Below are 144,179 nucleotides of genomic sequence, written 5' to 3' on the forward strand. Positions count from 1 at the left end.
TGACTATCACAATGCAGCACCACACCATCTTGTTGTAATCCCAACTCTCTGACTAAACCAGTAAGCCATAAGGCTTCCTTTGCAGCTTTGGCAACTGCCATATATTCTGCCTCATTCATGGACAATGCAACTAGAGACTGTACCATGGATCTTCAACATACTAGTCCTCCTACAAGGGTAAACACATATCCCGTTGTAGACATTCTATCATCCATATCTCCAGCATATTCTGCATCAACAAACCCCATAGCTGAAGGACAACCCTGTTGCTTGTCGAACATGATGTTATATCCCTATGTACCTCGTAGGTATCTAAGTATCCATTTGACGGCTTCCCAATTCCGCTTAGAGAGGAACTTGCTCACCATGCTTACCACATCCACCAAATCTAGCCTTGCACATACCATGACATATATTAAGCTCCCCACAACACTAGCATAGGAGACCTTTGAAATGTCTCGGATTTCCTCATCTGAACTTGGGCAATCTACAGTAGACAACTTAAAATGATTCTCTAGAGGTGTACATACCGGTCTTGCATCAGCCATGCTAAACCTCTCCAACACCTTTTGATCATAACCGCCCTGAGATAACCATAATCTCCCTACAGTCCTCTCATAGCAAATCTCCTTCCCAAGTATTTTTTTAGTTGAACCAAGATCCTTCATGTCAAATTCCTTATACAACATGTTCTTTAACCATTCACCTCAGTTAAATTCTTTGCAGCTATCAACGTATCATCGACGTACAATAACAAGAAAATAAGATAATCATCCTCAAGTTTATTCACATAAATGCAGCAATCATACTCACACCATTTGTAGCCAATCTTCATCATGTATGAATCAAATCGTTTATACCATTGCCTTGGACATTGTTTGAGCCTAAAAAGAGATTTCTTCAACTTGCAAAAAAAATTTTCTTTTCCTGGTTCAACGAATCCCTCCAATTGTACCATGTAGATTTCTTCTTCCAAGTCACCGTGAAGAAATGTTGCCTTCACGTCCATTTGTTCCAAATGAAGATCGAAATGAGCTACCAACCCCAACACAATTTCGATAGAAGTATGTTGAACCACTAGAGAAAATATCTCATTATAATCTATCCCCTTCTTTTGTGACTATCCTTTTGCCACAAACTGTGTCTTGAATTTCTCTCATTCCTTTTTTGAAATTGCCTCTTTCTTTTTATACACCCATTTTCAACCTATCGGTCTCTTCCCACCTGGAAGCTCCACCAAATCCCAAGTTAGGTTCTTATGTAATGATTCCATCTCCTCAATCATCGCTCCAATCCACCTATCTTTCTCCTGGTCGTGCATTGCCTCTTGAAAAGAAATTGGATCGTTGCAACAAGTAAGGAAAGCATAAGATACTAACTCATCAAAACCATACCTTGATGGAGGCCTGATAGTGCATCCAAATCTCCATATAGGAATATCGTCGACTTGCTAGTTTCCCAAGCTAGAGCTGTAACAACCCGAATAATAATGGAATTTAAATAATAAGAGGAGGAGAAATGGAAACGGTAACAGAATGAGGAATTTGACTTCGTCGACAAGGGCTTAAGGGAATTCGTCGACAAAGACTGAATTTCGTCGACGAAGAAATACCAATAGAGGATTTGAGCCAACTGAATTTCGTCGACGAGAACTGAATTTCGTCGACGAAATTATTGAAGGATTCGTCGACGAATGACGTGGCTCGTCAACGAATCCAGTTCTATATATATATATATCAAAATCCGATTTTTAACTTCATTTTTAAGCAATCTTCACCCTCTCTCTCTCTCTCTCTCTCTCTCTCCTCGTCAGCTCTCTCTCTCTCTCTCATCATTTTTGGGCCAGATTTACATCGGATCGACAATCCGAAGTCACCACGATGCTCCTGGGGAAATTCTCTCCAAATCTACTAGAGCGGATCATTGGTGAAAGCGAGTTGGAAATCATCCCTGAGTTGAGGTAAGACTTTAAACTGAATTTTGTCTTGCGATAGTTATAGGAAATGATGTATGCATGAAATACTGAAGTTTAATCCTATGAGCTTTCAGTTTCAGGGTATTGATCAGGAAATCCTACGGGGGCTAGGCTAGGATATTTTAGGGGCTTTCTCAGTAGCTAGGTAAGGGAATAAACTAAAACAGTTATTTTTCATGCAAATTATTATTAATTATGAGTAAATCTATTTTCAGAAAAGTATATGTTATATTTGTTTATTATGAATAAAATGTACGATTGAGAAAATACTGCTATGATGATTAAAATGTATATGTATGTTTGAGATGCTAGAAAATCATGATTTTAGAATATGAAGTATGACTTTTAATAGCACATATGTGACATGAATATTATTTTACGTGAAATGTTATATGATATGAAAGATTTTACAAGCAAAGCATGTTTTCAGGTATTATGAAAAATGAGCTATGTTGTGATGGTTTTGACGAATATATGATAAATGATTTATTTTCAGAATGTATATACCTGAAACGATTCTGATGCAAGGCCATATATTTATGTTATCGGCACGAGGCCGTATTTATGTTATTGGCACGAGACCGTATTTATGTTATTGGCACGAGGCCCTATTTATGATATCGGCGCGAGGCCGTATTTATGTATGATTTCGGCACGATGCCGTACTTATGAAATTTAGGGTCGTTACAAGAGCTCCCTGCAACCATAGAACCATGATCATTTTCGTTGCCCTGAGTTTCCAACTCCACTTGCACAACATGTTCATCACTACCCCAGCTTTCTGGCTTCTGTTTCTATTCATCAAACTCTTGAGTACGCTTCACCATAGCCTTCTCATAAAAGACTACATTTCTACTGATCACCACCTTTTTTGCCACTAGGTCTCACATCTTATACCCCTTCACACCCTCCAGATATCCTAAGAAGATGCAACAACAAGACTTCAGGTGAAACTTAGACCTCTCCTCACTAAACATGTGGATATAGGCTGGACACCCGAATATCTTCAATTCGGAGTAGTCTACTGCATTTCCCGTCCAAACATCTTCCGCCACTTTACCCACTAATGATGCCCTTGGTGATCGGTTAATAAGAAAACAAGTCATACTAACTGCCTCGGCCTAGAAATTTTTTGGTAGCCTTTCAATCTGAGACACCGAGCCTTGTCAGTAAGAGTTTGGTTGATCCATTCTACCACACCATTTTGCTGAGGTGTCCGGTGAACTGTAAAATGTCTCTTGATACCCTTCTCCTCACAAAATTTCCTAAATTGATAATGTTGACCTTATGGGTCACGCCCGATTTTGATTATGACAAATACTCATTGTATCTAATGAGTGTTTGAGGTTTGGTGCAAGAACTAAGGGTGATAAGATCAAGATGTGCACAAAGTAAGAAAAGCTTGAAGACCAATTGATAATTCAGCATTGTAATATATTTATATTGATTTGTAATAGTAAGTAGGTATTCGGTTTGTAATAAGCTCACACACATCACATGTATGATTTACTACGTAAGCTCAAAAAAATCATAAATGAGAAAATGACCATAGAAAGACCTTAGGGTTTTCCCTTCGGTCGACCGACACCGGACTTTTTTGGTGTCTTCAAATTGGATCCCAAGTGTCCCTAAGACACTCACACTTTCACATATATTTGTTAGGCACTTGAATAGGGCTTGTTTGCTTCAATACGGGACCGAAATGCACACATGATGCACTTTCGGTCGACCAGCCAAGCCAGTTCATTTTGGCCTGGTCGACCGAGACGCCCTGGGTCAAAGATGGACCACCCGGTCGACCGAAACTCCCTGGGGTCAAAAGTTTGACCAACTGGTTGACCGAAATTGGTAGTTCAAAAGGCCCTAGTCAACCAAAACCCTCCTGGGTCAACAGTTGACCATCTGGTCGACCGAGAACATTTGTTCTCTAACTACCTAGTCGATCAAAGGGTCCTCGGGAGAATTCCCAGCGGTTTGGTTGACCGAACCAGGCAGTTCAAAATGTCCTAGTTGACCGAAACTTGGAAAATTGGGAAATCGCCCTCTCCTGGTCGACATAAACCTCAGTTCAATATTCCCCTGGTCAACCGGACCATTTGAAACTTGGTCGACCGAAACATTTCTGGTCGACCGGACCTCTCGGGTTGCCCTGATTTTTTTGCCGCAGTTAACATTTTTTAAACAAGGTTAAAATGCTTTAAACATCATTAAACTTTTCTAATAATACCCAATAGGTCCCCAACGGTCATATTTTCTCTCATGCCTATATAAATGAGTTCATTTGAGAAAATTAGAAGTAATTAGCCACCTTGATTAGGGAAGAATTCTCTGAAAGATAAAAACCCTATACTACTCATTTTTCTTACTAAAATCACTCATACTTGCCTTTTATCATTGCCTACATCATTTGTAAGTGGATTGAGTGTGTTTGAATAGGTTTGCTCTCCTTGTTCTATTTGCTTGGCACGATTTTATTAGAGAGCAAAACCTAAGGATTCTTAGGGGACTTTGTTGATAAGTCTATCCTAAGAAGACCTTGTTAGATCTTCTAAGCTTGCACTTTCATTGCAATATCCTGAGAAGATCGTATAGTATTTTGTTTGCAAAAGCTTTTCAAAATCATCTTCAAATATCTAGTGTGCTTTATATTGATAAATACATTTGAAGAGATATTTTTTTATAAGATAGTGGTCTTTGTTGCAATATTCTTTCACTCATATATTATTTGCTGAATACAAAGATTACGCATCTTTTGCAAACCGAGCTTATACCTCATTTAATACTCACATGCTTGAGATATCTTACTGATTGAAATACTGGAGACATGACATCTTTGTGTGAACTTATTTTTTGAATAGCTTGTGATACAAAGATTGTTTGTTTGACACTCTCATGTACGTATTAGACTGATAGGAAAATACTTTGAGAGTTGAACCATTTAGATGACATTGAGCTTACACCTTATTTCATATTGTGGTGTATGTTATTGCTCGCATTTGGGTACATATCTTCTTTACACGAAAGCTTATTCATTGTACCATTTGATTGTATTTTAAATACCGTTGTATTTCCAGGAACGGGCCTAAAGAGGGAGACTACCCCTAGAATAGTCTCGGATTGACTTAGACCAGGTTAGGAAAGTTAGGTGCGTCGTCCTGTTAAGGCGTGCAGGTTGAGGTCAACCTCGCTAATTGACCTGGTTAAGGTTGAGGTCAGCCCTGTGTTAATTTGACCTGATTGTAAACGGTGCCGCTCCACCCTTAAGTGAGCTATTAGTGGAATCCTCCGGCTTGCGAACTAGAGGCGGGGACGTAGGCACAGTTGGCCGAACCCTGATAACATATCGTGTGTTCATTTACATTTCCGCACTTTATATTTACCGCACATGTATCTTATGGGTGAATGATGCGTATGACTTAATTTCCACATTATATATATCTACGCATTTGGAAATTGAATAGACTGACCCTAGGTTGTGTATATACTGTTGTTGGATAGATTAACCTAGGAGAAAAAGTTTTAAATTCCAATTGACCCTCCTCTTGGGAATACACCAATTCTAACAGAGAATCAACGTACTCAATCCCATTATCCGACCTTAAATATTAGGTTTTCCACTTCAGCCTTCCGAATCTTAAACTTGGCAAACATACTAGATTTGTGAGGCATGAAGTAAACCCAAACCTTCCATGAGTAATCATCAATGAAACTCACATAGTACACATGTCCACGCTTTGATGCAACTCTAACTGGGCCCCAAACGTATGAACGCACATAGTCAAGAATTTTTTTCATCTTGTGAGTAGTTGAACTAAATTTTGCACTGTTCTGTTTTCCAAAAACACAAAATCTGCAGAATTCCAACTGAAATGATTTTAAACCTTTCAACAATTTTCCTTTGTGTGGTTTTTTCATGTCATGTTCTCCCATATGCCCAAGACGCATATGCCACAAGATGATCTCATATGATTTAGCATCCACGACTGCAACTCCACCTACAACAGTAGTTCCCTGCAACGTATAAATATTCCCATCCAGTTTTTGCCCTTTCATCACAATCAAATTACCATTTCATACCGTTAAGACTTCACCTTTGGACTTGTAATTAAAGTCATTACAATCCAAAGTACCTAGAGATATTAGACTCTTTCTCAACTCAGGTATATGTCTAATGACTCGTTCTGATTTATGCTTCCAAGTGCATAAGTGTCAAGTTGTATCAAGGATAAGTCCAAGATCAAATTCCACAGGGACCACTAAGTATCAAAGTATTTATGAAAGTTTAGTGAAATCTTGTTGCTGCAAAATGTGGTTTGAAAGTCTTTTTGGTCTTTTATGATTTTGAAAAGAGGAAACAAAATGAGAGGATCTTGTGTAAACTATCAAAATGAGATTGAAATTTTATCAATTTTTCAAGAATGTAAATCTAATAACGTGAACAAAACTAAACAGATTAACTGAAACAATTTTACCAAACACTCGAGTTTCAGGTTCAACGTCTGTTTGCTTCCACCATTTACTAATTTCCTAAGACTTACTCCTCTTCTTGTTAATCCAATCAAGGCATTAATAAGATGAAATTTTATTACTAAAGCTCGAGTAAATTGGCCACATCCAAACGGAAGAAAATAAAAACTCTTATTAAGCATCAACCGATTGTCATGTAAAAATTGGTTGATGAAAATCCTAGATTAAATCAAGGTTTTGATACGCCTAATGCCAACAACAAAACAAGAAATAAGAGCCAGCGATTTATCAACGATGCCTTCAATTTTCAATTTTAACCAAATAAAAGTTTATCAATAATATCATAGGATAACTAATAAACCATGGAACGCAAACGACATCGACCCACAACCCGAATTACCGAACTTAGCCACTCATGCTTGCAATAGCAAAAACAATGGAAACCCTATGTCTAATAAGGCAAGTATCGAAACATGCGTTAACTAAAAACGGTAACTTTAAACACATAACTAAAACATGCATGAATGGAAACTCAATCAAACACATACGCAGACAATAAGAAATCGAACCTATAACAAAATTACGAATAAAAATAATTAAATTAATACAAATAAAATTCACTGCTAAAATTACTTGAGAATTCAAATAAATAATTGAAATACAATAACATTCAAAATCAACTTTTTTCAATTAACTTCAATAAATAAAAACAATAATCATAACCAACTTAATAATAAAAGAAGAAAGAAAAGAAAAGCAAAGAGAGAGAAAGATAGAGAAGGAGGAGAAACAGAGTCGTGCCCTTGCTGGTTGTGTTTGGGGGAGTCGGAGCTTCTGGTGCTGCTTGGGTTCCAGAAGGTGGCTGTAACAGAGGAGGTTGATCTGGGGCTGTTGCATGCTGCTTCGAACGGTGGCTGGAGGATGCTCACTGGCTCGTGTGGTGGCTGTTCTGCACGCTAGAGCTTCGGAAGATGGTTGCTAGAAGTGGTCAGGTTACAGCTGTGGTTGGTGCAGCGGGTTGGGGTGGAACAGCAGATGGCTGCTGGTATGGCCGTGTGCGAGTTGTTCTGGTGGTGGCCAGTCGAGAGGAAGAGGGAGAACAGGGGAAGAACTGAGAAGCTAAGAGAGTAAGAGAGGGAGATTAAGAGGGAGTCGCCAGAAGGAGAGAAAAACAGAGACAGGAAAAAAAAAAAAAAGAGTCGTCTTGAGAGCCAAGAGAAAACAGGGAAAAAAAATAGAAAATAGAAAAGAAAAGGGAAGAAGGAAAGGAAAAGGGAAGGGGTTTGCGCAGGGCACCACTGAACCAGCAAAGAGAAGAAGAAAAAAATTAATAAATAGAAGGGAAAGAAGGGGAAAGCTAGAACCGGCTATCCAACCCGACCCGGCCATGCATGGCCGGGTCACATCAAGTGTCCTTATAATATATTTTTTTTTTTTTCATTTTCTTTCATTTTTAATCTCTACGAACATGGTCCATTTTGACCCTCCTAGAGCTCATTTCTTGCAAAACTCAAAACACAGAAGTTGTAGATAATCCTTTCTTATTTCTCTAGAAATTTGAATTGTCTCGATCGGAACTTGGACAGAAAAGTTATGTATAAATTACGAACAGGTGCCAGTTTTGATTCCTAAGAATTTTCCTGCGATAAAAAATTACCAAAATTTCATAAATTGTACAATAAAAATCAAGAATGATAAATTTGGCACTATATTAAAATATTGGACGTAATTGGATATTTAATTAAAAATATAAGCCGTAAAGTTCGGGTTAAAGTGCTCAATTATGCAGTTTTGGCGCGTAATCATCTTACATTACACAATGTTCTTACAACACCATCAAACATCTTTATCTTTACATTTCCTATGCCAACGATCTTGCAAGAAGCATCATTACTCATAAGAATTGATCTAGAATTTACTAACCTGTAAGTGCTGAACCACTCCTTATTTGGAGTCATGTGATAAGAACATGCCAAATCAAGTATCCAAGAATCCGTTAAATTATCCGACTCCGCTGAAATTGATAGAACATCACCATCCATTGAATCCTCTTCTTGAACAACATTAAAAGATTTAGAAATCCCCTCATGCTTATTAGCATTTCCTTTCTTCCAATTAGGAAACTTCGATTTCACATACCCCTTTTTACCGCATTTATAACACCAAATTTCCTTCTTCTTCTTGGATTGATTCTAGGATTTCGGATTAGACCCATTTTTTAAATTTCCTTTGCCTCACTCATTACTACCCTTTAGCACAAGTCCTTCTCCTTCATCACATATTTTCAACCTTTGATGAAAATTTAACAAAACACTTATTACTTCTTCCAAATCAAGTGTTTCTTTTTCCCATGTAAGAGTGGTCACAAGATTTTCGTAGGTATGAGTCGAGGGCAAAGAATTTAACAGCATCAAAACCTTATCATCCTCATCAAACTTCACATCAACTCTAATAAGATCACTTATGATTTGGTTAAACGCATTGATGTGTTGATCTAGATTAGATCCTTCTACCATCTTAAACTAATATAAATGCTACTTAAGAAAAAGTTTGTTATTGAGGGATTTAGACATATACCGACTTTCTAAATTTCGCTAGATAGTCGCTAGAGAATCCTCCTCCATCACCCGATAGAAAACTTCATTGGCCAAACACAAGCGTATTGTCGACGCTGCCTTTGCTTGCAAATCTACCCATGTTGTCTCATTCATTCCTTTCGATTGAGTATCAAGCAATGCTTTAGTCATTCCTTGTTGTATTAGAATATCCTTCACTCTCCTCTGCCATAAATCAAAGTTTTCGGTTCCATCAAATTTGACAACATCAAATCTTGCAGAAGACGATCTCGATGCCATAACAACTACTCTCTGACACTAATTTGTTGTGATATGGATAGTATAATGAAGATACGCAGTGGAATAAATAACAACAAGTAAATGTAAATAACACACACAACCAGAACAAGATCAACACAAAGATTTACATGGTTCGGCAAAGCTTACATCCACGAAAGCAATGACACCCAAATTTCACTAAGGAAATCAAAATGTACACAATACACATCTCTAATGATCATCGTCACTCTCAAAATATGCTCAAATGACATACATAGAAGTTGCTCGGAGGTTTTCCCCCGTTTGCTCAACCACCCAACATTCAAAAATTCAAAATTCAGAAAAACTACTGCACCCCAAGCGCCTCTCGTCGACGAATACAGGGCCTCGTCGACAAGACCAAGACGAACCTTCGTCAACGAATACAAGGCTCTCGTCAACGATACCAGAAGTCTAAAAATTTTCTACTCTCGGTAATTATTCGTCGACAAGCTTCAGAGCCTTCGTCAACGAACCTCTACTGTTCACTCGTCGACGAGCATAGGCTCCTTGTCAACAAATCCTGCTACGCTGTCCCCTTCATGTTTTTCCTCCTTCCTTCTTTTCTTATCAAAACAGAAGTATAAGAGCCACAAATAACGTCTAGCATTAGAGACATGAACCTCCCCCCCTCCCTTCACGTCTAGGCTTGAAACTTTTTAAAAAGGAAGTATTTTCGCATCTTAGCCTAATTGAATTTTCATTTTCATTCAAATCTTTATTTCTTTTTTCCTTAAAATTGTACATAAGGAGAACACTTTGCATGAACTTTCCTTCACATGTTTCCTAGGGCATCATTTGCCTCTCCTCATCAAAGCAGCATACCTATCTTCATTATATTCCTTTCTCTCTCCACACTAAAAGACCCAACATTCCTCTTACCCCTCAGATCCCTTGCCTCCTTCTCCTCCCACCCCACAAACTCCATTACCCAATAAAGCCATTGTCCACGTCCACAGTCCACACACAGGCTTGCCAAAAACCCTCCAGCATTTCTCGTCGGAAAATGCATTCCCACGAAGATCCGATCACTCCGCGAACCCGACCCATTAAGCGCCACCACAGCGCCCGCTACTACGCCCACCGGGTCCACGAAAGCCTCACCACCCGACTATCCAAGTGGGTATGCACCATCTTCCTAGGCCTTCTTCTCTTGCTAGGCATCATCACATTCATCCTGTGGCTGAGCTTGCGCCCGCACCGCCCCAGATTCCACATCCACGAGTTTTCGGTTCCCGGTCTGGGTCAGCAAAATGGGTTCGAGAACGCCGAGATCACGTTCAACGTGACAGCCCGGAACGCGAACCAAGATATCGGGGTTTACTACGACGCCATGGACGGGTCGGTTTACTACAAGGACCAAGGGGTCGGGTCGACGCCGTTGCTTTTTCCGTTCTATCAGGAGTCGAAGAACACGACGGTGGTGACCGGAGAGTTGAGCGGGGCGACGTTGAACGTGAACAGTCAACGGTGGACTGAGTTTCAGAGCGATCGGGCAAAAGGGACCGTGGTGTTTCGGCTTGAGATATCGTCGACCATCCGATTTCGGATATCCAGGTGGACCACCCGGCGCCATCGGATGCATGCTAATTGTGACGCGGCGGTGGGCCCCAACGGGCTCATCTTGGCTACTTCGAAGGACAAAAGATGCCCCCTCTATTTTACTTGATATTAATTTTGTGCTGCTTGGTTTTGCTTATTGGCTAATCCCTTTTAAATTTTGAATTTATATAAATTTTTTATAAAATTTGATATAATTTTATTTAAATTTATATAAATTCAAATTCTAAATTCATGAACCCAATCATAGTGACTGGAATTTGTTTTGTGAGATGGCAAATTTAGTTACGCCATCTAATAAGATTATTTGTCCAAAATAATTAGTCCTTGATAATTTTTAAGTTTGACTGTTTCCATTGTTTATAATTTAATTTCTTCACTTGTTGTACGATTTTAATTTCTTGATTGATTGAATATAATTTAATTTTTTAAATTTAAACTTTGATACTTTTGTGATCTTTATCAATAGAAGAGTAAAATTGTCATTACATTTTTATTCATTTTTTCTGCATTTTCCAAAAAAATAAAAACTCTCTTTCCCATTGACAAACTATCATTTAATAATAATATTTTCAAAAGCATATATACCTAATTATTTTTACAGATTAATTTTAATTTTTTAAATTCCTAAAACATCTTCATAACTTCTTATCTTTCTCATCTTTGCTAAAAGAAAATGTAAGATTGATGAAGTAATTTTAATTTAAAAATATTTTAAAAATGTTTCCATTGCTTCCGTATTTTCTAAATAGTATAAATTTTAGGGATGAAGTATCGTAGTGCATGTGTAGTGTCGTAACGTTTCGGAGAAGGGTCCGTAATGACGAGAAATAATAATATTAAAAGTTTGATGAAGTCGCGGCTAATTGTTACTTAGGTGTGGTTAGTTCACCTAATTATTACTCGTTGATTGCTCTTTAAACTAATCATAATCCAAGGAACTAGTAGTTTCGATCTGTATTTACCAAAATTGTGATCAGAAGTTTAATTATGTGAAAGGAAGGTACTAACACCCCTACACACTCGTTCTACAAACGATACTTAATTAATCATGAAATATCCTTAAACTAAATTTAATGGTCTATAGTTAACTCCTTAAAAAATAAAATAAAATTTGAAATATGATACAATTTAGAAATGTCGAATAAGGCCTAAAAGAAGGGGATTTTTTTAGATAAACCCCTCTTATAACTAGTATAGGTGAGGTCTAAAATACCTTTTTACCATTTACTAAATCATTGGGAAGCCCACACATAAAAATAGAATATACAGATAATAAATTCATCAAATTTGATTAAAAAAAAAGATTATTTAAAACATTTCCAATTCTTTCCAAATTTTTTTAGAATTTTCTAAAATTTTTCCAACATTTTTATGTATTTTTTGGGATTTTTAAAAACTTTTTCCTTCATTTTTGATTTTTTTATTTTTTTATTTTTTTTTATTTGAGTAAAAAAAAACTCAATTTTTTTAATTTATTTTTTTCTGATCTTCTAAAATTTTTACTATTTTTAAATTTTTAAAATTTAAAAATCAAGTTCAAATTAAGCAAACTAAACCGCGGTTCAAAAGAGCCAGATTGGTTCAACAGACTTGAACCGTAATTTGACCCGGTTGGGAAGAATTGCCATGTGTCCACCAGTGGTGGCGACATGTGGCATTGCTTTATTATTTTTATTTATTATGTTTTAAAAAAAAAAAAAAATTTGCAGCAGGGTGATGCATGTCATCAAGAGTTACCAATGCGCTATTTGGTAGGATAGTTTAATGGAAAGCGCAAGCTTTTGAGAGCAATTTAATTTCCATCGTGATTAAATCTAAGTATACCCTTGTCTAGTCGTGACTCATATTAATGTGATTAAATTATATTCTACTTGGATGAATTTTGGTTGGAAAAAGGAAATAAAAGAAAAATAAAAAAAAAATTAATGATATTTGCTCTTTATATTAAATATTATTAAAAATAAAAGTTAATTTTAATGATTAAAATTTAAGAAAAAATCAAACTCTAATAATGTGTAAAATCAAAATGTATTTGTTTATTCATTTATTATATTTTTGACACTCACCTTCTCGAGATTTGTTAAAAAGACAGAGACTTCCTTTGATGTCTTAAAAATGGCATAAACTTTTCATGAGATTTCAAAAATGTCACAAACTTTCCCTAAGATTTGCCTAAAAGCAGAAACCTCTCTTTAAGAAACTTATTTTTTTAAAAAATACAATAAGAAGTTTGTTCTTTTTACAAACCACAGGAGAAGTCCTTGGAATTTTTAAAATCTTAGAAGAGATCTCTGATATTTTTGAAATTTCAAGAAAGGTCATTGTCTTTTTGTCAGCCCTCAGGAAAGGTTAGTGTCTTTTGTCTTATATTATGTTATTTTATTTTTCACTTTTTTTGATAACCAAATATGAAAAAAAATAAATTCTTTTGCGTTTTCCTTTCTTTTCTCTATGTTTCTCAAGTTGCACACATGGTGTTAAAGTTTGTAAATATGTCGGAGGTTTTGTATGTAGCATCATTATATTAGTGTGTTTGTATATTTTGAGGCTTTTGCATAAGAGCTTTATGTATATTAAAACAAAGGATTAAAATTGCATAAATTGAAAATTTTCCAAAAGTTTCATAGACCTCAACACAACGTATTCTTCTTTCCTTCAGTTTTTTTTTTTTTTTTTTTTTTTTAAATTTGCTATGTGTTTGTTCATTTCACAACAATTTCACTGGGTGCCCGAGAGTTACTTGGACAATTTGCGTTTTTTCTATGTTTGGGAGAGACCTTACATATGAATTTTTGTGGATCTGGATAAAATGTTTGTGAGGATCAATAAGTATGACTATTGAGTAAGTCGATGAATAATAAAAGAGAAGCCTAAGAAAATAGACACAAAATTTATGTAGTTTGTAGTATAAATTAATAGGCAAAGTTGACAAGAGAATTTCACTATTGGGAAGAGATAAAATGTTATGCTCTCCAAAAACTTCACAAGGACCCAGAAAGACACATGTATATACTAAAAATGACTCCCTCTCAAGTTAAGGCAATCAATTAATTCTCCCTTAAATCGGGGATGCAAAAGAATTCACTTTGAGGTCAACTCTTTAATTTTCTTTCTTTCAATACCCACAGAGAGAGAGAGAGAGAGAGAGAGAGAGAGAGAGAGGAGAGAGAGAGAGAGAGAGAGAGAGAGAGAGAGAGAGAGAGAGAGAGAGAGAGAGAGAGAGAGAGAGAGAACTCTCCTCTTTAATGAGAGAATAGGCTCTCAATTTATTACAAACAAATCTTTTATTGAATGCGAGATTATTGTGAAGCATGAATTCAATGACTAAGATATAAGAAAATAAGTAACTCATCTCTTCAATGAGAGTTTAAATAAGAGATCTATGATGAAACATTCATTTGGGGCAGGTCCATCATAATAATATAATACAAAACTGCATTGAATTTTGTTCATATTCACCTAAATTCAAGTCAATGATCGAAATTCATGCTACCAAATGCAACATTTGCAAATTTCACCTAATTGAATTTTGTCTAAATTCATTTAAATTCAAATCTATTGTCTGAAGTCCATATTGTCAAGTGTAGCGTCTGCAAATTTGGTCCATTATGATAATTTATATAAAACTGCATTGAATTTTGTCTATAATCACTTAAGTTCAAATCCAATATCCGAAATTCATGCTGCCAAATATAATATTTACAAATTTCGTCTATCATAATAATTTAATACAAACCTGCATTGAATTTTATCTATGTTCACCTCAATTTAAATATAATGTCTGAAATCCATGCCAGCAAGCCTTAGCAAATTTTGAAGTGTTACATATTGTTGCACTTATAACCTGTTCTTTGAATAAAAGAAGAATCTGTAAAGATTTGCTTTGCCAGGCCGAAAGAAACTGCATGCATGGGAAAGTTGCATTTCCGACCAAAGACCCACTATGAAAAGTAAAGCCCCCAAATGAAAAGTAAAGCAGCCACATGCATAATGTACTCTTTACAGACAATCTAAGTATGCAATAGCTCTATAACACTGCAGATGAATCTGTTAACAATTCAGTCCGTGCCCAAAACAGCTCCACCTCCATCTCCCCAAAGATGGTCTTCTCTGGAATCTCCAAAGTTCCATCAATTTATTTTTGGGTCTTCCAAGGTTTTATCTTGTTGGGCTTGGCTTCTGCGGTAGCATGGTTAAGTCTAATCCCAAAGAGTCCCATTTGCACCATCACTGATCTCCACGTTCCTGCCTTGGATGGCCATGAGGCCCGTAACTATTCTACATTCCATCGGCATGAAATCATCAGAAACACTTCCCTCATCTTCAACCTCACAGTCTCAAACCCCAACAAAGGAATCGGCATAAATTTCGATGACATCTCCGTGATCTTAGGTGACAGTAATGGTACCAGAATTTGGACAGTATCCGTCCCCGGCTTCTACCAAGGTCGCAAGAAGGCTACTTCGCTCAAACTGGAAGTGCCCATTAACCAGCAGTTCTTGAGAGGAGTCACGGGTGCAGGGACTACAGGGCTGAAGATAGATTTGCATACTGCAGTTAGGTATCGAATATTTGGATTGAAGTCGAAGCATTACGAGATTGATGTTGGAGGGTATGCACGTATAGATTTTCACAGGAGGATTGTAGGGGAGAAAAATGTAAAGCTGCATAAAACACTCAAGCTGAGAAGATATGGGAATTGAGATTTGCTTGGCGGTTGGGATGCAAATTTTGTTGCATGGTTTTGTTATTTTTAGAATAGAGTTCATTTGTGCAAACATACTTTGCTTTCGTTGTCTATCTGAAATTACTTTGTCATTATACAAGGAGGATATGTTAGATATGATACAATTTGTGCCTAGAATGAAATAACAAGTAAACTATATGTCTAATTAATGGCTAACTTTGGCTGGTAACTTATAGTTATACGGTAAAAATTCGCATAAAAAGAAAACCAGTCATCACAAAAAAGGGACAGAAAGAGAAGCAAAAAAGAACAAACCAAAGCAACCCTCAAAAACTTTACAAAAAGTATCGGCAATCACATTCTGTATAATTAAAATCCTTCAACAGAAAGTAACATTTTCTGCTCTGCCACTTACCATGTCCTCAGGCTAACTCACTCTACCTCCCGAAGACCCCTCCTACGCTAACACCATTGTCAAACTATCCAACAATGTGGGACAATGAATCAAACCATTGCAGAACAGGCCTTCCCCTGCCCATGCCTTGGAACGATTGACCAGATCTTGAGGGTGCATCATAATTCTTGCACATCATTTCTTGGAACATTTTTGTCAAGGTTTTTTTATGCGCTTTGAGAGCTAAAAATTAATTTTAAACCTAAAAAATCATTTTATGACAACATTTTTCAAATGATTTTTAAGAATATTATTTCATTTAGTAATTTTATACTTAAAATCATTCCATGTCAAAGCAACTAAACTGCATTTTAATGGAATGAACTGTGAGTGGAATGACATGAGAAAATATGATGAATAAGTAAAATTTTTGACATTCTTTTCCATTCTCAAACCATTTCTAGCATAATTAAGAATGCATAATGCAATGATTAAAGATATAATGATGTTAGAAAAACCAACGACGACGACAATAACAAACCTCAAGTCCCACTAGGTAGGATTGACTACATGAATCATTTTCCGCCAATTCATCTTATCCAGAGTCATTTCCTCTATAAGATTAAGAGTTATTAAATCATTCCTCAGTACCTCGTTCCAAATTATTTTAAACCTACCCCTACCCTTTTTCATGTCAAAAATCATAACTAACTCACTTCTCCTCATAGGTGTTCAACTAGGTTTGCATTTTAAATACCCAAACCATTTAAGTCGTCTCTCCCTCGTCTTGTTTTCAACCGGTGCTTTGCCTAAATTATTGTGTTTATATTCATTTCTTACTTTCTCTTTTAAAAGAACCACTCAACATAAAAATTAAAACCCTTTGAAACCAATGACTTTTTTTTTTTCATTTTATTGTCAAACATGAACCCTTAACCACAAGTTCATTGAACTTGTCCATTTTATTCTATTATATCTTATTTTATCTTAAGAAATTCTTTCCCTGAAATTTAATAATTATATATCTAGACTTTGAATTCTAGACTTGAAAAATAATTAGATAACAGTTGAATTACTAATATATGGAGCAGGCAATCAAACAACAATTTAGTAAGCATACTTACATATCCAGACTTATAATTCTGGACTAAAAAAACAATAAGATAACCTTTGAATTAATATTAAATGGAGCAGGTAATCAAACAACTATACGTTTGGAAAGTAAGAATTTTCATGTAACAAATTTGCTTGATTTTTTTATATTCTCCTTTCATCTTTGATATTCCAGTCCATACCTAAGACAGCCAACCAAACACAACATAAAAGCTTATCAACTTAGATTCTTAGGATGGAAATAAAAAGCGAGTCTTCTTTTGAGCTTTCTAAGCAAGTTGAAGCGTCTCACTAGCTGGTGCACTTTCATAGCATTTGGCATTGGGATTTCAGGCTTTAGCGGCCCTTTCCAACTCCCAAATCCCAACCATTTAAGAAGTTCTTAACGACCCCACACACACCTGCAGCTACAAGGAAGGTGCTTCCCCTTCTGCGTAGCTTATTGCACATGCCATCTTGCATCTTACGACACCTCAGAACCCACAAGTAAAAACAAAGCGTTTTAAGGTACCCCCTCAAGAAGAAAAGCATAAATCTTGATCCTTCCTCATCAAAAACTTTACAAAAGCAACACCAATCATGTTCTCTGTAGCTCCCCTCCTTCAACTCAAAGTAAACTTGCCATTTCTTTTTACTCCAACCTCCAAACCAACTTCGCTCTGAAACCCCACCATCTCCAACTTCCTGATGCACAAACAATGTGTGAATTGAAAAGCTTCCATCTATGGCTTCTCCAAGTTCTAGCCCTCTTGGGCATCCTTGCCTTCCTTCTTTGGTTCATAATGCGTCCAAAAAACCCCACTTATACCGTCGTCGACTTCACCATCCCAACATCAAATACCACCATTGTGTCTGTGATCGATCAAGGAAACCAAAATAGCATCATCTCATATAGCCTTGACATTGAAAATCCAAACAAAGATGCCAGCATTTACTATGATGACATTATTTTGACATTTCTATTTGGACAGGATACTGTGGGTGAGAGAACCATACCTTCTTTCCATCAGGGAAAAGGTAGCACCCACCACCATGTTGACGGCTTTAATACGAACCCAAGGGTTTGGAAAGCTCTTCTGAATGCAGTATCAAATGCAACGGCAGAACTGAAGGTGGGTTTGGTGACTAAATTTCGATACCGAATGTTGGGTCATAAGAGCAAGCATCATGAGGTGAATGTGCAAGCTCCTCTGCCAATTGGCCCAGATGGGAAAATTTCAGGGAAGAAGAAGTTAGGTAAACATTCCAAGAAATGGAGAACAAGGGTGACATGATTTATAGAAACAACTGCAAATATATTATCCAGGTTTTTTTCACTTGTACATACCTATTTATTTCATCCTCAAAGGCAAGAATTTAGCATGCTGACAACTTCTGATGCTGATCATGAATAATGCGGTTGCAGGATAGAAAGTATCTGTCCTGCACATTAGAATAATGGATCACATCCTGATGGTTTTAAAATAATTATCTGAATGAAACATTGGTCTATGTTTTGAGATTGGAGAACATGCCTTAATATTTTCACAATAGTGTGGCCTAGGCAACAGTTCCGCACTCCCATCACCCTAGATTTATGCGCAAGGAGATTGACGAAAGGCCAAGGATGGGGCTGTTGATACTAAGAATTTCACCTGTATGGAATTGCCTTTAGAAGCAATTCATGATGCATTTAGAGCATCAATTTTAGGTCCTGGATTTGAATACATGAAGATGTGCATAAAGCTCAATGCAGTTTCATCCTTGACCTGAGTTTTGACTAAATATCCACAAATCAAAATCAAAGGCTCAAACTCCAAGCTCTCAAACACAAGGTAAGAGTCACCTTCAAACAGACCCACCCAAATGTTATTCTTAAAAGAAAAATTAGTTTTTATTCATATTACATTTTCACCCTCATGGGCTACAGATCAATAAAAAGTTCTCCCATCATATTTCACTTTTTTCTGGGTCAGTTATTGGCCCCTGAATTTATGACCTAGAGAATGATACCTATTACAAAAGTGTCATACAACAAAGGTTGAACTATTGGAAAATTGTTAATCGAACTCTAAGTTCAACGGCGTGTAACAACTTGTCTTCGCCATTCCCAAATTGGAACCTGCATGGCAACCCAGGAAAATTTTTTGTTTATATCCAGTTGATATTTTCTCCAACAGTCAAACAACATAAATTGATAGGCTGATGAAATCCCTTGTTAATAGTTAATACAAAATTGTATCGTGTGTTGACACCTAGTTATTATCAATGAAAGTTAGAAAATAAATATGACAATACAATCCTTACAGCAGGGAAGCCACCATAGTCACCAGGTTCCTTGATGTCCTTGGTGACACCGCTATTAGCTGCAAGCCGAACCTGCAATCACCCACATGGGGTTAACTCGGCCAAACTTCAGATCAGATGCATCTGATTATTGAGTCTCTGCACTTTGATAAGACAAGCATGCAGACGGGATTGAGAGTTGTTGTAAGATTTATGGTTCTATCAGATGTATTTCATTTTATGAAGATGAAAACACACTCCAACCAATAAAGAAATGTGGCAGCTGTCATTTAGAATTTTATATCATCTACACTTCGATTAATAAAATAGAATTGCATGCAACCAACTTAATATCCTAAAAATCTGCATATTATTCATATAAACCAAAGTGAAAACTAGAAATCCAAGTGAGAAAGAAAATGTTTCATTCTGATTTTCAAGGCATTTTAAGAAAGTCTGTTTCATGATAGTTTCAAATTTTCTAAGCTACTCTTCTCCCTTTCTCCACCCACCCCTGTCGCCCCCCGCCCCCCCCCCCCCCCCCCCCCCCCCCCCCCCCCCCCCCCCCCCCCCCCCCCCCCCCCCTGACCCCCACCAAATGAAAGGAAATAAAATAAAAAAAAAGTGACTTCAGCTATTGTAGATACAAATATTGTTATGCATGATCAAATGCAATGAAATAAAATAAAATTGCTCATTTCTGAGCAATTCACAATGCCCCATGGGTTTTTTCTGGAAATTATAAACAAGTGAAACAAATTGAATATCATAAAATTGAACTTCTGTTTTAAAACCCTAAAATGAAATACAAAATTAAGAACATAGACAGTATCAGAGACAGTAGAGAACAAGGTTTTCAAATTTGCAGGAGCCAAAATGGGGATGACAATCATAAGTAATTGAAAATTTAATGGTTTTACAAAAATATAAAAGAAATTTGGGTGGGCCAGTTACATGCTTTTATAAGAAATGCCTTTCAATATAAGGCGAAAATTGGACATTTTACGAAGTTTGAGAGCCTCCTAAACTTGGATGTAGCTCTGCCCTGATCAGAGGAAATGATGCAAACAAAGATAAAATGTAGTGCAAATTAAATAATTAGTCTTGCAGCTTTCAATGTCACTCAGTACATGCCATTCCATATCACTGAAAAATATCATTATTTGGAGTACCGAGTAGGCCAAAAGGACAACTTTAGAACCAAAATTAAATAATTATTCTTGCAGCTTTCCGTATCTCACTGCACATGCCATTCCACATCACACTATATATGCCATTCCATCACTCACTGTACAGTCATCCCACTTCCCCATCTCTTACTGTACATGCCATTCCACACTGTCACGATCCCACATTGGATGTGTGCTAGAAAGATCTTTAGATCTATAAGGATGGTTAAGGATGGTTTGGACTCCTACTATGTATGACACTTTTTATGGGACAAACTTGTGAGACCAATTGGTCAAAGCGGACCTTAGGACTTCTGGAGAGATAGCTTAGAGAGCAAGTGCTATGAGGACAAACTTGTGAGACCAATAGGTCAAAGAACAGGAGAGCGTGTCACAGTCCCATATTGGATGTGTACTAGGGAGATCTTGGTCTTATAAGGATGGTTTGGACTTCAACTACGTGAGGTGCCTTTTATAGGACAAACTTGTGATGCCAGTGGATCAAAGTGGACAATACCACACAAGAGTTGGGCCCAAGACCATTACACACATCTCTAATCCAAAGAAACTAATTTCTTGGCAAGTATCAGTCATTCAATAACCATGGTGAATTAATAACATGAATACCTTTGATGCAATGGAGACATGATCACGAACTGCTACTCTTCCCCCCAAAGTCACGTAATCTCCCATCCTAAAAGAGAATAAGACCATGTAATCCCCATAAACTTGCAAGCTTCATTATGTCTTCAAATTGAGAGTTGGAACAGCTAACTTAAAGAGAACAAAAAAGTCCAAGCAACATACGTCACTGAACCTGCAATCCCCACTTGTCCACAAAGCATGCAACTCTTCCCAATAACTACATTGTGACCTATCTGCAAAACAGAGGAGAGAGGACATCAGGAATCTTAAACACAGAGTTAACCAGCAATTGAAAAAAGGTTGAAACCCACCTGAACTAAATTGTCTATCTTTGAGTGATCCCCTATAACCGTATCTCTCCAACTGCATCATGCAGGAAGTTATACAATTAGTTATCTTGCTCAGGTAGCTTCCTATGGCAACCTACTTCAAATATTATATTGACATCCATAACTTGTGAAAAATATTCTGAGGTAACACACATTCCACCTGCCCCTGTCAATGCATGTATTTGCACCTATTTCCACATGGTTCCCTATCATTGCATTCAGCATCTGAAATCAAAATAATAATAATAATAATAATAATCATCATCATCATCATCATCATCATGATAATAATAATAATAGAAGAAGAAGAAGAAGAAGAAGAAGAAGAAGCGGCAAAAAAGAAAAAGAAAAAGAAAAAAACACTTAATAACTAATCCAAAATTGAGCAACGTAAGTAATGTACAATAAACAATCGAAAATTGAGCAACACAAGTCATGTACCTACTGCTTATTCTATAAAAGATTTGATAGAAATTGAGGTCAAGCTGTAGGGAAAACACATATTCTACTGAGGTACAAAGGCAAGAATATCATTTCGACCCCTACTACACCTGCACCTAAGGATCCTAAGTTTATGAACAAACTGACCCTACAGTCGCTGAGTATCCAATCAGCTAGACCTTAGGACTTCTGAAGAGACAGCTTAGAGAGCAAGTGCTTGCTAAAGACCACAGCAAGAGAGGTTTCTTCTGAAATCACAGATTTCACAAGTGGGTTCCCCGAGATAAGGAAACTATTAGTTTATTTCTCTCGTACCCCGATAGGCTTCCTAGTCAGTTACCATCACGGTCTTAAATTTCGATTTCGACTCAAATTTCGAAGCTCCAAAAGAACAGAAATTTCGACGGAAATTTCGATTTCGATGTCAATTTCAATTTCGATTTGAAAAAATAACGGAAACTAGTAGTAAAGCATGGAATTCTTTGTGAAACTTTAGAAATGGTTAACAAATATAATAATTTAAGTTTTAAGACTAATATATTACAAATTAAATACATCTATGTTTTGTATAGGGTAGAAAAGTTGTAAAATAGTATGTGTATCAAACATGTTTGTAAGATAATGTACATTAAACAGATTCAGTTAATGCAAATGAAATTCATAATTCATTTAAATATTATTTATTATACAAATATTGATAATTTAGACATGAATGGTTAAATAAAATATTACTATAAGTTTATTTTTTCATATAATTTCAAAAGCACTTGTGGTAACCTTTTGTTTTAATAAAATAAATTTAAAAGAGAAATTTCACTTCACTCTTGAATCTCTCATTTGAATTTTGACAAAATTTCATTGTGTAGTTAAAATTTCGACAAATTTCGCTAATATTTCGAGGTTTCGATAAATTTCGGATGATTCGTTGAGATTTCGACGGAGATTATGCAAGACGGAAATCGATTGCCATTTCGATTTCGAGGGTGACGGAAATCGGAAATTTCGACGGAAATTCGACAATTTCGTGGAAATTTAAGACCATGGTTACCACCAATGAGAGAAATTCAACGTGCTATGATCTAGTCCAATCTCATAGTTTCCTTACCTTCGTAATTATAGGATGGACCCAAAGGAATGTGCTAAACTAAATATATAGGTAGGAGAGCTCCTAGAGAAGGGCTTTGCTAGACACACCATTAGTTCTTGTGCAGTGTCAATCCTTTTTACTCCAAAGAAAGTTGGATCATTTTTTTTTTATTGGGATAGAAGAGAATTTTATTAAAACTTAAGAAGCAGACTACATAATGGAGGACTAGTCCTCCCTGGCTAACAAAAGATACAAAAATCAATAACATACTAACGAAATCAGAAAAAGCATTGCAAGTATCAATTACCAGAATGCTGCCCTCCAATCTCGAAAGAGGCCAGACAGTGGTAATCCCTGAAAATATCCAAGAGAGTGCACCCAAAAGCAAACAAGAAAGGTCACTTTGCGCTAAAGTAACTGTGAGTAGGCTGAGCAACCTTTGAAGACCCTAGTATTCTGAAAACAGAATAGAATTTCTGTATTTCTTGAATGATTTGTACAAGCCAATACACAATATTTATAATACAATTGTGAAATCTTAATATGGAAACAATCTCCTAAAGAAATCTCTCTCAATAATATACAATCCTCTACATATATACCTCCCTAAATTACTTACAAGATTCTCAGGATTTCTACACTCCCCCTCAAGTTGGCTCATAGATATTGATCATATCCAACTTGCAGATGAAATAATCAAGAGCTCTATCGGGCTAACCCTTGGTAAAAATGTCTGCTGTTTGTTCCTTGGTACGTACATAAGTCATAAAGATAGTTCCTTCTTCAACCTTCTCTTTGATAAAGTGATGGTCCACTTCTACATGCTTAATCTTGTCATGTTGAACTGGATTGAGAGAAATACTGATGGCTGCTTTGTTGTCACAATAGAGTTTGATAGGAAATTTAACCAAGATCTGTAATTCTTCCAAGAGTTTCCGTAACCACAGTCCTTCACATATCCCTTGTGCAATTGCTCTGAATTTAGCTTCAACACTACTTTGAGCCACTACATTCTATTTTTTACTCCTCCAAGTCACCAAATTTCCCCATACAAAAGTGCAATATCCGGTGGTAGACCTTCTATCTTCTGCTAATCCTGCCCAATCCGCATCTGTGAAAATTTCTACTTCCTTGCTTTCACATTTCTTGAGGAAGAGTCCTTTGCCTGAAGAGCCTTTAAGGTATCTGAGGATCTTGTACACAGCATCTAGATGAGTCTTTTTCAGTGAATGCACGTGTTGGCTTACCACACTTACCGCAAATACAATGTCGAGTCTGGTATGTGATAGATAGATTAGTTTACCAACCAATTTCTGATACCTTTCCTTCTCAACTGGTATTCCGTAGTCTTCAACCCTCTTTACTGCTTCAATTGGGGTTTCACTAGGTTTGCATCCAAGCATGCCAGTTTCGCTTAGGAAATCAAGAATATATTTTCGCTAAGAGACACTGATACCCTTTTTTGATCTAGCTACTTCCATTCCCAAGAAGTACCGCATTTGTCCCAGGTCTTTAACTTCAAACATAGCAGCTAGGACTTTCTTCAATCTTTCTATCTCCATTATATCATCTCTAGTTAGGATTATATCATCAACATACACAATCAGAATTGTTTTCTTACCACTTTCAGATGGTTGGAAGAACATCGTGTGATCTGATTGCCCCTGTCGATATCCTTGGTTCTTTATCACCTCCGCAAATCTGTCGAACCATGCTCTGAGAGATTGCTTGAGTCCATACAGGGACTTCTTGAGTTTACATACTCAGTTTTCTTCACCTTTTTTACTGAAACCTAGTGGTATCGTCATGTAGACTTTTTCTTCTAATTTGCCATTTAGAAATGCATTCTTAATGTCGAGTTGTTGTAGTGGCCAATCTAAGTTGGCTGCCAAGGATAGAAGGACCTGAACTGTATTCAATTTTGCCACTGGTGCAAATGTCTCTGTGTAGTCAATGTCATAGGTCTGTGTAAACCCTTTTGCAACAAGTCGGACTTTATACTGATCAACTATCCCATCAGCTCTATATTTCACTGTGAAGACCCATTTGCAACCTACTGGCTTCTTTCCTCTCAGAAAATTCATAACGTCCCAAGCTCCATTTTTTTCCAAGGCCCACATTTCCTTCATGACAACTTCCACCCATTTAAGAATCTCCAGGGCTTCCTGGATATTCTTCGGAATTTTTATCCTATCAAGGTTAGAGGTAAAAGCACGATACCCTGTAGACAGAGTTTTTTAAGACATGTATTTTAACCAGAAATATAGAGTACATGGCCTAGTTTGTTTTCCGACTGCAATCAGTAAATTGATGTCATCAGGTACAGACTTATCAGAAGAAAGCTCATAACTATCTATTACATGATCGAGATTGGGCGTGGACTCACGGCTGCTCGGAACTATCACCGGTTCCAACTCTCTTGGTGCCTCAGGTATGAGATTCCCCTTGTTCTTTGTTTTTGGCTTTCTTGAGTAAACAAGTATTTTCTTGTTATTTTGTTTTTCTGCATTTCCCCCTGAGTTTAAGTGACCTATTGCACATGACAAGTAAGGAAATGATGCAATGGAAGACTCAGTATATGGGACAGACTCATCAACAGAGAAATTAAAGAACTGATCTTCACTCTGCTTCTCCCTTTGAAGAGAGGGCTTTTGAACAACTTTTTTTATAACAAGATCATAACATTTGTAGCCTTTTGGAGTAGGAGAGTAACCAATAAAAACACAATTAATGGCACAAGGTTCTAATTTATCCCAATTGTGAGCATAAACATGAACAAATGCAATACATCTTATTGACCTTATAGGTCATAACCCGTTTTGATAATGACAAATATTTGTGTATCTAATCTACGCCCTAAGTTTGTGTGTAGGATCTCTCTACGCATTAAATGGAAAAGAATCATATCACTTGGTGGCGTATGGTGACTCCAAGGAAAATGAAGACCAAATTGTTTATATCTGTATTTTATAATTTATTCATTCGTGTCTGTACTAATAATCAAAGGTCTGTAATAACTAGTGCACTGCTCTTGCATGGTAGGACTATAAGCTCAAAGACCTTAGATCGACCTTAGGTCCCTACAAATCACTTGCACAAATCCCCTCTATCTTACAAACCATAACTATGCAAACAGGGGTAAACTATACTCAAAAACAGGACATTTTTAAGTTTGAAGGGGGTTTAGCCGCCCAAACTCAGCGTGCTAAAAATGCCTCGGTCGATCGAACTGACCTGAAGTCAACTTGTTGACTTCGCTCGGTCGACTATTTAGTTTTTGAATGTATCTTCCACAATCGACCGAACTGTCTAACCCCCAACAACTTAATCGACCAAACTTCTAGTTCATTTGTGATTGAGTCAACCGAACCATATGAATAGCAAGCTGAATTTCAGATATAGTCTACCGAACCTCAAATATTTTCAAAATCGCCTTGAATACGGTCGACCATATTCGTAGTCCAAAATCTTCACGGTCGACCGAACTTAACAATTGGGTCTACCAAACCGTGAATACAGTCGACCGAAACTCTCGGGTTGCCATATTTTTAACCGCGGTAACTAAGGTTAATTATGGGTTAATTGGATTAAAAGCTTATTAAACGATTTTAATATTTCCCTCTGTCCCAACAGTCAATTTTTTGGTAGAGGCTATATATATATACCCTCAATTGCAAAGATTAAGAATTAATTAGTGCCTTGATTAAGAAAATTTCTCTCTGAAGTTCTTTGAGCTACACATTCTTATACAAGCCTATATACCTCACTTTTACTCATTCCATTGCAAAATCATATTGAGTGAGAGTATTTTGAGATTACCTACACTTCCACTGCAAGCTTATACTCTCACGTTTTTGATTGATTGTTGATTTTAAAAGAGAGTTGAGCACAAAAGTTTTTCCCCATTGATTTAATCCATTAATTTATTTTGTGGAGAAACTTTTATAAGCTTGTGAGTCTTTGCATTTTTATTGCAAGACTCTTGAGGTTGTCTTGTGTTTTTTTGAAGAAAATATTTTTGACAAGCTTGTGTTCTAAATATCTCTTGTGCTTGCGTTTCTGGAAATCTTTTTGAGATATTTGATTATACTTTTGAAATCTTTGAAACCCTATTTGTGGTTGATATATTTATATATATTGTTTCAAAGATATTATAATAGCACACTCTCACACTTTGATTGCCACACTGACATTATCTTGAGTTGTAATATTGTCTTTACTGAGCTTATAGATCTTATCATTTTGAAGTGCATTAGTTATACTGGTACAAATCTGCTTATTGGAGAACCACGTATTTTTGTACACGAAAGTTGTTTTGCGTATTTGTTGTATTCCAAGCGTGGCCTGAGGGGGCGTTACTCTAGCCCGATAGAATTGTATGTAAAGGTCGAGGTCAGCCTTGGTAATTTGACCTGGTTGTAATTGGTGCCGCTCCACCCATTAAGTGAGCCGTAGTGGAATCCTCGGGCTTGCGAGCCGAGGCGAAGATGTAAGCACATTTGCCGAGCCTCAATAACATATCTAGTGTCATCTTTATTTTAGTCACTTTACTATACTATGCATGCTTGGTTGATTTACTTGTGCAAATTTAATTACAGTTGTAGTTATTGGTTTATTTCATATTTGCTCAAGATTGACCCTAGGTTTGTGATATACTACTATTGGCTAATTGACCTAGAAAAGAAAATTTTTAAATATCCAATTCACCCCCCTCTTAGGATTACAGTAAAGTCAACAATTGGTATTAGAGCCTAGTTGCTTAGACTTAATCGTTTTTCTGCAAAAAGATCAAAAAGGCTCATAATACTGTAACCGCTTTTCCTGAGGGACCCTCATCTAGGGGTGAGCAAACGGTCGGTTCGGCCATATCCGGTTAATTAACCGAATTAACCGAAAATTTCGGTTAAAGAATACTGTTAACCGAACCGACCGAACCATTTGGCCTCACCGAACCGAACCCGACCGAATTTCTTTTTCGGGTAATTCGGTTAATCGAATTTAACCGAGAAGTGAGGGAAGTGGGGAAGCCGTGAGGCGTGAAGGTGTATCCGAGAAGTGAGGGAAGGGGGGAAGCCGGGAAGGTGTATCCACTATCCAAATTCTGGACTGATGCGGAGGAGAGGTGGTTAGGGAGACGATTGGGCTCGAGCAAGCTTGACGCCGATGAGGAGTCGTCGGGGGTGGTTCTCACTTCTCAGTGAACTGGTATGTGCGCAAGAGAAGAGAAATGAGAATGAGAGGGAGCTTGTGTGCTGGTGACGTCGTGACGATGGACGACGACGGCGATGGCGATGGCGGTGCGGAGCAGTGAGTTTGGATGAGCGAGAGAGAGGCAGTGACTCAGTGATGGCCTTCCGATTTCAGAGAGCAGTGACTGTGTACTGTGTAGTCTGTGTTGGTGACAATGGCCGGCGATGGCTACGGCGATGGACACAGAAGAATAGATGATGGCATCGCATTAAGATGGAGTCTGGTGGTGTGGACTGCGGAGGACAGAGCTCAGGTGAGCGAGAGAGAGGCAGTTTGGCAGTGATTCACTGCCAGTGAAGGAGGGCCTTCTGTGTTCTGGCTTCCGAGAGCAGTGAGAACTGAGAGTGTCTGAGTGTGAGACTGAGTGAGAGTCTGAGAGAAAACCAGAATAATAATAACCAAAATTTAATTTACTAATTTATATTTAAATTTTAATTAATTATTAATTCGGTTAATCGGTTAACCGAATTAACATTCTCCATTCACCGAACCGAAACCCGATTCACCGAAATGTTGGAAAGCATAACCAAACCGACCGAACTGAATTGTTTAACCGAACCGAACCGACCAATTTCGGTCGGTTAATTCGGTTAATTCGGTTTTCCCCGAATTATGCTCACCCCTACCCTCGTCCACACATCCTCCTGTTTTCAGCAGTGTGAACTACACCTTCTGGAAATAAAGGATGCGCATTTAGCTTCAAACTATTGATTGGAAGGTGTAGAGAGTTGTCTCTAAAGGAAATTTTGTTCCCATAAAAATTGAAGATGAGGTTAGAGTACCTAAGACTGAGGAAGGATACACTGATGAGGATATGAAAGCTGTAAGTACAAATGCAACTGCAATGAATATTTTATATTGTGGACTTGATGTAAATGAATTCAATAAGGTTATGACATGCTCTACTGCCAAGGAAATTTGGGATAAGTTAGAGGTTACTTATGAAGGCACTAGAGATGCTAAGGATAGTAGAATTGATACGTTGACTAGTGAATATGAAGCATTCAGAATGAACACTAGTGAATCTATTCAGAGCATGTACACTCGTTTCACTCATATCATTAACTCACTACATGCACTAGGCAAGACATATCCCACATATGAGATGATTAGGAAAATTCTTAGGGGCTTGCCACTTGTTTGGGAAGCAAAGGCTACTACTATAGCTGAGGGTAGAGACTTAAAAGCAATGTCCCTAGATGAACTAATAGGGTCACTCATCACACACGAGTTGGCCATGAAAGAGTAAATGAGCAAAATGGAATAAAGAAGGTGACTGCTTTGAAAACATCTACTAACATGTCTAGTGATTGTAGTGAACCAGAATCAGGATTCAAACCAAACTGCCCGTTGCTGAAAAAGGAATAAAAGAAAAAGAAGAAAGCAATGAAAGTCGGCACATCGTGGAACAAACAAAATAGCAGTGATTCAGACACTGACAGTAGTGACTCTGAGGTTGCTAACTTGTGCTTGATGGCACACAATGATGAGGTATTATCATCCTGCTCCTTATCCTCTTATTTTTCTGATGACGATGATTGCGATTCTGATAGCATGCCTACATATAAAGAATTGCAGTATGAATACATTTGTGTCTCTAAATTGCTAAATAAGATGACCAAGGAAAATGATATTTTGAAAAAGAAATGTGAAAATTGGTCAAAACTTTTTGAAATGGGAAAATCGGTTCACTCTACTTGGCAAGAAGAAAAGAATTCGAAAATGGCTGAACTTGAAAAAAAATTGGAGGATAGCTCCAAAATTATCTACAAATTTACAAAGGACCAAAATAATTTTGAAAAACTTATTGGGGCCCAAAGAAATTCGCTTAATAAAGAAGGTCTCAGATTTAATGGCATTGGAAATGTAAGGCGAAATGATCTTTATTTGGGATATTTTACTTGTGAATCAAAATCCTACATTCCACTTAAAGAATCATTCAGGCAAAAAACACGTTATAAATGCATACAGATAGGTTATATTCAATTTGACTGTCCTTTTAGAAATAAACATGTGAAAATTAAGAAAGTGTGGAGAGTCAAAGGTAAACCAGGTACTAACCCCTTTGGATTCAACAGAATTTGGGGACCAACATCAGTTACTTAAATATTTTTGCAGGTATACTTAAGGTTGTCCTCATCTCGTTATTGATAATGTTTTATTAGTTGATGGTTTAAAACAGAACCTTCCAAGTATAAGTTAATTGTGTGATAAAGGTTATAGGGTGTCCTTTGAAAATGACAAATGCATTGTTGAAAATAAATCTGATAACAAAATCTTTTTTATTGTTGATCGTCACAAAATGTTTACACCACCAATTTTGATAACTTAGATTCTCAACATGTAACATGTTTTTTTGCTATAAATGAAGCAAGTTGGTTGTGGCATAGACATCTAGGGCATGCTAGCATGGATTTTTTGTCAAAACTTGTGAAAAATGACTTAGTACCAAAAACACCTTTTGTGAAAAATAAAATTTGTGATGCATGTCAAATGGATAAGCAAACGAGATCAAGTTTTAAGAAAAATAAAATCATATCCACCACTAGACCACTTGAAATGTTGCACTTAGACTTGTTTGGTCCTAATCAAGTTCAGAGTCTAGGAGGAAAATTGTATGCATTTGTAATTGTAGATGATTTTTCTAGGTTCACATGGGTACTATTTCTTACACGCAAAGATGAATCATGTGATCAATTTACTAGACTTTGTAGAAAAATTCAAAATGAAAAGAGCTACAAAATAACGCACATTAGAAGTGATAGGGGAACTGAATTCAAAAATGATGGCATAGAGAACTAATGTGACCTAGAGGGTATATCTCATAATTTCTCTGCACCTAGGACCCCACAGCAAAACAATGTTGTAGAAAGAAAGAATAGTTACTTGCAAGAAATGGGTAGAACAATGCTTAATGAACATAAATTACCCAAATATTTTTGGGCCGAAGCAGTGAGCACTGCTTGTTATGTAATGAATTAATCAGGCCCTCTCTTAATAAGACTCCCTATGAATTATGGAATGGACATAGACCATACATATCTTATTTTCATGTCTTTGGCTGTAAATGCTTTGTACTTAGGGATAATGAGCACCTAGGGAAGTTTGACTCAAAATCTGATGAAGGAATTTTTCTAGGTTATTCACTTAACAGTAAGGCTTACAGAGTATTTAATAAAAGATCATTAACTGTTATTGAATTCATCCATGTTGTCTTTGATGAGTCTAATCCTTTTTCAAAAAAAGATGATGAAGATGATGTTGAAATTAAAAGAGGATTAGAGAAGCTCTCCATTGAAAATAATGTAGATAAAGATTCAGAGGTTAATGATATATCAACTGAAGATAATAAAATTGAAAATGAGGTTCATGAACTTCCTAGAGACTGGAAATTTATTAGGAAGCATCCCTTAGATCAAATCATAGGTGAACCCTCACGTGGTGTTGCCACCCGTGCTTCCTTAAGGAACCTAGTTAGTCATTTTGCATTCTTATCTCAGGAAGAACCTAAAAATATTACGGAAGTCATGGAGGATGAATCTTGGGTAATGTCTATGCAGGAAGAGTTAAATCAATTTGAAAGAAGCAAAGTTTGGACCTTAGTTCCTAGACCTGACGATCACACTATTATTGGAACCAAATGGGTTTATAGAAACAAAAAGGATGAAAATGGTGCAGTGACTAGAAATAAAGCTAGGTTAGTGGCCTAGGAGTATAATCAGGAGGAAGGCATAGACTTTGAGGAAACATATGCTCCCGTGGCTAGGATGGAAGTCATTCGCATCTTACTTGCATATGCCGCTTTTAAGAACTTTAAACTATATCAAATGGATGTTAAAAGCGCCTTCTTGAATGGGTATATAAATAAGGAAGTCTATGTAGAACAACCACTAGGTTTTGAAAGCCATAAATATCCTAATCATGTATATCGATTGTCTAAAACCTTGTATGGATTGAAACAAACTCCTAGAACTTGGTATACGAGGCTTAGTGGTTTTCTTCTAGAAAATGGATTTACCTGAGGCAAAATTGATACTACACTTTTCATTAAATCTAAAAATGATCATATGCTCCTTGTACAAATATATGTTTATGATATTATCTTTGGAGCTACAAATGATGAACTGTGTAATGAGTTTGCCAAATGCATGCAAAACGAATTTGAAATGAGCATGATGGATGAACTAAGTTTCTTCCTAGGACTCCAGATTAAACAAGTCAAACATGGGACTTTCATATGCCAATCAAAATATGTTAGGAACTTACTTAAGAAATTTAATATGGAAGACGGTAAAATTCTAGAAACTCCTATGAGCTTTTCCACTAAACTTGACAAAGATGAGCAAGGCATCCTTGTTGATGTCAAACTTTATCGTGGCATGATTGGTAGTCTCTTGTATCTTACAGCTAGCAGGTCTGACATTATGTTTAGTATTTGTATGTGTGCTTGATTTCAGGTTGCACCTAAGAAGTCTCACTTGTTAGCAATTAAGAGGATACTTAGGTACCTTGTTGGGACTATTGGGTTAGGTTTGTGGTACCCTAAGCATACTTTATTTGAGATTGTTAGTTACACGGATGCTGACTTTTCCGGTAGTAAAGTAGATCAAAAAAGCACTAGCAACACTTGCCATTACTTAGGACAATCTCTGATTTCTTGGTTCTCCAAGAAACAGAACTATATTGCCTTATCCACAGCCGAAACTGAATATATTGCGACTGGAAGTTGTTATGCTAAAACGCTTTATATGAAGCACCAACTTATGGACTTTGGGTTGCACTATGACACGACTCCAATCAAATGTGATAACACTAGTGCAATCAATATTTCAAAGAATCCCATCTCACATTCACGAACCAAACACATTGAAATTAGACATCATTTTATTCATGAGCATGTGCAAAATGGGGATGTGGCACTTGAGTTCGTGTGCACTGATGAACAATGGGCTGACATATTCACAAAACATCTTCAAGAGGATAGATTTATACAGATTAGACGTGAGTTAGGTCTAATGCATAGTTGAGATGCCACCTAGAAATATGATAGAGTGCACTAACTGAGGGGGAGCTATTTAACTTAGAAAACTACGGCTCTAAAAATTTAAGTCTATCTTTGCTACACTGCATACTTTTTGAGATTATTTGTGTTATTCATTTTGCACTACATGATTATTCTATCTCTTGGATGTTGACAGTTATACTTATATTAAGGTTTTTGATCCATACTAGACTATTTGAGTTGATTGTTGTGAATTATTGTAAACTTGAAATCAATCGATCGGGTCCTTGATATTTAGATGTTTTTTTTGGGAAATGCTCCACTTACAAACGGCATGCTGCCGAAATTTCTACAAATTCCTTTTCCAAAACCATATCTTGCATTTGAATGACTGTTATCCATTGTCTGCCTATAAGCTTTTATCTTTTCTACCTTAACCCTTTTGCTGATGCCAAAAGGGGGGGAAGTAGGCAAAATTGGGTAAACAATTTGATTGTATGTCTTCCTCTCTTTATATGCTTAAGCTTTAAAATTCATTTATGCATATTCTCAGGAGGAGCCTTTCATGGCTATAACCGACTTTTGCATGAAGTATTTGTCATCATCAAAAAGGAGGAGAATGTTGACCTTATTGGTCATAACCCGTTTTGATAATGACAAATATTTGTGTATCTAATCTACGCCCTGAGTTTGTGTGCAGGATCTCTCTACACATAAAATGGAGAAGAATCATATCACTTGGTGGCGTATGGTGATCCAAGGAAAATGAAGACCAAATTGTCTATATTTGTATTTTATAATTTATTCATTAGGGTCTATAATAATAATCAAAGGTCTGTAATAACTAATGCACTACTTGCATGGTAGGACTATAAGCTCAAAGACCTTAGATCGATCTTAGGTCCCTACGCATCACTTGCACAATCCCCTCTATCTTACAAATCATAACTATGCAAACAGGGTAAACTATACTCAAAAACAGGACAAATTTTAAAGTTTTAAAGGGGTTCAGCCAACTGAACTCAGCACATTAAAAACACCTCGGTCGACCGAACTAACCAGAAGTCAACTTGTTTACTTTGCTTGGTTGATTGTTCAATTTTTGAACATATCTTCCACAGTCGACTAAACTGGCACGTGTTTGACCCCCAACAACTTAGTCGACCGAACTTCTAGTTAATTTGTGATTGAGTCGACCGAACCATATGAATAGTAGACTGAATTTCAGATATAGTCGACTAAACCTCGAACATTTTCAAAATCGCCTTGAATACGGTCGACCATATTCGTAGTTCATAATCTTCATGGTCGACCGAACCATGAATACGATCAACCGAAACTCTCGGGTTGCCATATTTTTAACCGCGATAACTGAGGTTAATTATGGGTAAATTGGATTAAAATCTTATTAAACAATTTTAATATTTCCCTCTGTCCCAACGGTCAATTTTTTGGTAGAGGCTATATATATACCCTCATTTGCAAAGATTAAGAATTAATTAGTGCCTTGATTAAGAAAATCTCTCTGAAATTCTTTGAGCTACACATTCTTATACAAGCCTATATACCTCACTTTTACTCATTCCATTGCAAAATCATATCGAGTGAGAGTATTTTAAGATTACCTACACTTCCATTGCAAGCTTATAATCTCATGTTTTTGATTGATTGTTGATTTTAAAAGAGAGTTAAGCCCAAAAATTTTTCCCCATTGATTTAATCCATTAATTTATTTTGTGGAGAAACTTTTATAAGCTTGTGAGTCTTTGCATTTTTATTGCAAGACTCTTGAGCTTGTCTTATGTTTTTTGAAGAAAATATTTTTGACAAGCTTGTGTTCTAAACATCTCTTGTGCTTGAGTTTCTAGAAATCTTTTTGAGATATTTGATTATACTTTCGAAATCTTTGAAACCCTATTTGAGGTTGATATATTTATATACATTGTCTCAAAGATATTATCATAGCACACTCTCACACTTTGATTGCCACACTGACATTATCTTGAGAGTTGTAATATTGTGTTCACTGCAAGGTCTTAAGTTTCGATTTCGACTCAAATTTCAAAGCTCCAAAAGAACGGAAATTTCTTGTAGTTGATATATTTATATATATTGTCTCAAAGATATTATCATAGACACTTTGATTACCACACTGACATTATCTTGAGAGTTGTAATATTGTGTTCACTGCAAGGTCTTAAATTTCGATTTCGACTCAAATTTCGAAGCTCCAAAAGACCGGAAATTTCGACGGAAATTTCGATTTCGATGTCAATTTTGGTTTCGATCTGAAAAAATAACGGAAACTAGTAGTAAAGCATGAAATTCTTGGTGAAACTTTAGAAATGGTTAACAAATATAATAATAGAAGTTTTAAGACTAATATATTACAAATTAAATACATCTATGTTTTGTGTAAGGTGGAAAAGTTGTAAAATAGTATATGTATCAAACATGTTTGTAAGATAATGTAGATTAAACAAATTTAGTTAATGAAAATGAAATTCATAATTCATTTAAATATTATTTATTGTACAAATATTGATAATTTAGACATGAATGGTTAAATAAAATATTACTATAAATTTATTTTTTCATATAATTTCAAAAGCACTTGTGGTTACCTTTTGTTTCAATAAAATAAATTAAAAGAGAAATTTCACTTCACTCTTGAATCTCTCGTTTGAATTTCGACGAAATTTCATTATATAGTTAAAATTTCGACAAATTTCGCTAAAATTTTGAGGTTTTGATAAATTTCGGATGATTCGTTGAGATTTCGACGGATATTATGCAAGACGAAAATCGAATGCCATTTCGATTTCGAGGGTGACGGAAATCGGAAATTTTGTCGGAAATTTCGACAATTTCGTGGAAATTTAAGACCATGGTTCACTAAGCTTATAGATCTTTTCATTTTGAAGTGTATTAGTTATACTAGTACAAATCTGCTTATTGGAGAAGCACGTATTTTTGTACACGAACGTTGTATTGTGTATTTGCTGTATTCCAGGCGTGGCCTTACTGGGCGTTAATCTAGCTCGGAAGGATTGTATGTAAAGGTTAAGGTCAGCCCTGGTAATTTAACCTGGTTGTAACCGTTGCTGCTCCACCCATTAAGTGAGCCGTAGTGGAATCTTCGGGCTTGCGAGCCGAAGCGGGGACGTAGGCACATTTGCTGAACCTCAATAACATATCTAGTGTCATCTTTACTTTAGTCGCTTTACTATACTGTGCATGCTTGGTTCATTTACTCGTGCAAATTTAATTATAGTTGTATTTATTGGTTTATTTCATATTTGCTCTAAATTGACCCTAAGTTTGTGATATACTGTTGTTGGCTAATTGACCTAGGGAAAAAAAATTTAAATATCCAATTCCCCCCCCCCCCCTTTGGGATTACAATAAAGTCAACACATCCAAAGATTTTCATAGAGAGATTGGAGTGGAGCTGAGAGTTGGGAAACCATTCTTGGAATTTCTGGAGAGGAGTAGCAAAAGAAAAAACCCAAGTAGGCTTTCGATTAATGAGATAAGTAGTTGTTAAAATGTCATCGCCCCAAAAAAAAATTTTCGTATTTGTAGTGAACATCAATGCCCAAGCTACTTCAAGAATATGCCTATTTTTTCATTCAGCAACCCCATTTTGTTGAGGGGCATTCACGCAGGAACTTTGATGAACAATTCCATTTTCTTGAAGATAATGTCCCAAGATATTATTGAAATATTCTGTACCATTATCAGTATGTAAAATTTGAATGTGAATTTGGAATTGTGTCTGGATCATGGAGTGGAAACTGACAAAAACATAACGAACTTTAGTTTTATCTTTCAACAAGTAAACCTAACAAATACGAGTATGATCATCAATAAAAGTAACAAACCATTTCGTGTGAGTGCGATTAAGAGAGCGTGAGGACCCCCATAAATCACTGTGAATGGTTTGTATGTGGACTTTGGAAAGGGATTACGTTGATGTTTTGCAAGTTAACAAATCTCACACTAAAATTCAGAAGACGTTTTATTTGAAAAAATAGAAGGAAATAAATGTATTAAGTATTGAAAATTTAGATGACTCATTCTAGAATGTCATAACAAAATTTCACTATCCCTAGAAACACATGCAAAATCACAAATAGTAGTTTTCATTGTTTACTCGTACTTGTCACTTCAAAGTAATAGAGTCCCTCACACGCTTTAGCACTACCAATCGTCTTCCCCAATGATGGGTCCTAGAAAACACAATGTGAGGAAATGAATTTAGAAAAGCAATTGGAATCTTTTGTCAATGGGCTAATGGATAATAAATTGCAAGACAGCTTAGGGACATGTAGAACAGATTTTAGAATTATAGAATCATAGATTCGAATACTCCCTTTGCCTACAACAGATGAGAGTGATCCATCTGCAATCTTAACATTCAAATTTTCAGCACAATAGGATGAGAATAGATGATAAGAATCAGTCATATGATCAAAGACATCAGAATCAATTATCCATGGCGATCTGTAATGAGATATGGTATTTAAGGCTGTCAAAAAATTACCTTGGTGGGCTAAAGAACCAGAGGGAAGACTTGTGGAAGACTGAACCAATGCTTGAATGGTAGAGAACATTTTATAGAGTTGCTCCAACTGCTCTAGACTGAATGCGCCACTTGGAGTGGAATTGTTATTTTTCTCATCTTGTGGTTTCTCAGCTGGGTTATCAAGCTACCTGGTAGCCACGATTTTTCTGACACTGTCTCGACTTCCAATCTGCAGGCTTCCCATGTATTTCCCAGCAATTGTCTTTGGAATGACCTGGCTTGCGACAGTGCTCACACCAGGGTCTCCCTTTTTGCGTCTTTTGGCATGTACTCACAGGAGTTCTCAAGATTAGGGACAACATCTCAAGCCCATTAATTTCGGTCGGTGCCTTCAGCATCACCTTGTGGTGACTTTCCTCATGCCTCACCTCTGCAAAGACTTTCCAAGTCAAAGGAAGGGGGCGTTGGCCGAGAATCCTTCCTTGCACATCGTCTAAGTCACGGTTGAGTCCGGCCAAGAATTCAAAGACTTGTTCATTCTCAAGTCTCTTCTTGTAGCGAGTACTGTCATCGGAGCATTCCCATTCTTCCTCAACGCTCAGGTCAAGCACTTGCTAGAGATTCATCATCTCCATGTAGTAGTCGGCGACGTCTCGCTCTCCTTGCCTTGCTAGAGGTTCGTCATCTCCATGTAGTAGTCGGTGACGTCTCGCTCTCCTTGCCTTATTTGCCACAATCGGGCCTTTATCTCGAAGATCTGGGAGTAACTTTCGACATCGGAGGGCGTCCCACGAACAGCATCCCAAACATCCTTCGCCGTCAGAAAGAACAGGTAGGTCTTTCCGATTGAAGGCTTCATAGAGTTTACGAGCCATGCAGTCACCATGGAATTCTCAGACTTCCATTTTTGCAGAGCTGCAATGTTGGTTGAGGTGAGCTTCTTCCTTTCGCCGATAAGGTATCCTAACCTTCCTTTGCCTTCAATCACAAGTTTGATGGACTGAGCCCATTCACGGAAATTTTTTCTGTTCAATCTCTCCACCGAGAGTGGAAATGACAAGTTGTCTAGCCCCATTCGAACCCACAATGAAGGCAGCTTCAGTCTCGCCGTCGAAAGCTTCAAAGGTGCTCGATCCTTTGTTGTTGATGGCGCCATCTGCCATTGCTAGCTAAGGTTTAGAAACCCTAGCTTTGACACCATGAAAACAGAATAAAATTTCTGTATTTCTTGAATGATTTGTACAAGCCAATACACAATATTTATAATAAAATTGTGAAACCTAAATATGGAAACAATCTCCTAAAGAAATCTCTCTCAATAATCTACAATCCTCTACATATATACCTCCCTAAATTACTTCCAAGATTCTCGAGATTTCTACATATTCCTCTCAATTTACAAGGTCCAAAGGATGGTGAAGACAACCGCAAGCCAAAGAGCTTTTCCATTTGTTTTCGTTCTTTCCAAAACCCTTGAAGTTAATCAATAACAAATCTCCCACCTTTCTTGGAGCCACACACTCTTCCCTTGCAAGTGCAAAAAGGGCATTCCACAGCTCCGATGCTACACTGTAATGCACAAATAGATTTGTTTCATGGCATGCATAACACATGAAGCACATGTTACGACTAAGAGCTTTATGAGGCCTTTTGTTAAGCAAATCCTACATATTAATCCTTTCCAAGATTACGGTCAAATAGAAGCCCGAATCTTCCTAGTTACCTTGGCCTTCCAAAGAATGTGGTTCCAAGGAAAAAAGTTTGGGAGAGAACGTTTTAAAAGGTGAGAAAGAAAGGATTTAGAAGTGAATGTAACCAAGGAGTCACTCTCTCACACTCTCCTATCCTCATGAGCGGAAGGAAAATGATGGTCCAATGAAGAAAGAAGGATAGTGAGCTCTTTGACCTCTCATTCATTAAGGTTCCTAAAGAAATGGAAATCCCAAGAAGAAGGACCCCACTCAGAAGAAATAAATGAGCTGATGGCAGATGGAAGCGCCATATAGCAATGAAAGCTTGAATAAATGATGAACTTTCAACTCCAATGAAGACTTCCCCACCCACACATCCTCCTAGAAGCAAAATTTTTTTGCCATTACTGACTTTGAACTGGATAAGAGGAAAATATAGACAAGCTACCTAAGACATAAATTTCCATGGACACATTTGAGAGGTAGTGCTGCTGCCTCCCATCTCCAACCCATTCCAGTTGATCCCTTACTTGTTCTTAATCACCTCACGCCATACGGAATCAACTTCTAAAGGGAACCTCCAAAGCCATTTGCCCATCAGGGAGATTTTTTCTTTTTTACACCACATTCTCGATGCCCAGACACCCCTCAGACTTGGGTCTGCTGAACACATCCCAACTGGATGGTCTATCCTATTCTCCCCAAAACCCGACCAACTTACAGAAAGTTAGATCAAATAACCATCAAGAATAGGTTCCAAACCTTCAAACTTGAGAATATTCTTGACAATCTAGCTGGTTTTAGTTGGTACTCCAAGATCAACCTACACAGCAATTATCATTATATTAGCATCAGACTAGGAGATGAATAAAAATATGCATTTAAGACCCTAGTTTGTTTCATTGGTTAGTCATATGACTCATATCCTTCAGCCTCTCCAATGCTCCTACTTTCATGAGGGTTATGACACAAGGGATTCCTCCTATATTTCATTACAATTTTTCCAATAAATACTAGATTCCTACTGCCATTCATAGAAAAACTCCTAGTGGTCTACTTTGATGATATCTTGGTCTACAGTAGATCTAAAGAGGAGCATCTAGTCCATCTTCATCAAATCTTTACCACGTTTAAAGGAAACTCATGTTATATGCTAGCCTTAAAAAGTGCACTTTATTGCAAACTAACCCAAAAAAGGTCAAATCCATGATCCTAGGTGTTCCTAATTTTCATAGCCTATCTAAGTTCTACAGGTGTTACACTAGTGATTTTCATACTATCATGTCTCCTATTGCTGGCTGTCTTGAGCGTTTTGTTGAACCCCTAAAGCTGCTAGGGTTTATCTTGAGATTAAGATAACACAAGCACATGTAACTGCACATCCTGATTTTAGTAGAATTTTTGAGGTTGCTTGTCATGCTTTTAGGTAGGTATAGGTGGTGTTTTGAGCTGGGATGGACACCTAGTAGCAATCTTCAGCAAAAAAATTATTTGAGGCTGAACAGGTAGGTCAGTTATGATAAAGACAATAATGTTATGGTTAAATCCCTCCAATAATAGAGATCTTACCTGTCACCTCAAAAATTTGTACTATATTCAGAACACCAAGGAAAAGGAATTTGGTTCATGGAAGAAATTAAATTCTAGGTATGCTTGGTGGGTAGAATTCTTGAATGAGTACATCATTGTTTACACACTGTTTAAGTGTTTAGTGTAAGGTTGTCGCTGACCTAGTCAAGAGGCAACTATTCTTCATGTCATAAGTACTGAGCTTGTAGGACTTGAGAGATTGAATGAGTATCAGGCTTGTCTTGATTTTGTTATGTTATCCTTCAAGAGGTGGATAGTGGAAAATAGTAGCCATAACAATTGTAGTGATTTTTCTCTACGATGATCACCCTTTTAAAATCGCTAGATTACGCATTCTTGGACTTCACTTAGAGGTTGGTAAGTTCAGGGCTTGCATGCTGGTGGTTTAGTTAGGCACTTAGGTATAGATAAGACCATTGTCCTTGTTGAGGATAGCTTATTAGGTTTTATAGGCCTTCCTCAAAAAGAAATGTTGCTAGGAAAGTTTTCCATGTTGAAGGATAGTTAGAAAAAACTATGAAACAAAATACTAGACTATTTACATAATTACATCTCTTCCTTTGCCAAATGTACAATGAAAAAAAAGGGTATGGATTTTGTCCTAGGAGGCTAGGTTTGCCAAAAACAAGCGATGGTCATGATAATATTTTTGTGGTAATTGATAGGTTCTCTAAAATGGCACATTTTATTCCTCACAATGAGACTATGCCTCACATGTTTCCAAGCTATTCTTTAAAGAGTACATTTATTTGACTAAGCACTCTTAGCCTATGTTTTAGTGCAGCACAGTTGTAAGGTAGGGCAGGCTAAGGGGAGACTTCTTAGCCCCCTCGCACTGGCTAGAGCTGGCTGGTCCCCTTGCCCCACCTCATTGGCCGGCTCAAGCTAAGAAAGTTAAAACTTCAAATGCATAGGACAATAAGTGTAAAAATAAAATTCAGTGTATGCCCTATTCTGTCCCTTATGGATGGCAAACCAGTGAAACCACACACGAGATAGGACAACTATCCTATCAAGTTCAATCCAATTTGTTGACCTTATAGGTCATTCCCAGTTTTGATAATGACAAATACTCTTTGTATTTGATGACTTTCAAGTTTGTGTGCGGGATCATACTAACTGGATTATATTGATGGTATGCGACAACTTGAAGAAAATTGAAAACCCCGGCATAATTGTTTATTGTAATTTATATTCATCATTTTGGGTCTGTAATAATTTAAGTTCAAGGGTCTCTAATAATTAATGTCTTACCTACATGGTAGAATAGATAAGCTCAAAAGATTATTGAATGACCTCAGGAATCCCCTTCGGTCAACCAACGCCAGATTTTTTAGAGTATATGCTCAAAGGCCTTAGATCGACCATAGGACCCACAATATTGCATGAAAATGGCCCCCATAATCTTAGTGTTGATTATCATGTGAATAGGGGTAACTTTATAAGCAGGAAAAGACCGAAATGCACAAAAAGGGCATGTTCGGTTGACTGAACTTCTACACGCAGAATTCTTCGGTCGACCGAACCTCCACTGGGTCAACATTTTGACCATTCGGTTGACCAACCAGAAATGTTCTCCAACGCCCTGGTCGACCGAACCTCCCCAAGGTCAACAATTGACTCTTCGGTCGACCGACCAGAAAATGAACTCTAACGGTCTGGTCGACCAAACATACTCGAGAGAAGCCCCAAGCGCCCGGTCGACTGAACCTCCTAGTTCAAAATGATCCGATCGACCGAACCGCGCGGATTTGGAAAATCGCCTTTGAACCCCTCAAGTACGGTCGACCATCTTTCTAGTTCAAAATACTCCCGGTCGACCAAACCTAGACATTCGATCAACCGAACCTTAAATACGGTCAACTAGTGTTCTCGGGTTGGCGAAAATTACTGAGGTTAAAAACGCTGTTATTTTTATTAACCTCACTTAAACTTTTTCCAAAATGACTAATATGTCCTTAACAGTTATATTTTTGGGGAATTCTATATATACCCCCTCATATGCAAAAATTAGTGGGAGATTAGTAAAAACATTTAGCAAATTTTCTCTAATTTTCAAAAGCTCTATTTCTCACATTCAAGCTTCATTCCTTTTTTCTTACTCATCCCCATTGCAAATCTTGCTAAGTATAAGTGTTATTGTGAGTTTCTAGTTAAGCTTACACTCTCGTTAGTTCTAATTGATTGAGATATTTTTTATCCGAGAGTAAGTTTGAGTGTTTTTAGAAGACTTCATTAATAAGTCTTTCGTAGGAAAACTTCATAGAGCTAATGAGTTTTGCATCATCATTGCAATACTCAAGAGTTCGTATTGCTTTTTGTTTGTGAAATAATTTTTTACGAACCATTTTCAAATATCTCTTGTGCTTATCTTTGAGAAATATTTTGAGTTATTTGTCTGTGTTGTGAAGATCTTTGTTGCTATATCTTTTGATTGATATTGTCATCTTGACACAAAGATCAAATAACTTTTACAAACCATTTTTGAATATCTCTTGTCGTTTATTTTGAGAAAAATATTTGTTGAGATATTTTAAGTGTGCTTGTGATCTTTGTTGGTACATTATGATTGAGACTATTATTTTGACACAAAGATCCTATCACTTGCACTCTCACGTACTGATTGCAATATTTGCATAAATCTTTGAGAGTAGATACTAAGACTACATTGAGCTTATCTTATCATATCATTCGGTAGTATATTAATTACATTGGTACATAATTTGCTTGTGTAAGAAGCGTTTGTTTGTACGAAAATTTTCATATTCGTTGTATTCCAGGCGTGGGCCTGAAGAGGGAGACTAGCCCTCTGGAATAGTCCTGGATTGGCTTAAACCTGATTAGGAAAGCTAGGTGCACCATCCTGGTAAGGTGTAGGTTGAGGTCAACCCCCATTAATTGACCTGATTGTAAACGGTGTCGCTCCACACGTTAAGTGAGCTTATAGTGTAATCCTTGTGCGGGTGTGTCAAGGCGGAAATGTGGGCAATATTGACCGAACCTTGATAACATATCTGGTGTTGATTTTATTTTCCGCAATTTACGTTCTGCACCTGTATGTTTACGTTTATTATTTGAATATTTGTTTGGGATTGTGAATACATAGAAAGATCCTAGGTTTGTGAAATACTACCTACTGGATTAGCTAAACCTAGGAATAATTTTTTAATTTCCAATTCACCCCCCCCCCCCTTTTTTTTGGGATTGCACCAAAGTTAACACAATCCTACAAAGCTTTAGTCCGCAAAATAATGCAACACAAGGAAATTGTCAAAAAACATGCTTTGCCTAGCTCCACTGCTCCAGACTGTACCATCAAGATGCAAAGTTTATCAGTTACTTTTGGAATGCAATTTAGAAGCTTTCTTGGCACCAATTTGATGTTTTCTTTTGCTTTACAATTCTAAATTGATGGTCAAACTAAGGATTTTAATCATATTTTGTGTGATTTCCTTAGACGTGTTGTAGAAGATGAACAAGGCACTTGGGACCGTATTTTCTACTATTGAGTTTGCTTGCAACAATTTTATGAATAGGTCTATGAGGAAAGTCTGTTTGAACCTATCTTTGGATGCAAATCTCATGCTACCATTAATCTTATTTCTTTGCCACCTTATGCCCGTATTTCTGAACGTGCTAGACCTTTGGTACAACATATCCATGATTTGCATATTGAGCTTAGGCGCAAATTTTTCACGAGTAATATAGATTATAGACTTGATGCTACTGTATATTACAAGGCTAGAAAATTTAATGTAGCGAATAGTCTCCCGGTTCGCATTCATCCTCAATGCTCTTCTAATAAGTCATTTAAGACATTACATACCCATGTTGTTGACTCATTCTCTAAAATTAGAAAACTTGAATCTAATGCATATGTACTTGATTTTCCTAATGATATGAATATTCTAATGCAGGGAATTTGACACCTAATCAAGGCACTTTTGAGCCTCCTGCTTTATCTTCAACTCTTTGTGCAAGTTCTACAATTCCTCAAGTCATGATCCTCTATCACATTAGATGAGACTGCGGCCATATTGGATGATGAGTTTGCGACTTCTTGGCACAGAAGTTTTTGCTAATACCTAATTCAGTGGAGACCACCTTGCTACAGACACCACTTGGATACCCACAGATGATCTTAGCAAGCTTGATCCTGATCTTTTAAGAGTGTATTTGCATTCTAACTCTCTATAGTCAAATTCTTTTCAACCTAGGAAGTATGATAGATGACTACTTGTACCACCTTAGAAACATTTTCATAAGAGGCACAGATCTAGGAAATTAGGGACTTTATTTTAATTTGGGACACTAGCTTATTTCTGAAATTTTAGTTACTTTGATTAATTATTTTGAGTTATTTTGTCATGTTTGATTGTTTTAATAGCCTAATGGACGAAAGGAATAATTAATCTGGACGATTAATTGAATCTCTCTCTCTCACCTTCTTCATTCTCACCTGCTCTGCTTTCTCTTCTGATTCTCCTATATCCATATTTTCCTTCTCCAACCTGTCTATTTCTCTGTATGTTCTCTCTCTTCTTGGTTGTCCTATATCAAAAGGTGTAATGCCAACTAAGTGTCTAATACATGAATAATCAATCTATGAATTACCAATCTAGAGTCTCTCACACACCATAAAAGGAAATTATGGAAAAGGGCCTTTCTCCCGGTCTCTGTTCAATGAATCCTTGCAGATTTGGGTTAGTTTAAAAGTTATGACACACCCACACACTACAGCTGCAAGGTTGATAAACAAAGCAAAGAAGGGATGCCAGCGACTTTTCAAAGAAAAATTTAAAACATATCAGCAATCTTACTTTGTCAGTAACCACACACAAATATATGTACGCATACTTATAGACCTACAGTGAATAGAGACTATTATTATTATTTCCTTTGTACATCAGTGGATAGTAAAACAATTATAGCACATGCAATAGGACACTATATGCCAACCTGAAAGCAGATTCCTAACCCAAATTGGTGCTTATAAAAAACTCAAAAGGATGGAAAAAAGGAATATTGCAAAGAGGATCAGAAGAAGCCACTAACGTTAGATACACACTCAAAATAGGCCTGTCAGTTGACTCCCAACAATAAGTTGAAGAATCTGGTACAATAAAAATGCTTTGACTGGCAAAGTGGGCATGCCCAGAACATGCCAAAGGTGAAGTTGGTCTCATGAGCAGCAAGATTAGTTACATGAGATTTTTGACATTTATAAATTGTCTTACTGCAGCACCTTAGGTCTAAAATGCAAGCAATGATTCATTAATAACAAAAAGTAGAATTTTTAATCAGGGGCAATAGCATTGGCAATGGACTAGCAATCCCATATATAGAGCCCCAAAAGCAAATATGTCATGAAGACACTTCCAAAATACAATAAAGAAGACTAGTTTAAAAGATTGTATTCAGTAAAAGTATCTCAAAACTTCAATTTGTGCCAAAAAAATAAATAAAAAATAAGGAATGCCAACACAACACAATGAAACAAAATGATAAAGGATACCAAAGCAACATGATGAAACAAAAATGATGAAGGATGCCAAAGCAACATGATGAAACAAAATTATACTGAATTTAAACTTCACCAACTTGAGGCTTCTTCAACATGTTCCCATGCTCATCCACAAAAAACCCAAATCCTGCAGAAAAACATAGCTCCCAATTTTAGAACAATGCAAAGATAACAGTAGCTACATTTTCCTATCAACATAACTTCATCAATGAAAAAGAACGAAGTTGAGAGTATAACAGAATGGTGGTAAAGAGATATTTGTGACAAAGGTTTAATGGGGAAAAAATTATTTCAGAAACTTGAAACATGGTCCAATGCAATAAGAAAGGATAGAAATCAGGAATTGAAGTCTTTAAGGAAAGATATTAGGAATGGAAATGCTGTGCTAATCAACAAATTTATTAACGTCCAGTTCCACACAGTTTCCATGTATAGAAGCTGTGATCATTTAAGGACGGAAGAAAATAACAAACAAAGAAAAAGAAAAACATCAAATATTTCAATAATTGTATTGTAACGTTGCAGTACAATAAGAGATGATCCTGAAAAAAATAAAAGAAATCAAACAAACAAATAATGCGGCATAGATAAGAATCCAAAGTTTACCATGCTGTCCTAGTGCAGTGCGTAGGACTATTCTGCACTTTAAAGGATTTCCAGTAATGACAACCAAATTAAGAATAGGAAAAATAATTGAAGTGGGAACAAAAAGACAACAGATTCACAGGCTGAATAGCTTCCAGGAAATCTCTGAAACCTGATTTCTGGGAAAATTCTTATGGGAATTGATTGCAAACATATGAACTATTAACTTTTTGAGTCTGATCCTGTTTTGAAAATGACAAAATACAAATATCTCATTTGTGCATTTAGTACTTGAACAGGTTTATACTTCAAGCACGCACACATGGCAAAGGAAAAATGGAAGCCGTAAGGAACATAAAACTCACATATCTTGGCCCATTCCATAGAGAATTCAAGAGCAAATGAGTGAAGACGTAGTCTTATTTCAGTTGTATTGTTTTAGATTATATTTGTATATGCATGCTTACATGATATAGTTGGAAGCTCAAAATGACATATAGACTGACCTTAAGATGCATGTTTTTCATGACATATTCATATGCATTGACCTAGGTTGGATCGGGCTGAATAACAGGCAGCTCGTCGACGATTCCCCTGGTCTCGTCGACGAATGACTGAAGGCCACTCGTCACTGAACACTCTGCTCTCGTCGATGAAAAAATACAAACAGCCCACACGTCAACAAATCCCCTAGTCACGTCGACAAACTCATGAAGAACACTCGGCGACGAATGCATCCACTCGTCAACAAGTCCGTCAGGCTAAACAACGCTCCAGAGCTCAACGGGCAGATTTTTTATTAACAAAAATATTTCTTTTATGATCTAGCAGTCAGGATACGCCCATATACGAAGATGCTTATAAATATCAAACCCTAAACCTAGTTTTATATCCTCTTGCCAATACTCTTCACATAAAAACATTCTTGAGCATTCTTTACGTTGATTTTCAAGATCAAAGGGCGTTCACTCATACTTTTGCAAACATCTTGGGTATTGAGGTTTGGTAAAACAAACTTTAATTTTTTAGCATTCAATCATCATATTCAAAGTATTTCTTCTCTCATACTCTTTTATTTTTAATATTTTATTGAGAGCAAGAACTCTAGTTCTTCACCGACTTATTATTTGAAATCTTTATTTGGGAAAAAGTTTTGCTAGAGTTTAAATCTTTGAAAGCATTCACGTTTATACTTTATTCAAAGATTTCATTGTATTCCATTATTGCAAAAACTACTTGAGAGCAAATCCTAAAATCTCCAAAATACATATTTTTGAGATATCTTTTGTGAAGAAACTTTTTAAATAAAGTTTAGATTTTTGGAGCAAACGTTTCATATATATATATATATTTATATACAAAGATCATATATTTGGTTTAAATCTTTGGAGCACGTATCATATATATATTTTTATACAAAGACCATACATTTGTTATGACAAAAGATTTTATTGAACACATGACATACACTTCATCGAGCTTCAAATTATATCCTGTGAGTGTGCTTAGGAATTTATTGTACTCATTAGCTTGTTGAGAAGCAATCTGAGTGTATCCAGATTTATTTGTTATCACTTGTATTTACAGTTCTGGTTGGGAACGGGGGAGGAGGAAGTTGTGCCCCTTGTTAGCAGCAAAGTAGGAGAAAGTTGTGCCTCTTGTAAGCAGCAGAGTAGGAGGAAGCTACGCCTCTTGTAAGCAACGGTTTGTAATGGGAAGCTCCGCCCGGGCTTAAGGAGTAGATTAGTGGAATCCATGAGTGTTTTGCCCAAGGCGAGGACGTAGGCCAGGTTTGGCTGAACCTCGTTAAAAATCTTGTGTTTGCGCTCTCTCTCTATCTCTCTTTTTATTTCCACACTTATGTTCATATTTGATCTGCTGTGCATGTTTTAAATACTAGCGTATCTAAATATCTTAAAATACTTGAGATTAATTGGGTTATACTGAATAGGTTGAGATATCCACAGATTGAATTGATTAGGTTGTGTAATACTGAAATATGCGTATCTCCAAATTTGTGCTTGTATGGTTGGATTTTTTAAATTAGGGATTAAGAGACCGAAATATTTTTAAATACCCAATTCACTTCCCCTCCCCCCCCCCCCCCCCCACTTGGGATTACACCTAAATTCACATGAACAAGTGCTTCTATACAAAGGCTACAAAACCCTATGATCCTAGACCTTCGTTACACTCTCAAACATTCAATCCTAGCCTTTCAAGGTTATTAAAAAGGTCACACGACAGATAACTAACTTCTAAAAAATCAAGACAGCAAGTAAAGTTTATCAAATCCATCAAAATATAAAACTCTAAGAGTCCATTTGGAATTTCAAAAAATATGAGGGAAAGTAATGAAAATCTAAAAGAATCTACTTTTTCATGTTTGATTATCAAGGAAAGTGAGAAGGCAAATAAAATATATAATAAATCAATGAATAAAATTTTGATTTTACACATGATTAATATTAATTTTTTCTTAATTTTTAATCATATTAGAATAAATATTTATTTTTAATAGAATAAATACTTATTTTTAATATTATTTAATGTATAAAAAATATAATGGAATATATATTTCCTTCTTATTTTTCTTCCTTTCCCCGAAAAAAATCCTGGATCCAAATGGGGCCTAAGTAAATAATAAGATAGATTCAAAAGACAAATTCTGGAAGGATCCTGTGCCGAATTGGCCTTGGGCTGCTTCTCAGATCTCCTGCATCACACAAGAAGTAAGAAAGCATGGAGCAATACTGGAAGACCAGATGGACAAATGACAACTTAAAAAACTGCTTTCTCAGGGGTAAAAACACACTATATTTAGAAGACAAACATTTTTTTGTTACACCATTAATGGGATATGAACCTGACAACATGTTATGATATTGAAATAAGCTTAGGGACACAACAAGATGTCATTTAAATGCTTGAAGTTGAAACAATTCATTTGAGGAATTGTATTGTAAATGATAAATCCAGATCAGACCATCCAATGCTGACAAGAGCTCAGGAAAAACACTCTCTCGGCCAATAGTTCAAATCAGGCAATCAATCTAAGTTTTTCAACTCTCATGCACCCCAAAAAAAAAAAATCAAACAATCCAGTCTTACCATCTTGACCAATGCACACTCCATTGTGAATAACACATAAATCACCTATTGTGCAATTACTGAGTGCCGCATTATACCTGGAGAAAATTTGGTAGTTCTGTAAGTAACAGCCAAAATAAACAAATGAATAAAGTGACATGGTGAACTTAAATGAGGCACAAATCTTGATTGATATTACAAATTTACATGGCAGTTAAAATATATAGATGTTTGCACATGCATTCCAGCTGTACCAGTTTGGCACATATGGATGGAGATATTAGTTCCAATACATTGCAAATATGTTTACCAGAATTTATATGCTACAAATCAAAAAACCTAAGACACTCTACATCTAGACAAGCATGTTAATTTTCAGAACAGTGATAACTTTTATAGCTTAAAAGCACATGAAAGCATAAAAGAAAAGGTTAGTCAAAGGTTAATGTAAATCAAGGCTCAATAATCATCATTGTTTTTTGTTGTTTGTGTCAGGCTTATTAAGGGGGTAAAACCAAAAATTACCTATCAGTCTTATGCGGCTGCTTGAAATGCCTTGAGACCCCAAAAGAAATGACAAGAAAAAAATCATACATGCACCTCATTTTTTAATAATTTTAAACTACAATTAATCTATTGTTATGAAAATCTAAGCGTATGTGCGTGTGTGATGGAGGTTTAAGTAGAACGTATCCAAGAAACACTTCAGTATATTCTTTTATTGCATGCTGGCCTTCAAGAAGGACAATAATAGCTATCACAATAATTTAATGTACAATTTCATGTCACATTAACAAGTAAGAATTAAATATTTGCACAGTTATTGCAGGGCAACAAAGAACCTATACCCTATTTTTGTTGATTGACCTATTGATACTGCAGGACCAACAATAGTTCCTGATCCAATATGAACATTTGCACCAAGAACAGACTCTGAATGAATTATGGCACCAACTTCTATGACAGCCGTTGGATCTATACAAGCTGACTTGTGGAAAGTCCCACCTCCACCATGCCATTTCTGAAATTCTGGGTGTTCTAGTCCAGCAACATCCTCTAATCTTCAAATCAAGAGTATGTGCAATTGCAAGTTAATTCCTGAAATGACAAGCTATACAAACTCCAAATGATATATAGCTGATTAAAAAACTACTAGAGCCAATAAATTTAGTGACACCTCAAATTGCAAGGAAAAAAGAGGGAGGAACATGGAGGGAATGCACATTAAGTTGCATCAGTTATAGGGTTATCAAATTACCCAATTTAGTATGGTAGGTATCAGAACAGTAATTATGAAAGTGGAATTACCCAAAACTTGAAAAGTAATTGCACAGAAATTGCACTGCAGAAGTTAAAATATCCATGCATATAGTGCTATTGAATACATGCCAAGGCACCTAGGATGCCGTTCCAGACTCCATGATAAACTTAAGCTCTCCATGTTTCAATAACAGGCCTAAAAACATGATTTCACTAAGCAAGAGTTCATGACCTTAAAAGCTAGAAAAATAACTTAAAACATATGCCAAATTAGAACTTGTCTACACACAGATATGCCGGCATGCATATTTGATGATCTCTCCTGATGTTTAAGATGAACTGGTGGTCCACAAAGACGAACATTGAGAATTTTGACAAACCCTCTGGAAGCCTCCCGACCTCCGCCGACACCACTCTAATGCTGGATGAAGCCTCTGGCACATCTCCGACCAACCAAGAACCCAGGAACAAAAAAAAAAAACACTCTTGTGACATGGGTGATTCCACCTGCAGGCTTCCTGGAGAGACGAGGCTTCATTATTGTGCTAAACTTATCGAAGTTATAGCAAAATTCTATGGTAATGATGTGCACCTTCAAGTTTAATGTACAAATGAAACCTCTTTATACGTGGAAGAGAGGGATACTTCTGGTACAGTTGTTGTCATTGCTTCTTGTAAGCATGCATCTCTTGGTAAGTGAAAATTCATAAATATTTTCATTCTTGCTCTTTAATTTTGAATAATGGTTTGTGGAATTTATATTCTTATATTTCTATTATTGAATGATAACTTTATGGCGGCAATTTCATGGATCTTGTGCTCCACTTCTGCAAAAATTGGCCCTTCGAATTTTAAGTCAGACCACCACCTCTTCAGGATGTGAGCGTAATTGATCTACTTTTGAGCAAGTTCATACTAAGAGAAGAAATAGATTAGAACATTCCAGACTCAATGATCTTGTCTATGTTCTTTACAACATATGCTTGCAAGAAAGGTAAATTGAATAATATATCTTTAATGTTAAATTGTTTCAATTTTATAAAGTTCTTCAAACTAAATTAAAGGTGAATATTGTCAAATATTTTGTAGGAATGGTTAGAGGATAAAGAAATTCTATGATCATATATCTCTTAACCATATTGAGATCAAGGAAGATTGGATAACAGAAGAAGAGTCTCATTCTATAAACAAAGAAGTTCTTGAAGATTGGAAATATATGAATGAGGAACCAACAAGTGCTGAACTTGAAGGGGGAGGCTGACTCTAGTGAGGAAAAGAAAATCAATTTCTTACATAATCTAATTGCTAGACACTTATGTAGTTGTTTTCTAATCATACTTTCACATTCATTATTTAAGAGCAAGGGACTCCATCTTATGGAGCTATCAAAAATGCTGGAATTGAGAATTTGGATGATGATGATGAATAAAATCAAGAACAAGGTGGTGGTACAGAGAAGGAAGGTCCTCGTGAGGGAACAAGTGATGTGGATGAATCACTACTTCGATTCACACCTACTTTTAGTTTAGGAATTGATTCTGCAAAGTGTTATATATAAATTTGTAATTCTAAGGGGCTTAAAGCCTTTAATTGTTGGGTTGTAAACTTGTAATGTTGTAATGTTGTATGACTATTTTATGTTAGAATATGTAATGCTTATTTAAAATTTGAAATACTAAAATTTGAATTTAACGATGAAGAATATAGAATTTGCTGTGCTTTATTGTATTGTATTATATGTTTGAGTTTGAATTTTTTTTTGATTGATATTTTGAAAATGAAAGTTACTATGATCTGGCTTGAAATTTGGGAAATAAATGTTAAGCATATACAACATAACCTTTAGATATTTTCTATTTTTCATTATTTATAATTATGAATTTATATATAGCTATATATATATATATATATATATATATTATGACATCATGCTGATGTCACCAATTCGACCACCAATCTAACCGACCTAGTGGCCTTTCCGATTCGGCTACTGGTTCATTTTTCAAAACCATGGCAGGGGCACTACATGGCAATAGAGGAATGCAGTGCTCATGTGTTTGTTGAGTTGCCAATCCCTATGGCTCCACATATAGGTCAAAATATTCTAAAATAAGAGATTTTAACCCTTTATCCTAGCCGAATTGATGTTGTAAATCCTCTAGTACCCGAAGTTGTACCAGGCAGCCATGTTGCTCCTTTTTAAGGAGCTTCTCCATACATGGCTTGAAACTGTAGTGACATTACAACAACATTTACCATTAAGAGCACTTTTGGGCCATTCACGGTGAACTTCATAACTAGTTTAGAAAAATTCGAAGCTATATCACCTAAAGTCCTTAACCATTCAATACCAAAAACCACCTCATAGTCTTCTAGTGGCAGCAAAAAGAAATGAACATATAACCCATGATTTTGCATGGTTTCAGACACTTGCTTTGACAAGTCAAGGTCCTCCAATTTGCAACCTTCACATCAAACTTTTCACATTGCTCCATAGGATAGGCTAGCCATTTAGCAATTTTAGAATCCATGAAATTTTTAATGCTACCTATATCCATTAAGATAGTAATAGGTTTGCATTTTAGAAAGCCATTAATTGTCATGGTTTGAGATCAAGCATACTCAACTAAAGCAAGAACTAAAGACGTGATACGAAGATAGATTCATCATTATCATCAGATCCCATACCTTCTTGATATGAATAAGCACAGTCATCCTCTACCTCTTCTAGCTGCTCCACTAGTTCAATCATCAAGAGCCATCCCTTTATGCAACAGTGAACTCTATGCCACGTCAAATCACAATGCCAGCACAAACCCTTTGTCATTCACTCTTTAAATTCCTCCTAAATCAATCGTTTGGCAAGAGGATTGTGAGGAGCAAGTGGTGTCATAGTGTTACTAACATATTGCTCGCTAATGGTCTTGTTAAAGTGGCATCATTCTTCTCCCAACTTCACAACTTCTAATAATGCAAAGGAAATTGCAGTGGTCATAATCCGTGGCCAACGCACTTTGACCTCACATCAAATGTCATGTGGGAGACCATCAATAAAAGTATCGACGAGTTAGCTTTCATTCCAATCTTTATTCCTATTTGATGACTGCTAAAATTGTGTCTAGTACTCCAAGACAATGCTAGTCTAGCACATTTTGGCAAGCACTCAATCAATATTCTCATATCTAGTGCCCAAATCAGACAAGTAATCCAAAAACAAATTGGAAGTCCAGGTTTAATCCCAAGAGGGGGTGAATTGGGTATTTTAAAATTTTAATGCAGAAAATTAATCTATCTTAACTTGTTTTTCACAAGTGATCTAAATACTTTAATCACCACAGAGTATTTTCAGCAAACATCCATACCAATATCAATATTCCTAAATATAAGAGAACCTAAACTTATATATCAATATGTAATCAACTACACCCTATTAACATTGCTTGCAGCAGATCAATATTAACAAGAGTATGCTTGACCACCAAATAATTTATACAATAACTTGAATGAATAATGAACAAACACAATATAATTCCCGGTAAATAAATCACAACACTAATATTCGTAACTACAGCCGAGTTCGATCAATATGGGTATTCAAATCATTCACAGCATTTACAAATCAACGTAGAGCATTCACAGCATACACGGCAGATATATTTCAATATTAATATGCTTGAAAATAAAAGAGATAGGGTAAGAGTGACACCGTAATTTTTTACAAGGTTCAGCAACCGTGCCGACGTCCTTGCCTCAAGCAACCTACTATGAGAATTCACTAATCCCTCCATTCAGTAGGTGGAGACACCTCTTTCCTTCAGTAGGCAAAGAAGCCTCTCAAGCGAAAACAACCCTTTCGCTTGCCAACAACTCAATCCCAGAGCCGTCACTTTACACAAAGAAATCAAGAACTGATTTTCGTACAAAGAAAACCCTCTAACTAGAGCAGATTCGTACACAATAAACGTTATAATACTCTCAAAGGATATTTGCTAAAAAGCTCAAGGAGATAGGCTCGGTTTTCTGGATTTTTGACAGCTTAGAACTTGAAAGAATAAACCATAAAAATATTTTCAGCAAGAAGATTTCAATGTAAAACAATGTGTTATGTCTTGCTTTCTTGTTGCCATAACACAATTAGGGTTAGCTATAAATAGCTAGGTTTGAATTATGACCGTTTGAGCAAGTTTTGGTAACATTATCTTTAAAAATTGGAAAGATTTTAAGCCGTTAACGAAACTTATCGTGTGCTTCGGTCGACTGAACTGGGAATTCGGTTGTCCATATCAATTAAAATCTGAATTTCAAAACAGGCAGCAGCCTTTCAGTCAACTGAACCTGAAGTTTGATCTCCCGAACCAACACTGTCTGGAACTATATAATGGCAATAGCCATTCGGCCAACTAAACCAATGGTTCGGTCGCTCGAACTCTCTGATGTCAGACCAGTTTGTTCAGACTTTTGCCTTCGGTCGACTGAGCATTTGCCCCATGAGCCTGAACATGTTGAAACTCAATATTCCTTTATCTTTTTTATTCCAAAACTGATTTATCCTTTTGAAATATCATTTGGACTTTGTAAAAATATTTTCCAAGAACTGAAAGGGTATCTAAGTCCAAAATAAACATCCTAAGAGCTTCAAAACAAAAACCAATTGAGAAGTACTTATATAAGGCCTAGTTTACAATACAAAGTATAAACTAACTAGGTCTTCATATCCTTAAGGTTGATCTTCATCCAAGCTCTTCTTCAATAGCCATCGATGATTTACTTGTGTTCTTCATGGCGTCTTCATTATTCATCATTCATTGTGCTTTTAAACTATAATACCTCTAAATACACTTGATAGCACAATTAGATGTCTTGGTTTGTCATTATCAAAACAAGATCAAGCCTTGTTAGGCCAACAATTTCCCCCTTTTTGATGATGACATATAAAGAGCAAAATGAAGTAGCTTAGATAAGGCTCTCCCTCACAATAAGCATAAACATAAAAATAAATAATGTAAAAACATTTGTTTAAGCTCAATTGTGATTAAATTCTCCTTTTTCTGAAAAATAAGTTCTCCCCCTTTTTACTTGGAATTTAAAAAAGGAATTTTCCCAAAAAAAATTTCCCCCTTTTGACATAGAATTCAAAAGTATTTTTGTCTTGATTTTGAAATTGCATTTTGCTTGAAATTGCATTTTGCTTGAAATTGCATTTTGCTTATTTTTCTCCCCCTTTGGACATCAGCAAAAAGATTTCAACAAAAGTTAGCATTGTAGTACAACCATGCAAATAAGCAACAATAACAAACATGTGTTGGCCAACAACCAGCATGCAGTTCACAAAGATATGACCATTAGCAGAAAAGTCACAATCAACATTCAGCAGTCAACATGCATACATAGTCAGTATTTCCACATAGATCTCATAATGGTTGCAAATAAAGCATATATATATATATATATATATATATATTATAATAGCAATAACCATTACATAAATAAGTTGTTTTCCATGGATCAAAGAAAAAAAATAAGTACAATCACAGTACAATCAGATACAAAATGTTTCAAGGATCTCTCTCTCTAATAGCCAGTAAATCTCTCATCTAGTCCTCATCGATATCATCTCCACCGGATAAGTTCTCGTCCTCCTCCTCGTCATCTTCGTCCTCTTCTTCACTCAAGCTTGCATCCATGGGTGCTTTCACTTTTGACGAGGAAGCACTACCCAAGGACTTAAATTTTGATTTCAATGAAATTTTCGATGGTCTCAATTTACAAAAATTTATAGTAAATGATGGAAATTTACAATAAAACTTTAGGAAATATTAGAATAGATGATTATGCTTAATATGGTATCAAAATACATTTAAAAAAAATGCATATATGACAAGTTTTTAGTGTATAGGATATTAAACTGCATATCGCGAACACGGTCTTAAATTTCGATTTCGACTCAAATTTCGAAGCTCCAAAAGAACGGAAATTTCGACGGAAATTTCGATTTCAATGTCAATTTCAATTTCGATTTGAAAAAATAACGGAAACTAGTAGTAAAGCATGGAATTCTTTGTGAAACTTTAGAAATGGTTAACAAATATAATAATATAAGTTTTAAGACTAATATATTACAAATTAAATACATCTATGTTTTGTATAGGGTGGAAAAGTTGTAAAATAGTATGTGTATCAAACATGTTTGATACATAATGTACATTAAACAGATTCAGTTAATGCAAATGAAATCATAATTCATTTAAATATTACTTATTATACAAATATTGATAATTTAGACATGAATGGTTAAATAAAATATTACTATAAGTTTATTTTTTCATATAATTTCAAAAGCACTTGTGGTAACCTTTTGTTTCAATAAAATAAATTAAAAGAGAAATTTCACTTCACTCTTGAATCTCTCATTTGAATTTTGACAAAATTTCATTGTGTAGTTAAAATTTTGCTAATATTTTGAGGTTTCAATAAATTTCGGATGATTCGTTGAGATTTCGACGGAAATTATGCAAGACGGAAATCGATTGCCATTTCGATTTCGAGGGTGACGGAAATCGGAAATTTCGACGGAAATTCGACAATTTCGTGGAAATTTAAGACCATGATCGCGAACAAAACTATGAAGTGAAGAACATTCAAATGATTATAAAGTTTTGAAGCTATTCCTTTAATGAATTAAGGCAACAAATTATCATTTAAACAACTACATTTTCAATAAATATCATACATTCAATGATCTAATAGACATGGACATAGACTTTCATGGTGGCTCAAAGTCATCTCTCCTATCCCTATCATTAGGATTTCAAGATGACATATATTGTTTACAATAATCACTCCATGTCATATAACTTTCAAAATATTGAGTATAGGTCTACATGTGTTGTTCATACTCCTCCATAGTCATCTGGTTCATGGCAATTTCTACTTGGCCAAAAGATCTTCGTGTGCTAGGATGTCTTCTTGCAGGTTCTACTTGTTGTGTATGTCCATAGGATTGTTTTGCATTTGCATACTGGTCATACCCATATTCTTGGCCTGTTTGTCCATATCCATAGGCATGTGGTTTCCCATTTCCATATTGTCGTGCCTGCTCATTTGCATATGGAAACGGTTGGCCATATGTAGATTGTGAGGAGCTGTTCTGTGTAGATTCATAACCACTATAACTATTAGATTCATGCTTTGTTCCTATACTCATAAATTCTACACTAAGGGAAAAAGTATCCTCTTCTATTTGATGCATCTTCCCTTTTCCCCTTCTACGACTATACTGCCTATCAACTGGACGTGTTTCTCTTTGTGGACCCTCATCTTCTAGTTGGGAGGACGTGTATATTCCACTTCTGGTCTATAATCTTGTCATTCTTCATTTCCTCTATAGTCCCTACCATCACCATCTTACCCACTGCTATTACCGAGGTTAGATCCGTCACCACCAGCATCATCGTCGTCGTTATCATCATCACCACCAAAGGGCATAGTGGATGAAGTTCAATATCTAGACCCAAGATTCATTTGTGAATCATCACTACTAGATATTACTTCTTCCACCAATCACCTGATTAACACCAATGCCAAAGTCATCTCGTGCATGCTTGGCCATTTCCGGATGGCGACTTCCGTCTCGTTCATCAAGATGGGATGGTCTAATCCACTTAAAAAGTGGATATTGATCCTCATGACCCAATTCAACTGATATGTCAACAAGGTCCAAGGGATTTTGTTCAGCCACTTTGTCAATTTCGGCCTCCATATCTCTTATTCGAAACTTCATGTTATAATAACAAAAAACAAGTTGCTAAAGTCCAGTGTAGGCTAGTCTATTTCTTTGCTTTGTGTGAATGAGTCCAAACATGCTCCAATTTCGTTCATAAGCTGATGAAGATGCAGTTTGTGAAAAAATGTGCAATGCTAGCTTCCTTAGGATTGGAGCAATTGATCCATACATCATCCACCAATCAACTGTGCAAGATATTTTAAGAACATAAATTAGTACTTAGTAAATTGTACTAGAAGTTTGTAACTTTGTATTGTACATTTATATATAAATACTTACCAGATGCCATGGTTGCCCAAGCTTCTTTAGCAGCTGCTTCTCCAAAGCTTCTTTTAGCATCTCTAAATAAAATAATCTAAAAAAAATTGTTATTAAATAATTAAACATGGATTAAGACTTATTTTATTTACTTTTTATTTTAAAAATATAACTCATTTCCAATTTGATCCAACCTAGAGGAATGTGGCTCAAGGGTGTTAAAAACTTTGTGAACTGCATCAAGAAAATAAGGATATTCCCCAACACCTTCTTTGTATTGACATTTTGGATTTAAAAAATAAGTTGTCAATCAAATAAAGTAAAATATAAATATGTAATAAGTAATTTTATATAAGAATTTTTTTAAATTTATAAATATTTTATACCTACTGCATGAAGAGGATGTTCAAGGGTTCTTTCCCACCGGTCATTGATTACTTTGAGAACTCATCTTGAACTTCTTGCACCTACTTCAATGGCCTCTTTCATCACCCTTATTGCTTCAAACAAAACTCCTAATGTTGGTCACAGTTCACTATCGACTATACGCAATACTCGATATATAAGCTCATAAAAGTTAACTTTTGCCACTCTATCCCAAAATTGATGGTCAAGATCTATGCTTTCAATTTCACTACCCATTTTTGTTTGACTAAGAGCATGCTCAGCCCATTCATCATATGTGAATAGAGATTTTAAACCTACTCCTTTTTTTGTAGGCTATCAAGGGCAATGTAGTTTGTAGCAAATCATGTGGCTCGTGGACACACAATATCCCCTTGACAGTACTCCCTCATTTTAGCAAGCAACCATCCATGGTTATATATAAAATTAGTGATCTGTCTCCCATACAAGATCACTATGCTTATTGCCTCTCTTTTTCCAATCTCCTCAAAAATGAGATAAATACAATGGGCAGCGCAAGGAGTCCAATACAAGTTGAATTTTTTCATTAATTTTAGACCCGCTTTCTTGTAGGCACTGTCATTATCAGTCACCACCTAGACAACATGTTGTTTTCCTACCTCTTGCACTATATCTTTTAATAGGGAATATATGTATTCATGGTCTTTTATTTTGTCAGAAGCATCTACTGACTTTAGAAAAATTGTGCTTCCTTTCGAGTAAACCATGAAATTTATGATGGATGATTTTGTAGGGCCTTTCTATCCCATTACACATTACAGTGCAGCCATACGTGGCCCACTTTTTCTTCACTTCTTCTACGTGGCCTTCCATTTCTTTTACCTCTAAATCAAGGTATTTTGTTCTAATTTCATAGGGTGTCGGGTGGATCAACTCCTGTTCCAGCTGATTGGCAACCCCATACCATGTTTTTAAAATGAGGTGATTTTGCCTTCTCAAGTGGAATATTATCATATATAAAAAACTTTGAAATCAACCTATTCATTTTTTCTTTTATTTTACCTCCTTTGAATTAATTTTTCAAATTTTTTTGTTTTGCTGTGTCTAACTTGTAATATTGAGAAGGCTTTGAAATATATGGCTTTATTTCTAACTCTCTCACACTTTGAGATCGCCTCATCGAAGGTTGCCCGCCACAACTACTAGCCTCTGAACTACCTCCTTGTTGGCTACCTGCAAACCTACGAGATTGGTCTATTTCCCATTCCGTCTTTTTTGAAGCATAGAATGCTTGACAATATGCAGACCTTTCATAGGGAGAAATGTCAGGCGGGTATGCAATATCGTCAACATCGTCCTCTTCATTAATTTGTTGTGGTTGCATCAAGTTTCCACGCAATTCATTTTTTATTTGATTCATTCTTTCTATTTTCTTTGCCTTAGCTGTTGTTTTTCTTTCTAAAAAAATTCTCATTTCCTACTTAACTTCTGGAGGTACTTTGTCGCAGAATTTTATATTATGCTACGGGTCATAATTTTCTAAGTGCATTTTTAATCTTGTTACACCACCACTCTACATTTGAATTATGCAGTATTTGCAAATAAATCCATTCTTTACATTGGGCATCGGGTACCCATGTTCCCATGTTAGATCTTGTTCTCTTCCTTCAGACATTTTTGTAAATAATTTTACTTTTCTACAAGGTTACAATGAATCAAAAATTAGATGTTAAATTAGTCAACAATTTTAAAAGAAAATTATTCGAGATGTTTTATTATCGATATAAAATTAATAAATAAGACAAACATTAAAATATTATATTAAATTTACGAAATTTAATGATAATGTAAAAAATTACAAATAAATTATCGATATTAAATTAGTCAAATAAATGAAATAATTTAAACTATATTAAGCTAATAAGTACTTTAGTTTATTTAATTAATAGACTATAATGATTAGGTGTTAAATTACTCTAAATTTGTAAAAAAATATATATATATTTGAATGTTACTCTACAATTTTAAAATAAAAATATGTAGATGCTAAATAAAGATAAATTAATAACTAGGAGAAATATTAAATTATTAAATTAAAATTACAAAATTAATGATAATTTTTACAAAATTACTATTAAGTAATAAATTATGAAAATTAAATATTCAAATAAATGAAATAGTTTATTAATTTATATTATAATAAGATAATAATAGTAAATTATTCTAACTTTATTTACTAATTATTATTTACTATATTTACTAGTAAGAAGCAATGTAGGATAAAGGGGGTAACTGGGAGAGGGCAATCTCGTAAATATATTCGGGAGAAGGGAGATTTTGAGTAAATAAAATAATATATAAGTTAAAACATGGCATTTAAAACATAAATAGCAATTTGCCTTTCTGTTTCAGTTCAGCCCTTTCTTTTTGTGGTGCTGGCTGCTACTCGTTTTTTTTTTTGGGGGGGGGGGGGGGGTGTCAGTGGACTCGAGTCACGATTCTCTCAGACCTCTCGGTTTCTTGCTCACAGCTCTGCGAGAGTCTCAGTTGATAGAAACATAGCAATGATGAGATGGGAGCTCTTGCTACTGGCTGCGAGTGTGCAACAACGATGGAGGTGGAGGGTGAAGTGGTTAAGCCGAAGGCTAAAGGCAGGGTTGAAGGATCAGAGCATGGAGAGGATCCGAAGGCTAGGGCTTTTCGGAGTTTGAACTTCGAAGGTGGAGGCAGGAGGCAGCTGGAAAAATGGAATCTAAGGGTTTTTTTTTTTTAAGTTTGAAGATGGAAGAAGAAGAAGGCTTTTTTCAAGTCCCAAAGGTATGTATCCTACTGCTGCATGAAGCTAATTTAAAGAAATAAATTGTGTAGTGGTAGCCCACAGGCCTTTGATGAATTTGTGGAATTGTTCGCTTGAATCTGCAAAGCATCTCTGCAAGATATTTGCTTTCCATTTTATACACTCACGGGTTGCACAACTTGCACAATCACGAGGGAAAAGCAAAATAAAGTCACAAAACACTTAGAACAAAATTTTCGACATTTTGTTTGAAATTTACCGAAAGCTCAAAATTTTAGTCAAATTTTTTCAAAATTGAATTTGTATCTCAATTTCCTTTCGAGACCCCTTAAAATTCGAAATTTCGACCGAAATTTCAACATTTCGTTCGAAATTTAAGCCCTTGGCACCGTCCTGTTGGTTTTCAATCCCTTGTAGTCTCTGGTGGAAGGTATTGAAGTTAGTATGGAAGTCCTTTTGCATTACATCGAATCGGTAGTCCATATGCCGACGAAGATCATGAAGAGTTCCTAAAATGGAGGCATGAGCAGAAGGGGCAACAATTGTACCAGCTTTAGCAGATGGCTCCTCATGGTGTGGATCACCCTGACATGCATACTCGCGTTCCTCTTCCATGCGTACATTCACATCAACACACGGTTTTTAGGGATCCACCCAAGTACATCGGCCAACTCATAACCCATTTGTTTGATCGTGGTTGATGAGGATCTATCAGATGATTTTCTTTTAACAAATAACATGGAAAGACGAGCCAGCCCAAGGTGTTCAAAAATGGGGTTTAGAGCCCCTCTATAAGGAAGAATGACTTTACGGGTTTCCTCTTTGGCTATCATCAGCTTAATGATGAGAGAGGGAAGATCTAGACGTCTTCCAGTATACAAGCACTGCATCACAAAACAATCTAGATATGACACGTGATCCCTAGATCCAGTTCTAGGTAGGATGTTATAAGTGATGAGTAGGTGTATTATCTTGGCTTCAAGAGCGAGATTTTTATATAAAGGGGAATGCCCATAATTATTGGTTGGCTGAGATAAGACAAAAGGCATAAATGCTTGGGGGGTGAAGTCGTGCTCCATTATCCAACTAGGTCCTACTCTAAGACACTCAAAATCTACACAACGAAGGTTAAAACCAAGGACTTAAATTTCAGCCAAAATGTCAAAATTTCGATCGAAATTTCGAATTTCGAGGGGCCCCAAAAGGAAGTTGAAATACATATTCGATTTTGAAAAAAGTCGACCAAAATTTCGAGCTTGTGGTAAATTTCAAACGAAATGTCGGAAATTTTAGTTGTTCTTCCAAAATTTTCAAGAAATCATGGGGGAAAAAGAAAAAAAAAATTGGAGGGGGGAATTTCAGTGCTATTCTGAGTGTTCTGTGACTTTATTTTGCTTTTCCCACATGATTGTGCAAGGTGTACAACCCATGAGTGTATACAGTGGAAAGCAGATATCTTGCTGAGATGCTCTGCAGATTCAAGCCAATAATTCCACAACTTCATCGAAGGCCTACAGGTTACCACTACATAATTTATTTCTATAAATTAGCTTCATGCAGCAGTAGGATACATACCTCTGGGACTTACGAAAAGCCTTCTTTTTCTTCCATCTTCAAACTTCAAAATAAAATAAAAAATAAAAAAACCCTAGATTCCATTTTTCCAGCTGCCTCCTGCCTCCACCTTCGAAGTTCAAACTCCGAAAAGCCCTAGCCTTTGGATCCCCTCCATGCTCTAACCCTTCGACCCTGCCTCTAGCCTTCGGCTTCACCACTTCACCCTCCACCTCCATCGTTGTCACACACAGCCAACAGCAAGAACTCCCATCCCATCACTACAATCTTCCTATTGGCTAAGGCTCTCGCAGAGCTGCGAGCAAGAAACCGAGAGGTCCGAGAGACGAGAGACTCAAGTCCATTGTCGCCGCTCCCCCCCTCCCCCCCCCCGACGCCCCCAAAAAAACGAGCAGCAACCAGCACCACAAAAGGAAAGAGCTAAACTGAAACTGAAAGGCAAATTGCTGTTTATGTTTTAAATGTCATGTTTTAACTTATATTTTTTTTTTATTTACTAAAAAATCCCCCTTCTCCCCAATATATTTACAAGATTGCCCTCTCCTATTTACCCCCTTAATCCAACATTGCTACTTACTAGTAAATATAGTAAATAAAATTAGAATAATTTACTATTATTATCTCATTATAATATAAATTAATAAATTATTTCATTTATTTGAATATTTTAATTTCCAAAATTTATTATTTAATAGTAATTTTTTAAAAATTATCATTAATTTTGTAATTTTAATTTAATAATTTAATATTTCTCTTAGTTATTAATTTATCTCTATTTAAAATCTAAATATTTTTATTTTAAAATTGTAGAATAACATTCAAATAACTTTTTTTTTACAAATTTAGAGTAATTTAACACCTAATCATTATAGCCTATTAATTAAAAAAATTAAAGTACTTATTAGCTTAATATAGTTTAAATTATTTCATTTATTTGACTAATTTAATTTCCATAATTTATGAGTAATTTTGTACATTATCATTAAATTTCATAAATTTAATTTAATATAATAATGTTAGTGTAGAAAATGAGAATAAATCTATTGTATATTCAATTGTGTATTATTTACATACTCGGGTCCCTATTTAACATGTACACAGAGAATAAAATATGGAAATATAAAAGTCAACACATACAATTAGCCTAAATATCATATCTAATTAGAGCCTTAATCTTCTACTACAATCTTCTCCAAATCCCTTCCAAATCATTCAGGATTTCCACACTCCCCCTCAAGATGGATCATAGAAATTGATCATGGCCAACTTGCAAATGAACTCTTCAAAGCTAGATTTTTGTAATCCCTAAGTGAAAATATCTGCTAATTGTCCTCTTGTAGGGATATAGATCATGCAAATTGTCCCCTTCTCAGTTTTCTTCTTTATAAAATGCCTATCCACTTCTATATGTTTAGTCCTGTCGTGCTGAACAAGATTATGAGAAATACTCATGGCGACTTTGTTGTCGCAATAGAATTTGATGGGGAGCTCTACTGTGATGTGTAGTTCTTCCAAAAGTTTTTGTAACCATAGCCCTTCACACATCCCTTGTGCAACAACTCTGAATTCAACCTCGGCACTACTTGTGGCTACCACACTCTACTTCTTACTCCTCCATGTTACTAGATTTTCCCAAACATAGGTACAGTGGCCGGTAGTAGACCTTCTGTCTTTTGCTGATCCTGCCCAATTCGCATCTATGTAGATCTCTACCTTCTAACTATCACCTTTCTTGAAGAATAGTCCTCGCCCTAGGGAGCCTTTTAGATATCTGAGAATCTTATATACTGCTTCTAGGTGACTCTCCTTAGGTAAGTGCAAGTGCTGACTGGCCACACTTACAGCGAAAGCAATGTCAAGTCTAGTGTGAGAGAGGTAGATCAATCTACCTACTAGTCTCTGATATCTCTCTCTATCCATAGGCTTTCCTAAGTCTTCCGGTCTTTTTCCTGCCTCGATAGGAGTATCGCTTGGTTTACGACCAAGCATGCCAGTCTCGATCAAAAAGTCAAGTACATACTTTCTCTGGGAGACACTAATTCCCTTTCTTGATCTGGCGACCTCCATTCCCAGGAAATATCACATTTGACCCAGGTCTTTTAGCTCAAACTCTATGGCTAAGACCTTCTTCAATCTCTCCACCTCTCATGTGTCATCTCCGGTGAGAATAACGTCATCGATGTACATAATCAGGATGGTCCTTCTTCCCTCATTGGACTGTTTGAAGAACATAGTGTGATCTAACTGCCCCTGTCGGTATCCTTGATTCTTTATTACCTTTACAAATCTATCAAACCACGCCCTCGGTGATTGCTTGAGTCCATACAAGGATTTCTTCAATTTACACACTCTGGTTTCTTCTCCCTCCTTGCAAAATCCTAGTGGTAGCGTCATGAACACTTCTTCTTCTAGCTCAGCATTCAAAAAAGCATTCCTGATGTTTAACTGATGGAGTGGCTAGTCCAAGTTTGCTGTTAGGGACAAGAGAACCCATATAGTGTCCAGCTTTGCTACTGGCGCAAACATCTCGGTGTAGTCAATATCGTATGTCCGAGTGAACCCCTTTGCCACAAGGTGGGTTTTGTATCGTTCTACTATGCAATCAGCCTTGCACTTTACTATGAACACCCACTTACAGCCCACTGGTTTCTTCCCCCTCGGCAAAGTCATCACCTCCTAAGTTCCATTCTTTTCTAGTGCCCTTATCTCTTCCATCACTGCCTATCTTCACTCTGGAATCTCCCAGGCTTCTTGAATGTTTTTAGGAATCTGGATTCTGTCAAGGTTAGAAGTAAAAGCACAACACTTGGCAGAAAGAGCATTGTAAGATACAAATTTTGAGATAGGGTGGAGAGTACATGAACGAGTTTTTTTTCTAAGAGCAATGGGTAAGTCATCTTTTACCTGGTTGGGATTGGAGTCGGACTCATGAGGAGTTGGAACTATCACTGGTTCTGACTCTTTTGGTGCTTCGGAAGTGAGTGTCACATTGGACTTCGAGTTTGGCCTCCTTAAGCAGACAAGTGTTTCCCTATTTGTTTCTATTTCCGCATCTCCCCCTGAGTTCAAGTTTTCTTCTACACTAGGCGAAGGAGTGGATATAGGGTATGGAGTGGTCTCGAAAACAGCAATATCTAAGTAGTCTGAGTTTGAGGGTCGAGCTTTACTCTAGGATTCCCCCTTTAAGCGAGTAGTAGAGGGTATGTTCGAAGAAGGTGACATCCAGGCTATCATAAAGTTTCTGGGAGATCGGGTCACAGCATTTGTAACCCTTCTGTGCAGGAGAGTAACCAAGAAAGACACATTTAAGTGCTATGGGATCCAATTTGTTTCGCTTGGGTGCGTGAATGTGGACAAATACAATGGACCCAAAGACACGAAGCGAAAGATGTGAGCCGAGCCTAGAATTGGGAAAAGTTTCTTGGAGTTTTTGGAGCAGAGTTTCAAAGGATAGGACTCTACTAGGAATTCGGTTAATAAGGTATGTGGCTGTCAAAATTGAGTCACCCCAAAATTTTGTTGGCATGTGAGAGGTGAACAATAGGGCATGAGCAACTTCAAGGATATGTCGATTTTTCATAGCAACCCCATTTTGTAGGGGGGTGTCAACGCAAGAACTTTGATGGATAATACCATTACGTGCCCAAGGAGTGATTAAAATACTCAGTACCATTGTTAGTACGAATGATTTGGATTTTTTTGTGAAACCGGGTTTGTATCATAGAGTGAAAATTCATGAAGACTAATCAAACCTCAATTTTATCAAGTCAATAAATATACCCAACACAAACGAGTGTAATCATTAATAAAAGTAATAAACCATTTTGTATAGGTCCTATTAGGAGTACAAGAAGGACCCCATAAATCACTGTGAATCAGACTAAATGGCATGGATGGTTTATAGTAAGATCTAGGAAAAGTAGAACGATGGTGTTTGGCAAGTTCATACACTTCACACTGAAAATACAAGGCAGTTTTATTCAAACATATTGAAGGAAATAAGTGCTCCAAATATTGAAAACTAGGATGTCCCATCCTTTTGTGCCATAACAAAAGTTCACTTTCCCTAGGACTAGATGCAGAATTACAAACAGTAGGAGGACACGGTCCATTCACATTAGCCTTGTCGAAGTAGTAGAGCCCGTCACAATCCTTAGCACTGCCAATCACCTTCCCCGATGATAGGTCCTAAAAGACACAATGAGAAGGTATGAATTTAGCTGAGCAATTAGATTGTTTGGTTAACTGACTAATATACAATAAATTGCACAATAAATTAGGAACATGGAGGACACATTCAAAAGTAATAGATTCATAAATACAAATACTCCCTTTGCCAACGACAAGGGATAGAGTCTCATTTGCAATTTTGACTTTTAAATTATCGGCACAAGGTGAGTATGTTGACAATAAATGATGAGCATTGGTCATATGGTCAGATGCACCAAAGTCAATAATCCAAGGGGTAAAATGAGAAGTGGAACTAAGGGCTGTCAAAAAAGTACCTTTGTGGGCTAAAGAACCAAATGACATATTATTAGAGGACTGACCCGAGGCTTTGAAATTGGAAAATAGCTCATATATTTTCGCAAGTTGTTTAGAATTAAATCCCCCACTAGAAGCTGTCGGACCATGGGCTTTTGTGGGTATGTTTTTTCTCCTGGGTTTCGGTGGAGGCCTAATGACCATGGGCTTTATTGGATTGTCTGGGCTTCCAATCCGTGGGCTTGCCATGTAAGGTCCAGCAGGTGTCTTTAGTATGGCCCGTTTTTTTGGCAATGCTCACAATAGGGCCTTCTGGACTGTTTTAGGCCGGATCCAGTATGAGGCCCACGGGTTACAAGAGCTGACGCCTCGGGCCTAGACTGGTTTTGCTCCTTCAACATCACGTTCCTCCTACTTTCCTCTAGCCGAACCTCAAAGAAGACTTCTCGGATGGAGGGCAGCGGCAGGTAACCTCACTTCGTCAAGCTCTCGGTTCAACCCCGCCAAAAACTCGAATACTCTCTTTCTCCATCTTCTTCTTGAAACGTACACTGTCACCCGTGCATTCCCATTCCTCTTCGCAGCTGATATCGAGTTCTTGCCAAAGTCTGAGCATCTCGGTGTAGTATTTCGTGACTTCCCAATCTCCTTGCTTCGTCTGCCATAGCGGCGTCTTCAACTCGAAAATCTGGGAAGCATTTTCAGCATCTGAGTATGTCTCATGCACCGCATCCCACACATCCCTTGTCGTCAAAAGAAACGAGTACGTTTTGTCAATGGCTGGCTTCATAGAGTTTATCAAGCATGACATTATCGACGAGTTCTCAAACCGCCATTTCTAGGATGCCACTACATCGGTAGGAGGTGATTGCCGAGTCTCACCGATAAGAACGTCAAGCTTTCCTTTACCGTCGATAACGAGCTTCATTGAATGTGCCCTATCTCTGTAATTCTTACCATTGAATTTTTCAACAGTAAGATGGAGTGGGGAATTCTCGAATACGCCAACCGAGCCCATGGAGGAGGCTATCTCCGACTCTCCTTCCTAGGTTGCCGATTGGTCGGACTCATGGCTATCTCCTTTTTGGGCAGCCATGGATTGCTTAGGGTTTCAGAGTAACCCGAGTTGTGATACCATGTAGAAAATGAGAATAAATCTATTGTATGGAAATCTTCTTTACAAACTCGAGTCCCCATTTAACATGTACACAAAGAATAAAATATGGAAATATAAAAGTCACCCCATACAATCAGCCTAAATATCATATCTAATTAGAGCCTTAATCTTCTACCACAATCTTCTTCAAATCCCTTCCAAATCATTCGGGATTTCCACAGTTTGTCTTATTTATTAATTTTATATTGATAATAAAACATCTCAAATATTTTTTTTTTTTTAAATTGTTGACTAATTTAACATCTAATTTTTTATTCATTATAACCTTGTAAGAAAGTAAAATTATCTACAAAAAATGTCTGAAGGAAGAAAACAAGATCCAACATGGGAACATGGGTACCCGATGCCCAATGTAAAGAATGGATTTATTTGCAAATACTGCGCAATTCAAATAAAGAGTGGTGGTGTAACAAGATTAAAAATGCACTTAACAAATTCTGACCCGGGCATAATATAAAATTATGAGACAAAGTACCTCCAAAAGTCAAGCAGGAAATGAGAATTTTTTTAGAAAGAAAAACAACAGCTAAGGCAAAGAAAATAGAAAGAATGGATTAAATAAAAAATGAATTGCGTGGAAACTTGATGCAACCACAACAAATTAATGAAGAGGACGATATTGACGATATTGCATACCCGTTTGACATTTCTCCCTATGAAAGGTCTGCATATCATCAAGCATTCTATGCTTCAAAAAAGACGAAATGGAAAAGAGACCAATCTCGTAGGTTTGCAGGTAGCCAACAAGGAGGCAGTTCAGGGGCTAGTAGTAGTGGAGGGCGACCTCCGATGAGGCGATCTCAAAGTGTGAGAGAGTTAGAAATAAAGCCATATATTTTAAAGCCTTCTCAATATTACAAGTTAGACACAGCAAAACAAAAAAGTTTGAAAAATTAATTCAAATGAGGTAAAATAAAAGAAAAAATGAATAGATTGATTTCAAAGTTTTTTATATATGATAATATTCCACCTGAGAAGGCAAAATCACCTCATTTTAAAAGCATGGTATGAGGTTGCCAATCAACTGGAACAGGAGTTGATCCACCGACACCCTATGAAATTAGAACAAAATACTTTGATTTAGAGGTAAAAGAAATAGAAGGCCACGTAGAAGAAGTGAAAAAAAAGTGGGCCACGAATGGCTGCACTGTAATGTGTGATGGATAGATAGGCACTACAAAATCATCCATCATAAATTTCATGGTTTACTCGAAAGGAAGACAATTTTCTAAAGTCAGTAGATGCTTCTGACAAAATAAAAGACCATAAATACATATATTCCCTATTAAAAGATGTAGTGCAAGAGGTAAGAAAACAACATGTTGTCCAGGTGGTGACCAATAATGGCAGCGCCTACAAGAAAGCGGGTCTAAAATTAATGAAAAAATTCAACTTGTATTAGACTCCTTGCGCTGCCCATTGTATTGATCTCATTTTTAAGGAGATTGGAAAAAGAGAGGCAATAAGCACAATGATCTTGCAGGGGAGACAGATCACTAATTTTATTTATAACCATGGATGGTTGCTTGCTAAAATGAGGGAGCAATGTCAAAGGGATATTGTGCGTCCAGGAGCCACACGATTTGCTACAAACTACATAGCCCTTGATAGCCTACAAAAAAAAGAGTAGGTTTAAAATATCTATGCACATATAATGAATGGGCTAAGCATGCTCTTAGTTGAACATGTTAGCCTAACAAGGCTTTCACTTCTTGTTTTGATGGTAACAAATGAAGGAAAGGTTAAATATCATTGTGTGTTCAAGTAATAATGTTTTCAAGAAACTTAAACAGACAAAACCAACAAAGCTTCAAAAGATCACCAACAAGCTCAAAGGTGTATGATGCATCATGAAGTGATCAAAAAGGGAAGCTCAAAGATAGTTGAAGATGGAATGAACTCAAAGCTCAAAGATAACCATGAAGTTTTCAAAGAACAAGAAGTGTTTATATTGTTAGAAAATCTTCATGTAAGTACTTCAAAGGTAAAAATATCATTTTGAATGAAAAGAAGCTCATTAGGGGATTGATATGAACTTTAAGATTTTATTTTAAAAATCCCAGAAAATATTTTTCAAAAGCAAGAAAGCAAGGAAGTCAAATATTTTTGAAAAATAAAAGAAAAATCAAAAAAAGACAACTTCAAGCAACTGAGGTGTAAACCTCAGGCGACCGAAGAATTTGCTGAATAAAATTAGAACAAGCAGTGTTGCTTCAGGCGCCTGACCTTGTATCTTCAGGCTCCTAAACCCACTTCGGGCGACTGAGGTTGCACCTCAGGCAATCGAAGTTCGGCAACAGCCAAATTTTTCAAATTTCTTGTTTTCAAATTTAATTTACTTGCGCCCTAATCTTTTTAGAAACTTGGGGAGCACTCCAAGTAAACTTGGGCAGCACGAATGAGAGTGTTTCTAAGCCTGTAAATACATGGTTTACGAAAATCAAACCTAACAAGCATTGAATAATCTTTCAAAAGCTCTCTCACTCAAAGCTATCTTGCTATATGCTCTAAGCTCTGGATTGCTGCGAATTTCTTGAGAAATCTCTAAGCTTTTTACATCTTCTCTGAAGCATATGAATTGAATTCCTGATCCGTATCAAGGGAAGTAAACCAGTAATATTTACATTGAGCTTCTTGCTTCATTCCTTTGGTATTTTTGAATTGAAGTATATTAGTTTTTAAATTATACTAATCAGTTCTTATTTGAGAGCATTCTTTGCACACATTTATTTGATTTGTATCTTGTAGATATTGACGGTTCAAGGTTATTTGGATCGTTGGCTAAGCGTGGGGATATCGCTTAGAGAGGCGGGCTCTAGCCTAATTAAAGGAGTGACCGAATGAGGGTACATCGTTTGGAAAGGCGGGCTCTAGCCTACTGAAGGAGTGTGTAATCGGTGTTGTTTAGCCCGATAAAGGAACTAATTTTAGTGAATCCTTTGGTGGTTTGCCAAAGGCAAGGACGTAGGCTGGGTATAAGCCGAACCTCGTAAAAATCCCGATCTCACTCTCTCTTTCCCTTACTCATTTTCAGCGCATATAAATTGAGTGGATGGTTTTATTGGCAATCATATATACTACGTATATTTGGAAATCAAGTAAACTTAAAGTCTAATTTTGATTTGGGTTGCGGAAACCGAAAAGGAGTACGTTGGTTAAACCATACTTTGTGGAAATCATACAGGAGTACGTTACTTGAATAAAGTCCCGAAGATAAATTAACTAAGAATTTATTTGAATTCTGAATTTTTGGAAGAGTGTGAATGTTTTGTTGAATATTAAATTGAGAAACAAATTACATTCTCTACAGGGCTTGAATCAAACTTTTATATTTTCAGCCCTGCGAATAAATAAGAGCTGGAATCTTGTATCTTATATATCTTGGTTTGAATATTGTGTTTTGGATAATTGGTTTGGTTGATTGATTGGTTACTTAATTGTTTAAATAGTTGTATTATTGATTGTATAAAAGAAACTAAGTTCTTGTGTGATTGACAAATTAAAAAAACAAATCTAAAATTGGTTAAAAGAAATAAAAGAGGTTAAAAAGTCTTAAAAGGAATTAAGAGAAATTTTTTAAACTACAATTCACTCCCCCCCCCCCCCCTCTCTTGGGACTACATCTTAATTTTCAGAATAAAAATGGGATAGAGTGGCAAAAGTTTGTAACATTTATGAGCCTATATATCGAGTATTGCGTATAGTCAATAGTGAAATGTAGCCAACATTACGAGTTGTGTTTGAAGCAATAAGAATGATGAAAGAGGCCATTAAAGTAGGTGCAAGAAGTGCAAGATGGGTTCTCAAAGTAATCAATGACTGGTGGGAAAGAACGCTTGCATATCCTCTTCATGCAGCAGGTATAAAAATATTTATAAATTTTAAGAAATTCTTATATCACATTACTTATTACATATTTATATTTTACTTTATTTGATTGACAGCTTATTTTTTAAATCCAAAATGTCAATACAAAGAACGTGTTGGGGAAGATCCTTATTTTCTTGATGCAATTCACAAAGTTTTTAACACCCTTGCGCCACATTCCTCTGACCTAGATCAAATTGTAAATGAGGAATATTTTTAAAATAAAAATTAAATAAAATAAGTCTTAATCCATGCTTAATTATTCAATAACAATTTTTTTTTAGATTATTTTATTTAGATATGCTAAAAGAACTTTTGGAGAAGCAACTGCTAAACCAGCTAGGGCAACCATGGCACCTAGTAAGTATTTATATATAAATGTACAATACAAAGTTACAAACTTCAAGTACAATCTTCTAAGAACTAACTTATGTTTTTAAAATATCTTGCACAACTGATTGGTAGATGATGTATGGATCAAGTGCTCCAATCCTAAGGAAGCTAGCATTGCACATTTTGTCACAAACCGCATCTTCATCAGCTTGTGAACGAAATTGGAGCACATTTGCACTCATTCACACAAAGCAAAGAAATAGACTAGCCTACACCAACACCAAACTTTAGCAACTTGTTTTTTGTTATTACAACATGAAGCTTCGAATAAGAGATATGGAGGCCAAAATGGACAAAGTGGCTAAACAAGATCCCCTAGACCTTCTTGACATATCAATTGAATTGGGTGATGAGGATGAGTATCCACTTTTCTAGTGGATTAGACCATCCCATCTTGATGAACGAAACAGAAGTCCCCATCCACAAATGGCCAAGCATACACAAGATGACTTCGGCATTGATGTTAATTAGGTGATGGTAGAAGTAATATCTAGTAGTGATGATTAAAAAATGAATTTTGGGTCTAGATATGGAACTTCATCCACTACGCCCTCTGGTAGTGATGATGATAATGACAACAATGATGCTGATGGTGACGGATCTAACCCCAACAGTAGCAGTGGACAAGGTAATGATGGTGGGGACCATGGAGGAAATGAAGGATGGCAAGATTATAGACTAGAAGTGGAATATACACATCCTCCCCAACTAAAAGATGAGGGTCCACAAAGAGAAACACGTCCAGTTGATAGACAGTATAGTCATAGAAAGGGAAAAGGGAAGATGCATCAAATAAAAGAGGATACCTTTTCCCTTAGTATGGAATCTATGAGTATAGGAACAGAGCATGATTCTAATAGTTATAGTGGTTATGAATCTGCACAAAACAGCTCCTCACTATCTACATATGGCCAACCGTTTCCATATGCAAATGAGCAGACATGACAATATGGAAATTGGCAACCAAATGCCTATGGATATGGACAAACAAGCCAAGAATATGGGTATGACTAGTATGCAAATGCAAAACAATCCTATGGACATACACAAGAAGTAGAACCTGCAAGAAGACATCCTAGTACATAAAGATCTTCTGGCTGAGTAGAAGCTGCCATGAACCAGATGACTATAGAGGAGTATGAACAACACATATACACATATACTCAATATTTTGGAAATTATATGACATGGAGTGATTATTGTAAACAATGTATGTCATCTCAAAATCCTAATGATAGGGATTGAAGGAGCCACCAAGAAAGTCCATGTGGCATTAGATCATTACATGTATGATATTTATTGAAAATGTAGTTGTTTAAATAATTATTTGTTGCCTTAAATCATTAAAGGAATAGCTTCAAAACTTTATAATCATTTGAATGTTCTTCACTTCTTAGTTTTGTTCGCAATGTGCAGTTGAATATCCTATACACCAAAAACATGTCATATATGCATTTTTTTAATGTATTTTGATACCATATTAAGCATAATCGTCTATTCTAATATTTCCTAAAGTTTTATTGTAAATTTCCATCATTTACTATAAATTTCCGTAATTTCTTTAAATCGAAATTTCCGTAAATTGAGACCATCGAAATTTCCATCGAAATAAAAATTTAAGTCCTTGGCTAAAACGAGTAGCAATGTTACTGGGAGTGAGCGTAAAGGATTTGGACATGACTTGTGTGGTATATTGGTTGCCTTCAGGTCCTAAATTGGCATAGAATATACGTACAAAGTTTGGATGTACCCTTTGGGGTTGACACATTACAAACCTATCCCAACCTAGATCAACGAACCTACGAAGAATATTCAGAAAATGTTCTTGCATAAAGGGTATGTCAAAAATCTTACCTATTATAGGTTCCAAAGATCATAGATGTTCATTGTAGATTTTCTTGGCTCCTGGAGTCAAAAGCCAACGATGAATAACCTCAGTGTCATCGTGTCTTGAGGCGGGAGTCTTGCGTGCAACATTCTTGTTTCTAGGCATGATTTTCAAGTTGGAAAGCTGAGAAATCGGAGATTTGGAGCTTAGATCTGAGTTTAAGAGGCAAAATCGAAGTGTAGAGAGGTAGAATAGGTTGAGACGCACCTTCGGGTGAGAGAGAAATAGGGTTCGGGGAACTGAAGAGGCTAAAGTTAGGGTTTTTCCACGAGTTAAGTTTTTATATCTGCGTGGTTTGGTCGATTGAACGAGCAATTCGGTCACTTGAACATCCTGGAATTTTAAAACCCCTAACACAGTAGGCGTTCGGTCGACTGGATGAGTCGTTCAGTTGACCGAAGCATTCGGTTGACTATATTTAGTACGTTTAGTTGCCCGAAGCACTTAATCCTCTCAACGGCCAAGTTAAAATGGGTTCAGTCGACTGACCTTTACCCTTTGGTCGCCCAAACTGTCTGAAAAACTCAAAAGCACTTAAGATAAGAGTGTTCGGTCGACTAGACACTTTGTTCAGTCGCCCAAATGTCCTGATATTTGCCAAATTACCCCAAAATCCTTAAGTTAATGAACTAATTCTCCTCAAACTACTTCCCTAGCATGCAATAAGCCTAATTTACATGCTATTAAGATGAAATGATCTTCTTGAAGGGGTTTCGTGAATATATCGGCCCATTGTTCATTCGTGCTCACAAATTCAAGATTGATATTCTTCTTTTGCACTTGATCTCGAAGAAAATGATGTCTTATATCTATGTGTTTTGTTCTTGAGTGGGATATCGGATTTTTAGAGATGTTTATGGCACTGGTATTATCACACTTGATTGGGACAGACCCATAATTCAATTTGTAGTCTTTAAGTTGTTGCTTCATGTACAAGACTTGAGCACAACAATTGCCTACGGCAACATATTCAGCTTCAGTGGTAGACAGAGCCAAAGAATTCTATTTCTTGGAAAACCAAGATACCAGAGAACGTCCTAAGAAATGACACGTACCACTAGTACTCTTGCGGTCAATTTTGCACCTAGCATAGTCCGCATCAGAGTAACTAATTATTTCAAAGGATGTGTCCTTTGGATACCATAAACCTAAGTCTATAGTACCAATCAAATATCGTAAAATCCTTTTAACAGCTATTTGGTGTGATTTCATAGGTGAGGCTTGAAATCTAGCACACATGCAAACGCTGAACATGATATTTGGTCTACTGGCCGTTAAGTAGAGCAAACTCCAAATCATACCATGGTAGTACTTGATATCTACCGGGTTCCCTTGCTCATCCTTATCAAGATTAGTGGAAGTGCTTATTGGTGTTCCCAATGCCTTGCCACCTTTTATATCAAATTTCTTGAGCAGGTATTTTATGTACTTAGATTGGTTTATGAATGTGCCATTCTTGGCTTGCTTGATTTGAAGACCAAGAAAAAATGTAAGTTCACCCATCATACTCATCTCAAATTCATCTTGCATGCATTGAACAAACTCTTTGCATAGATCCTCATTTGTAGAACCAAATATGATATCATCAACATAGATTTGAATGATAAGCATATCATCGGCCTAGGTTATGATAAAGAGAGTATTATCTATCTTTCCTCTCGGGAATCCATTTTCTAGCAGAAAGCCACTCAGTCTTTCATACCAAGCTCTTGGAGCTTGTTTTAAACCATATAAGGCTTTCAACAATTTAAACACATCATTTAAAGAATGGAAATCTTCAAAACCTAAAGGTTGTTTGACATAGACTTCTTCATTTATGAAACCATTTATAAATGCACTCTTCACATCTATTTGATAGAGTTTGAAGCTTTTGTAGGATGCATAGGCGAGTAACATGCGAATGGCTTCCATTCTAACTATTGTTGCATAGGTTTCCTCAAAATCAATTCCTTCAGCTTGATTGAAACCTTGTGCTACTAGTCTACCCTTGTTATGGATAACAATGCCATTTTTATCCTTTTTGTTCCTATAAACCCATTTAGTCCAAATGACTGAATGGTCATCTGGTCTAGGAACTAACTTCTAAACTTTATTCCTTTCAAATTGATTTAGTTCTTCTTGCATAGCTAACGCTCATGAATCGTCATCGATTGCATCATTTATGTTCTTAGGTTCCTCTTGTGATAGGAACGCTAAATGATCACACAGGTTCTTAAATGAAGATCGAGTTGACACCCCTAGTGAAGGTTCACCAATAATTTGATCCTTAGGGTGGTTCTTCACGAATTTCCATTCTTTTGGCAATTTATTGACTTCAACTTGATTTTGAGAGTCATCAAGAGATGGTTCTTTAATTTCAATACTCTCTTCTTTGTTATTATGATTTGCTAAATCTTCTAAACCTTGTCTTATCTCTAGATCTTCATCAACAATTGTTTTAGAAGAGAAGGGGTTGGCTTCATCGAATGCAACATGAATAGATTCCACAACCAATATCGTTCCTTTGTTGTATACTCTAAAGACTTTACTATTTAGAGCATATTCTAGAAAAATTCCTTCATCGGATTTTGCATCAAATTTTCCTAGGTTACCTTCGTCATTCAAAACAAAACATTTACAACCAAAGACATGGAAGTATGAAATGTTTGGTTTCTTTCCTTTCGAAAGCTCGTAAGGAGTTTTATTCAAGTTTGCTCTAATGGAAACCCTGTTCATGACATAACAGGCGGTATTTATGGCTTCAGCCCAAAAATATTTGGGTAGGTTATGCTCATTTAGCATAGTCCTAGCCATTTCTTGTAAAGATTTGTTCTTTCTCTCAACAGCTCCATTCTGTTGAGGTGTTGGAGGTGCTGAAAAGTTGTGTGAAATGCCATATTCATCACAAAAGTTTTTAACATCTTTATTCTGAACTCTCCACCTTTATCACTTCGGATGTGTAAAATACCATAACCCTTTTAATTTTGGAGTTTCTTACACAAGTTGATAAGCATTTTACATACTTCATCTTTGAAGGCTAAGCGTAAGACCTAGGTGAAACTGGCGTAGTCATCTACTATGACAAATGCATATTGTTTTCCTCCTAGAATTTGTGTTTTTGTGGGGCCAAATAGATCTAGATGAATTAATTCCAATGGCCTACCAGTGGATATTAATTGCTTCTTTTTGAAGCTTGTCTTGGCTTGCTTCCTGAGTTGGCAAGCATCACAAATTTTGTCTTTTATGAATTTAGTTTTGGGTAGACCCCTCACTAAATCCTTCTTAACCAACTTAGATAGGAGATCCATGCTTGCATGTCCTAGTCTCCTATGTAATAACTAGCTAGATTCATTCAAGGCCATAAAACACTTTATGTCTTGAGACTAAGTTTTCAAAGTTAATGCAATACACGTTTTCACAATGATTAGCAATAAAAAGTGTTTCATGTTTTCTGCATTCTCAACAATACACTTATCCTTTTTAAAGGTTATGTCAAATCCTTTGTCACAAAGTTGACTAATACTTAGCAAGTTATGTTTTAAACCTTCAACTGAAAAAACATTCTCAATGATTAATGAAGGTTCCTTACCAACTTTGCCGATGCCGATAATCGTACCTTTGGCGTTGTCTCCAAAGGTAACATGTCCACCTTGCTTTAGTGTTAAGGACGTGAACTTGGACTTGTCTCCCATGATATGCCTTGAGCATCCACTATCCAAGTGTCACTTATCTTTCGAAGGGGTGAACCAAAAGCATACCTACACAAGGATTTAAGTAATTGTCTTAGGTACCAAAATCTTCTTTGGTCCTTTTAGGTTAGCTTTTGAAATTTCTTTGACTTTCCACACCTTTTTAGTTTTAACATTCTTTCTTTTAAACGGGCAATCAAATTTGATATGGCCCTTCTCTTCACATAAGAAGCATGTGGTGTGTGTGTAAGCATTGTTTGAGGAAGTGCTGGCATAGTTTTTAGATTCTCTTACAAAATAACCCATGTAGAGATTCTTCTTCCTCTTATTTTCTTTTCCATTAAAGCCAATGCCTTCTTTATCTAAAGTCATTTTTTGAGAACCAACTAGTTTGTCAAAGTTGTCTTTCCCATTTGTAAAGTTAAAGATTATTTTAGAATAATCTTCTACTTTTCTTTCTAAACTAGTGATCTTTAAGTCCTTCTCATTTTCAAAGATGGCTTGTGATTTCAAGTCTTCTAGTTCTTTTGATAGTTTTTCAATCTTATTCTCTAATGAAGCAATGTATGAGTCTTTTTTCTTTTCAACGGTGTGATCTAACTCTAATTTCTTTACTAATGTTTCATTCTCACTTTTCAGTGTGGTGATTCATTTGGACACCCCAACAAAATGTTTATGTAACTTAAATAGTTCAATTTGCAATTCAGTGTACGAGGACATGCTATCACAAGATTCATTGCAGAATTCATCACTAGATTCAATAAACGAGTTAGAGTAAGAGTTTATCTCATCATTTAATGTCATAAGGTAGAAGTTTGCCACCTCCTGATCACTCGAGTCACTTTTTGAGCTGCTTGAGCTGGAATCATCCCAAGTTGTGGCCTTCATTGCCTTCTTCTTCTTCTTCTTAGAATCCTTTTTAAGTTATGGACAATTAGGTTTAATATGACCTACTTTCTTGCAATTGTAGCAAGTAGGAGGTTCTGCTTTTGTTTCTTTTCTACTTGTTTCTACTTTGTCCATCCCAAATCCTCAAAATTTCCTAGTGAATTTCTTATTCTTTTTAAAGAACCTACCAAGTCTTTTGGCACGCAAGGTTATATCTTCTTTATCCATCTCTCCATCTTCCTCATCACTTGAGCTTTCTTTGGAAGCTTTAAGTGTGATGGATTTCTTAGCTTTGTTATTTTCGGTTGCTCTTTCATTTATGGCCATCTCATATGTGAGAAGTGACCCAATGAGCTCATCTACGGTTATCACCTTTAAGTTTCTACCCTCAACAATTGATGTGGCCTTAGGTTCCCATATGGATGGGAGTCCTCTAAGGATTTTCCTAACCATCTCATATGCAGGGTAGTTCGTTCCTAGTTCGTTGGGGGAATTTATGATGTGAGTAAACCTAGTGTACATACTAGATATGGATTCATCTGGATTCATTCTAAAAGCTTCATACTCGCTAGTGAGCATGTCTATCCTACTATCCCTAACGTCTACGGTTCCTTCATAAGTTATTTCTAACTTCTCCCTTACAGCCCATTATCCTATTAAATTCATTTGCATTTTAGTGAATTTAGTGGGCACGTAATTTCCTTGGACAACAACTCTCTAAGCCTTCCAATACATTGTTTGTAGAAAAATTCGCATCATTTGTTTCCAAAAGGTGTAGTTAACACCGCAAAACATTGGAGGTCTTGTGGAGGATTGACCTTCACCAAATGGGGACACGCCTAGGTTTGCCATTTAGATCATTGTGCAACTACCTATTAAGGTTTATTGCAACCTACGCTTTAATACCAATTGAAAGTCGAGGTGTAATCCCAAGAGGGGGTGAATTGGGTATTTTAAAATTTTAATGCCGAAGTTTAATCTATCTTAACTTGTTTTGCACAAGCGATCTAAATACTTTAATCACCACAAAGTATTTTCAGCAAACAACTATACCAATATCAATATTCCTAAATATGAGAGAACCTAAACTTAGATATCAATATGTAATCAACTACACCAATGTTTGCAGCAGATCAATATTAACAAGAGTATGCATGGCCACCAAATGATTTATACAATAACTTGAACAAATAATGAACAAACACAATATAATTCCCGGTAAATAAATCACAAGATTAATATTCGTAACTACAGCCGAGTTCGACCAATATGGGTATTCAAATCATTCACAGCATTTACGAATCAACGTAGAGCATTCACAGCATACACAACAGACATATTTCAATACTAATATGCTTGAAAATAAAAGAGATAGGGAAAGAGTGACACCGGAATTTTTTACAAGGTTCGGAACCGTGCCTACATCCTTGCCTCAAGCAACCCGCTATGAGGATTCACTAATCCCTCCATTCAGTAAATGGAGATACCTCTCTCCTTCAGTAGGTGGAGAAGCCTCTCAAGCAAAAACAACCCTTCCACTTGCCAACAACTCAATCCCAGAGCCGTCACTTTACATAGAGAAATCAAAAACTAATTTTTGTACAAAGAAAACTCTCTAACTAGAGCATATTCGTACACAATAAACGCTATAATACTCTCAAAGGATATTTGCCAAGAAGCTCAAGGAGATAGGCTCAGTTTTTTGGATTTTTGAAAGCTTAGCACTTGGAAGAATAAACCAGAAAAATATTTTCACGGCACACAGCGGCGATTTCAATGTAAAACAATGTGTTCTCTCTAGCTTTCTTGTTGCCCTAACACGATTAAGGTTAGCTATAAATAGCTAGGTTTGAATTATGACCATTTGAGCAAGTTTTGGTAACATTATCTTTGAAAATCGAAAAGATTTTAGGCCATTCACGAAACTTATCGTGCGCTACGGTCGACTGAACTGGGAGTTCGGTCACCCGAACCAATTAAAATCTGAATTTCAAAACAAGCAGTAGCCTTTCGATCGACTGAACTCTACGTTTGGTCGCCCAAACATGTTCGGTCGACTGAACCAACACTGTCTGGAACTATATAATGGCAGTAGCCATTCGGTCGATTGAACCAATGGTTCCGTCGCCCGAACTCTTTGATGTCAGACCAATTTGTTCAGACTTTTGCCTTCGGTCAATTGAGCACTTGCCCTAGGTGCCCGAACATGTTGAAATTCAATATTACTTTATCTTTTTTATTCCAAAACTGATTTTTATCCTTTTGAAATATCATTTGGACTTTGTAAAAATATTTTCCAAGAATTGAAAATGTATCTAAGTCCCAAATAAATATCCTAAGAGCTTCAAAACAAAGACCAATTGAGAAGTACTTACATAAGGCCTAGTTTACAATACATATTATAAACTAACTAGGAATTCATATCCTTAAACTTGATCTTAATCCAAGCGTTTCATCAATAGCCATCTATGATTTACTCATGATCTTCATGGCTTCTTCATTATTCATCATTCATTGTGCTTTTAAATTATAATGCCTGTAAATACACTAGATAGCATAATTAGATGTCTTGGTTTGTCATTATCAAAACGAGATCAAGCCTTGTTAAGCCAACACAAATTATGCGCATGAAGGCATTCAATAATGAGCTCAAACAAATCATAGCACTGAATAGCATTGCCATCCAAACTGATACAGCAATCTCAACTTTGGATGTCCCTAGAGTGTGGTGAAAGGGGAAGTATTTTTTCGCCCTAGAAACCTAACTAGGAGAGTCATCACTATCCCACTGAGGAAATTCCACCTTCATACAAGAAGGACCATGATCACACTCTCCTTGGTAACCTCCTTCGCACACATATGACCGCTCCCTACAATTAGCTGATGTAGTGGCATCATCTTCTTTTCTTTGTGGGAGGATGTAATGAGTAGCCGAGAGAGCGATGCATGTATCTCTTCATGAGGCTTAAACATATTGCTAAGTTCAGCCTTTAGCCTACCTTCCATTTTGGACTCTGCTAAATTTTTTAAAGCCACTTGCAAATGAGTGAAGATCAAAAATTCCAAGATCTTGCTTTTGTTAGTGGTTTAATGGCAACCACTAGAACGCCAACTCTAATACCAAAATGATAAGGCCCTAGGGTTTTATTGTAAAGAAATTGAGGAAATTGAAAGGATGGAAAATAGAAAGAGAAAATAAAGTTAATCATTTTGAGGGAATCTACCTCCAAATTAGCCAAAGGTTATGAATTATGTTATTGATTTTATGAAAATGCCCCGTAGGGTGTGTGTGTGTGTGTGCGTGTGTGTGTGTGTGTGTCTATATATATATAGGGTAGGAAACCATACAATTATCCTATTAGGAATATAAAATATCCCAAGCCAAGTCCTTAATGGACTCAATCCTAATTAATTTGACAATTCTAACACATTAAATAAAAATTCTATCATTAAATAGAATCCCAATTGTAATTAGAAATCCCAATCAATTTCGGAATCATAAAATTAAATAGAATTCCAAATTGATTTGGGAATCCTAACCCATTAATTTGAAATTCCAATTGATTTGGGAATCCTAACAGTGCTAAACTAGTTGATTCTCCAATGGATCCCAAAGTGAAGTTCTCTAAGGAATTTGGACGAGACTAAAGATAAACGTCAATAGAGGCAATTGGTTGGCTAGTTGATTGACTTGATTGCCACTAGACCTAACATATCCTTTATAGTATAGGTGGTAAGTTAGTCTACGGAAAATCCAAAATAACCACATCAAGATGTTGTTTGTAGGGGTGAGCAAACGGTCGGTTCGGCCAAATTCAGGTAATTAACCGAATTAACCGAAAAATTTGGTTAAATAATGCTGTTAACCGAACCGACCGAACTACTGAATCACACCGAACCGAACCCAACCGAATTACCAAGTCGGGTAATTCGGTTAACCGATTTTAACCAATTTTAACCGAATTTATTCAATTATACATTAAATAAAAATTTCATAACTAATTTATTTTAACAATTGTATCAATGCATTTACTCTATCACATAGGCTTATTTATTTTGAGGTGTAATAATTTTTATTTATTTATTTATGTTTGTGGTGCAATGGTATTGAATAGTTGTACAACCTAGAGATGCTGCTGCTGCAAGCCTGCAAGCGCCAGGGCAGTCGACGAACCTAGCGACAAACAGCCGAGTACTGAGTCAGCTACTGAGTCAGAAGCTGGTGCCCACCAAGGAACCCAAGTACCCAACCCGCTCCAGCGAGGCTACCGCAACCTCCACTACTTCGTGGAGGACAACTGGAAGCGCGTGTGGGTGATCCTGCTGTGGCTCACCGTCTGCGCCGCCCTTTTCACCTGGAGCTGGAAGTTCATCCAGTACAAGCACCGGATGGTGTTCGACGTCATGGGCTTATGCATCACCACCGGTCCACCACCAAGGGCACCGCCAAGACTCTCAAGTTCAACATGACCCTCATCCTCCTCCCGGTCTGAAGGAACACCATCACTTTCCTCCGCAGCCGCACCAAGCTCGGCGTCGTCATCCCCTTCGACGACAATATTAATTTCCACAAGGTATATCCATGTTCATAATAAAAAACAATTATATTCATAATTTATACTTAAAATTTAATTAATTAATAATTCGGTTAATCGGTTAACCGAATTATTTTTTGTTGTTAACCGAACCAAAACCGATTAACCAAATTTTTGTAAAATCCCAACCGAACCGACCGAACCGAGTTTTATACCCGAACCGAACCGACCAATTTCAGCCGGTTAATTCGGTTTTCACCAAATTATGCTCACCCCTAGTTGTTTGTAGAATTCTACTGTATCCCAAAGGCGCTCTTTGTAGAGGTTTGATATATAATTGTAATTGAAACTATGAAATTATGAGATACTCTTATGCAAATTGGGCTTGCTTTGTTGATATATGATGTACTAATGGATACTATACATTTAGGGGCGGTAATCTTGTTACTTGGCATAGCAACAAATAAACTATTGTAGCAACATTTAGTGTTGAAGTAGAATACTAAGTTATGGCTTAGTATGTGAGATTATGTGGTTGAAGTCTCCTATGTCAAAGATGGGATTCTTAGTAACAAAACCAAATAGTTTTTGTGATAATCAAGTTACCATTTATGTCACCTGCATTAGTATTCAATGAGAAGACAAAGCAAATTGCAATTGACTATCATTTTCTAAGGGATGTTGTGATGAAAAATTGTGAGGATTCTATTTGTGAAATCTGTAGCTTATTTAGGCAATGTTTTCACAAAAGCTTTATTCAAGTTTGCCTTGTCTAATGATTGTAAAAAGTGTTTTAAAAGGCTCAATCGAGGCTTGCCTTGAGGCTAGGCATGCCTAAAATGCCTTTAGGCTCAACTTAAATACCAAATTCCAAAAAGGCTAACACATTACATGATGAGGCTTATGCTTTTTTAAAAAAAGACAAGCTTTTTGTGCTTTTTTAGTTGAGGCTTATGCATTTTGGGTGTGTGATTCTCCAATTGGAATTGGTAAGAAAATTTTAACATGTCTGTATAAAAGGAATCTCATAATTTGAGATATTTTCTAAAACTCTTGAACCTCAATCTTTCCAAAATAACTGAGAGTTGTATCTTAAATCATGGAAATCATTTGAACTTTGTCATAGTATAACCATTTATTGTCATGATTTATGTCATGTATTCAAGTTAGCAATTTTTTAATGAACAAGTAGTTTGCAAAATATATCCAATTTTTCTTTTTTACATTATATTTTTTTATTCTTTTAATTTTTTCTTTATCTTTAAACTATATAATTTATTTACGTATTTTTTATCTTAAAAATAAATTCTCAAAAGGCTTACACTCTGACACCATAAAGCTTACACCTTGCTTCTTAAGGGTTAAAACACCTCGCCTTATGCCTTCGCCTTTTAAAATATTTGGTTGTAACAAGCTGGAATAGGTGATGCATAAGGGATTGTGTTAGGTGTGAGTGGGGATATTTTTGTCTTGCATATCTTTGAGCGGAGACTTGGAGCTGCACATACAGCTCCGAGAAACCACCACCAAAATTTTCTCTCCTTCTTCCCTTCCTCTCTTCACCATTTCAAAATTTACAACATATTATTCACAAAAAGACTTGCTAAGAAATGCATCAAGTAACAATTGATTTAACAGCAAACAACCTAGCACTTCACGCATTGAGCATGGTTTATGCATACTTCAGCACCAGTCGAGTCAGTCAGAGGCAATTTGACAACCATACATGGAAGCACTGAATATGTAAATAAGTATAAATTACGGAAAAGTCAAGGGTCTGTTCAATTGTGGAAAACAAATTTATTTTATTTCTTTTCATTTTTAATTTCCAACAAACAACAAAAATGCCACCTTGTTTTCCAGTTATCTAAGATTTGTATTTTAAAAATGTTAAAAAAAAAAAAAAATCTTTGTTTAATTGTGGAAAACTATTTTCACTTTTCATTTCTAGATTTCCAAATATTTGCAAAATGTCACCTCGTTTAGCAATTTCTCAAAATTTATATAGCAAATCAAATATCTAGGAAAAAAAAAAACGTGGTTTCCAACTTCCCTATATGAATTTAGAAAAATAGAAAACAAGGAATATTTTCGTAATTATTTGAAAAATTGGAAATGATGGCATTTTTGTTATGCTCTGAAAAACTGAAAATGAAAGATGAAAATTGTTTTCTACAAGCTACAACTAAATAGACCCCAAGTAGTTTAAACTGAGAAGCCATTGGACTACAAAGGAAGAAACTTTGCTTTATAGCATTTATAAGAGGAGTGAACAGTGCCTCGTCTAAAACTGTTCCAATCCATCAAAGCGGCATTTTGACAAGCAATTGAACTGCACAATGCAAGTTCCGCAAAATGCAGCCAACATCACTACCCGCATATCAAGAAAGATGGGCAGTATTGGAGAGGAACTTACCGCCCACAAGAGGACCAACATTATTCCCAGAGTGGCGGACAGACCACGCGGAGATGCCACGGCGACTACCACCACGCGATGCAGACAAAGCACGAAGCTCTGGCAAAGAGGGACTACTAGAGCAGAGATCAGAAACGGAAGTGCCGGAGCGAGCGCGTATTAATCTTCTGAAAATGCCTGCCATAAGTATCGGCAAAGATTGCAGTCCAGTTCAGGGCGACGGTGATTATCAGACAGAAGAAAATGGCAGCGTTGGGCTATTTGAAGCGCAAGAGGCGAGTCATAACCAGTAAGTGCCGAACTGAAAGTGTTAAGAGTTACATGTTTAATCATACTTGAACTAAATTTCGATTACAACTGTTGAATTATTTGGATGGTCATTTCAATTATCAGATTTATGAATTTATATTATTACTAATTATGGACACAAGCTATGTAAATGCTCTATGATTCTCCAATTTTTAAAATTTTACAAAAAAAATTATAAAAAATAAATAGTTAAATAGTATAAAATTATTTTGGGATAATTGCAGATAATTATAGGGGTATTTTAGACTAATTATAAGTAGTTATAGAGATAAATTTGATATAATTATAAGGGTATTTTGGAATAATTATTCGTAATTATAAAGATAAATTTGACATTTTTTGAAAAAGACACAAAAGGTAAATTCCCTTTATAGTATTAGAGACAATAACGAATAATTAATTAGTATAGATCATTTTGGAATAGTTATAAATAAATATAGGAGTATTTTGGGATAATTACAAGTAGTTGTAGGAATGAATTTAACATAATAATAAGGTTATTTTGGGATAATTTTGGATAATTAAAGGAGTGTTTTGTAATAATCGGTAATTATAGATATAAATTTGATATTTTTTAACAAAGACGCTAAAGAAAGAATCCCCTTTATAGGATAAGAGATGCGGTGATATTTGAGCACGTCATTATATTTAATATCTTAGTTTTGTTAATTAAGAATTTAATTGATATTATGCTAATTAATACTTTAATTAACATTTTTTATATTCTAATTAACAATGTATTCAATATTTATGTTGAATAAAGTTTTTCTCAGTTTTGAATGGTTGATTTCAAATAATTTATTTATAAAATTAAGGAGTCATGGTTAATTATAGTAGTTATTGTAAATTTATATTTTATAAAGTTATTTATTAGGTGAAAATTTATTTTCAATAGAAATTTGTAAAAATAGAATAATATTTTTAGAACATAACGAACCAAAAATAAAAAAAAAAAAAAAATTGTCATGTAGTCCTTAATAATGAATAGTATAAATATAACTATTGGACATTCCTTGTTTGTACAAATTGTTTTTTTTATTTTACTTTTATTTTTCTTTTCATAATTTTATCTTTCGTAAGATTCAATACTTGTGAAAACACAAATAATTTAATTATGAAAATAAAATAAAATATAAATATAAATATAAAGAATTAATTGTCTTGTATGAATATTGATTATTTAATAAACTTTAATTTGATATAAATAATATATTAAGTATTTTATAGCTAAGCACAACTACTTATAACTAACATAACAAAAACATAACCATCAATATCCAACATCTTCCCTATGTGTAGAAAAGGGGTTCTCCCACTTGTCCATTGTATTCCTTAAAATATTTATTATTTCATAATAACAATCCTTCATTAGAAAAAATCCTAATACAATTTCAAATTATTTTTAAAAAAATTATCTACTACTAATATATTTTTATGACAACCCCATGAATGATTGTGTTTTCTAGAGAGAACTTAAAGGTTAAAACTTGAGACTTCTATATTAGAAGACTTAGGTTTTAACTTTTGGAGACGGTGAAAAGGTGTATAGGATGAAAAACGGTCGCTTTTGTTGGGAAACATAGGCTTAGTGAATCTCTATGAACCATACCAAACAAAAATTTATCAGTACTTACAAATACTTTTTACATCTATACTTTTAATTGCAATATATCGTAGTTGTGTTTGTTGTGAAACTAGTCGTAGACACAAGACATGTGGTTAATGGAGCAGAAGTCTCCTACATAATATATTTTTTAAAATTTTAAATTTGTTAGCCTTGGTGTATTCCCAAGAGGAGGGTTGAATTGGTTATTTAAAAACTTTTGCCTAAGTTAAACCAGATCAATAATATTACGCAACTTAGGGTCTGTCTATGCAAAAATAAATTCAATCATTCACAATAAAATATACACGTGCAGTAAATAAATTGCAAAAATATAAAGAACAAGCACGATATGTTATCGGAGTTCGGCCAACTGTACCTACGTCCTCGCCTTGGCTACACTAACACAAGGATTCCACTACTGCTCACTTAACGGGTGGAGTGACACCCATTACAACCAGATCAATTCAAGGGTCTAACCTCAACCAACACACCTTACCAGGATGGTGCGCCTACCTTTACTAACCAGGTCTAAGCTAGTCCGGGACTATTTAACAGGGCTAGTCTCCCTCTTCAGGCTCACATCTGGAATACAAATGATATAAAATTTTGCATACAATCAAAGCGCTTCTAAACAAATAGATTATGTAGCAATTCAGCACATGTAATAATCAACGCACATCAACATGTATGAACTATAGGCTCAGTGCTCTACGTGTGCAATCAACACTCAGTAGGGTATAATTACAAGTATGCTCGAGAGTGTTCTAACAAGCTATTTCTTTGAAACTAGATATATCAAATCTCAATACTAGATTAGGATTTCAAAGATGCTGCAAACAATAATCAAACCAACTCAAAAATATTTTCCTCAATAAAATAGGCACAAAAGTTGTTTGAAAAATTATAACTCGTAAAATCCTTTTGCACACAAAAAATATAGGTTTAGGAATCTTGCAATGACAATGCAAAGATCCTTAAGCTAATAAGTTTTTTCCAACACTAGATTTATCAAATAAAATATGTGGGAAAACTTACGCTTAACTCTCAATATCAAAATCAATCAATAAACAATACAAATGAGAGTTATAAGCAATATGGAATGATGTATAAACACTTTAAGCACTCTCACTACACTTGGTTAATCAATAAAATCAACGTTGTAGAGTGTATGGAGGTAGTATGAGCAAAAAGAGTTTGAAAAATTTGAGAGAGTTTTTGGCTTAATCCTATTTGCTAATCCACACTTAATCTTGAGAAATGAACCCCTATATATAAAGAAAGGGTAAATTATGACCGTTGGGGGACACATAGGATATTCTTAAATTTGTTTAAAAAGTTTAGCAAAATTAACTCTGTTTAACTATTTTTAACTTCAATAAAAATTAATTTAACCCGCGTGATTCGGGTGCCCGGTCTGAGGTTCGGGTGCCTAAATAGACTTACTCAAAAATTCACTTTTTAAAGGTTCAGGTGCCCGAAATCAAGGTCGGTTGGCTGAACCAAAGTTAGTAGCATTATGTCTGAAGTTGGGGTGCCCAAAGCAAAGTTCGGTTAACTGAACCAACAACTTAGGTTGCTCGAGGCCTTTTTGAACGCGAAGGTTCGAGCGCTTGAGTTGGCGAAAAGTGCACTGGCACTTGTTTGGTCACCTATGGACGGTAGGTTCACTTTTGGTTCAGTTGCCCGAAGTCAAGTCAAACTATTGACTTTCTCGTAGTTTGGGCACCCGAGGAGTTTTGAACTCCTGGAGTTCGGTCAACCGACCTCTCACATATATTCAATTAAGTCCAATTTTTGCTTTAATTAATTCCCCTGATATTATAAGTGATTATGAGGACCATTTTGTACATTTGGTGTAGAGATCTAAGGTCTTTCTAAGGTCTATGAGGACACCAAAAAAATCTTGTATCGGTCGACCGATCCCTAAGGCCAATCTACGGTCTTGAGCTTTAGTTCCTACATGCATGTCATGCATTAATTATTATAGATCGTTCCTATATTACTATTATAGACCCAAATTACACAAAATATAAATTACAATGAGTTTTCAGGATCTTTAGTCTTCAAGTCTTCTCAAGTGCCAACATATGATCTGATAATATAAACTTGCACACAAACTTAATAGACATTAAATACCAAGATATTTGTCATGATCAAAACGGGATGTGACCAATAGGGTCAACAAAATTTTATAATATTATTTTTTATAATTATTTATTTATAATCATAAATCATTATATAATTTTCTATTTATTATAAGAAAATAATCATAAGAAATCTTCATAAGCGATGTAGATCCAATAATTTGCTAGAATTGACTCTTTTCACACTAAATAAAACTTCGACAAATTATTGGATTCCACATCACCTATATAAAAAATCTTATGACATTTTTCGTGTGATACATAGAATTTCATTATTATTACAATATTAATTTGGACATAGCATTAGAGTACTAACAAATAAATGGTCAACTTATCACTACATTGGATTTCTTCCTCAACTGCATTCTTTTTCTTCTCTCTTTTTGGTAAAAAATTAAAATTAAAAACCCCAATTTTTTTGTCTACTTCAACTTAGACTTTATGTAGCAATAAGTTGAGCGGGTGCAATTTCAAAAAAGCTTCTTGTTTAAGCCTGTTTACATTTAGGCTTCGTTTGGAATTCAAAAAATATTGGGGAAAGGGAAAGGAAAACATCAAGGAATCCACATTTTCATATTTGGTTATTGAGGAAAATAAGAAAAAAGTATATATATATATATATTAAAACATAAATAATAATAAATAAATTTCTACTCGTCATCCACAACATTCATAAATTGGCCACGTCAACAACCCTATTACCATTCATATAACCTGACCTGTATTGGGTACCGGGTAAAGAGTTATTTCATTTATACAACCTAACAACGAAAGACAGTATATACATAACAGTCAGAATACAATACCTAGAGTATCAACATACAAATATATACATCACCCTCACAAACTCAGAAACAACTCAACTCTAGGGGAATTACACCTCCCCTAGTCCAAAAACTCACCATGTGTGTCAAGGTCCCAGCTCCCTATGGCCATAGAGCTCTATCACTTGGTCTATCATTGTTCCTTGAAAAATTTAGATAATTTGGGTGAGACACATTTCAGAAAGAAGGAATAAATTATTTATAGTGTGTGGTCATATGAGTTTAGTTATAATACACTTTACTTTTCAAGTCATCGTTTCATCTGAGAAAATAAACTGATATACACATTCTCATAATCATATAGATATACAACACAAGCTTTTATAAGCTTTAAAACCATTTCTTAAATTCAATAATTTTCAACACATATTTACCGCGAAGTTCTTGAGAATAAGGAAGATTACCCGCTCATACAGGTAATTTCCCTCTGTCCTAACACGTTATGCAGCGAAGTTTGGCCACCTCTGATACCTATCAAGGCACTCACCTTACTCAGTAAGCCCTCAGGCGGAAAGTTTCACTTCGCCTCAATTATTTATTTAATAAAACACACACTCTTTCATTTCTCATAATCATTTCCCATTCTAAATCATTACATATCTATGTATACATAAATTCACATTTATGTACTTTATATAATACAATAGATCACATAATTCTCACTCTCAACACATTCAAAATTTTTATACTGAGCATACCTCTCCAACGGCATCAGTAGGAACCTCACAACACAATTTCCATATTGAACATACCTCCCCAACGGCATCAGTAAGAACTTCACCACACAATTTCCATACTGAGCATACCACCCCAATGACATCAGTAGGAACTTCACCACACAATTTCCATACTGAGCATACCTCCTCAACGACATCAATAGAAACTTTACACACACAGTCTCCATATTGAGCATACCTCCTCAATGGCATCAGTAGGAACTTTACACACACAGTCTCCCTGCTGAGCATACCTCCCCAACGACAATAGTAGGAACTTCACACACACAGTCTCCATACTCAGCATACCTCCCCAACAACATCAGTAGGAAAAGAATACCACCTACCTGTAATTATTATACGATATTGGCATATCATCAATCATATATTAGTATATCTCAATTCTGTTCAATATAAATATTCTAATCATTTTCTGTGCACGTTTCATCATCTCATGATAATATATATATATATATATATATATAGTGTTTCATGTATTTCAATATTTCTCAAAATACTCATATCAGTAATTCGCAAATTCTTATTTGTCATGCAAAATCATTTCTACTCACATATAAATACCATATTTCATTATTTTCCACTAATCACAACGATAATTCTCATATCAATATTTTCTCAGAAACTACTTATCATTATGTTTCACATTTTTCAATATAGGTCATATACCACATAAGTTTCATTTAATATTCACAATTTAATATTACTCACATGCCACACAATTTATCTAATATTTATATCATAATCATTTTCAGGTAAAATACCATATGCTCATTTTCACATATTAATTTAAAAAATAATTCTAAAAATGCTGCTATAATTTATTCTCCTTACCTGACTTATTGAGAGTCTCGTTAACACCCAGATCCTACGCCCTTGGTCCCTGGAACTCAACTCCTGCAATTTACATTTTTTCCAAATTAATTAACCTATTTTTCCAAAATAATACCTATCTAACCTTCCCTAGGCTCCACATACCTCAAATTAACATTTAAACTATCATTTAACACCCCCACTTAATTTTTTGAATTATGCCTGTGGGTCCCAAAATTACACCCGCGACACTCACCCAAGCCCTAAATTTCAGAAATCCTACTTCAACCCCAGATGCTTAATATTTTAGTATTTCTAAATTAATACTAATTAATTAAAAATAAGCCCCTTAATAACCCTCATATTCTAAATTTAGAATTTTGCCCATGACGACCCCACGAGAAATCTATCCTGCTAGACTTGTAGAGAATCATCCCTAGATTCTCATGGTAGTGTCTGATCGTCAATCGAACTTATAATTTGGAAGAAATTAAAGAAAATGGAAAAATTAGCTTACCCGAGGAGATACGTCTATGCCGCTCCTACCACCAATCTGCTCCGGTAGAAATGACGGTGACAGAAAACGGAGTCCAGCGGTATCTTTCGATTTCTGATCAGACGAGTATTTGTCAAGAAAAATTAGGAGAGAGGGAGAGAGAGACGGAGAGCTGCAGAGAAATAGGGGGGGCTGCTCCTACCTTCAGCTGCAGACGAGTATATAATAATAATAATAATAATAAATATTAATAATACTATATTTTATTAATAAAAATAAAAATAAATTATTATTATTATTATTTAATAAAATTAATTAATTAATTAATTAAAATTTGGAATCATCTCACTAATCTTGTATAGTCATTTTTGGTTATTACATTCCCCTCTCCTTCTAAAAATTTCGTCCTCGAAATTTGCTATTCATCTACTTCCCATCCTTAAAGAGAAACACCCCAATTTTATTAATTACCCTCACTTATAGTGGATGAACATCGTGGTTACAAAGAGGGTTCTGAGAGATTACAACTATTCAAAATTCTCCAAAAACCATTCACATTTCAAAACTAGAAACTCTATTTATCGTACGTTACACTATACAATAAAAATACACAGTATTATTCTCTTTACCCTGACTGGCTCAACACTGAACTCCACTAAATAAGTGTGGATATTTCTGGCGCATCTGATCCTCCATTTTCCAGGAAGCCTCCTCAACAGCATGATTGCGCCACAAAACTTTCACCAGTGGAATCTTCTTCATGTGTAGCTCCTGTTCCTTCTAGTCAAGAATATGCACTGGCACTTCCTAATAAGTTAAAGTATCACCTAACTCCAGTGCTTCATAGCTGATCACATGGGAGGGGTCTGGGACGTATTTTCTTAGCATAGAAATATGGAATACGTCATGGATCCTAAATAAGACCGGTGGTAGTGCTAATCAATAGGCAACTGGACCCACTCTTTCAAGAATATGGTCCAATATACCTAAGGCTCAGCTTACCCTTTCTCCCAGACCTCATAACTCCCTTCATCAGTGCCACCTTTAGGAACACGTGATCTCCTGTGTCAAACTCCAATTCTTACCAGTGAGTATCTGCATAACTCTTCTGCTGGCTCTATGCTGTTGGGATCTTGTCTCTGATGAGTCTGACTTTATCCTGAGTTTACTGTATCAGCTCTGGCCCCAATATCTATCTCTCCCCAGTCTCATCCCAGTATAACAGGGATCAGCACCTCCTGCCATACAACGCCTCATATGGTGCCATCCCAATGTTGGCCTGGTAGCTATTGTTATACGCAAACTCGACCAATGGCAAATACTGCATCCAACGACATCCAAAGTCTAGCACACATGCTCGCAGTATATCCTCCAAAATCTATATCATCCTCTCCATCTTTCCATCTGTCCGAGGATGCTAAGTTGTGCTGAACGAAAATTCAGAACCCATGGCCCCTTGTAGACTCTTCCAAAAACGAGACGTGAATCGTGGGTCTCCGTCTGAAACTATAGACACTGGGATACCATGGAGTCTAACTATCACTTGGATATATAACTCAGTCAATCTGTCCATGGAGTAGCTAACTCTGATCGGCAAAAAGTAGGCAGTCTTCGTCAGTCGATCCACCACTGCCCAGATAGCGTCATGTCCATGCAATGCTGGCGGTAATCCTGAGACGAAATCCATCACTATATGCTCCCGCTTCCACTCAGGAATGTGGAGTGGCTGCAATGATCCCTTCGGCCTTTGATGCTCAGCCTTCACTTGCTGGCATGTCAAACACTAATTCACATCCTATGCTATCTCCCTCTTTATGTTGCTCCACCAGAAGGAATCTTGAAGATCCCTTTACATTTTAGTACTACCTAAATGTACAGTATACAGAGACCGATGTGCTTCATCCAGAATAACCTTCTTGATATCAAGGTTGACGGGAGCACATAACCTGGTACGGAACCACAAGGCTCCATCATCTAAGATGTTGAACTCTGTTTCCTAACCATCTCGTACCTTCCCCATAAGCTCTACTAGTTCTGCATCATTCCTTTGAGCTGCTTTAATCCTCTCCTATAGAGTCGGCTGCAAAACCAATTCAGTAATGAACGTATGGTGATTGCCCTTTACCAGTTCCACACCGAGCCTCTCTAGATCCATATGAATCGGATGCTAAATCTCCACTGCAGACATAGATGAATCCACTGATTTCTGGCTCAACACATCAACAACAACATTAGCCTTTCCTAGGTGGTAGCTAATAGTACAGTAATAATCCTTTATTAGCTCCAACCATCTCCTCTGCCTCATATTTAATTCCTTCTGTGTGAAGAAATACTTTAAGCTCTTATGGTCAGTAAATATCTCACACCTACCCCCATATAGATAGTGCCTCCAAATCTTCAGCACATAAACAACTGCTGCCAATTCTAGATCATGAGTAAGGTAGTTATTATCATATTCTTTCAACTGTCATGAGACATAGACTATCACTCTCCCTCGCTGTATCAACACGCATCCAAGCCCCTTATAAGACCCATTACTGTAAATTATGAACCCCTCTTCTCCTAAAGGATTCGTCAACACAGGCACAGTGATGAGTTGCTACTTCAATTCCTGGAAGCTCTGTTCACATTTATCAGACTAGTCAAACTTTACCCCCTTCCTAGTCAATCTGGTCAATAGGCCTGCTAGTCTAGAGAAGCTCTCAACAAACCTGCGGTAGTACCTAGCCAATCCCAGGAAACTCCTGATCTCATGCACGCTCTTTGGTCATACCCAGTGTACTACTGCCTCAATCTTACTCGAATCAACAGAAATACCACCTATGGATATAACGTGTCCAAGGAAGGTAACCTGTTCCAGTTAGAACTCACACTTTTTGAGCTTCGCATAAAGCTTCTTCTCTTGCAATACCTAAAGCACTATACTCAGATGCTCCTCATGCTCCTCTGGGCTCTTCGAATACATCAGTATATTATCAATAAATACTACCACAAACCGATCCAAATACTGGTGAAAGACCCTGTTCATCAAATCCATAAACACCGCAGGAGCATTCGTCAAACCGAACGACATAACTAGAAATTCATAATGGTCATACCGTGTTTACTTGATGGTACTCGGAGCATAAGTCTATCTTTGAAAAGATCTGTGTCCCCTGTAATTGGTCAAACAAATTATCGATATGCAAGAGCGGGTATTTATTCTTGATAGTTACTTTGTTTATTTCCCTGTAGTCGATGCACAACCTCATTGACCCATCCTTCTTCCTCAAAAATAAAACCGGTGCTCCCTAGGGCGACACACTGGGCCGGATAAACCCCTTATCCAATAGTCCCATATGCTCATTTTCACATATTAATTTAAAAAATAATTCTAAAAATATTGTTATAATTTATTCTCCTTACCCGACTTATTGAGAGTCTCGTTAACACCCAGATCGTACGCCCTTGGTCCCCAGAACTCAACTCCTGCAATTTACATTTTTCTCAGATTAATAAATCTATTTCCCCAAAATAATACTCATCTAACATTCCCTAGGCTCCATATACCTCAAGTTGGCATTTAAACTATCATCTAACTCCCCCACTTAATTTTCTAAATTATGCCTGCGAGTCCCAAAATTACACCTGTGACACTCACCCGGGCCTTAAATTTCAGAAATCCTACTTCAATCCCAGATGCTCAATATTTTAGCATTTCTAAATTAATACTAATTAATTAAAATAAGCCCATTAATAACTCCCATATCCCAAATTTGGGGTTTTGCCCACAACGACCCCACGAGAAATCTATCCCGCTAGACTTATAGAGAATCATCCCTAAATTCTCGTGGTAGTGTCCGATTGTCAATTGAGCTTATAATTTACAAGAAATTAAGGAAAAAGGGAAAATAAGCATATCCCAGGAGATACACCTACGCCGCTTCTACCACCAATCCGTTCCGGTAGAAATGACAGTGACGAAAAACAAAGTCCAGCGGTATCTTCCGATTTCCGATCAAGCGAGTATTTGTTAGGAAAAATGAGGAGAGAGAGAGAGAGAGAGAGAGAGAGAGAGAGAGAGCTGTAGAGAAATAGGGGGGGCTGCTCTTGCCTTCAGCGTGAACATTCAAGCCTTCCTGAAGATTTGAATCCTTCAGGAAGGTATATAATAATAATAATAATAATACTATATTTTATTAATAAAAATAAAAATAAATTTTAATTATTATTATTTTTATAAAATTAATTAATTAATTAATTAATTTTTTTGGGAATCACCTCACTAATCTTGTATAGTCATTTTTTGGGTTATCATATATATATATATACCAAATTTACAAACAAAATTTCAATTTTACACATCATTAATATTTAGTTTTTTTTATTTTTAATTGTATAAAAACAAACTTTTAATTTTTAATATTTAATAGAGAATGAAAATATAAAAGAAAATAAATTTCATCCTTCTTTTTTTTTTTCAATTAAGTAAATTTATTCATCCAAATGAACCCTTATATTAGGATGTATTTTGTTTTTGTCAATTGAGTTGGGCTATTGCCCACACCCAAATTCATGTGCATCTGCTCTTGTGTGGAACATTCAAACTTAACACTTTTGCATTGGAAATCTAAGGTTTAATCCTTAAGGATTGGAAAGAACCAAGCAATATAGGGTGGAAGAGGGCTACCTCTTATCTGTGTAGTCCACTGAACTCCCAATTACATTCCACTCCAAAACACGCACACACTCTCTCTCTCATAGAACTGGGTAGATGGAATTGGGGGACATAGAATAAGTTACCCCAATAATGAGCCTACCCTTCTACTATTTTTCCTTTTGAATACCAAGACTTAACATCAATCGAAAAGTGATGACTCCAAAACTTGATTGAATTCTAAATGGAATTTCTTGAAGTGCTAAACATTGAGTTTAAAATATAACTATTCAATAAAATAAGTATTAATTAATTTTTATCTATTAATTTACTTTATATTACTTTACATTTTCATTATTTTAATCAATCAATTGATTCAAGATTTAAATATATTTTCAATGTCGAATTTATTTGGGTTATCTAACTATATCATTAAATTGCTTACTATATATACTTGATGAAAAATTTTTATGTTATTTGAAGGATATCATCAAATTAAGTAATATTTGAACAAAAATGAATATGTGCTTAGTTAGATTTTTAATCTATTTTAATTTTGATAATATAACCAAATAGATGCTGGTGTCGTTTTTATATTCAATTTCATTCAAAACCCTAGGCGACTCTCTCTGCTTTGCCACTGCCACACATAGCCACAGTCATGCCATCCCCATCGCGCCCTGTGCCGTCGTACCCATTGCCACCTCGCTATCGTCACCATCTCGTCACCGCCGTCACCACCTCGTCGTAGTCACGCCGATCGCTACCTTGCTGTAGTTATGCCCATCGCTACCTCGCCACCATAGCCACCATCGTCATCAACAATGCCGGTTTCCTCTCCAGGCTCCTCTGTTCTCAACGAGATCCTCCAACACCCCCCGCCCCTACACAACAGTAGCTACAAGTCGTGGAGATAAGAGCTTTGGAGACTCGGAGATTGAGGCGAAGTAGGTCGTCTTCTTCGGAAACAAAAACCCGGGAGATAAGAGCCTTGGAGACTGAGGCGAAGCAAGTCATCTTCTTCGGAAACCAAAACCCTAGGCAAGTCTCTCTGCCTTGCCACCGCCACACATAGCCACAGCCATGCCATCCCCATCACTCTTTGCGCCATTGCACCCATTGCCACCTCGCTGTCGTCACCACCTCGTCACTGTCGTCACCACCTTGCCATAGTCACGCCCATCGCTACCTCACCGCCATAGCCACCGTCATCATCAACAGTGCCAGTTTCCTCTCCAGGCTCCTCTGTTTCCGATGAGATCCTCCAGCAGCCCCCGCCCCTTCATAGTACTAGCAACAAGCCGTGACACTTCGGCGAACACTCTTTGCCGCTCCAGCACTGCGGCCCCGCCCTCGTTGATCCCTGCCTCACCACAGTCGCCGAAACTAGGATCTGTGCCCCTGCCCCTGATGAACCCCACCTTACCACCGGCGCTAGAAACCACACTCGCATCGCTGGCTCCCTCCTTACCCAATGAGCTCGACCTCCTTCCTCCCCGACTCCCTCGGCTTACTCTTCGACCTGCCCTCTTCCACACCAACTCCAACTGCCTCTTCGGCACCTTACTCCACACCTTCGATGACCTTCGCTCTTTAGCTCGGCTATTGAAACTCATTACCCCTCAGACAAAACAACGATTTGTGACAAAACTACGAGTCGTCGAGGATAGATTGCACGTTAATATCAATTGGGAATTGAGATTTATTTTCTCAGAAGCAGAGATGGTTAAGGCTGAGGAAGAATTTTGTTTTGCATTAGTAATGAAAATTTTGAGGAATCGGCCATCGATTGATAAAATTCGGCTATCAATTGTGAAAACGTGGGGTTTGATGGAAATTCCAACGATCAGTGTTATGGATGATTATCACGTGTTAATTCACATGAAAAACGAACATGACTTTCTGCATGGTTGGGCAAGGGAAGGTAGAACTATGGAAGACAATTCTTTTCGTCTGTTCAAATGGACGAAGGATTTTGATACCAAAAAGGAATCTCCATTGGCTCCTCAATGGATTTTCTTACCGGGGTTACCAATGTATCTTTACCGAACGAATTTTTTCCAAATAATAGTGACTCGTTTTGGTTGTTATCTTGGAACTAATAATGCAACAATCAACCGTACAAGAGCATCGGGGGCACGTATTTGCGTGGAAGTTGACCTAACAATGGAGCCGGTAAAGGGATTTTCTCTTATTTTATCTCCGAAACAATGTATTTGGCAAGAGGCCAAATATGAAAATATGAGTTTTTTTTGCTCTAAATGCTGCAGGCAAAGACATACCTCGATTGTTTGTAAGGTGGGAGAGAAGTGAAGGTAGGATGAAAAATATAAAGAAAAAAAGATATAAAACCCAAAGACTAATGATGGTGTAATAGAAACCGATACCGACGTGGATAAAGGGGCAAAGAAGGTGGTGCAAGAAGAAGGACCCAGTAATGTGCATATGACGGAGCAAATTAATGATAGGGGCTCTGAAATAACAAAAATTCATGTGGTTTAAGGAAAAGGGGATCATGCAAGGCAAAACTCTGATATACCGCAGAGTGGATTAGAAAATAATGGGAAAGAAGGCTCAACAGAGAGGAATGAAGGGGAGTGTGAAGAAGTTGGGTGTGATGATGATCCTCGAGTTTCAAATGATGAACATATATCTCAAGAGGAAGTGGATCACGTGGATAGTTTTAAACTGACTGAAGGTGGGGACCAAGGTTTGCATTAGGAGGAATTGGCTCAGGGTTATTCGTCTGAGAGGGAGGAAGGTGAAATATCAGTTTTAAAAGGTAAAGAAAAAATATATGAGTCTGATACATAGCAGGGACGAATTTTCATAAAAAATTTTGTGAGGAAATCTTAGAGGGTTCTCATTCGACTGCATAAATTAAATTTATGACGGATACAATTCTTTTTTGGAATATTAAGGGGTTGGGCAGGTCTAGAGGCAGGTTAAAGAAGCTAATTAAAAAGTTTAATGTTGAGTTGTTTGCTATTTCAGAACCGTTCGCGGCTAAGGAGCGGATGGTAATGCTTGGTAATTTTCTGAATTGTCACCATTTTATATCTAATGAAAATCAAGGCAGTAAATTGTGGATGTTTTGGAAGGATATAAATGCCTTTGAAGTGATTTCAATCACGACTCAGAAGATTTCTAGGTGGTTTTTTAAGGACGGATAAAGAATTTTGGTGAGTTTTGTCTATGCCATATGTTCTTATGTTGAAAGAAGAGAGTTATGGTAGCAACTGGAGGAGTACCAGTCAAATTTTCCTTGGTTGGTCTTGGGTGATTTTAATGTTATTTGAACGGATACTGAAAGAATTGGTGGAAATCCAAGACCACTATTACCTGTGATGGAGTTTAATGACTGCATGCATCATTGTGGTCTCTTTAATTTATCAAACACAGGCTCACGAATGTCGTGGTGCAATGACCATGAAGGGGTGGCTCGTAGTTGGGTTAAGCTTGATCGTGTTCTTATTAATAATGGTTTTTCCAACCTATATGGTTCGACTCAATTCAAATATCTGAGTCAGAAATCTTCAAATCATAGCCCTATGGTAGTGTATACAAATACGTCTTTCTCTCAGTATGACCCTACCCTATTTCGGTTCTTGAATATGTGGAGCTCACATGATATGTTTTTGTTGTGCGTTAAAGATGCCTAGATTAGGAATGACTCGGCCTTGGGTCTTTTGAAACTTGCTATTCGTCTTAAGAGAACTAAAGTTGCATTACGTGCATGGAATAAAAATGTCATTGGGAGAATGGGAGAAAATTTAAAAGCTCTTGAGGAAAGGATGAAATATCTAGAAAATCAACTACAAGCAGGTTTTTCTGAGGACATCGAAGTTGATTACTTGACTACTAAGTTGGAGATTCAGGTGTGGGAGAATAGGGTAGTATCTCGCTTAGGACAAATTGCAAAAAAAAAAAAAAATGGTTGATTGAGGGGGATCAAAACTCTAAATTCTTCCATTCAATTATCAATCAGAAGCGGAATAAGAGTCATATAGACCATATGGTTCTGAAGGACGGGAGGATATTGGAGGATGCGGAAGCAATTCATAATGAAGCAGCTATTTTTTTCAGAATTTTCTTCCAGAGTCTTCAGCGGTTGAACCATGCGATCTCTCCGAGTTAATTCAAAGGCAAATATCAGATGTTGATAATAATTTCCTCTGCGCCGAACCGATAAAAGAAGAAGTTAAAAGAGCGGTGTTCTTTATTCCCAAAGAAAGCAGTTCAGGACCAGATGAATTTGGCTTTGAATTTTATAAATCTTGTTGGGACATTGTTTAAAAAGATCTCTTAGATGCGGCAATAGATTTTTTTTTCAGGCCACTACTCTTTCCAAACTTTTTTCCTCTTCGTTTATTGTTTTAATTCCGAAGGTGGATATCCTTCTAGTTTTGATAAATTCCGGCCTATTAGTTTATGCTCTGTAGCTTATAAAATTCTTTCCATGATTATTGTTTTTAGACTAACCGAGGTTGTTGATAAGTTGGTCTCACAAGAACAGGGTGCTTTTATTCCCGGGCATAGTATTTTTTGTTGACACCCTATTTTTGCTCTAACCAAATAGAACAAGGGGTCCCCTCTTATTTTTTTCATTATTATTATTATTATTATTATTAGTATTATCATTATTACTTTCTTATAATTATTTTTATTTATTATTATTTATTACCAGAAGTATTATTAGTATTACTTTACTACTATTATTTTGGATATATTTATTATTATTATTATTATTATTATTATTATTATTATTGTTTTATTATTATTATTTTATTATTATCATTATTTTTAGTATTTTTTACTATTACTATTAGTATTATTATTAGTATTAGTATTATTATTATTATTATTTTACTAATAGTATCTTTATTATTATTATTATTATTATTATCTTATTGATCCTTATATTATTATTATTATTATTATTATTATTATTATTATAATTATTATTATTACTATTTTTATTATTACCGTAATAGTAAAAGTAAAAAAAGAAAAGAAAAAATAAAAATAAAATAAAAAAGAAAGTTTTTTTTTAGGGTTTACAGAATTTTTTTTTATATAAGGGGGGCGCAGGCCAAAAAGAAAGTAAAAATTTTTTTTCTGTTCTTCTTCTTCTTCCTTATGGTCTCCCGCTGCCTCTTGCTCACGTTCACCCAGTCATCATCCTCACGCGTTCTCCCTTCTCTCTGTGTCTCAGCCCTTTTGCTCTTCCTCTCTGTTTCCCCATCTTCCAGTCGAAGACTCCACAGCACCACCCGAGGCCACCATAACTTGCTCCACTCCTTTGCTTCGGCCACACACAGCCAGCCGCCGCAGCTCCCCTCTGCTCCGGCAGACCCTCCAACTCCCAAGCTTCCAGCATATCCAGCAGATCAACAACCCGCGAGCCACACAGCAGCAAACAGCAAGACGGCCAGCCCTTCCATCCCTGCAACACCAGATCGCCACGACCCCCTGCCCAGGCAGCAGCAGCAGCAGCCGAGGCAGCAACCACCACTGCTAGCCTTCTCCCAGCCTCCCTCCGTTACGCCCACTGCCACACACCCACCCACGGTGAGTCTCCCGGCGAGATCCCCGTGCTACAAGCCCGCACACACTAGACACCTGTTGCTTTGTAAACACACACGCCTGCATAGTTTAATATTTTATTTGGGTTTTTAATATTGAAAGTTTAAATTTTTGATTTGTTAGATAATATTAGTGCTTGATATCCAGGTTATATTTTTTCTTCCCTTTTCACATTTTATTGTGAATATTAACCAATTTACCCTTGTTATTGCAGGATTCCTATCGTCATAGTATTTCTTTATTATTTAAATTTTAAGTTTAAATTCTTGATTGTATCTACTTATAAATGTTAGATGATGTATTATCCAAATAAGGTTTTTTTTTTAGGGTTGCGATGATTGTACCATTAATATTCATATACATATTTTTTTATAGTAGAATTTTTATTGTAGGAATTCGTTTTAATGTTTAAAGCTTCGATGTTGATATTTAACATTGTTGTAGGTTTTGGATTATATTTATATGTTCATAGCTATTGTTTGTATATTTGTGTAAGGTGCTTATATTATCATTGTATTTTCAATCATTGTAATATACTCATATATTATTTAGGGTATCTATGTTATCCTGAAGGTTCTCATTTATTTTAGTATATATTGTGTATTTAGAGTTTAAATTATTTCCATGATTATTGTCGTATGTCTTATCTGTTAATTCTAGGGTTTAAATCGCTGCCTGTAATTTTACTTGTATAATAGTTTCTATTATTGTATATATTACATTTGTATTATAAGGTTTAATTTGTTTCCACATTGTTATTGTACATTGATTGTAAGGCTCTAATTATTTTCAAGCTATTATTATTATACATATTAACTATTATATTTATGGTTTTGATTGGTTTCCATGTTTTTAAAATTTTTAGGGTTTAATTGCCTCTATATAGATTGTTTATTAATTTTAGGATTATTAGTGTTTCCATATTGTTATCACATTTCAACTTTAGGGTTTCATATGTTTCCAAATTATCAGTACATATTTTTTTAGGATTTTTTATTTATTTCCATATTATTGCACGTTTGATTATTTTCATATTATTGTATATTATTGCGGGTTGATTGACATTGTATATTTATTTTAGGGTTTGTCTAATTCCATAATTTCATCTTATTTGTTTCCATGTTTGTTTATATTACCTTTAACTTTTAGGGTTTGATTTATTGTCATGTTTCCTTTATTGTTAATATCAGGGTTTTGTTAGTGTTATGTCAAAGTTTTGATTATTTATAATTAGGGCTTTTGCCTATATTTGTTAGGATATATTATTATCATATTGTATAGTTATTAAAATTATGATATATGTGTATTATTAGTCTAGTAGTATTATTCTGGTATAATATTAATATTATGTGTTATGATATATATATAAATATTAAAGTGGTATTATAATATTGTATTAGTATTTATGTGTTATTAATATTATGAGATATGTATATGTTATTATTATAGTAGTATTATTATTACAAATAATGTATTATCATTGTAATATATTAGGGCTATTATTATCACATATTTCTGGAATTTTCAACTATATCCTATGTTTATATTTTATATTGAGATATCCATTATTTCTAATATTTTGGTATTATTTTAGTAAGTATTTTTGTGTGGGTATATCCCTATGATTTTAATGCTAGAATATGAGCTTTCAGGCTTCACGTACCTTAAGCTCTGAGAAAATATATATGTATATATTATATTTATTTATTTATTTTTCATGTGTATTTATAAATTCATAAAAGGAGTAATTTAAAGACTTTTTAAATTAACTTAGGGATAATTCTAAATTAATTAGGTACCATTCGCAAGAACGGGCGCGTAGGGGGTGCTCGTACCTTCCCCTCGAGTAGCCGAACTCCTGACCCCAACTCTGGTAACGTAGACTCATTCTACCCCTAATGGGGTAGTAATCATGTATTCTAACCACATTAAAGGTTAGTGACGACTCCGATATTCTTATTTTTAATTGAAATTTAAAATATATTTTAATTTCGCCGCCCGAGGCACACGCGCTCTCGGGACATCGCGACAGCTTGGCGACTCCGCTGGGGACATTTAAGAGTCGAGCCTATAATTAATTCGAAATTATCCCAAGTTCAAATTTAATAAATCTTTTAATTACTCCTTATTTTGTGAATATTGTAATTTGTAAATAACCTTGATTAATTGTAAATATTTTATTTCCATAATTTACAAACAACCTTAACTAATTAAAAATATTTTGTTTCCTAATTTTTTTTGAATATTAATTGTAGATATTTTGTTTCCAAATATTCTGAATAATCATATTAATTGTAGATATTTTGAATAAGCATATTAATTATAGATACTTTGTATACTAATCGTAAATATTTTGTTTCCATATTTTATTATTATTTTTAAGTAAGCATATTAACTAAAAATATTTTGTTTCCAAATTTTTTGAATAAACATATTAATTGCAGATATTGTGTTTCCATACCTTTTGAATAAATATATTGATTGTAGATATCTTGTTTCCATATTTTTAATAGCATGTGAATAAATGTGGGGGTAGCGGGATTAGGTTAAAAATTGAATTCATACACTTTCACGCTCTATACCTGAGCTTTACCTGCTAAGATTAGATAGGGGTGTAATAGCGTTTATCCCTTCGTAGTTTAAGCTTGATGGGACCCGCGAACCACCTCGCTTAGTGCGAGTTTTGTCCGGACCTCTATGGGAGAGGATGAAATTTCAAACTAGGGACCTTTTTGTCAATAGGGATTAGAGTCTACCTACACGTACTTGTCCATAGTTTTTCCTTAACTAGGATAGAGCCATGAAGAAACCCTATAAAATAAGTGTACCTACCTTGGGTCGGGACATGAGCTACATCTTTCTCCACGTATAGCATGTTGTATATATGTTGTGAGATACCTTGTATTATACCATGCATTTTGCATCCATTTTAGACTTACATACTACTTAGCCAGTATTCTGAAAAAGCCCAATATTGAGACCATGGCCCATCCTTTCAAAGAATGAAGAATTGGGCCCAGACATTTTAAAATATGGGTCGGCCCAACCCTTTTCAAATAACTCAGGCCCAATTCTTTAAAAACAAACTTGGGTTCGACCTTTTCCTAAGCAAAAACTCGGCTCAGGCTTGATTTTCAAAAAGGGCCAAACCCAGATTTCAAAAATGGGCTTCGGCCCTATTACCTAAAAATTTGGGCCAACATTTTCTAAGCAATCTAAGATCAAGTCCTTTTAAAACTAGGGTCTGATCTTATCATGAAATACATTGAAGCCCATATGTTAAAATACTCGAAGCCCAAGTGCATACTAAAGTTCACAAGTTCGCATTGAACAAATCCAATTGGTTGACTAGCCTGGGTCAACCCCAACCTTAGATAATAATCTGACCCTTCATAGAATTTGAGGTACATGGACCATCATCAAGGAAATGAATGGTTGAGGGAGAAATTGAATTGAAATCGTGGCCCATCAATGGTCGTTTTAATCTTGAAATGTTTCATTAGTGGAATTTTTCTAGAATTCTGGCAAAGTAGTTATTTAGGTTACTTTGTATTCATGTATTGATGCATAATTTCACACATAGCCATACATGATAGGTTGCATACATGTTCATATCCCTATTTGTATGTATTTGTGCACTAGGTACACTCTGGCATAAACACCCATTGCATAACATAATCATTCCATGTTCAATTTTATAACCATGCATGCATAGTCATCTCTAATGGGTCAATAATCATATTCCAATTGTCTGCAAAATCATGGGCCGAGGTGGCAAAGTTAAAGATCTTGGATTTCAATATTGAGTAGAGGAAGATGATCTCTCTACAAAAAAAGGATAGATCATGGGGACCCATTACTAGGAATGCAATAAATGTCATCGGATTGGAAGATTGATTGGTATTCAACTTTAGAAGTGAGCTCACAGGATACAGAAATGATACGCTTTATCACCTAAGGGTGATAACAAGAGGAATGCATCCATGCTTTTCATTTAAATTATTTTGAAATTGAATGAAATAAGAATGTCTTTCAGTCTCATCTCATTTCATCCTCCTTGAACCATTACCTTGTGCCAAATTTTGTCCATTTTTGCTTGTGTTTTGTGTAAGTGACATAGGAAATAATTTTTTCAGTACAAAGGACTTGGAGCCATGAGTTGATTTTAGGGGTCTATTCAATGGGGCCAAAAAAGAAAAAAAGAAAAAAAAAAAGTAGATGAAGGAAAAGCCTCCAAGATGAAGTAAAGAACACCACTTCAAGATGTTGTCAAGAAGTTTGGTGGGATGTGGGTTTCAAAATGATGAAGGGTCGTAGGAGAAATATACAGAAATGACTTATTAAGCTTGGTCCTACTTTTGTTTGATGAAATTAATAAAAAGTCTCTTATCTTTGTTATCTAAGTTATGATTGGTGTCTTAAAGGTATAATGATTATATTCTGATCAAATGAGGGGTGGCTATCTTTGATTGACTAGTTTTCCTAAAAAGAACCAAATATTGATTTACCGTTTGTTCACCAAGTTGAGCATGAATGTTAAACCAATCTTTTCTTAAAAGTCAGTTCATCAAAAATTCAACTTGGGTTTGGGTCTCCTAGTGTTTAACAAATCATTTGAGGCAATGATCACTACTAAAATGATGGTAGGCCATTGTTCTGCTACCCAAAAGAAAGTCAAAGAAGAAATCCCTTGCAAGCTTTTTTTTTTTTTTAAGCCCGAACAATTCAATTCTTAATTAATCCGTCAAAGGATCACACCCCACGCTGGGGCAGTTTGAAAAAAATCAGTCCTAAATGGAATTCAGATGAAAATGAAGTTAAATTCCTTCATAAAAGGAAAAGCCAAAGTTGTGGTGAAAGAAGAAGAAGAAGATCAAAAAATGAAAAAAAAAAAAAAGAAGAAGCACAGACCAAAGAAAAAAAAAACCTTACCTTGCAGTCTCGTGCTGCAGCAGTGGTGTCGTTGGCATTTGCGCAGTCAAATAGATGAAACCAATCGAGCAGCGATTTCTTATCCGATCAATACGAAACTTTACGAGGTCTTTTCTAACCCTTTCATCTTAATTGTCACCGTTCAGATTCTTCTTTTGAGTTTTCCCCTTTCGTTTTAATTCTCTACATAGCCGTATCACCACCACAGCAGTGGAGTCGTCGGCGTCTCCGCATTCAACTGGACAAATCCAATCGAGCGACGATTTCTTATCCGATTAATGCGAAACTTTACGAGGTCGTTTCTAACCCTTCTTAATTTTCACTGTTCAGATTCTTCTTTTGAGTTTCCCCCCTTTTTGTTAATTTCTTGCACAGCCGTATCACCGCCGTAGCAGTGGAGTCATCGGCATCTACGCATTCAACTGGACGAAGCCAATCGAGCGGCAATTTCTTATCCGATCAATGCGAAACTTTACGAGGTTCTTCTAACCCTTTCTTCTTAATTGTTACTTTTCAGATTCTTCTTTTGAGTTTTCCTCCTTTGTGTTAATTTCTTGCACAGCCGTATCACCACCGCAGCAGTGGAGTCATCGGCGTCTGCGCATTCAACTGGACGAAGCCAATCGAGCGGAGATTTCGTATTCGATCAATGCAAAAATTTACCAGGTCATTTTTGACCCTTTCGTATTAATTTTCACCATTCATATTATTATTTTGAGTTTTACGACTTCATTTTAATTTATTGTACAGCCATCTCACCACCGCAGCAGTGGAATCGTCGATGTCTGCACATGCAACTAGATGAAGCCAATCGAGCGGCGATTTCTTATCTGATCGATCTGAAACCTTACTCGGTTGTTTCTGACTCTCCCATTTTAATATTTACTGGTTGGATTAATTTCTTTGAGCTTCGTAATTTTATCTTCATCTCTTGGACAGCTTGTTCACACACCCACAACACACACTCAGCACACTGCCTACACGTACACTGCACACGCTAAATATAGGCTGTATATTATTATATTTATTATAATATTGTCAAGTTCTTATATTTCTATTATATTGTAGTATTCATAAGATCTTTTAAGGTGTATATGTTAGTAAGTTAATTGCTTTTTAGTCATAGTATCACTTATTTATCTATCTTGAGTTTTGGGTTTTTATTATTGTGGTATTTATCGTAGACATTAACTAGCCTATTCTCGTTGTGGTAGGATTTTAATAATTTTCTTGTTTACATATATTTGTTGTAGATGTTAATTGATTTATTGTTATTCTCGTTATTTGTTTTATTATTTATTGTTAAAATTCTATCTGTTCGTTTTTCCCGTATTGTCATGTATTTATTACTATTATAATATGTGTTGATTATTTTGCATTTAGGGTTTTTGTCATAATTAAGGTTCACATGTGGGGTTATTATTATTTTGTATATTTAGTGTTTATATCATATGTACATTAATTTTTGTTTTGATTTATTTCCATAATTTCCCATTTGATGGTCATATTGGATATTTACATATTAGTATTAGCTTTAAATTGTTTCCATAGTTTCACAACTTGTTTACTTTTTGTATAATTACCTGCTAGTCTTAGGGTTACATGATTTAATTTGATGAGTAGATTGTTTCCTTAGTTTTGGTAATTTTGTTTCTATATGTATTGATTTTGTGTTCCCATTAGGTAAGTTGCTATTATAATATCTAGAATATTATGGTATTACTATTATACTTATATTAGATATTATCTATTAAGATATATATATTTTTTTATTTCTAATATATATGGTATTACCTTTTATGATGTCTTTAGTATCTTGATACATATATTATCTTATGATAATTTGTTACTTATTATCCTATTATTATATATTAAAACCTCCCATACTAGTATTTTCCTATAAAAAATTTAATACAATTTCAAAATTTGGGAGTGTATTTTCTTAAGAATTTTCTTAATTTTTTATCCTTATGATTTTAATGTTAGGGTATGAGCTTTCGGACTTCACGTACCTTAAGTTCTGAGGGAATATATATGTATATATTACATTTAATTTATTTTTCATGTATATTTATAAACTCATAAAAGGAGTAACTTAAATACTTTTTAAATTAACTTAGGGATAATTTTAAATTAATTAGGTACCGTTCGTAAGAACGGGCGCGTAGGGAGTGCTCGTACTTTCCCCTTGCGTAACCGAACTCCCGACCCCAACTCTGGTAACGTAGGCCTATTTTACCCCTAACGGGGTAGTAATCATGTATTCTAACCACACTAAAAGGTTAGTGCCGACTCTGACATTCCCTATTTTTCCTTAAAAATTAAAATTGATTTTTATTTCGCTGCCTGGGGCACACGCGCTCCGGGACGTCGCAACATTTTTGAAAATATTACACTTGTTTTGGAAATGGTTCAGTCTTTACACAAAAAAAATAGCTGGCAGTAATGTGATGGTAAAACTTGATATGACCAAGGCTTATGACAGAGTGAATTGGAATTTTCTTTTGGAGATTCTAAAGGCTTTTGGTTTCTCTGAGAGGTTTTGCAAGCTCATAAAAAATTGTGTGGAGTGCCCATGGTTTTCTATTTTGATGAATGGAATGTTTAAAGGGTTTTTTTCAATCTACGAGAGGCTTGCGGCAAGGGGATCCACTCTCTCCTTATTTATTCATCATAATGGAGGAGGTTTTGATAAGGTTGCTTAGGAAAAACTATGAGACTGGTCGGATTGGTTAATTTAATCATCCGATTGGGGCGCCATTGGTTTCACATTTGTTATATGCGGATGATATTCTTATTTTTGCAAATGGTGGGAAGAGGTCTATTAGAAATTTAGTTTATGCTCTGGAAATGTATGAGAAGTGGTCGGGTCAAAAAATCAGTAAGACAAATTCAATGTTATTCCTTTCGAAATACATCACTCCTGCTCGGAAACATGATTTATTGAGAATCATGGGTTTCATGGAAGGTAAATTCCTAGTTACATATTTGGTAGCGCTTTTGGTGTCTGGAAAATTGTCTTCCAGGACATTGGAGCCTCTTGTGGAGAAGATTAGAAAGAAAATTGTAGGGTGGAAATCTAAGTTGCTCTCGCAAGGTGGAAGATTGATTTTATTGAGACATGTGTTGTCTAGCATGCCTATTCATTTGATGTCTATTATTAAGGTTTCGCAGGTCACATATTCTTGCATTAACTTTTTTTTTTTTATGGGGAGAGGTGAAAGATAAAAGGAAGATTCATTGGCGCTTTTGGGGGAAAATTTGCAAACCTACGTCGGAAGGGGGTCTGGGCCTGAGAGATCTTAAGAAAGTTCAAAAATATCTTCTTATGAAATTTGCCTTCAGATTGCTCACCTTTAACAATCTGTGGGCAGGTTTTTTCAGGGCTAAATATTGCAAAAATGATCATTTATTAATAAAGAAGGGAAGCCCAAATGACTCTTGGTTCTGGAAATCAATTATGGCCACCATTCTAAAAGTTATGGGTAATGTTAAAATTTTGGTGAGAGGTGGGAATTCTTCTTTTTGGTTCGAAAAGTGGCTGTCATCAGGCTTGTTATCTGTGAGCTCTGAGGATATTTTGAATAAGAAACTATGTATTAAGGATTACTGGCTAAATAATAATTGAAACTCTAATTTAGTACTGGAATTGGTTGGTGCTGATAAAATAAGGGAAATTTTGCACCAGGTGTCGGCTGGTAAAAGTGGGCAAGATATTTTTGTCTAGAAGCCTACCCCTGATGGTATTTTTCTACAAAAACGACTTGGGAGGCAGTGAGGAGCAGAAGTGATAATTTTGTGTGGAATGACTGGTTTTGACATTCTTTGTTGCCTAGAAGAATTTCATTGTGTTTGTGGAGAGCCTGGTTTAGATGCTTGACTGTAGATCATAAAATTCAGGCCAAAGGAATTTCGATGGCTTCGGTTTGTGATTGCTGCATTCAAAGAAGTCAGGAAAACATTGATCATATTCTTTCTTTAGGTGAGGTGGCTTTAGAGGTTTAGCGTTGGGCTAGTATGGCGTTGGGGATTCCTTTCCAATGTCCCCTTCCCTAGAAAAATAAAATGGCAAATTAGTTCCACTATGCTCAAAAATCGTCTATTAAACGTATTTTAATCGAGTTGATTCCGTGTTTGATTATGTGGTGCCTTTGGAACAAAAGATGTAAAGCAAGAATGGAAAGAACTTATCAAAGTGCAGATCAGATGTGGAAAAGTGTTTGATCCTGGATTAGTTTTATTGCTGAGAGCATCAATTCTTTTCAAAAATTGAAGAAGTCGTATATTAAGATTTTGAATGAGTTTCAAATTAAGCATTAGGGAGTTTGTGATAGACCTGGAAAAATTATTTCGTGGGTTAAACCTCCAATAGGGTGGATAAAACTTAATTGTGATAGGAGTTGTAGGGGCAATCCGGGTACTTCAGGAGGTGGAAGAATTATTTGGGATTGCCATGGCATGGTAAAAGCGGCTTTTTCAAATTATTTTGGCAATGGTATGAATAATAGTGCATAATTAAAAGCAATCAGGAAAGGAATTCTTTTGTGTAAACTTTTGCATTATTTTAATGTGATTATGGAAAGTGACTCGCAAATTGTAATTGATTGGTTTCAGAAAGGTAGATGTACGTTGTGGTATCTTTGGGAATTTGGGGAGGAGCTCGTGGTAGAGTTAGAATGAGTGAACTTCATGGTGATGCATCAATATAGGGAAGACAATAGTGTGGCTGATTTTCTTGCTAAAGAAGGAGAAAGGGGAAACAATGTAATCTACGAAGTACAACACCTTCTACCATATTATCTGAAAGGTATTCTTTGAATGGATATGTGGGGTCTCATTTCCGTTCGTCGCTAGTTCAACTCTAGAATTTCTTTTGGTATATTTTGTTTTGTTTTTGGCTGTGTTTATGTTTTTATGTTCTTTCTTTCTTCGTTGTTAGTTATGTTTAGTTTTATTTGTCCTAATTTGGTTGGTTGCTGGTGTTGGTTTTTTTTTTTGGGAGGATTTTTTTGTACTTTTCCCTTTTTTTTTTTTTTTTATCTTGTAACCACGGTATTCCTCTACCAAAAGTGAGGGTATATTAATAAATAATTGGAAGTGCCGCCCTCTTTTAGTATATAAAAAAAAAAATGGATGCTAGTGGTACCCTTGTCAATCAAAATGCATAAAAATGCATTGAAAATATAATATGGAGAGAAAACTTAGGTAATCAAGCTTTTCTAACTTTAAATTTGAAGTTAAAATTACTTAGTTACGAACTTCTCTCTTCACCTACTCCTTTGTAGTCCAAATTAATTCGTAGTAGCTAAATGCAAATGATTCCAATGCTAATAATACTCATATTCTTGTGTTTATATATACTAGAGCATAATGTCATTAACCAAGTGATACTTTTTTTTTTTCTCTTTATATGTTATTAGCATATCCTTTTGTCCATAAGAGATCTTTTGGGCTGGGAGTGACCATTTCGAATCACAACTCTTTTCCAATTTTCGTAGGGTTTAGAATCTAAAACAATTGACGCAAAAGTTATATACTAAATAAAAATGACAAAAGCTTCCACATGAAAATTTAGAAATAAAAACATTAATTTTGAACAATAATACCTTTTATTTGCACAAAATTAGACTTGCAAAGGTAGGAATATATGGTGTGCATTTATGTAATGTAGTAGAGCTTGGTTCTACTACTTAATCACAACAAGATCATCTAGCTTATACAAAATTTATTCCTGTTTTTTTTTTCAAGTTAAAATGTCTTGATATTTGCTTCTTGTTGCTTTGTTTTATAAACTATGGTGGTTATTTCAACTTAATTCTTTTGTTTATGAGGTCTAAGTTGGTCATATCTCTATGAAAAATTCTACACCTCAACGTACACAAGGCTTTGTGGCTTTAAAGCATCATCTGTGCTACATTTTCTTGTGCTTTCCTCACAAAGTGATATTGGAAGCTAATGATATCCCTTTTTTTTTTTTTTTGTTGAGAATTGGAGTTTGAATCTTAGATTGGATGTGTATAGATTTGGATAAAATGCATTACAAAATTGTATGAGTTTTATCCAAATCTATATAAATTCAAATTTGAAGTATGAAATATGTGCTTCTAAACATAACCCTCATTGATCATTAACTAATTCAATTGAGTGGCCACTAGCCATATTATCTATCAACTATATATGAAGCGATTTTTGGAATTAGGGCCTTGTAGGATTTTCACTATGTTGATTGAAGCCTACCAAAATATTAGAAGGTAAGTGTAACACAAATTGGTTAGGCATATACATACTCAAGCTTAAAAATCCACCTAAATGCTCATTTGCACAACTTCTTGTAGTCTTTAAAATGATGTTTTGGACCGGCAATTCACTTTCTTTTCCATGTGTTTTGCATTCAATTAACATACACAATGTGAACAATATTGAGGAGCCCACACATGTTCATATGTGTCCATGATCTTTGCAACAAATAAAGAAATCGTTACCTTGTATTTGGGAGCTCAAACTTTGTGTATTAGGATATTGATTTGTGTGGATTTATACAAGTTAAAACAAGCATTCTCAAACACAATATCAACGAGGCAATACATTTGAAATAGTTACCACATTAGCAGAGCACACATTATTAGTTGGCGATGAAAGAATAGATCTCATGACAACTCGCCCAAATGCTGGTTGTGTTGGTTGAGGAAGTGTCAAGGTGTCACTTGCTAGCATGACAACTACCGATGATATAGTAGGTCTATCTATTGGGTCTTCTTGTACACATAATAATCCAATATGAATGCATTTCAATACTTCATCTGCTACACATGAGTCTACTAGTAATGAGTTCATCAAGTCCAATCCTCGACCCTCGCACCATAATTTCCATGCCTGTGATGTTACAAAATTTATGTAAGGAAAAAAAATAAGTTATTCGTAGCTAGGCTTCTTACTAAAAAGAGGAAGGGATGAAACATACAAAGGTGAGGAGGCTTTGACCATGTTCAGATATATGAAACCCACTATTCTTTTTCCCACTTATTATCTCTAGTATGATAACTCCAAAACTGAAGACATCGGATTTAACTGAAAAGAGTCCATCGATGGCATATTCTGGAGCCATGTATCCACTGTTTTAAATCAAAACAATTAAAATAAGATTAGATGTCCAAGAAAATAAAAAGCATGGTTATTTTTGGATGTTGAAAGGCATAAATGATGTATAATTTTATAACATACAAAGTGGAGGGGCTTGATGCCACCATGGTCGAGATTGATAGAAGGTGGGATATCAATGAGATATCAATCAATATAAGTCCATAAAGTCACCATGAACCTATTTTTTTTTTTACTTAGGTATACTTTGATCACCTAATACTCACTAATGTTATACCTAAGTCCAGTTTATATAACCAAAGTCAAGATCATAAGTATAGTTATGTGAATGGAAGGTAATAGCTCCCTCATACACTTGTTTCCACAAATAGTACTTGATTAACTAGGGATTATCTTGAAAAGAATCAAATGGCATTCATTTGCGTCTTATTATTTACTTACCAACTATTTTAATATTGAATTCCTTTTATGTTCATCTGGAATTTCGTTTAATAGTACAAGTTCATCTCACCTCACGAAATCTCGAAAGAACGCAGCTCCTTGCTCTTGAGCTCCATCTTCAAATTGATTTAAAGTGTTCTATAAAGAAAGGAAAACAGAAAAAGGAATGGAAATACCTATACAGATCAACATGTTGAGATCTCCAAAGTGAGGGGTTCTCTGTATAAGTGGCTGCAAATAAACTAAATAAAATACCTCGTCTCTCATTCTCTGTAGGTTCACACGCGCACAAGCATGTGCAAGTAAGTGCAACAAGAAGACATGTAGAAGACACATGAATTGCTAAAAGTGTACAAATACAAGTCTAGAAGGGTAATTTTAGTTCTTGAGATTTTTTGAAACTTTTTAACTACCCTTGATTTTTTGGATTTTTCTAATATTTTTTTTATCTCTTCGTGGAATTTTGAATCTTTATGTTTTTATTTTATTTTATTTTATTTATTTATTATTATTTTCTTTTCTTTTTTACATTTTATGAATTTTCATGACATTTTGAAATTTTTATCAATTTTTATGGGGCTTTGACAATTTTATGAATTTTCGTGATTTTTATGGAAAGCCTCTCACTCACCTGTTCTTTTTGTATTTTTATATTTTCTATGTTTTTCCTAAATTTTATATTATTATTTTCTTAATTTTATTTCTTTATTATTAAGTTTATTTTATTTTATTTAGAAAAGGTATGTATGAAAAACATAATTCGGTTATTTGCACTTAATGACCTCTAAATAGAGGTTGGGTTCTTAATGGTCCCAAATTCAGTGAACATGCTAGTGTTATCTAGTTAGTCTCTAAAATAGTTCTGAATTGTCTCTAGGAGGATCAACAATCTTCATGGTGCTAATTTGGTAAAGAGTACAAATTAGAAGTTTTTCAACTTTTTTAGCCCTAAAAAATAATACAAATTACACAACCTTGGTTCTCCTCCCACAATCACCCAAACGATTCATGCCCTATCTCTCCAAGCTCTCACATCTCTGATCCCTCCATTGCTGAATGAGCACCTTTAGTATTGCCTCTCTTCTTTTGGCATTCTCCTAGCTCCTCTAACATTAGCATGTTCTTTCACTCCTTCTCTTTCTCTTTCTTTCCTTTTATTCAAGTTCTGGTATTCTTTTACATTTTTTTTCTAGTTATGTTTTGGTTTATCTACTACTGCACAAGATCTCAAAAATATGATTTGGGAATACCTATCCTACTTGAATCATCTCCAACTAGTGTGGCTTTCAATTTTGGAAAGACTTAAATATTCTTTTGCATATTAAAATGATCACTACTTTTTGGTGAACCCAAACCCGCAACAGAAAGAGACCATGAATGTAATATATTTTTAACTCTCTCACCTCCTGTGTGGGAATTTATGAAGATTTTTCTTTATATATATAAAGGATCAAAATGTTAGATCTATTGATGGAAATTATAAAACTAAGATTTTTGCAGAAGAAAGATGAAAAAAATGGGAAAAAAGCAAGTATTTAGTTGAAATGTTAATTAGAAAAAATAATTTCTTATTATGTTTCACAATAAATACTGTTTTATGTTTTAAAGTATTTACATTAGAAAATATTTTTAATTAATGTTTCTATGTTTTACATTTGAGATTTATTATATATATATATATATATATATATATATATATATATATATAAAATTGATCTTAAAAAATGTTCATTAGTTTTAACAAATAGGTTTTCTCTTGATAGTTTAAAGGATCAAAACTAGTATAATACATATATTCATAGGTTAATTATCAAACAACTAAAATAATTCAACATTTAGATTCAAAAACTAGTTTCAATTATATTTAGAACCCAATTCACATATATTGCATTCAACATTCGGCGCTAATTGCTAAATTATATCAAACAACCCCTAAGTCGACTTAACCCAAATAGCTTACTACAAAGAGATGGGTGATGCCGCAAATTATGTCACGATTATGACATCATCCCTCGGGGGGGGGGGGGGGGGAACAAAGTTCAATCCCAATCATGACCAGTCTAACTGGTTACCTTCTCCAAAGCCCAAAAATATGCATGAGAGAGGCAAAGAACTTTAAGAACCTTCTCCTTTCTACCCTTATCTTCTCTTTTAAGCTATGAAACCCAGATAAAAAATCCTTCTTTACTATTTCGTAATAGCCATTATGACCTTCAATGCCTTGGTTGCTAAAAGGCTGGTCAGGCTCCTTATGCACCTACTTTGCCCTACTAAACAAATGTTCATGAGACTTAGTCTCTTGTGCAAGTGTGCAGCCCTGATATGCTCTCCTACTATAGGCACTATGACTATTCTGCCTCTTAGGTGAGGTTTACTATTTCTCTCTTTTCTTGATCTAGTTTGGTCTCCAATCACCTCTCTCTTTCTCTTTTGACTCTTCTTGATTTTGTTAATCCCTCATTTTGTGGTCTTTAACTCTTGTTTTGGATTTCTAGGCAAGGGCCTATGGTTCTCTCAATTTCTCTAGATTTCTCGACATGGGCTTTTAGTTGGGATTTGAGGTTTGGTCTTGAAAAAAAACCAAGCATTTCCTCTTAATTAAAACTCTCTTTCTCCATGACCTCTTATAGGATTTCCCTTCTTTGGTTTTCATTTTCTAGATTTAGTTCTCCATGGTTCTAGATCTACAAGTTCAAACTTCCTACGACAAACAAAAGCATGCACCAATTGTTTTGATCTTCGTTATATATGCTACTAACCTATTTTCTTAATGTTCCAGGATTTTCTTGGGCTTTCTCTCCATCCAAATAGCTAGTTCTAGTGGCTTTAACTTAGGCCAACTCATATCCACAACCTCCCTATATAGGTGAACCCTCAATTAAATAGTTTGGCTAAATGGGTTGATTCTATTCACAATTGGATCCACCACTTGGGTCAACCCACTTGCAACCAAATCCTCGAATTTTGGTGGCATTGATTAAAATTAGATTCAATACTCAAGTTGATTCAAATTCTAATAGGCGCAAAGACACGAGATAGGCTAACTTAGATCCAAATACTCATTCGAGTCTTGAATGAGGCTCAAGTGATTCTATTTGGATCCTTCCAAACAAATCTTGATCAATGCTTGTAAATTTTCTCTTGAAAATTATTTTCTTAAGGAACAAGTAGTTTGATTAGTATTCACTTTTTATATTTATCATGATGTTTATCATATTTTAAATTGCATATCTGCTATGTTCTCCACCAATTTCTGCCACTTTATATTTGTATTTTAACTTTCCACTATATATTAAGTGTTATTCCCTTGCTAAGAAAGATGGTATTATTTCTCACTACTTATAGACCACATTTTGTTGAATAGGAAATGTTGATTTCTTCTAGTATTTCAAGTTTTCACCTTAAATAAATGAAGTAAGGAGATGAAGAGGAGATGGGTTGTCCGCTAGACCTCTTTGTTGAAGCTTAAGTAGGTACTTAAGTACTTGAACATGTTGATGGTAAAAATGAAAAACCAAAATCAACAATGATAACAAGGTAATGAAAATACTTACTAAGTTCCAACCACTCTGTTTGTATTAGCTTCATTTTGATTCCCACCAAAAATCCTTGCCATTCCGAAGTCTGATATCTTTGGATTCATCTCATGATCTAGCAAAACATTACTTGCTTTGAGGTCTCTATGTATAACTTTAAGACGAGAATCCTCGTGAAGATACAAAAGGCCTCTAGCAATTCCATTAATAATGTTGAGGCATTTTTTCCAATCCAGTTGTGTACCTTTTGTTGAATCTGAAAGAAAAAAAAAATTAAATGTTAATCATCATTGTAATTTCTTATCAGTCTAGGCTATATTTGGTTTGCATAGTATCTATTTCTAGGAATAGGAAGATAATAATATAAGGATTCAATAACTTACAAAAGAAAATGTGTGTGTATGTGTGTTTCTTTTTTCTTTTTAACAACCTTTCAAGTATTCAAGGCAGGTCTATACAAAGGCTCCCATAGAGCAAGGCCTGTAAAATTGCTCCCATAAGAATAGACACCTAAACTATCCAAATTCTAACCCCCTCCCTCTTAATATAAACCCTCATACAATCGAGGGGAATCAAACCCCTGCCACTCATTTTAGAGGGCAAGGAGATCAAAGATCTAGGTAAAAAAAAAAGTGTTTTGTTATCATAAAGTAAATAATAATGCAAAATTTTTGCATAAATCCATAACACGTGATAAACATGAAAAGTCTATTCCAAATTTTCACCATAGGGGAGTAAATTCCTCCTATAGGATGGAATTATACAAGTATTTACATGAGTGAATTTTTGTCTAAGTTATATTATTTCGCGTACAATTTTTATATCATTCCTAATTTATTTCATTCTTATTCCTAAGAATGGACATATTTTGCAAACCAAATGTAATATTGATCACATAGATAAGCATTATAATAATTAAGGTCTAAGATTTGTTCTAACCAAAGAGGAACAAGTCTAAGCTTTTGTTGGGCATATACTCATAGATGAGTAGCAACTCATTTGCCTCCAAGCAACAACCCAAGAGTTTCACCAGATTTTTATGTTGTAGTCGAGCAATTAAATCAACTTCGTTCTTGAATTCCTGTAGTCCTTGGCCAGAGTTTCTTGATAGCCTCTTGACTGCTATTTCCTTGCCATCCACTAATGTACCCTAGAAAAAAAGCTTCTTATAATTTAGTGTAAACTAATCACAAGCTAAACATTCAAGCAAGCAAGAATCCTAGCCATTTTGTGGGGAAGTTATTTCAGTTTCCTTGCAATTTCATAAGAACAACACAAATATGGGAGTATAGAAACAAATTAACACTAACTTGCAAATTGATGTAGTAGCACATGTGAGGGAACGTACCTCTCATTTTATTTATATGAAGTTGCAAGGAACACATTGCCCATTATAGGCCACTTGCTAACATGACCCCACAATAAACTTTATCCCACTAGTGCAAAGGCCAATATAAAATATAGTAATCACTTTTCTTATGGACCTTAATTTTAATATTCTATTCACTTTTTCTTATGGAACTTCATTTTAATATTCTAAATGTTTGACAATCAATTTAATATAAGTTTTATTAGAAATATATTATATACTAGTCCATACAACTCATAGTGGAGCACAAATATCTTACCTTGTACACTGAACCAAAGCCACCTTCTCCAAGCTTATTTTCATGAGAGAAATATTGTGTAGCAATGTGTATATTGTCTAACTGGATCATTGGAAAGTTTTCTGATTTCACCTCGTTGCCTTTTTGTAAATGATCTTTCAAGTAGCCAACTCCCATTAATCTTCCTAGCCCAATGTTGGACAATTGCAAGTCTTGGTTGTTTTCATTACACTCTACAATGCATAGAGAACTTAATTATTGACATAACTAATGGAAAACGATCACAGTTGTAGGAAGTTGCATTTCGTACCTCTTTCATCTTTCTTCTTTCTCCATATAAAGTATAAACAAGAAATAACAAGCATTGACGCTAATGCACTTGTGCTAAGTGTGATCCACATCGCCTTTCTTCTTTTCCCCCCTTTTCAAACAAAGTGGTCCAACCACATATTAGAATTATAACAATAACTAATATGAGATACTCATAATTTTCGGTTTTTATTGTCTAGACATTCAAAACAGATAGCGCCAACAAGATAATCATAGTTAGTTTGTTATAAAAATGAAAAGAAAATGAAAATGCATGTTTATCTATTTTAACAAGCCTTCGTTGGCCGTTATAATCAAAGAACTAATGAATAGAGATGGACAAAATTTAGAGGAATTAAGACACATTCACTAATCTATGACCTACCATTAACTTGATTAGAATTTTTAGAAAAGCCTTTTAAAAATGAAAATGCATGTTTATCTATTTTAATAAGCCTTCATTGGCCATTATAATCAAAGAACTAATGAGTAAATATGGACAAAATTTAGAGGGCTTAAGACACAATCACTAATTTATGACCTACCATTAACTTGATTAAAATTTCTAGAAAAGCCTTTTAAAGGATATTGGACATGTTTTATAACAATTTGAATTTGATTAACAAATTAGTTATTACATTTTTTGAAATGTTAATGATTAAGATAATTGGTATTAAATACCCAAAATATATATATGGATTTACTTTTGTTGAAATATTATAATAGTAGGTCTTCATCTACATAGATTTTAATTTAATATTTAATTTTAAATATTTTAAAATTTTTTATTTTTTCAATATTTAGGCGGCATTTAGCTCACAACATCTTTGAACATTTATAGGAACGTGATGTCGATGACGTCACATTCACAGCTTGTTTTGGGACTGAAAGTTCTGTAGGATTTTCACAAAACATGATTATATCAATTTTATATTTATTTTTGAGACCAAATTACCTTAACTTTTTTGCTCAGTTGGATATTAATGGTTATAACATAGTGTCACACCATTATTATATTTAAAATAATAAATTATTACAATATCAACAATATAAATCAATAAAAATATTATATGCTGTATTTTAAAAATGGTAAGTGATTCTTTGCACAGTGATGGATGGCATCCCTCTGCATTCTCTTGACAAAAGGGTGCCAAGTGTCTGCCATTTTTTTTTTATAGGGTTAGAGAATGAAATCTGTCTCTTGAGAAGAAAACCAAACTGGACTAGGTGGGTAAGCTTTTTTGTCCTCTTCACTCTCTAGATTTAAAGATTTGAATTCTCTTAGTTGTTATATTTTAATAAGATTTGTTTATGTTTTCCTTTTTTTTAATTTACTATTTCTTGTTGTTCTAGTTGTTAAAGCAAGTCCATGCATTGAAAATGACTTTATTTTTTATTAAACACCATAACCTTCAAATTTTTATTTTTTTTTATTGACTCATTCCCTTAAAAACCATACAATTTAATTTTTCGTTAAAGTTTTCTTGATTCCTCTCATTTATTTTTTATTTTTTTATTTTTTAAAAAAAGCATACACATGAATTTTTTTTCGTTGTACAGGTAAACTTAGCTATAAACATAAGTTTAATCTTTTACATTTTTTCGTGGGTCCTTATCTTATATTTAGTGTATGTCTTATACTTGGTGCTTTAATTTTGAATCACATCAAATGTGTTATAATTTCATAGAAACTAACTTAATTAACTGCTTGATACTCAATAAAGGTGGAATGGTCAGATCACCGTATAAGTTTTCCTTTTTATATCAATATATGTTTGAGTTACATAAATCATATGACAAGGTTTAGATCGATAGAACTTGTTTCACACAAGTCTCACACTAAACTAAATAAATTGGTGCATAAAGGTTCAATACAAAATATTACGATCAACTTTTACTACAACCCATTTATTTTTATTACAAAAACTTGACTTTCAATTTCACTCAATTTTTATAATATAAGCTATGTCAGCTTGTAAAATTCTAATAATTTTTATATTTAAAACTTAAAAGAACTTGTTTGGAATTTGAAAAACATTAGTGGTTGAAATAAAAGAAAAACATGAAGGAATTCCCTTTCCAAAACAAAAGAAAAAAAAAAATGTATAACAAATCTATAAATAAATAAAAAATAAATTTACACATAAATAAAATTTAAGATTTTTATTTTTATTTTTTAATTATGCTTGGACAATAATTTATTTTTATTAATATTTTACTATAAAAAATATAATAAAAATAAATTTCCTTCTTATTTTACCTTAATTTCTTTTTACCAAATAAATGACTGATTGAGAGAAAATGGAATGGAATACAGAGTTGGAAATCCGTCACTTTGTTATATAACCTAGACTTAGCAGACTGAAAGAAAACATAAATTATAGAGTTCAATATAGGCTTAGAAGACTAAGAAACAAAAATATAGAGTTTAATCTTCTGATTTATTTGCGTGAAATTCTAAGAACCTCAGTATAATTTTATAATCTAACCTTTTAAAGAAAAATATAATTTTATTTATGTGGTGTTTGCTAGGAAGCGCATTAATTAATTCCTATAGCATTAAATGAAAATGAAGAACTCACCATCAGTGCCGCCAGTCCTATTAGCAGAGGTACCTCCCTCAGCGACGAAGGGATATATCTCGTACCTTATGTTACAACTGGGTGTGAGAACTCTCGCCCCTTGCCCCCATACCTGTTTATCTCGGGGTCTCGGAAGCTCAGAAACGGCACCTTGGAGACATTTGACACAATCCGATGCCAACAAATCAGGCGTACACTGCACAAGCCCGTACAACTCCACCCTGCCGGAAATATTTACCCGGCCGGTCTCATACATGTGCTTAGAAGGAGTATAAACCGCCGTCGTGCTCAGGTTTCTGAAAACTTCACTCATTGCCCGATGACATTCATCTGGGTTTAGTCCGTAAGTTATGTTCCCTGGCCTCTCAACCAGATAAAACGCCGGCGTCGCTTCCATAACATGGAAGAATGATTCGTCGGAGTAGCGCACCAGACACTGGTCGTACCATATGATTGCTCTTTTCCGGCCAGTGCAGCTCTCGAGAATCGCCCGGCCGGCCAGGTCAATGCAGTTCTGGCAGGTACGAGGATCGACGTCACCTCTGCAGAGAAAAAGGCCGTAGACTTTGTTCGGGTAGTCTCCTTCGGTTGCGTTGTAGAAGCCGGAAATTCCGCCGTAGTTGTAAAGCGATCGTATGAGGAGGACATTGAGGTTACCGTAGAATTTGCTGTCGAGAGTGTAATTGGAATCGTTGTTGCAAAATGTTTCGAGGTGAACAGGTTGGGCGTTTCCTGAAACGCACGAGGCGAGGAGGAGTAGAGAGGAAAGCAAAGCGACTAGATCCGGAATAGTTGAAATTGGCGTTGCCATTAATTGACGAGCTAGATTGGTTCTATTTAGACACAATTCAAGAAGAGGATGACGGGACACGAGCAGATGTGAAAGTTGGTTTTGTTTTAGATAGTCGGCTTCGACTGTTGGAACTTGCAAGAGGCGCGACGCAAATGGAAGATTACAAAAGTCTTGCTTTCTTACGTAAAAATATTGACTTGATTACATGCAATCGTGATGAACACGGCGAAGAAACGTTTACCGACGCCTCGCCTCTATGATTATAGAATTCGTCTCTTGCAGCTGTAGGTGGGTCTTCGCCTGTTTTCTCTGTAACAGAGGCGAAGACCTATTGAACAAACCTTTTTTGACCCCTTGATTAAATTAGTTGTAACAGAGGCACATTGCTCATTCTGTTTGATGAATTGCCTCACTGATATTGTCCTCGGCTGCTTCGTGTAAATCCCTCACCTATGGAATGCCGGGTTAATATCTATTTTGGGGAGCGGGAGGTGCGTCGGTGCACTAATGTTTGACAAAAAAGACGAGCCACGGAGGGCTGTAAGTATTATAAAAGATAAATATCAAGTCCAGGTTTTGAGTTTTTTATCAAAATATTATAAAAAAAATCAAAAAACAAAGGAAATTGAGAAAATTTACATAAATGTACCAAAAGTCGGTTTGGCTTTAAAAAAAAAAAAAAAAAAGTCAGCCACAATTCTTGACTGCCCAAATAAAAAAAAATAAAAATTGAGAATCAACTTTCTAAAAGTCGGTTTGGGTTTAAAAAAAAAAAAAAGAATTCAGCCGCAATTCTTTACTGTCAAAATAAAAAAATAAAATAAAAATTGAGAACCGATTTTTCAAAAATCACCCCCCCAAAAACCAAATCCCAACCCCCACCCAAAATCAAATAATAAAATATATATTATTTTAAATTTAAATAATAATAAAATATATATTATTTTTAAAATTTTAAGATTTAAATAAAAATTTGTAAATAAAAAAATATTTTTTAGTGCCCTTTAATATAAAAAACATTTTCTACTTTTTATTTCTTTTTCAAATGAATTAAAAAAAGTAAATTAATTTTTTAATTTCAAAATATTATATAGAAATGAATACAATAACAAAAAAATTGAAATAATTTACTTTTGATAATAATAAGACAAAAATGATATCTTACTTCCTAATTACATAAAAAAAAAAACTAACTTCCATTTTTTTTTTCCCAAAATAGAAAATTTGTTTCTAATTTTAATTAATCTTTCTTTTTTCCGCTATTCTACTTTTCTTTCGAACCAAATAGAACCAATATACTACAACAGAATCTATCGTCTCTTATACTATCACAGTCTGAAGGGAGCTGTGTGAAGTAACATCTTTTGGGCTTATTCCATTTTCAAGAACCTCATCAACTGGGTCGCCCTTGACCAAATCATCTACCCATCCAAGGCCTTTGACATAAATGGGTGCTGATCCGGATCTGCCACCATCCTCCCGGGCAACAAACCCGTCATCCTCTACACTAGACTTGACCCCTAGGACAAACAAGTCCAAAATTATGCCGTACCTGCTAACCTATCCGACCCGTATCTCCGTGAATGGATCAAACCCGACGACAACCCCCTTGTGGTTCCCACCCTGAACAGGAACACGAGCGCGTTTTGTGACCCGACCACGGGCTGGATCGGGCAAGACGAGCATTGGAGAATGGTCGTCAGCAGCCGAAGGAAGCACCGAGGAATGACCTACTTGTACCAAAGTAGAGATTTTGTGAATTGGGTCAAGGCGAAACACCTACTCCACTATACTCCGAAAATCGGAATGTGGGAATGCTCAAATTTTTACCCAATTGTGGTGTGTGGGCGGCACAGGTTGGACACATATGTGATAGGAGAACACGTGAAACACGTGTTATAATTTTTTTATTTCATTACATTTTTCTCCCATTCCATTATTTCATTCTAATTGTTTTCTGTGCCTAGATTTTTGTGCAAATTTTTTGTTTTGTTTTGTTTTATTTTTTTAATCCAAACCGACTTTTGAAAAGTCGATTAGGTAAGAAATATTTTTAAATTTTTCCTATATAAAATATACATCAAATAATATGTTAAATAATTTTTCCATTCTTAATTATATATTAAATAATTTTTTTATGTAATTAGGAAGTAAAATGTCATTTTTTGTCTTAATATTCCCAAAAATAAATTATTTCAAATTTTTTTGTTATTTTATTCATTTTTATATAATTTTTTGAAATTAAAAAATTAACTTACTTTTTTTTAATTCATTTGAATAATAAATAAAATGTAAAAAATATTTTTGTATTAAATGACACTTAAAAATATATTTTTTATTTATAACTTTTTATTTAAATATTAAAATTTGAAAAATAATATATATTTTATTATTATTTAAATTTGAAAAAATTTATGATTCTCACTTTCAAGGGGGAGGCAGGAGCACAACTGGGGGGATTTGAAGTAAAAACTCATTTATTTGGAGCCACATGGGTCTGCTAGCTTACCTCCACGCATCCCACGCGGGACTCACACACCAACGGCCACGAATTCCACTCTGTCACGAATTCCACTCTACTTCCTATTTGCCAAGTCGGAATTCGTGGGCGACCTAGTTGATGTAGTCCTTGGAAATGGAGTGAGTTCAAACGATGTTGCCCCACACAGCTCCCTTCGAGCTGTACTGGTAGAAGAGATGATAAATTCCATTATAGTACATTGGTCCTATTTGATTTGAAAGAAAAATAGAATAGTGAGGAAAAGAAATATTAATTAAAATTGGAGACAAATTTTCTATTTTGAGGAAAAAAATGGAAGTTAGTTTTTTTAAATAATTTTTTTATATATAATTAGGAAGTAAGATGCTCTTTTTGTCTTATTATTTTCAAAAGTAAATTATTTCAACTTTTTTGTTATTATATTCATTTTTATATAATATTTTGAAATTAAAAAATTAATTTACTTTTTTTAATTCATATGAAAAATAAATAAAAAGTAGAAAATATTTTTTATATTAAATGACACTAAATTTTTTTTTATTTACAAATTTTTATTTAAATCTTAAAATTTTAAAAATAATATATATTTTATTATTATAATATATATTTTATTATTTGATTTTGGGTGGGAGGTTGGGATTTGGTTTTTGGGAGGGGGGGTGACTTTTGAAAAGTCGGTTCTCAATTTTTATTTTTATTTTTTATTTTAGCAGTCAAGAATTGCAGCTGGCCTTTTTTTTTTTTTTAAAACCCAAACCGACTTTTGGAAAGTTGGTTCTCAATTTTTATTTTATTTTAGTTTGACAGTCAAGAATTGTGACTGATAAAGCTCAAACCGACTTTTGGAAAGTCAGTTAAATACATTTGTGTAAATTTTCTAAATTTTCTTTATATTTATATTTTTTTAATTTTTTTTAATAATATTTTGGTAAAAAACTCTCCAGGTTTTTGAAACTTTTGAGAGGTCGAAAGCCAATTTCTTTTTGTAGAAAGAGATTTTTAAGATTTTTAAAAGGAGAATTTTTTTGATTTGCAATTTAAGATTTAGGAAACATATACCCAAGAATGTAATTATTTGGTTAAACATATGAACCCCAACAAACATATTTGATAATACTGTCTTCATACCTACAGCCCTCACGCTTTGTAGTTGGACCAGACTGAAGTGACGTTTTACAATTCTATTCTTCCAGGAAATAATATATGACTACTTAGCATTAGGTTAGCAAAGGTCTTACTCAGACAATTGAAACAGCCACCTTCCTTGGAAATTATACAATGTTTGTTGTATAATAATATACAATTAACCTCTGGAATCTACATTCAGCTGGTTGTAATCTTTTCAAGACCTCTAAATGGTCAAAATTTTGGAGTATAGAAGTTTAAAGGTGTAAATTTGAACAAAATTTAATATAAAAATTATATTAACTCAATGTTTAAGAGGATTCAAATTTAAATTTGTATTAAATTTTGATGAAATATAATATAAAATTTTATTAAAATTTATTCAAATACATTCAATTCAAATCTAGCACTAAAATTCATACTTCTAAGAGTAACACGAGAATTTAAATCCACATCTTAAATTTCATATTTTCAAGTAGAGGTCAATCTGAAATTGGCAGCGGAGACTGCAGTAGAAAAATGGCTTTATTCACGAGGTGGATTGAAAATAAAGACTTGGGAAAGTGGTTGATGTCATTTTGATCTAAAATGTTTTCCATGAAATGCTCAAATGGTAAATAGAAAGAGCAGGTAGAGACTAGAGAAAAGTGGCGGCTTGAAGATAATATTAATTATCATCGTACTACAGTTGTTCATTCTAGAATAATTTAATTTGACCCATCAATACATCAATTATTTCAAGAAAAAATAGCACGATGAAAAATTTTAAAATTATTTCATGACCGAGCTATGCCAAAAATAGTCAATTAAATATGATCAAATAATTTTATAACAAAACGTAATTGACCAACTGCGGCATTGGAATAATTAACTAAAGGTAGCTGAGCATGTGGATGTCGTGGAAGGTTGAACGTTGTTCCATGCGGTGGAAGCAACGACGTACAGCCCATTAATTGAAAATAAAATAACCCCAACCTCCTTCTCGAGTCTTCTATTTTCTGGGGCTTCTCTGTTAGGTTCCTACGACACTTCCCAAGCCTTCGGAAATTCTTCTAGTGAAATATATCGGCAAGCACTTTGTCGATGGGAAAGAAGTTGCTTAAGCTAAGAACGAGGATATATGGAAATATAGGGTATGAGTTTATGTGAATGAAGTTCACTACTCATATGCCAACTTCACTCCCCATACCCAAGGTTATTTTTGCGGTAGATTTATATGTGAAAGTATTGAGTTATGGACTCATATTATTTACTTGTAGGTTATTACAAATGAGAGAGCTTGTTGGGAATTAACAATAAATTCTCAAAACCTGTGAGAAACAAAATAGAAAAAGAATACACGTCAAAGAAAAATCAATTATACGCACAAGATAATATTTACGTGATTCAACAATTTTGCCTATATCTATGGAATTGTGGGGATTTCACTATTATTAGGAAGAAAATATGGAGTACGGCGGTACAATGCTCTCTCTCTCTCTCTCTCGGGAAGTGTGACCGCTTAACCCTAATCACCAAAAAATAATCATTTTATATGCTGCGGACAGGGTTCCGAATGGGCTACAAAACGGGCCCAAAAAAATCTTTCCTAAGGGCCCAAGCCTTCGCTCCATGGATTAGGTCTTAAGAAAAAAATCTCTTATTAAAGAAAGGTCGGGTCATCATCCAAATTTAACGTAACTAAACTCCACAAAAGCCCAACAAATCTCATACTTGGAGACTAGTTCAATGACCAATATCGACTGTAATCCTTCAAATGAATAATCCCTCATCCTTGCAACTCATCCTCCTGTCCTCAAATTAGAAGACCAACTGAAATTGCACACAGCTTCAACTTCTCAATAGTAACACCCTTAGTCAACATGTCTGTCGGGTTCTTAGATCCATAGATCTTCTCAAGTATTATCAGCTTATCTTCAACAAGGTAACGGATAAAGTGGTATTTTGTCTGTATATGTTTCGACTTTGAATGAGAAGCCGAATTTTTGGCAAGAAAAATTGCACCTTGATTGTCACTGTGTAGAATGCCTATCTTCCGCTTCTTACCCAATTCGTCTAAGAAACCACGTAGCCAAATCAACACCTTTCCAGCTTCAGTTGCTCAACATACTCAGCTTTTGTAATAGACAAAGTAACAATCTTTTGTAAATTTGAAGCCCAAGATATAGCTGTACCACTCAGAGTAAATACAAACCCAGTAGTACTCTTTTTACTTTCATTATCACCAGCAAAATCAGCGTCTACATAACCCTACAGTTTCAAACTTGCAACTATGAAGCAAAGACATGTATATGATGAACCCCTTAGATATCCCAGAATCAACTTGATTGCCTCCTAATGCTGCTTCCTAGCCTACTCATGAATCTGCTCACAACTCCCACTACATATGCAATGTCTGGCATTGTACACACCATAGCATACATCAACTTGCCAATAGCTGAGGCACAGGGCACCTTGCTCATATGGTCTATTTCTTCTTTTGTCTTCAGTGACTGCTCCTTGTTCAGTTTGAAATGACTACCCAAGGGTATGCTTACTGGTTTAGCTTCATTCATGTTGAGCCTGCTGAGAATTTTCTTCACATACTCTTATTGTGAAAGCTTTAATGTACCATTAGCCTTGTCTCTAATGATTCTCATTCCAAGTATTTGTTTTGTAGCTCCCAAATCCTTCATTGCAAACCGTTTTGACAATTTCTTCTTCAGATTATTAATTTCCTCAATGCTAGACCCTGTAATAAGCATATCATCTACATATAACTGTAAAATGATATAAGAATTGTTAAAGAACTTAACATAACAATAGTGATCAGTTTCACATCTCTTGAGCCCAATTTTATGCATAAAACTATCAAATTTCTTATACTACTGTCTTGGAGCTTGTTTTAGACTATAAAAGTTCTTTCTTAGTTTGCAGACTAAATTCTCTTGTCCCTGGACAATGAACCCTTTTAGTTGAATCATGCAGATTTCTTCCTCCAAGTCACCATGAAGGAATGTCGTTTTCACATCTAACTGCTCAAGATGTAGATTTTCTGCAGCCACCATTCCCGGTACCAGTTTAATTGTCAACATCTTCACAACTGGAGAAAATATTTCTGTGAAGTCAATGCCTTCCTTTTGCTGAAACCCTTTGACAACTAATCTGGCTTTGTAGTGCTTGCTACCATCATATTCGTTCTTTATTCTGTATACCCATTCGTTGTGCAAAACCTTCTTCCCTACTGGCAATTTAGTCAATTCCCATGTCCGATTTCCCAACAAGGAATCCATCTCATCCTTCATGGCTAACTCCCATTTGCTTGAACTTTCATCCTGTAGGGTTTCGTCATAACACTCTGGCTCACCACCATCGGTTAGCAAGAGATAATTTAGAGTAGGTGAATAATGCTGTGGAGGTTTAATGGTCTTGGAAGATCTACGGACCGCAGCTACAGGTGTGTTCTAATTTGCCTGTGATCCTACATTCTCCTTATCATCTTCACCCCTTTCCTAGACAGTACTTTCAGTCAACTCATCTAAGTTAACAAACTTATATTTCTTCTGATTTATCGCTGTGACATCTGACACTACAGTTGACCTGTCCTTGTACATAATCTATTTATTAAATATCACATTTCTACTTCTTATGATTTTCCTGTTTTGTTCATCCCAAAATCGATAGCCAAATTTCTCATCACCATAGCCAATGAAATAACATATTTTGGACTTTGCATCAAGTTTACTACGAGCATTAGAATCAATATGAACATAGGAAATACAACCATAAACTTTTAAGTGAGAAAGCTTTACCTCATTATCGCTCCAAACCTCTTCAGGAGGTTTGAACTCCATGGGAACTAAAGGTCCTCGGTTTATTAGATAAGCTGCAGTACTAACAGCATTAGCCCAGAAAGTTTTTGGTAGTTTAGCATGTAACCTCATACTCCTAGCACGCTCATTGAGAGTTTTGTTCATGCGCTCAGCCACACCATTCTGCTGGGGTGTCCCAAGAATGGTCTTTTCCATTCTGATTCCATGTGCATCACAATACTCTCTGAAACCTCCATCTATGTACTCTCCTCCATTGTCCGACTTCAAACACTTTACTTTCAAACCTGCCTCTGTCTTAACCATAGCCTTCCACTTCTTAAAAGTTTCAAATACATCATATTTATTTTTTAGAAAATAAACCCATACCTTTCTGGTTGAGTCATCAATGAAAGTAACGTAGTACCTTGAACCTCTAAGGGATGCAACGGGAGAAGGCCCTTATAAATCTGTGTGCACTAACTCCAATTTTTCAGCCTTCGGTGTTCTGCCACTTTTCAAGAAACTCACCCTTTTCTGCTTTCCTAAGCTGGAACTTTTACACAAGTTAAAATCAATAGACTTCAATTCTGGTAGTTTCCCTTTTGACAACAACATCTTCATCCCTTTATCACTCATGTGACCAAGTCTGCAGTGCCATAAGCTTGTATCAGTATTTGCTTTAGCAACTGCAATTGTGTCTCTTGGACTTGAGGTCATGAATAGAGTACCAGATTTCTTTCCACGAGCCAATACTCTGGCTCCCTTTGTAACCTTCCAAGTGCCACCAGCAAACAACATTGTATGCCCTTCATCGTTAAGTTGTCCAACAGAAATCAAATTCATTCTCAGGTCAGGAATATGTCGTACCTTCTCCAGTAACCAAACAAACCCATTGGGCAATGACATCTGGACGTTTACCATACCTACAACATCCAAGGTTGTACCATCAGCCAAATACACCTTACCAAAATCTCCTGCTACATAGTTTTGTATGATTTCATGGTGTGAAGTGGTATGAAACGAAGCTCCTGAGTCCAAAACCCAATCATTAAGTGGATTGTCTACTGTAAGAAGTAGTGCATCTTGTACCTCTTCTGTTACAACATTAGTAGAATCATCCTCATTCTTTTTCTTAAAACTTTTGCATTGTCTCCTAAAATGACACGTTTTCCTGCAGTTCCAGCATTGTCCCTTTTGGCCAGATCTAGATTTACTTCTGTTTCGATTATAGTTTCTGAATTTTGATCTACCCCAATATGAGTTTTGGTCATTACCTTTGCCTCCTATCTTAAGGTTTAGGGCAGAACTAGATCTTGAGGTTTCACCTACATCTCTTCTGCGAATCTCCTTAGCCAGAATTAAATCCCGTATATAATTATACTTCGATTTTTCTTTTCCAGTAGATTTTCTTACTGCCATCCTCATTGCCTCCCAATTGTTTGGCAATGAAGCCAAAATGATTAGTGCACGAATCTCATCATCAAAATCAATTTTTACAAACGATAAGTGATTTGTGATAGTATTAAACTCATTCAGATGTTGTGCTACAGATGCATTTTCTGCCATCTTCAAATTAAACAATTTCTTCATTAGATGTACCTTGTTATTTACTGACGATTTTTCATATATACCAGACAAAGCCTTCATCAGATCCGCTGTAGTCTTCTCCTTCACGACGTTGTGTGAAACAGACCTAGATAGAGTTAATCTTATAACTCCTAGTACCTGTATGTCAAGGAGAGTCCATTCCTCGTCCTTCATAGTAGTAAGTTTTTCTCTTAGAAGCAGCAGATGTAACTTCTTCCCATAGAGATAATCCTTGATCTGCATCCTCCAGAATCCAAAGTCTGTGCCATCAAACTTTTCTATTCCAGACGCCTTTCCTGCTTCCTCTGCCATTGCTCCCACTCGAACCTAACCCTAGGCTTTGATACCAGTTGTTGGGAATTAACAACAAATTTCTGAAACCTGTGAGAAACAAAATAGAGAAAGAATACATGCCAAAGAAAAATCAATCACACACACAAGACAGTATTTACGTGGTTCGAAAATTTTGCCTACGTCCACGGAGTTGTAGGAATTTCACTATTATCAGGAAGAAAATACAGAGTGTGGCGGTACAATGCTCTCTCTCTCTCTCTCTCTCTCTCTCTCGCGAAGTGTGACCACTTAACCCCTAATCACCCAAAAACAATCATTTTATATGCTGCGGACAGGGTTCCAAATGGGTTACAAAACAGGCCCAAACCTTGGCTCCATGGACTAAGTCTTAGGATAGAAATCTCTCATTAAAGAAAGGTTGGCTCATCATCCAAATTTAATGTAACTAAGCTCCACAAAAGCCCAACAAAGCTCAGGAACCTGTACTTTATGAGCGAAATCTCCCTACTTACTTAAATTAAGTGGGAATGTGTTGGGCACTGTAAAATATATTTGAGTCAGAGCACAATATAATTGTACTATCTTGTAAGGATATTTTGAGATTTTCATATGAGACAATATATACATATTGTAACCAAGAGTTGAAATTCTATGACAATTTTTATTTGATAATAGTGAAAATTGTGCAAGGACTCTGTGGACGTATATATATTGTCAAACCACGTAAATTTGTTGTTGTTGTTCTTCTTCTTCTTCTTTCTTTTGATTTTATCTATTTTTTCCTTTTTGTATTTGCTATATGTGTGCTCATAATCTTAAGGAATGATTTTTCAACAAAACATAATTTCGATATTGTTGATGTTCGTTCAACTTGAACACGCGCAGCGGAAGTACACAATCAAACTTGAAAAAAAATCAACAACCACTAATGCAATCACTTGATGATAAAATATACTTAAGAAGCAATCAAACAATAATAAAAAGAATCCAAAACACAACTAGAATGCACATGATTTACATGGTTCGGCAATAGCCTACATCTGCGAGAGTAGCACTTTGATTTTCACTATGATCAATGTCCAAGCTCACAACTTTGAAATTTACTTGAAACTTAATTCTATCTAGAGTTACGTAATGATGTTTATATTGTTAGTGATTTATACTAAAAGACATGCTATATGTAATCAGTTTTAGTATTTATTAATAACTTCAGTTATTCCATTTTAATGAGAATCTTTGTGAGCAATGTTTGTAACGTCCCTCAATTTCTAAATATAAAATGTCACATAATAGATAAAATGGTCAATCCGAACACATGGGTAACAGGGATACCTGTCAAACACAGCGGAATTCTATGCAGCAGTAAACATAAAATCCAAACATCCATCCATAAAGCATAATACTAGAAATATAATACTAGAGTTTACTACATCTCCCAATACTGTACATATATACAACCCTCAAAATATCAAAATGACACTAGGACCATATAACAAAAATCTACTGATCCTAGTACATAGCTTACCCTTCTATTAGAAAAGCACCAATCACTCAATGACGGCCCTAACTCGCCGGTCTCTATGCGTTTCCTGAAAATAATTTAATGTTGGGGGTGAGACACTTCTCAGTAAGGGAAAATAAATTACATATAGTTGTGTGGCAACATGAACATTTAAAGTGCTTATACATATACAGTACATTTCATAACTCTGGAAATAATTATGTACTTTCATATTTGTTAATAAATCATAACATACATAAGCATCTGTTATAACTGTAATACTGAAAATATACTCAGGATGAATAGCTAACTGGTGTCATGTATTACCCCCCATGATGGGTTCTGCAGCCCGAAGGCAGGGACCTGACAATGGCTGACCGACTACTGCCGAATCAAATATGTCTGTAAGTACGATGAGCCCATCACACCCTAGTTTGGACTGCCAGGTGGACGTCCACACTCTACTGAAAGCCACATCGACTATCCATCTTCCATCCCCTTATGGGATGGTTAGCACCAATGTGACGTAGATATCTAATCTACACATATAGCTATGGTACCGAGTCCTGAACTGAACTAAACTAACATCCTGGTTGTAATAACATATAATACATGGACATAATCACGGCTGTAGACACCCTATTTTTGCCCTAACCGAATAGAACAAAGGGGTCCTTTCTCTTTATATTATTATTATTATTACCTTATTTTTATTATTATTATTTTATTATAATTATTTGTATTATTTATTATTATTCATTTATTAGTGTTACTTTACTATTATTATTTTGGGTACATTTATTATTATTATTATTATTATTATTATTATTATTATTGTTATTTATTTATTTATTTATTATTATTATTATTATTATTATTATTATTATTATTATTATTGTTTTCCTATATTATTATTTATACTTTATTATTACTATTATTTTGCTATTATCATTATTATTATTACTATTATTATTTTACTACTTTTATTATTATTATTATTATTATTATTATTGTTAGTAACATTATTATTATTATTATTATTATTGCTATTACCAATATTTTTAGTAATACTATTATTATTATTATTATTATTATAAAAAGAAAAAAATAAAAAAAGGAATGTTGTTTTAGGGTTTTAGGTGAAAAGCCTATTTATAGGCTTGATTGGTTAGAGGCCAAAAAGGGGGCAAAAGGCAGCGGAGACAAAAAAAAAAAACAAACATTCTTTTGCTGTTGCGCAGCAACCCCTCCCATCCCCCTGTCTTCAGGCAGCCATCCTCGCCCGCCTCTCTCTGTTTCTCTTCCTCTTCCATCTCTTCTCCCTCATCTCTCTTTATCCCTCTTAATATCTCACAGTCGAGCCCAGCTCCCTTCACCTAGGCCACACGCAGCAGCAGTAGCCGCCCCCGCCGCCTCCGGCGCTCCCTGCTCAATAGCCGCGAACACTGTTCACGGCCAACCACCCTCCTGCAGAATCTCTCATCCCCCCTCACGGCCAGCCCCTCCTTGCAACCTTCAGTTGAAGGCACAGCCTGAGGGAAGCCTTTCTCTGGGCTCCACCATAGCTGCCGTGAGCCGCTCCATCACTGACGACCTTCCAACTCCAGCCGTCACCCTGCTGCTCCTCTGCCTCTGCTACAGAACCAGCCGCACCCGCCTCTACTGTGGCAACAGTTTCAGGCTCCTGCAATCCCGGCCAGCACCAAGAACCCCTCGTGAGTCCCCTGTAAGTATACTCACACACACATGCACACAGCAAGCCCACACATGCAAGTTTGGATTTTGATTGTGTTTGCTGTATATTGTAATATATATATATAGTAGATAAGATTATTCAAGTTTGAATTTTTTATTGTGTTTGCTGTATATTGTAAATATTGAATATTATTATTTTTAAAGTTATAGTATTTAACAATTGTTGTTCATGTTTGTGCAGGATTTTTTTTTGGTCATATTTTATTATACTTTTTTTTTTTACCCTCTTGTCTTGTTTTGTTTTGTTTTGTATGATTATTATTAACGTAAATATTAATTCGTTTGTCTTCTTTTTGTAGGATTCTCTTTAGGGGGCTTATTTCAATGTTCAAATGTTGAATTTTGTTGACATGATTTTATTGCGTATATATTTATGTTTATTATGGTTTATTATTCTATGTCGTTAATACGTATATATGTATATATGTGGTGTATTATGTGGGTGATATGGTGATTTATCATTGTTTATTTTGTTTAGTGTCATATGCATATTTATATTTTATCTTGGTTTATTGTTTCATTTTACTACCACAAATTATTGTATATTATTTGTTACTATATATAATACTATTGTTTATTAGTTGTGAAAAATTTTGCTCTTATATTTATGTGATGTTCATATTTGTCAATATTTAGAGGATTTCATGCTAATCTTGCTTAGGCAACTTCTTAATTTTAGGATATTGATTATTTTAGGTTTAAGTTCATTTAGGGTTTTAATTATTTTTACATTTTTAAATGTGTTGGTTATTTTGTGTTTAGGGTTTTTGTCATAATTAATGTTCATATGTGGGGTTATTATTATTGTTCATATTTAGTGTTTATTTCATATGTAGCATATTAGTTTTTAGGGTTGTACATTAATTTTTGATTCGACCCATTTTCCTAATTTTCCATTTAGTGGTCATATTGAGTATTTAAGCATTAGTACAACTTTAAATTGTTTCCATAATTTCTACGTTTGTATAATCACTCGCTAAATTTAGAGTTAATCGGTTTCCATGTTTTGACCATAAGTTCGAATTATTTCCTTAATCTTGGTAAACGCTTCCATATGTGTATCGTGTGTTAATATTAAAGTAAGATTATGTTATGCATCATATCCTTATTATCATTAGTAGTATTAGAAGTAAGTTATTATTATTATTATTGTACGTATTTATGTATGATGTATATGAGTATATTGCTATATTAAGTATGTTGCTATATTCAGTATTCTTAGATTATACGTTTATATTAAGAATGCTAGTATATTTTAGTATTATGTTATTTTTAGTATTTTATTCTATATTATATATTATTATTATGATTACATTTAGTATTATTTATTAGTGTATATTCTTTTAGTATTCTAATATATATGGCATTATTTTTATAGTATCTTTAATATTTTAACATATATTATATTATGGTATTTTATTACTTTGATATTTGTAATATTTTTCCCTATTATTATTACATGTATTATGGTAATTTAATTTCTTAGTTTATTATCTTATTAATATATATTAAAACCTCCCATACTAGTATTTTCCTATAAAAATTTTATATACAATTTTAAAATTTGGGAGTGTTTTTTCTTAATCATTATCCTTATGATTTTATTGCGGGGTATGAGCCTTCGGGCATCACGTACCTTAAACTCTGAGGGAATATATATATGTATATATTATATTTATTTATTTATTTTTCATGTGTATTTATAAATTCATAAAATGGAGTAATTTAAAGACTTATTAGATTAACTTAAAGATAATTTCAAATTAATTAGGTACCGTTCGTAAGAATGGGGGCGTAGGGGGTGCTTGTACCTTCCCCTCGCGTAACCGAACTCCTGATCCTAACTCTGGTAACGGGGTAGTAATCATGTGTTCTAACCACACTAAAAGGTTAGTGGCGACTCCGACATTCCATATTTTCCTTGAAAATTAAAATTGATTTTTATTTCGCCGGCTGTGGTACACGCGCTCCCGGGACGTCGCGACAATGGCCTCGTGCTGAAAACATAGATACAGCCTCATGCCGAAATCATAAATACATGGCCTAGCACCAAAATTGTAAATATGACCTCGTGTCGATAATATAAATACGGCTTCGTGCCGATAACATAAATACATGGCCTTGCGCCAGATACGTTTCAGGTATTTACATTTTGAAAATAAATCATTTATCATATATTCGTCAAACTCAGTATAGCATAACTCGTCTTTTCAAAATACTCGAAAATATGCTTTGCTCGTAAAATCATTCATATCATGATTCACTTCACATAAAAATAATGTTCATGCCACACATATGCCGTTTAAAGTCATGCTTCATATTCTAAAATCATCATTTGTAACATCTCATACATACATATACATTTTAATCATAATAGCAGTATTTTCCGAACATACATTTCATATGTGATAAACAAATATAGCATAGATTTTTTCTGAAAATAAATGTGCTCATAATTAATCTTAACTTGCATGGAAAATAACCGCTTTAGTTTATTCCCTTACTTGGCTATTGAGAAAGCCCTTAGAATATCCTAGCCTAACCCCCATAGGATTTCCTAATAAATACCCTGAAACTGAAAATTCGTAGTATTAAACATCAGTATTTTCATGCGTACATCATTTCCTATAACTACCACAAAGTCAAATTTGGCTTAAAAAGCCTTACCTCAACTCAGGGATGATTCCCAACTTTGTTTTCTTGACGATCGATCTGCTCTGGAAACCTTGTAGAGAACTTCGTCAGGAGCGTCGTGGTAGCCTCAAATCTTCGATCCGGCGTAAAACTAGCCCAAAATCGAAGAGAGAGAGTGAGAGAGCTGAAGGGGGAGAGAGAGAGTGGAGTGGAAGCTTAATTGTGAAGAAAAATCGGATTTTTCATATTTATAGACGAGGGATTTCGTCGACGAGCCCGTCCTTCGTCGACGAATTCTTACTAATTTCGTCGACAAAATTCAGTCTTTGTCAATGAAATTCAGTCGGCACCAAAACCCCTCTCGGTATTTCTTCGTCAACGAAGTCTTGTGTTTGTCGACAAAATTCTTAAAGCCTTCGTCGACGAAACCCTGTGCTCATTGACGAAGCTTGGCAGCTTCTTTCTGTTCCTTTTTCCAATTTCCCTTTCTTTATTATTTAAATTTCATTTAAAATTCGGGTCGTTACATCCTTCCCTCCTTATAAAAATTTCGTCCTCGAAATTTACTATTCACATAGTTTATCATCCCTTAGGCAAAATAGTCTACTTATTTTATTACTTACTCTCACTTGTGGCAGAGGAATACCGTGGTTACATCTCAAGTCTTGGGAGATTACATATATCAAAAGAAATTCCTCCCAAAACTAAATTAACTCATACTATCTATAAAATTACATGTACCTATACAAGAAACATTACATATTTGTTCACTTCTCAATTTACATTTAGACTTCTGGGAATAGTTGCGGATATTTATGTCTAATCTGTTCCTCGAGTTCCCAAGAAGCCTCTTCTATTGCATGATTCCTCCATAGAACTTTTACTAGAGGAATTTTCTTACTACGTAATTCCTGTTTCCTTCTGTCTAGAATCTGCACTGGTACCTCCTCATAAGCTAGCGAATCACTAAGCACTAACTCAACATAACTGATAATATGAGAAGGATCTGGGACGTATTTCCTCAACATAGATACGTGAAATATGTCGTGAATTCTGGATAGTGTAGGTGGCAAAGCTAGCCTGTAAGCCACCGGCCCCACTTTCTCTAAAATCTCAAACGGACCGATGAACCTAGGGCTAAGTTTACCTTTCCTTCCGAATCTCATAACTCCTTTTAGTGGAGCTATCTTCAAAAATACGTGACCACCCACATCAAACTCCAAATTCCTGCGGCGATGGTCAGCATAACTCTTCTGTTGGCTCTGAGCTGCGCTGATTCTTTCCCTGATAAGCTGAACCTTATCATATGCCTGCTGTACCAACTCTGGACCCACAACTTGCCGCTCACCCGTCTTATCCCAATATAAAGGAGATCGACATCTCCTACCATACAGTACCTCAAATGGTGCCATGCCAATACTGGACTGGTAACTGTTATTATATGCAAACTCTACCAGTGGCATAAACTGAGTTCAGCTACCCCCAAAATCTAAAACACATGCTCGGAGCATATCTTCTAGTATATGTATCCTCCTTTTAGTCTGCTCGTCTAACTAAGGATGGAATGTTGTACTAAATGATAATTGAGACCTTAAGCCTCTTGCAAACTCCTCCAAAATTGTGACGTGAATCGTGGGTCTCGGTCTGACACAATGGATACAGACACCCCATGAGAACGAACTATCTACTGAACATAAATCTCTGCCAATCGGCTGAGGGAATAGCTAATCTTGATAGGGAGAAAATGGGCAGACTTAGTCAACCGGTCTACTATCACCCAAATCGCATTCTGACCATGCAATGTCGACTACAGCCCTGAAATGAAGTCCATGGAAATATGACCCCACTTCCACTTTGGGATAAATAATGGCTGCAACTATCCTACCGGGCTCTGGTGCTCAGCTTTTACCTGCTGGCATGTCAAACACTAGGCTACATACTCAGCGATCTCTCTCTTCATATCACTCTACCAGTACGACTCTCGTAGATCTCTGTACATTTTCGTACTGTTGGGATGAACCATATACAAAGATCTGTGAGCCTCATCTAGAATAGTCTTTCTGATGTCAACATCAGCAGGAACACACAGTCTGGAACGGAACCGCAAAGCTCCGTTGTCTGCTATACTGAACTCCTCCCCCTGCCCACTCTGTACTCTGTCTATCACCTCTGCTAACTCTGGATCTTCCTTCTAGGTGGCTTTAATTCTCTCCTGCAGAGTAGACTGTACCACTAGACTAGCGATACATACTGGGGTATTACTCTCTATCAATTCAATGTCGAGTCTCTCTAGATCCATTATGATCGGACGCTGGATCTCCATAGCTGCCAACACTAATACTCCAAACTTCTTGCTCAGTGCATCAGCTACCACATTTGCTTTCCCTGGGTGGTAACTGATAGTATAATCAAAATCTTTAATCAACTCTAACCACCTTCTCTGTCTCATATTCAATTCCTTCTAAGTGAAGAAATACTTTAAGCTTTTGTGGTTAGAGAAAATATCGCACTGCTCACCGTATAGATAATGCCTCCAAATTTTCAACGCGTGCACCACTGCAGCCAACTTAAGATCGTGGGTAGGATAGTTCTTTTCGTACTCTTTCAACTATCTAGACGCATATGCCACTACCCTGCCATGCTGCATCAACACACAGCCAAGTCCTTTCAAGGATGCATCACTGTAGATAGTATACCCCTCACCCCCAAACAGGATGATCAATACTAGCATTGTGAGTAATCTCTGCTTCAACTCCTGAAAGCTCTACTCACAGCTGTCGTCCCATTCAAATCTGGCATTCTTCTTTGTCAGTTGTGTCAAGGGCCCTGACAAAGCTGAGAATCCCTCGACAAAATGACGATAGTAACCGAATAACCCCAAGAAACTCCTAATCTCCTGGTCTAGCCCAGTTCACCACCGCC

At 35.5% G+C, this 144,179-nt stretch overlaps 6 protein-coding genes across 8 annotated transcripts; 4 read left to right on the forward strand and 2 right to left on the reverse strand.

Annotated features, from left to right (window-relative positions):
• Positions 1-10,284: 10,284 nt before the first annotated feature.
• Positions 10,285-11,313, forward strand: LOC131153499 (NDR1/HIN1-like protein 26). Its single transcript, XM_058105840.1, has one exon. It carries the CDS (start codon positions 10,322-10,324, stop codon positions 10,982-10,984), a length of 663 nt encoding a protein of 220 aa, XP_057961823.1. The 5' UTR covers positions 10,285-10,321; the 3' UTR covers positions 10,985-11,313.
• A 3,630-nt stretch (positions 11,314-14,943) lies between these two features.
• Positions 14,944-15,737, forward strand: LOC131153427 (protein NDR1-like). Its single transcript, XM_058105718.1, has one exon. The coding sequence runs from the start codon at positions 14,979-14,981 to the stop codon at positions 15,579-15,581; it is 603 nt and encodes a 200-aa protein (XP_057961701.1). The 5' UTR covers positions 14,944-14,978; the 3' UTR covers positions 15,582-15,737.
• Positions 15,738-17,770: 2,033 nt separating this feature from the next.
• LOC131154475 (protein NDR1-like) lies at positions 17,771-18,443 on the forward strand. Its single transcript, XM_058107275.1, has one exon. The coding sequence runs from the start codon at positions 17,771-17,773 to the stop codon at positions 18,344-18,346; it is 576 nt and encodes a 191-aa protein (XP_057963258.1). The 3' UTR covers positions 18,347-18,443.
• A 448-nt stretch (positions 18,444-18,891) lies between these two features.
• Positions 18,892-87,966, reverse strand: LOC131153206 (probable UDP-3-O-acylglucosamine N-acyltransferase 2, mitochondrial). 3 transcript variants are annotated; one of them, XM_058105359.1, is made up of 10 exons: positions 87,625-87,966; positions 51,117-51,324; positions 50,290-50,366; positions 46,671-46,720; positions 21,641-21,705; positions 21,463-21,514; positions 21,314-21,384; positions 21,134-21,200; positions 19,359-19,430; positions 18,892-19,173 (listed from the first exon to the last, which is right to left on the reverse strand). In XM_058105359.1, exons 1-10 carry the CDS (start codon positions 87,806-87,808, stop codon positions 19,129-19,131), a joined length of 891 nt encoding a protein of 296 aa, XP_057961342.1. In that variant the 5' UTR covers positions 87,809-87,966; the 3' UTR covers positions 18,892-19,128. The 3 variants fall into 3 exon arrangements, with proteins under 3 accessions (XP_057961342.1, XP_057961344.1, XP_057961343.1); XM_058105361.1 differs by lacking the exon at positions 18,892-19,173 and having other exon boundaries at positions 19,411-19,496; positions 87,625-87,916; XM_058105360.1 differs by lacking the exons at positions 18,892-19,173; positions 19,359-19,430 and adding an exon at positions 19,440-19,501 and having other exon boundaries at positions 87,625-87,916.
• Positions 87,967-104,325: 16,359 nt separating this feature from the next.
• LOC131153676 (vegetative cell wall protein gp1-like) lies at positions 104,326-105,992 on the forward strand. The gene is made up of 2 exons (XM_058106127.1): positions 104,326-104,757; positions 105,963-105,992. Exons 1-2 carry the CDS (start codon positions 104,326-104,328, stop codon positions 105,990-105,992), a joined length of 462 nt encoding a protein of 153 aa, XP_057962110.1.
• A 10,282-nt stretch (positions 105,993-116,274) lies between these two features.
• Positions 116,275-126,088, reverse strand: LOC131153677 (cysteine-rich receptor-like protein kinase 15). The gene is made up of 7 exons (XM_058106128.1): positions 125,278-126,088; positions 122,708-122,807; positions 122,408-122,627; positions 121,719-121,929; positions 120,798-121,035; positions 116,666-116,816; positions 116,275-116,577 (listed from the first exon to the last, which is right to left on the reverse strand). Exons 1-7 carry the CDS (start codon positions 126,086-126,088, stop codon positions 116,275-116,277), a joined length of 2,034 nt encoding a protein of 677 aa, XP_057962111.1.
• Between the last annotated feature and the right edge of the window lie 18,091 nt (positions 126,089-144,179).

This window comes from Malania oleifera, chromosome 4 (assembly GCF_029873635.1).
Source record: "Malania oleifera isolate guangnan ecotype guangnan chromosome 4, ASM2987363v1, whole genome shotgun sequence".
NCBI classification, from domain to species: Eukaryota; Viridiplantae; Streptophyta; class Magnoliopsida; order Santalales; family Ximeniaceae; genus Malania; species Malania oleifera.

Excerpts from the sequence above, each read along its gene's own strand:
- LOC131153676 (XM_058106127.1), top strand. The coding sequence starts at position 104,326 with ATGGTCTCCCGCTGCCTCTTGCTCACGTTCACCCAGTCATCATCCTCA. Across the intron at positions 104,758-105,962 it reads CTGCCACACACCCACCCACG|GGTTTTGTTAGTGTTATGTC; the intron begins GTGAGTCTCCCG and ends TGTTAATATCAG.
- LOC131154475 (XM_058107275.1), top strand. The coding sequence starts at position 17,771 with ATGTGTGAATTGAAAAGCTTCCATCTATGGCTTCTCCAAGTTCTAGCC.
- LOC131153206 (XM_058105359.1), bottom strand. The coding sequence starts at position 87,808 with ATGGCAGGCATTTTCAGAAGATTAATACGCGCTCGCTCCGGCACTTCC. Across the intron at positions 51,325-87,624 it reads TGTTGGTCCTCTTGTGGGCG|AGGATGTTGCTGGACTAGAA; the intron begins GTAAGTTCCTCT and ends TTTGAAGATTAG. Across the intron at positions 21,385-21,462 it reads AGATAGACAATTTAGTTCAG|ATAGGTCACAATGTAGTTAT; the intron begins GTGGGTTTCAAC and ends TCTGTTTTGCAG.
- LOC131153677 (XM_058106128.1), bottom strand. The coding sequence starts at position 126,088 with ATGGCAACGCCAATTTCAACTATTCCGGATCTAGTCGCTTTGCTTTCC. Across the intron at positions 121,930-122,407 it reads GCTTTGGTTCAGTGTACAAG|GGTACATTAGTGGATGGCAA; the intron begins GTAAGATATTTG and ends CTTTTTTTCTAG. Across the intron at positions 116,578-116,665 it reads GTCAAAGCCTCCTCACCTTT|GCATGGAAATTATGGTGCGA; the intron begins GTATGTTTCATC and ends GTAACATCACAG.
- LOC131153427 (XM_058105718.1), top strand. The coding sequence starts at position 14,979 with ATGGTCTTCTCTGGAATCTCCAAAGTTCCATCAATTTATTTTTGGGTC.
- LOC131153499 (XM_058105840.1), top strand. The coding sequence starts at position 10,322 with ATGCATTCCCACGAAGATCCGATCACTCCGCGAACCCGACCCATTAAG.